At 39.8% G+C, this 144,179-nt stretch overlaps 1 protein-coding gene, 1 non-coding gene and 1 pseudogene across 2 annotated transcripts; 2 read left to right on the forward strand and 1 right to left on the reverse strand.

Moving 5' to 3' along the window:
- The first annotated feature begins 24,333 nt into the window (after window positions 1-24,333).
- SLC35F2 (solute carrier family 35 member F2) lies at window positions 24,334-85,753 on the forward strand. The gene is made up of 8 exons (XM_020891383.2): window positions 24,334-24,512; window positions 70,595-70,770; window positions 73,564-73,691; window positions 78,628-78,787; window positions 79,637-79,793; window positions 80,360-80,412; window positions 81,462-81,616; window positions 84,786-85,753. Exons 1-8 carry the CDS (start codon window positions 24,415-24,417, stop codon window positions 84,969-84,971), a joined length of 1,113 nt encoding a protein of 370 aa, XP_020747042.2. The 5' UTR covers window positions 24,334-24,414; the 3' UTR covers window positions 84,972-85,753.
- On the reverse strand, window positions 51,237-51,811 carry LOC110135977 (uncharacterized protein C14orf119 homolog; annotated as a pseudogene).
- A 21,590-nt stretch (window positions 85,754-107,343) lies between the features above and the next one.
- On the forward strand, window positions 107,344-107,415 carry TRNAW-CCA (transfer RNA tryptophan (anticodon CCA)). Its single transcript has one exon. It is a non-coding gene; the product is annotated as a tRNA-Trp (tRNA).
- Window positions 107,416-144,179: the final 36,764 nt, after the last annotated feature.

The following is a 144,179-nucleotide window of genomic DNA, read 5'->3' on the forward strand; positions in this document are numbered from 1 at the left end:
CTAGAATGTCTTTTAGGTCATCACAGAGCCATTCAGAAGAAGGAAATGGCAACCCACTCCAGTGTTCTTGCCTGGAGAATCCCAGGACAGAGGAGCCTGGTGGGCTGCCGTCTGTGAGTCGCACAGAGTCGGACACTAATGCGACTTAGCAGCAGCAGCAGCAGCAGCAGAGCCATTAAACTTCAGCTTCTTCGGATTAGTAGGTGGGGCATAGACTTGGATTACTGTGATATTGAATGGTTTGCCCTGGAAACGAACAGAGATCATTCCATCCTTTGGAGATTGCACCCAAGACCAATATATATATATATATATAGCACATCTGTCTGACCCCTGATTAATAAGGATAAGAGATATTGTGTGGTAAATATTAGTACTATAGATATCCTAGAAACTGTATGGAGTTTTAAAAATTCTGATATGTTTGGGTAAAATGTTATCAGTCATAATTCTAGTTATTATCTCAAAGTATTGTCATAGTACTAACCAAGTTTCACAAAAATGCTTCCTCTTCAAGAAGCTTTATAGAAACAACTTTTGGATAAACACTAGTTTCTGAACTTGGTAAGGATTCTAATGGTAAACCTGATGAATTCACAAAATTTAACTAAAAGACTGAATGAATTGGAGAATATGCTTATAAATTTTATTGCTTCTATCTGAAAAATTACTGGTTTGAATCTGTCTTTTCTAGGTTTAAGAAAAAAACCGTGCCCTCAAACTAATTATGTAATTTGGTAAAATTATATTTTATAAACAAATTGAAACATTTATCTTTTCTCTCTATCTGTGAACCCTCCAGAGATTGGAAACTCTTAGTTTCCAGTAACTTAATCAGATAAGTTAAGAAAGTTATCTTTCTAGCAGGTACAGAAATCTCAAGGCAATTTGGAGCCCTTGAGAAGGGAGGAATTCACTTAGATCTGTTAGGCAAAATCTGTGATAAGCCTTTGACGTGACTTTCCTAGCCCTCAGTCTGTGACTCTAAAAGTTTCAGCATAGCAAGAAAGTCTATGATCAATTATGGCTATATAAATCATCAGGCCAAGTTTATTGAGACCAGATATGTAAAAATGATGGTGATCTTAGAGAGAAAAAGATGTTTTAATGAATGTTAAACAGAGTTGACTCATTGGAAAAGACCCTGATGCTGGGAGGGATTGGAGGCAGGAGGAGAAGGGGACGACAGAGCCTGAGGTAGCTGGATGGCATCACTGACTCGAAGGACATGAGTTTGAGTAAACTCCGGGAGTTGGTGATGGACAGGGAGGCCTGGCGTGCTGCGATTCATGGGGTTGCAGAGTCGGACACGACTGAGTGACTGAACTGAACTGAACTGAAACCCCAGTTTATTCATGGAGGTCTGTATCTGCTAAGAATCTTTTCCTAGGTAGTTCTTTGCTATTAGGATATATTAATGTAGAATGTAATTAAATTATTAAAGTACACTCTAGATTTGTTTCTGAAGCTTATCTCAGTAATTTATCTTTGGATGAAGATCAGATGCCTCACATACAACCTGCAACCAAGACTGAAAAAAGACATAATTTAAGAAACTGTCTCCAACCTGAATGGAAGGACCTTTCTGTCAGGTACTCTTAACTGACTCATGCACAGTGAAACTGAAAGGAAATTGACTCCTGAATTAACTCCCACTTCCAAAGGCCCCTAAGCTGGACTGGTCTATAGAGAGGCCTGCTGACCTCAAACTCACCTTAAAACCTTCCTCAAAGAGGAAGTTGCAGTAAACTATGATGAGAAGACAACATCAGAAGTAGACAGCTTGCCCAGATGCTGATCTGATTCATATGATCATTTATGCTTTCTTGATTCCTTGGACCTGTGCCTGTCAATTAAATGTTTTCTATCATGGACACAATTCTATGCTAGTTTAAAACTCAATCCAATTGTTGGGTTGTGGCCAGTTACCTGTGTCTAGTACTTCTGGGTTACCTTGGTGGAGTTTTGTCCTCCTGGGCTCTGACTGGATACCCCCTAGGAAATTTATTTTAGGTAAGAGTTCAGCCCTGTTCTGTCTATTCATGATATTACTAGATGGGATCCTCTCACCTGGCCAATTAATAATACATGCTCTGATGCTGGCCATAGATTAAGTTTTCTCTTCAGTTCAATTCAGTTGCTCAGTTATGTCTGACTCTTTGCAACACCATGGACTGCAGCATGCCAGGCTTCCCTGTCCATCATCAACTCCTGGAGTTTACTCAAACTCAAGTCCATTGAGTCGGTGATGCCATCCAACCATCTCATCCTCTGTTGTCCCCTTCTCCTCCCGCCTTCACTCTTTCCCAGCATCAGCGTCTTTCCAAGTGAGTCAGTTTTTCTCATCAGTTGGCCAAAGTATTGGAGTTTCAGCTTCAGCATCAGTCCTTCCAATGAATATTCAGGACTGATTTCCTTTAGGATAGACTGATTTGATCTCCTTGCAGAGTTTCCTCTTAGAGTCATTCAAACTCAGTCAGCGTGACAAGCTAAGTCTCAATCAAGAAACTAACCTCTCATCTATTAAAAGGAAAGCTCCCACAATTATGGGATGGATCTATATGGTTAACATGAGTCTATGTTCATTTAAGTTTAAAAGCTCCTCTATGTTTGGGAACAATTAAATCATACTAAAAATGATCAACTTGATAATATTATGAGACAAGGCTGGGTGCTTTATGAACTATGCCTATTATTATCCTTAGAGAGAATGGTTTGTATGGAACTCAGTGAATTTGTGACACTAATTTATAGCCTTGACATCTATATTCATCTGCTGTGAAAATCATCAGTGTGTGCACAGGGTAGCCCCACAAGAAGGCTCAGTGGCTAAGCTCTGAATTTTGGGCAAACAGGCCCTGGGCAGGAGAACTCAGCAGTTTATTTTCCAGTGAGAGTGCCTCCACCCTACCCACTTCACACCATAGCTTACGTTAGATCTGGAGTGGATAAATCCTGGGAGAAGTATGCCACGGAGGCAGCCCAGATTTGGGGGCAGCACAGCCACCTCAATTCCTGCAGTCACAATGCCCTGACCCCTAACCATAGCCTTGTACTGTATCTGGGATGAACACAAGAGGTAAAGAGATGCAAACTTGGGCTGCTTCTGAGTGCAATCACAGGTGTGAACACAGGAGGCTGATGGGTCCTTTGTGCTAACAAGGACTTCACTTGCTTTAGTAATCACATCCTTTGTGGCAGGTCTTGCACTCAAACACAATGGAGGCTGATAGAATCTGTGCCTCAGGGCTTCTGCTCCAAAAACTGGGGGCAAACCTTGCCACAATAGGTTGCAATAACAACAGATCAGAGAGGAAGCCCTGCCTCATTCCTGCACAGGATTTAAATCCTCTAACACAAGCCATACACCCTATCAAGGAGATAACAGCCAGCATCCATATAAAAACCACCCTTCACACCAAAAATACTGGACACACCTTTGCTGCAAACTTGTTAGTAGCCTGATTTTCTCTTTGGTCTCCTTGGAGCAGTTTTCTCAGAGCCACTGAGATGCTGCTTCCTGGGCTCAGAGTCCTAAACATTCTCACCAAATAAAATAATTTTCTACTTTCAGGTTGTGACTATATTTTTTGGCTGACACCTGTCAATAGATTGACTATCACTTTAATGAGCCATAAAATAGATTAAAAAGCAATTTTAAAAATTGTAAAAAGTGATTTTTAACTATAATTAATAGTAAAAGGATATGTACAAAGTTTTAAAATAGGATATCAAAATCACAAAATAAAGGAGAAAGGAGTATAAAAATGCAAATCATTTAGACTATATATATATATATATTTTTTAAATTAATTTAGACTATATTTTAACTTGAATGACTATCAGTTTAAAAAAGTAATACTGTTATGGGTCAACATACTCGAACTCCATGGCAAGTATAAATTAAAAACATACAATAGATTCCAAAAAAATAAAAAATGAAAGAACTCAAGCATACTGCCAAGAAAATTATCAAAACACAAAAGGAAAAATAATAACAAGAAGAGACGAACAAAGGAGAACTACAAAGACATTTGGAAAGTAAAGATTTAAATGGCAATAAGTACATACCTGGCAATAATTGCTTTAAATATCAATGGACTAAATTCTCCAATAAAAAGACACAGAGTGACAGATGATGTAATAAAACAAGAAATTATGATATGCTGCTGTCAAGGAAAGTAGTAGTCCTGTTCAGGAAATAGTCTTCTTCAGGCTTCAGAAGCAGGAAAGCAGGCCTTTCAGCTGCTTCTGATCTGCCTGAACACTGCCCAGATCATGTGCCTACTTACAAAACACACTAATTGTTACTAGCAAATCAAGTGGCACTTTAGATGAAATCATATAATTTTCTTGAGCCCCTGGAGACCTCCTTAGGCTCCTGAAGTCTAAGAAGTCTTATGACTCATAAGGTGAAGCAAAGAACATTGCTAAAGTTAAAAAAAAAATAAAGCAAAAACCTAGTTGCGTTTTTGCATGCAATCTGATGATAATATCAGTTTGCAGCCTGGAATTATAAGCAGGAGCCCCCAGATCTGAGATCTGAAGTATCACTCGTGGGATGGACACACTGCCCAGGACCCTTTCCCAACTGGGACTCCAGATTGCTGCCACGCAGGACTTCCTAGCACTGTCCAGTTCTGGATGTAGGCTGTCGGCCCAATTTGGTGATGTACATACTGTTAACTTCTCTCTATTGTTTCTTTCAATGGCTGTATATTGAAATTAAGTCAAATAATCCCCTATTAAACATTGAAATTTCTTATTTGTGTATAATTAGTGGTTTATTTTGTTAACAATTTCTTCAAACCTAAAATGAAAGCAAAATTTTCAGCAGAACAGCTGCCTGTAAGAGATTCACATCAGAGTGAAAGACAGACTGAAAGCGAGGGGATGGAAAAAGATATTTCACGCAAATGGAAATGACAAGAGAGAGGCTGTAGCAAACACTCACATCAGACAAAATAGACTTTAAAACAAAGGCCATAAAAAAAAGACAAAGAAGGGCATTATCTAGTGATAAAGGGATCAATACAAGAAGGGGATTTTATTGTATAAAGAAGGGGATATTCTTGTATTGTATAAGGGATGCATAACATATATGTATCCAGTGTAGAAGCACCTAACTATATAAAACAAATACTAACAGGCATAAAGGAAGAAATTGATCATAACACAATAATAGTAAATTTTAACACCTTACTGACATTAATGGAGTGATCATAAGGCAACAGAGATCCTAATGACCAGCTGGACTGAATTTATATCTATATGATACTATATCCAAAAAAATCAGAATATAGACTCTTTTCAAGTATTCAAGGAACATTCTCTAGGATAGAGCACATACTAGTTCACAAAACAAATTTAAAAGGATAGAAATTATTTCAAGTATTTTTTTTCTGACTGTAATGCTTAAAGCTAGAAATTAAACACAGAAATAAAAATGGGATCAGAACAAAACCATGGAGAGCAAATGTCAATGATGAAATCAAAGAAGAAATCAGAAAATCTCTCAAGAAAATGGAAATGAAAACATAACCTTACAAAATCTATGGGATACAGCTAAAGCAATTCCAAGAAGGAAGTTCATAGTGACAGGCCTTCCTGAAGACACAAGAAAAATCTCAAATAAACAACCTAACTTACCACCTAAAAGAATTAGAAAAAGAACAAACAAAACCCAGTCAGCAGAAGGAAGGAAATAATAAAGATCAGAGAGAAAGTAAATAACACAGAAATGAAAAGACAACAGAAAAGATCAATAAAAACAAGAACTGGTTATTGCAAAGATAAATAAAATCAACAAACCTCTAGCCAGGTTCACCAAGAATAAAAGAGAGGGGACCCCCTCCAAAGAAAAATCAGCAACAAAAAAGAAATGAAATAGGAAAAAAAAAAAAAAACCTGATGTCACAGTAATACACAAAAGAATGAGACAATTCTATGAATAATTATATGTCAACAGATAGGATTACCAAGAAAAAATGGACAAATTTCTAGAAATTTGCAGCCTGCCAAAATTGAATCAAGAAGAAATATTAATAGATATTTGAAGAGACTGATCACTAGCAGTGAAATAGAATCTGTAATTTATTAATAAAAACTCCCTGCAAACAAAAGTCCAGGACTTAACAGCTTCACTGTGGAACTGTATCAAATGTAAAAAGATAAGCTTATATATCCTTTTTTGACTACTCCAAAAAATTGAAGAGGAAAAACACTTCCCAAACCATTCAGTGAAAGCACTATGGCCCTGATACCAAAACTGGACAAAATACTACAAAAAACAAAAATTACAGGGTAATATCCTTAATTAATAGAGATGCGAAAATTCTCAACAAAATATTAGTAAATCAAATCCAACAATACGTAAAAAGCTCACATACCATGATCAATTTGGATTCATTTCAGGGACACAAGAATGGTTTGGCATAAGCAAACCTATCAGTGTGCTATACCACATTAACAAAAGGCAAGATATAAACCACAAGATTATCTCAAAGGTTGCAAAAAAAAAAAAAAATTGGACAAAATTCAACATCCATTCATGATAAAAACTCACGAAAATGTGGATTGTGAATTATATCTCAATTCAATAAAAGCCATTCATGGCAAAGCCATAGCCAACATAATACTCAACAGTGAAAAGCTGAAAGCCTTCCTGCTAAATTTAGGAATGAGACAAGGATGCCCACTTAATCATCTCTATTGAACATAGTATTGGAAGTCTTAGCCAAAGCAGTCAGATAAGAAAAAGAAATAGGAGGTATACAAATAGCAAGGGAATAGGTAAAAATGTCACTGTTTGAAGATGACATGGTATGTCGTATAGAGAACCCTAAAGTCTCCACACAGTAGGTATGGAAATAATAAATTCAGCAAGATAGCAGTTAATTGATTAATATACAGAAGTCTCGGTTGCATTGTTTATAATAACAAAATATCAGAAAGAAAAGGTAAAAAAAAAAAAAAATCCCATTTAACATTATGCCCAGAAAGCAAAACCAAATGAAACAAAAACCTAGGAATAAACTTAACCAAAAAGGTGAAAGACCTATACAGTGAAAACTATAAAACACTGATAATGGTAATTGAAGATAATTCAAAGGGATGGGAAGATATCCCATGCTCTTGGATTGGAAGAATTCATATTATTAAAGTGGCCATACTATGCAAAGCAATCTGCATATTTAATGCAATCCCTATCAAAATACCGCAGATATTTTTCACAGAAAGAGAACAAATAATCCTGAAATTTATATAGAGTCACAAAAGGACCAGAATTGTCAAAGCAGTCCTGAGGAAAAAGAACAGAATGGGAGGCATAACAGGTCCAGACTTTAGACTATATTACAAAGCTCCATGAATCAAAACAGCATGATACTGACACATACACAAAATAGACATATAGATCAATGGAACAGAACATAGAGACAGAAATAAACCCATGCACTCATGGTCAATTAATCTATGACAAAGGAGGCAAGAATACACAATGGAAAAAAGTCTCTTCCATAGTGGTGTTGAGAAAACTGGACAGCTACATATAAATCAATGAAATAAAAACTCTCCCTTGTAACACATACAAAAATAAGCCCCAAATAGTTTAAGGCCCTAAATATAAGATATTACCCCATAAAACTTCTAGAAGAGAACATAGCCAAAACATTCTCTGACATAATTCTAGCAATATTTTCTTAGACCAGCTCCCAAAGCAAAACAAATTAAAGCAAAAACAAATCAAACTCAAAAACTTTTTCATAGCAAAAGAAATCAATGAAAGAAAAATAACCTACAGAATGGGAGAAAATATTTCCTAATTAAGTGAATGACAAGAAGTTAATATAAAAAAATAAAAACAGCTCATAATCAATATAAGGACTAAACAAACCAATCAAAAAGTGAGCAAGAGGCCTAAGTAGAAAATTTTCCAAAGACATGCTGATAGCCAACAGACACATGAAATGATGCTCAATGTCAGTAATTATTAGAGAAATACAATCAAAATCACAATGTGATAACTCCTCACATGGGTTAGAATGTCTATCATCAATAAGTCTACAAAAATAAATGCTGGAGAAGATGTGGAGGAAAGAATATTGTCCTACTCTGTTGAGGGAACATAAATTGGTGCAGGCACTATGGAAAACAATATGGAAATTCTTTACATAAAAGAGATAAGCATCAAGGATTTATAGTATAGCACAGGGAATGATATTCAATACCTTGTTATAACCTACAATGGAATATAATCTGAAAAACAATTGAATAGCTTAGCTGTACACCTGAAACTAACAGAATACAGTAAATCCACTGCACTTCAATTTTTTTTGAAATGACTCTCTTCTGTTCAATTTAGTTGCTCAGCTTGTCTGATTCTTTGCAACTCCATGGACTGCAGCTCACCAGGCCTCCCTGCCCATCACCAACTCCCAAGTTTGATCAAACTCATGCCATACAATCATCTCATCCTCTGTTGTCACCTTCTCCTCCTGCCTTCAATCTTGCCCAGCATCAGGGTCTTTTCCAGTGAGTCAGTTCTTTGCATCAAGTGGCCAAAGTACTGGAGCTTCAGTTTCAGCATCAGTCCTTCCAATGAATATTCAGGATTGATTTCCTTTAGGTAGACTAGATGGACTTCCTGTCAGTCCTAGGGACTCTCAAGAGTCTTCTCCAACATCATAGTTCAAAAGCAGCAATTCTTCAGTGCTCAGCTTTCCTTATGGTCCAACTCTCACATCCATACATGACTACTGGAAAAAACGTAGCTTTGACTAGATGGACCTTTGTAGGCAAAGTAATATCTCTGCTTTTTAATATGCTACCTAGGTTGGTCATAGCTTTTCTTCCAAGGAGCAAGCATCTTATAATTTCATGGCTGCAGGCACCATCTGTAGTGATTTTGGAGCCTAAGAAAATAAAGTTTCTCACTGTTTCCTCATCTATTTGCCATGAGTTGGTGGGACCAGGTGCCATGATCTTAGTTTTTTGAATGTAGAGTTTTAATCCAGATTTTTTCACTCTCCTCTTTCACTTTCATCAAGAGGCTCCTCAGTTCCTCTTTGCTTTCTGCCGTAATGGTGGTGTAATCTGCATATCTGAGGTTATTGACATTTCTCCTGGCAATGTTGATTCTGGCTTGTGCTTTATCCAGCACAGCATTTTGCATGATGTACTCTGAATATAAGTTAAATAAGCAGGGTGACAATATACAACCTTGATGTACTCCTTTCCCAAATTGGAACCAGTCTATTATTCCATGTCTGGTTCTAACTGTTGCTTCTTGACTTGCATACAGATTTCTCAGGAGGCAGGTCAGGTGGTCTGGTATTCCCATTTCTTGAAGAATTTTCTACAATTTTTTGTGATCCACACAGTCAAAAGTTTAGCATAGTCAATGAAGCAGAAATAGATGTTTTTCTGGAACTCTCTTGCTTTTTCTCTGATCCAGTAGATGCTGGCAATTTGATCTCTGGCTCCTCTGCCTTTTCTAAATCCAGCTTGAACATCTGGAAGTTCTTGGTTCACATACTGTTGAAGCCTAGCTTGGAGAACTTTGAGCATTACTTTGCCAGCAAGTGAGATGAATAGAATTTTGCAGTAGTTTGAACATTCTTTGGCATTGTCTTTCTTTGAAACTGGAATGAAAATAGAAATTTTAAGTACTGTGACCACTGCTAAGTTTTCCAAATTTGCTGGCATATTGAGTGCAGCACTTTCACAGCATCATCTTTTAGGATTTGAAATAGCTCAGCTGGAATTCCATCATCTCCACTAGCTGTGTTCGTAGTGATGTTTCCCACTTGACTTCAGACTCCGGAATGTCTGGTTCTAGGTGAGTGATCACACCATCGGGATTATCTGGGTCATTATGACCTTTTTTGTATAGTTTTTCTTTGTAATCTTGCCAACTTTTCTTAATATCTTCTGCTTCTCTTAGGTCCATACCATTTCTGTCTTTTATTGTGCCCATCTTTGCATGAAATATTCCCTTGGTGTCTCTAATTTTCTTGAAGAGATCTCTAGTCTTTCCCATTCTATTCTTTTCCTCTGTTTTTTTTGCTTTGATCACTTAGGAAGGCTTTCTTATCTCTCCTTGTTATTCTTTGGAACTCTGCATTCAGATGGGTATATCTTTCCTTTTCTCCTTTGCCTTTAGCTTCTCTTCTTTTCTCAGCTATTTCTAAGGCCTCCTCAGACAACCATTTTGCCTTTTTGCATTTCTTTTCCTTGGAGATGGTCTTGATCAATGCCTCCTGTACAATGTCATGAGCCTCTGTCCATAATTCTTCAGGTAGTCTGTCTATCAGACCTAATCCCTTGAATCTATTTGTCACTTCCACCGTATAGTCATACAGGATTTGATTTAGGTCATACCTGAATGGTCTAGTGGTTTTCCCTACTTTCTTAAATTTAAGTCTGAATTTTGCAATAAGGAGTTCTTGATCTGAGCCACAGTCAGCTCCCAGTCTTTTTTTTGTTTTTTTTTTGAGGACTGTGTAGAGCTTCTCCATCTTTGACTGCAAAGAATATAATCAATCTGATTTTGCTATTGACCATCTGTTTGACATCCATGTATAGTCTTTTCTTGTGTTGTTGGAATAGGGGTTTGCTATGACCAGTTTGTTCTCTTGGCAAAACTCTGTAAGCCTTTTTCCTGCTTCATTTTGTACTCCAAGGACAAATTTGCCTGTTACTCCAGGTATCTCTTGACTTCCTCTGTTTGCATTCCAGTCCCCTATGATGAAAAGGACACCTTCTTCTTTTTTTTTTTTTGGTATAGTTCTAAAAGGTCTTGTAGGTCATCATAGAACCATTCAACTAGAATGGTTAGAAATGACTAGTTTATCTTAAATACTGGTTCCAGTTTATGTGAGTCTTAAGTGTTGATGTCTGCTTTAGAATTTTTCTTCTTCTTGATACTTATCAATTAAAAAGTTGCAGCTTATTACTATTATAGTATTTTTAATATTCAAAAATGCCTCAGAAAAGAACATATCATAAAATTATAGACACTTAGAACTACAGTCTTATGTTTTTTATTGATTACAATCATAATATGACACAAATATTCATAATGGTTTTTATTATATAATATGTTGTGTTTGCTGAGATTTAAAAGTATGTTTATTTACACTTATTTTTATAAACAGGGGAGAAAAGGTAGTGGGAAAGAGGTTCAGCATACTTGCCAGTTAAATCACAGAGGCAGCCTGGTGAGTCAGTCAAATTTATTCTGAAAATCTTGGGCAGTTTACTTAATTTTTCTGAGCTTTGAGTTACTCACCTCAAAGACAGTGCTAATAAGGTAATCAGTGTAAATAAGGAAAGCATTTGGAAATGCTTTTGGAATTTGTAAAGCATTTGGGGCAGACTATATTTTCCAAATATATCTGCAACAATAGTTCCCATTCCATACACTCATTTTCATGTGACTTTGACACATCTCCTATAAAGAGGTATGATAAGGTAAGACTTCCCTGATGGTCTAGTGGTTTAGACTCTGCAGTTCCAATACAGTGGGCACAGGTTTAATCCCTGGGTGAGGAATAAGATCCCACATGCCATGTGATGTGGCCAGAATATTAAAAAAAAAAAAGCTGGGGATTTTCTTACTTGAGCTGCCTTAAAAAATTACCATATATTGAATGCCTTAAACAACAGACATTTATTTCTTACAGTTCTGGAAGCTGCAAGCCCATGATCGGGGTGCCAGCATGGTTGGGTTCTGGTGAGAGCCCTCTTAATTGCAGACTGCTAACTGCAACTGCTAACTTCTCACTGTGTCCTCACACAGAAGGAAAAAGCAAGCTAGCTCTCTGGTTTTCAGTCTTACTACCTAATTACCTACCTCTCAAAAGCTTCACTTTCAAATATGATAACACTGAGAATTAAATTTCAGCATATGAATTTTGGAGAAACACAAACCATTCAGGTTGTAACATGGTCTATATTCACTCCCCTTGTATCTAGAAGGGTTTGTAATTATAGTGAGGGTGATGCTATGTGACTTCCAAGTTTAGGTCTTGAAAGAAGATGCTGAGAAAGAAAATAAGCACTTTTTAACATTTGGAAGCTAGCCTGGCACTTATTGCTAGGTCATATTTTTCTCTTATTGAACATAAACAATCTCAGAGTACCGCTCTAAGACAAGACTGCTTTGAGCCCATGATAAAATGAGACAAAACAAGGCTACTTCAAAATTTTATCTAAACAAACAAAAAAGGTCTCTCACTGTGACACCCGCAAAATACCAACTCTCCCCCTTTACTCAAAATGAGTGACAAAATGAGTGACTGCTATTTCACTGTCAATTGCAGTTTAATCCTCACCCTAGTCTAGTTTATTGAGATACCAATCAGAATTGCATCCAATCTCACAGCATTCAATCTAGGGCAAATCAATCCCTGCTTCCTCAGACCCTCCCTCCAACCACTCATACATGCATTCATGCTAAGTTGCTCAGTTGTGTCCAACTCTTTGCAACCCTATGAACTGTAGCCTGCCAGACTCCTCTGTCCATGGGATTCTCTAGGCAAGAATACTGGAGTGGATTGCCATGCCCTCTTCCGGGGGATCTTCCCAACCCCAGAGTCTATTACATCTCCTGCATTGGCAGGTGGGTTCTTTCCCACTAGTGCCACCTGGGAAGACCAAATCCTAACAAGTTCTTTCTAACATCCTCTTACCACGACATCTGATATCTGATAATTCTCCCATGGGTTTGTTCTCTCTCACTTCAAGGAGTAATAAATTCAACTTGTTTAATTACATGTATATTCGTGGTAGTCTTTGGTAGGATCACATAAACAATACTTACGGCTTTTTTATTTTTAGACACTTGCTTGGAGGGAAACCCAGCTGCTGTGTAAGCAGACCAATTACTCTAAAGTCATCAGGTTGTGAGGAAGCCCAAATTAACCCACAATAAGAGACCACAGAGCTCAGATGGTAAAGAATCCGTCTGCAATAAGAAAGACCTGCTTTCCATCCCTGGGTCGGGAAGATCCCCTGGAGGAGGGCATGGCAACCCACTCCAGTATTCTTGCCTGGAGAATCCCCATGGACAGAGGAGCCTGGTGGGCTACAGTCCACGGGGTCACAAAGAGTCGGACATGACTGAGCAACTAAGCAGAGCAGCAGGAGACCACACGGATCTAAATGGAGAGAGATGCTTGTCAGCCCCTGGATGCTGTCGCCATAACACTCCCACACCCTCACCCTTTGCCTTCTAGCTTCAGCTACCTTCTGACTGCAACCACAAGAAAGATTTTAAGCCAGAACCACCTGGCCCAGACCTTCTTAAATTTCTGATCCACAGAACCCACAAGAGATAATGAAATGATTGTTGCTTGAAGCCAGTAAGATTTGGGGTGATTTGGTATATAACAACAGATAACTGAAACAGGATTGAAAATTACATTAAGTATCTGGCACACAGTAGGTGCTCAACAAGTGGTAGCTCTTTATTGGTGCTTCTAGGAAGTAAGATTGAAAAGTGAAAGTGAAAGTTACTCACTCAGTCCTGTCTGACTCTTTGCCAGGCTTCTCTATCCATGGAATTCTCCAGGCAAAAATACTGGAGTAGACATTCCTTTCTCCAGGGGATCTCCCTGGCCCAGGGATCAAACCCAGGTCTCCTGCATTGCAGCTAGAGTCTTTACTATCTGACCCACTAGGGGAGCCCCAGAAGTAAGATTATTATGTGCAAAATCTCCAATAACTGAACACATTTTAAAAATAATTATTTTAAATTTTTATTTATGTATTTGGTGTGGCAGGTCTTAGTTGTGGCATGCAAGCTCTTGGCTGTGGCATGTGGGATCTTGTTCCCTGACAGGAACGGAATCTGGGCCCCATGCATAGGGAGCAAGGAGTCTTAACACAGAGGACCACCAGGGAAGTCTCCCTAAACAAAATATTTCAGTAAATTTCCTTTGACGAAAGCCTGTGGATTAGCGTTCATAGATCCACTCAATGTCTTTTAATCCTGATGCCAAAATAATGTAGACTGATTAATAATCCTCTGTTAAGAGGCTGCACTCGTTTTGGGGCAAAGCTAGAGCAATACTACGAATGTTACCAAAAGGAGTGTGTGAGGGGTCCGGCTGCTCACTGCTCAAAAGGCCAGTTTGGTGGAAAGGAAATTTTGCTTTATTTTACTTGCTGGCAACCTTGAGAGGAGGGTGGCAGACATCTGTTCAAAGGCTGACTTCCCCCCCTAACAAGCAGAGGGTGACAGCATTTCTAGACAGAGTGCGGTGCGGGAGGATGTCTAAGGCAGACACAGCACAGTCATCTCTAACAGTCATCTTCAAATTGGCCATCAGTGGTCTGACTGGCATCATGTTGGTGGTTTTAGGTACAGTTAATCTTCAGTTCTGGAGGGCGCTTGTTCTCACTTCTTTGCAGTCAGTTCTCAGAATTGTGGCAGCTCATGTCCTGGGTACAGTCTGCTCATCATGCTGTTAACTTTTCCACCTGGGGTTTTAGTATCTATAAGACAGCTCACAGGATATGGTTCAGAATATTATCTACAGACCTTGAGAAAGAACTAAAGGTCCTTGACTATGCTTAATGATTACATTATTATTATTTAGTCTCCTTAGACTGTTTTCCTTTGTCTCAGCATTTCTCACTTCTCTGATTAGACTTATTCTTTGATTAAAGCTTTCCATAGGCAAAAGGCAGGCAGAGGACATTGTCAGGGGGCAAGGACCATATGGTCCAGCTCCATTTCACTAGTGCTACTTTCTGAGGAAGAGTTTATGTTTAGAAAATACATAAAACTTTGCCCATAACTTTGGAATCTACATCAGTTGTTGACTATATTTCCTGGTCCCCATTTTCCTGTGGGGGTAATATGTTGAGCCAAACATGACTTACTTAAAATGTCCTAATTGAAAATTTTTCAAATTTCCAAGGTAGCATGTGCCCATTGTAAAAAACAAACAAACAAAATGAAGATGTATAAAACAATTCTCCCTTATTCCCCTTCTCACCCCCCCACTACCACCCTCACAATGTAAATCAGACGAGATCGGGCACGTTCAGGGTGGTATGGCCGTAGACACAATGTAAATCATTATCAATCATTATCAATAGCCTTATGTATATTCTTTTACACCCTTCTTCTTGCTCATATAAACACAGGTGAGCATAAAGATATGAATATACATATACATACATACATATATATACACACATATATATACATATACATAGCTGTTGCTGTTCAGTTCCTCAGTTGAGTCTGACTCTTTATGACCCCATGGACTGCAGCATGACAGGCTTTCCTGTCCTTCAAATTCATGTTCATTTTGTTAGTGATGCCATCCAACCATCTCATCCTCTGTTGTCCCCTTCTCCTCCTGCCCTCAATCTTTCCCAGCATCAGGGTCTTTTCCAATGAGTCAACTCTTCGCATCAGGTGGCCAAAGTAATGAAGCTTCAGCTTCAGCGTCAGTCCTTCCAATGAACACCCAGGACTGATCTCCTTCAGGATGGACTGGTTGGATCTCCTTGCAGTCCAAGGGACTCTCAAGAGTCTTCTCCAACACCACAGTTCAAAAGCATCAATTCTTCAGGTTCTTAGCCTTCTTTATGTTCCAACTCTCACATCATACATGACTACTGGAAAAACCATAGCTTTGACTGAACAGACCTTTGTTGGCAAAGTAATGTCTCTGCTTTTTAATATGCTGTCTAGGTTGTTCATAACTTTTTTTCCAAGGACGAAGTGTCTTTTAATTTCATGGCTGCAGTCACCATCTGCAGTGATTTTGGAGCCCCCCAAAATAAAGTATATTTCCATTGGTTCCCCATCTATTTGCCATGAAGTGAGGGGACCAGATGCCATGATCTTAGTTTTTGAATGTGGAGTTGAATGAATGTTTGAGTTTTTAGAATGTTTATATACACACACACACACACACACACACACACACACACACATATATATATATATATATATAAGTACTAAATTACTTAGTTGGTGATTTTTACTAAAATGGAATCATATTATACAATTATTCTGAAACTTGCTTTTCACTTGACAGTACATCATGATCCCATACAACTTAGTGAATGTGCTATATCTGCATTTGTTTCTTACAGCTGCTGTAACAAATTACCACCAATTTCGTGGTTTAAAACAATGTAGATCTATTCTCTTTTAGTTCTGGAGGTCAGAAGTCTGAAATCAGTTTTATTGGGCTATAGTTAAGGCCTAAATTGACAGAGTTACTTCCTTCTCATGGCTTTAAACTTCTAGTGGCTGCCTTTACTCCTTGGCTTGGAGATTCCTGATCTTCAAAGTTATTACTCCAATCTGTGCTTGTGAAACAGAGATGGGCTATGTGGGGCTCCCAGGCATGGAGAGCTTTCTATCCCCCATTTCTTGTAAGCAAGACTGCAGCCATTATGACCTTTCCTGAGTTCCAAAGGGTGGAATGGAACAGTTGCTAATTAAGGGAGAAGCAGCCAAGAAAGCACCTGAGGCAAGATTAAAGGGACCAGAGAAGCTCATCAGGATTAGGAGCCAACAACCTGAGATCCCTCACACACCAATCTTGTCAGAGACCCTCACCTTTGACTTCCTGTTATAAAAACCCTCATCAGATTTCTTGGGGTTGAGACACACAGTTTTTTGAGACAGGAACCCTATGTGTCTCCCTTTGCCTGGCGAAGCAAATGAAAGAGAAAGAGAAGAGTGAAAAAGCTGACTTAAAACTCACATTGAAAAACTAAGATCATGGCATCTTGTCCCATTAATTCACGGCAAATAGATGGGGAAACAATGGAAACAGTGAGAGACTTTATTTTCTTGAGCTCCAAAATCACTGCAGATTGTGACTGCAGCCATGAAATTAAAAGACACTTGCTCTTGGAAGAAAAGTTAATACAAACCTGGACAGCATATTAAAAAGCAGAGCCGTTACTTTGCCAACAAAGGTCCGTCTGGTCAAAGCTATGGTTTTTCCATTACTCATGTGTGGATGTGAGAGTTGGATCATAAATAAGGCTGAGCACTGAAGAACTGATGTTTTTGAACTTTGGTGTTGGAGAACACTCGTGAGAGTCCCTTAGACTGTAACAGGATCAAACCAGCCAATCCTAAAGGAAATGAATCCTGAATATTCATTGGAAGGATTGATGCTGAAGTTGAAGTTCCAATACTTTGGTCACCTGATGCGAAGAACTGACTTATTGGAAAAGACCCTGATGCTAGGAAAGATTGAAGGCAGGAGGAGAAGGGGATGACAGAGAATGAGATGGCTGGATGGCATCACTGACTCGATGGGCATGAGTTTAAGTAGACTCTGGGAGTTGGTGATGGACAGAGAAGCCTGGTGTGCTGCAGTCCATGGGGTCATAAAGAGTTGGACATGATTGAATGATTGAACTGAACTGAACAGAACTTTCTACTACATCACAAACTCTGTCTCTGGGATTTGATTTTGGGCCAGTGTACAGAGAGGGACTTCCCAGGTGACTCACTGGTAAAGAATCTGCCTGCTCATGCAGAAGATCTCCTAGAAAGCAAAATGGAAACCTACTCCAGTATTCTTGCCTGGGAAATCCCAGGGACAGAGAAGCCTGGTGGACTACAGTCCAAGGGGTTGCAAAAAGCAGGATACAACTGAGAACACACAAGCAGATACAGAGAGGCGAGCTTTTGGCAACACTTCCATTATCATATCACCTCTCTTCTTAAACAGTTAAAAAAATCACTTCATTCAAATTTGGCGTTTCTGTAGCTGCTAAACTTGGAGTTCCTCAAGCTACATTTCATTTTTTGAAATCTATTCTCTTTCTTAGTATCTTCTCATGGCCTGCTCCCCACTTCGGCCAACTGAACCTTGCCCCAGGAAGGACATGATCAGGGAAAAGTGGTCCCAACTCTTTTTCTCTTGTCTTTCTTATCTCCTTTCCAGAAGCAGGAGTCTACAAGACCTACCAACATCCTCATGTCAATGAATCAGGAACTTTATGACTCCAGTTCCTAGTCCCAAGGGCCTGAAGAATCATGGGAAGACATGACCCAGGCCCAGGGCATCCTAGCTGAGTCCCAGGGGTTGGCACTCTTCTCTGACACCTCAGAGACAATTCTGAATGTTGAAAGGCAAAATGAACACACCTGTAAGGAAGGAGACACACCTATTTCCTGCCATATTAGTAAGTAAACATCTTACAACCAGCATCCCTCCAATATGAGCTGGTGGGCCCTAAGCGCAGAGGAAGGAGACCGCCTGTGATCTAGCAGCCATCAGACTGCAGCCACTCCCTACACAGACACCAAGGAAGCTCAAGAGTGAAAAAACACAGGTTACTGCCCCCAGATAGCTGAGATACATATGAAAGCAATAATTTCAATGAGCCCAGACTCTTATATCTTCCCATACATAGATAAGCCCTAAATCCCTTAATTTGGGATAATCTGGTTTTCTTTAAATAATAATAATCTTTTGATGTTCAGACTACCTCCCCAGTGCTGTAAAACTTCTGTATAATCTGGTTCCTTCCTGTGCCTCTCAGGGCAGTTCTCTCAGGGTCGCTTGAGATACTGTCTCCCAGGCTTGAAGTCCTAAAAGTTTGCACCTAATAAAACATAACTCTCAGCTTTTACATTCTGACTATTTTTAAAGTCAACAACATGCTTCCAGGATCCTTTTAAGGATACGATACAAGATTTTACCTGTGTTTTCAGTAGAAAAGAGACACAGAACTAAAGCATCTTCAGTTCTTTTAGATGGTAAATATTTTTTATAAGTTAGTCAAAGGGAGGAAGACTAGGTCAGGGGAAGGGTTAGCTGGTCCTTTCAAGTTAGCAGAGGTCAAGCAGTAGAGGCTGTAGTGATGCTGAGCAGGGCCCTGTGGGGCTTCGGGGCATGGAGGCCTTTTGTTCCCTCATTTCTTGTACACAAGACTGCAGCTTCCAAGACCTCCCCTGAGTTTCAAACAGCAGATTCATACAGTTGCTTATCAAGGAAGTAGCAGCCTTGAAACCACCCAAGACAAGATTAAAGACACCAGAGAGGCTCATCCTACATTAGGAGAGGGGCCACCTGAGAGTCTGCACACAATTTAATTTTGTCAGTTGGTGTTGTTCAGTTGCTCAGTCTGACTCTTTATGACCCCACGGACTGCAGCACGCCAGCTACCCTGTCCTTCACCATCTCCCAGAGCTTGCTCAAGCTCATGTCCATTGAGTCGGTGATACCATCCAGCCATCTCATTCTCTGTTGTCCCCTTCTCCTCCTGCTTTCAATCTTTCTGAACATTAGGGTCTTTTATAATATCAGCTCTTTGCATCAGGTGGCAAAGTATTGGAGCTTCAGCTTCAGCATCAGTCCTTCCAATGAATATTCAGGACTGATTTCCTTTAGGATGGAATGGTTGGATCCCTTTAGCGTCCAAGGGACTCTCAAGAGTCTTCTCCAAAACCACAGTTCAAAAGCATCAATTCTTCAGTGATAAGTCTTCTTTATGATCCAACTCTCACATCCACACCTGAGTAATGGAAAAAACCATAGCTTTGACCAGATGGACTTTGTTGGCAAACTGATATATATGCTTTTTAATATGCTGTCCAGATTTGTCATAGTTTTTCTTCCAAGGAGCAAGCATCTTTTAATTTCATGGCTGCAGTCACCATCTGCAGTGATTTTGGAGCCCAAGAAAATAAAATCTGTCACTGTATACATTGGTTCCCCATCTTTTTGCCATGAAGTGATGGGACTGGAGGCCATGACCTCAGTTTTTTGAATGTAGAGTTTTAAGCCAGATTTTTCACTCTCCTCCTTCACTGTCATCAAGAAGCTCTTTAAGTTCCTATTAACTTTCTGCCATAAGGGTGGTGTCATCTGCATATCTGAGGTTATTGATATTTCTCCCAGAAATCTTGATTACAGTTTGTGCTTCATCCAGCCTGGCATTTCACATGATGTACCCTGCATATAAGTTAATTAAGCAGGGTGACAAGATATAGCCTTGTTGTACTCCTTTCCCAATCTGGAACCAGTCCACTGTTACATGTCTGGTTCTAACTGTTGCTTCTTGACCTGCATATAGGTTTCTCAGGAGGCACATCAGGTGGTGTGGTATTCCCATCTCTTGAAGAATTTTCCACAATTTGTTGTGATCCACACAGTCAAAGGCTTTAGTGTGATCAATGAAGCAGAACTAGATGTGTTTTTGGAATTCTCTTGCTTTTTCTATGATCCAGTGGATGTTAGCAATTTGATCTCTTGTTCCTCTGCCTTTTCTAAATCCAGCTTGAATATCTGGAAGTTCTTGGTTCAGGTACTGTTGACGGCTTGCATGGAGAATTTTGAGCATTACTTTGCTAGCATGTGAAATGAGTACAATTGTATGATAGTTTGAACATTCTTTGGCATTGCCTTCCTTTCTTTGGAATTGAAATGAAAACTGACATTTTCTAGTCTTGTGGCCACTGCTGAGTTTTCCAAATTTGCTGGCATATTGAGTGCAGCACTTTCACAGCATCATCTTTTAGGATTTGAAATAGCTCAGGTGGAATTCCATCACTTCCTCTAGCTTTGTTTGTAGTGATGTTTCCTAAGGCTCACTTGATTTCACACTCCAGGATATCTGGCTCTACGTGAGTGATCACACCATCATGGTTATCTGGGTCATTAAGATCTCCATTGTATAGTTCTTCTGTGTATTCTTATCATCTCTTCTTAATACCTTTTGCTTTTGTTAGGTCCACACAGTTTCTGGCCTTTATTGTACTGATCTTTGCAGGAAATTTCCCTTGTTATTTCTAATATTCTTGAAAAGATCTCTAGTCTTTCCCATTCTATTGTCTTCTCCTATTTTTTTTTCATTAATCACCCAAGAAGGCTTTCTTATCTCCCCTTGCTATTCTTTGGAATTCTGCAAATAGATGTGTACATCTTTCCTTTTCTCTCTTGCTTTTAGCTTCTCTTCTTTTCTCAGCTATTTGTAAGGCCTCTTCAGAAAACCATTTTGCCTTTCTTTTTCTTGGGGATGGTTTTGATCACCACCTATTGTACAATGTTACAAACGTCCGGCCATAGTTCTTCACCCACTCTATCTATCAGAGTGGTCAATACTGAAATCAGATTGATTATATTCTTTGCAGCCAAAGATGGAGAAGCTATATACAATCAGCAAAAATAAGACTGGACGCTGACTATGGCTCAGATCATGAACTCGTTATTACCAAATTCAGACTGAAATTGAAGAAAGTAGGGAAAACCACTAGACCATTCAGGTATGACCTAAATCAAATCCCTATGATTATACAGAGGAAGTGACAAATAGACTAAAGGGAGTAGATTTGATAAACAGTGTGCCTGAAGAACTATGGACTGAGGTTTGTGATACTGTACATGAGGCAGTGATCAAGGCCGTCCCCAAGAAAAAAAAAATGCAAAAAAGGCAAAATGGTTGTCTGAGGAGGCCTTACAAATAGCTGAGAGAAGAAGAGAAGCTAGAGGCAAAGGAGACAAGGAAAGATATACCTATTTGAATGCAGAGTTTTAAAGGATAGCAAGGAGAGATAGGAAAGCCTTCCTCAAGGATCAGTGCAAAGAAATAGAGGAAAACAATAGGATGGGAAAGACTAGAGATCTCTTTCAAAAAATTAGAGATACCAAGGGAACATTTCATGCAAAGATGGGCACAATAAAGGACAGAAATGGTATGGACCTAACAGAAGCAGAAAATATTAAGAAGAGGCAAGAATACATAGAATAACTATACAAAAAAGATCTTCATGACCCAGATAATCACGATGGGGTGATCACTCACCTAGAGCCACGCGTCCTGGAATGCGAAGTCAAACGGGCCTTAAGAAGCATCACTATGAGCAAAGTTAGTGAAGGTGATGGAATTCCAGTTGAGCTATCTCCAGTCCTAAAAGATGATGCTATGAAAGTGCTGCACTCAATATGCCAGCAAATTTGGAAAACTCAGCAGTGGCCACAGGACTGGAAAAGGTCAATTTTCATTCCAATCCCAAAGAAAGGCAGTGCCAAAGAATGTTCAAATTATCACACAATTGCACTCATCTCACACGCTAGTAAAGTAATGCTCAAAATTCTCCAAGTCAGGCTTCAACAGTGCATGAACCGTGAACTTCCAGATGTTCAAGCTGGATTTAGAAAAGGTAGAGGAACCAGAGATTAAATTGCCAATATCTGTTGGATCGTAGAAAAAGCAAGAGAGTTCCAGAAAAACATCTGCTTCTGCTTTATTGACTATGTCAAAGACTTTGACTCTGGATCAGAACAAACTGGAAAATTCTGAAAGAGATGGGAATACCAGACCACCTGACCTGTCTCCTGAGAAATCTGTGTGCAGGTCAAGAAGCAGCAGAACTGGAAATGGAACAATAGACCAGTTTCAAATCGGGAAAGGAGCACATCAAGACTGATTGTCATCTGGCTTATTTAACTTATATGCAGAGTACATAATGCAAAATGCTGGGCTGGATGAAGCACAAGGTGGAATCAAGATTGCTGGGAGAAATATCAATAACCTCAGATATGCAGATGACACCACCACCCTTACGGAAGAAAGTTAAGAACAACTAAAGAAACTCTTGATGAAATTTAAGAAGGAGAATGAAATTTGGCTTAAAACTCAACATTCAGAAAAACTAAGATCATGGCATCCAGTCCCATCACTTTGTTGCAAATAGACGGGGAAACAATGGAAACAGTGAGAGATTTTATTTTCTTGAGCTCCAAAATCACTGCAGATGGTGACTGCAGCCATGAAATTAAAAGACGCTTACTCCTTGGAAGAAAAGTTAAGACAAACCTGGACAGTGTATTTAAAGCAGAGAGGAAAAAAAAAAAAAAGCAGAGAGGTTACTTTGCCAACAAAGGTCTGTCTGGTCAAAGCTATGGTTTTTCCAGTAGTCATGTATGGATGTGAGAGTTGGACTGTGAAGAAAGCTGAGCACTGAAGAATTGATGCTTTTGAACTGTGGTGTTGGAGAAGACTCTTGAGAGTCCCTTGGACTGCAAGGAGAGCCAACCAGTCCATCCTAAAGGAGATCAGTCCTGGGTGTTCATTGGAAGGACTGATGCTGAACCTGAAAGTCCAATACTTTGGTCACCTGATGTGAAGAACTGACTCATTGGAAAAGACGCTGATGCTGGGAAAGATTGAAGGTGGGAGGAGAAGGGGGTGACAGAGGATAAGATAGATGGATGGCATCACCATCTCAATGGACCTGAGTTTTAGCAAGCTCCAGGAGTTGGTGATGGATAGGGAAGTTTGGTGTGCTGCATTCCATGGGCTGGCAAACAGTAGCACACAACAGAGCAACTGAACTGATAGTCTATCACATCTAATCCCTTGAATCTTTTTGTCACTTCTACTGTATAATGGTAAGGAATTTAATTTAGGTCATACCTGAATGGCCTAGTGGTTTTCCCCACTTTTTTAATTTTAAGTCTGAAATTTGCAATAAGGGGTTCATGATCTGAGCCACAGTCAGCTCCCGGTCTTGTTTTTGCTGACTGTGTGGAGTTTCTCCATGTTCAGCTGCAAAGATATAATCAATCTGATTTCTTATTGACCATCTGGTGGTGAGCATATGTAAAGTTGTCTCCTGTTGTTGGAAGAGGGTGTTTGCTATGACCAGTTCTCTTGGCAAGACTTGGTTAACCTTTGCCCGTCTTCATTTCTTACTCCAAGGGTAAACCTGGACTCTACACACACCTTAATCTTGCCAGTAACCCCACCCTTGTAAAACTTTGCAGAAGAAAGCAAGAGTTTTACTGCCTTGAGCCTTATCACACTCCTCTGCCAGACTATATAACCTTTACCTATTCACCAGGGACGGGGGCATTGTTCTAGAAACGCTAGCCTTCTGGATTCCCCGTTTGCCTGGTAAAGAAAGCAAGCCACTCTTTCCTTCTCTATGGAGCTGTCTCCCTATTTCTGTTTGTGATTGGTACATATTGAATCAAGCTTTTGGCGGCAGTAGCTAAATGACTGCTTCTTAGGTTAGCACGCTGGCATAACCTCGATTCACCTCTTTTGCTGATTTTAAATAAAGGACCATAAGAACTTGAAATGCATACTGGGTGTCGCCCAGCAGTGAAGCTCCGCTGCCAAGGCGGGAAAAAAAAAAAAAGCGCCCTTTCTCCTGCTGCTGCTTGCCCTCGGAGGTGCCAGACCGTCATCTGCTGATGGATCGTCTGGCCCCAGGGCCTTGACAGTTAATGATTTGCCGCAGAACAAGTCCGCCCAGCAGAGGTGAGCGAGGGACGCCGGCGACAGCGAGAGCGCGGACCCACGGGCCGAGCCGAGCCCCCGCCAGCCGCACAAGCGCCGCCTCCCGTCTTCCGGGACCCGGCACTTCTAGGGGTTCCGGGCGCTTCCGTGGGAGACCGCGGGGCTCCCATGGAGGCCGCCTCGCCGGCGGGACCTGGCGGCCGGGAGCCGCACGCGCCGGGCTCCGCCAGCCTGCTGCTCTGGATCAAGGGCAGACTCTTCACCTGGTGAGTGGAGGGCAGTGCTCCGCGGCCGGCTGGGCTGCGGGCGCCGCAGGGAGCACCCCGGCTCGGACTCGGCGGCCGCGCGCGTTGGGGGAACTGGTTCAGGCGGCTCAACACGTGCCGCAGGGGTGTTACTCCTTACTGGCTTTATGAACGCTTGGGGTCCCTCCCCGGGCTCCCTCTTAGAAATCGCGGGGATGTGTTTCAGAGGATTTGATGGGAAATTAACTCTTTGGGCATCGTTAGGTCTGTCCCTGGTGGCCTCCCAGCCTGCAGGGGACAGAGCCCCCGGGGATGCTGTGTAGGAGGGGTCCCCACCCTCGGGCTTGGTAGGTGGGCGAGCTCCTCTCCCTGGAGCCTGTGTCCACATTCCTTTGCTGCGGAGCCTAGTCCACTAACAGTTGAGTTCACCCAAGTGAAAAATCGGGGTTGAGTTTTCTGGTGCCGCCTGGAGGTAGTCGAGAGCCAGCTCCTTCCTTGGGCTGAGATGAGAGGCGACGCAGCCACCTTTGGGTCCAGGGTCCAGAGAAGCTGCTTCTGTTGTCTCCATGCTCTGTAGAAAATAGAAGTGTGTTTAAGGGATTGGGAGAGACTCTGGGTCGGGGAAAGCATTTGTGTGGTCAGTGGCCGACTTGTATCCTGGAAATAGAGAGAACTCAGGATTTAAATAATGAAAGCCAGCATTCATGGAGCATTCACAGTCAAGTACTGTGCTTAGGAATTTTTATGGATAATATTATTTAATCCTTACCACTTCATGAGATGGCACTGTTGTTATCCCTACTTTGTCGATGGAGAAACAAAGAAAGCTAAACCAATTTCGCAAGGCCATGCAACGACCTGTAAGGAATGATGCCTGTCCACTCCAGCCTAAACTGATCTTAAGTGCTCCTGGCTACTGGCTCATTATGACACAGGCATTTTTTTTTTTCTTTTTCAGATTAACAAATCGAATTTTTCATAAAATGTTGTGAAAATTATGTCTTGAAAAGTCATACCATTTTCAAAACTAGATCAGTAATGGTGTATATCTTTTTGTCATGTAACTAAGAATGGTTTTAAATAGCTGTATATGTTTAAAGGGGAAAGGTGGCCAAAAATCACCTTGCTTTATCCAGCAGTATACGGTATGCCTGATAATTTAGCCAGAAGTTCTCAGCTGGGAGGCAGTGTCTAAGAGTACATGTCTTAGAGTAATGTCTAAGAGCACAGACTCAAATTCTGTTTGTGCCACTTACCAGCTGACTGACTGTGGATGAATCATTTAACTTCTCTGTGCCCCGGTTTTCTCACTTGTAGAATGGGGATGATAGCAGTACCTATTTGTTGTGATATTGTGGAGATTAAGTGGCTGACTACACAGGAGTGGCAGACAGCTTGGTTCATGGTACTATTCATGGGTTAGTTTTATTCATCATTAGGCCCCAGTTCTTGGGTAATAGGAAGGTGTGGTGTTGCTTTAGGAGATAACAGCAACCCCGAGACAAGACAGGCTATACAGCAGATTAGTTTAGCAAGACATAAGAAAGATGAGCAATATTTTTTTCCCCTAATGTTCTAATATTTTCAAAATCTGTTCTATTTTATTAATACCAGGAATATCTCATAGCTTCCTAGACATGAGATTTCTTCTCTCTCTAAACACACTTTTTTTTTGTGCCTCCCTTATTGATTTTTATTTTCTTCCCTGTGTGATAGCTATTTGTATGCATCTTACATTCCTGATGGACAAAGTCCTTGACAGCAGAAATTCAGACCACCCCCCCAAATCCCACAAATGAATGAATGAATAAGGGATGACTAGAGTTCTTGAGACTTCCTTTCCACTCTACCACACTCTCTATAATCTTTCCTTTATTGATCTTTATTCTGAGGGTCTTGGGCTGGAGCTTTTTTTTTGGCAGAGCTCTTTTGTTCATTAAGATTTTCAGTCCTACCTCTGGCAACTGTCCAAACATAAATTCTGATTTGCAGTTTTTCCTTGTCTAACCCAGCAATCAGAAAAATGCATTTTGCCCAATATCCAGTACTTCTTATATTTAGTATTTTAAACTCTTAGTGTTAAAACTCATCACTTCTACTAGACTTCAAGAGGTGAAGTAGCTCATTACCTTAGGAGCTTGAGGGAGCTGGGTGGAGGAATGGCTCCGGGCTAGAAAGCCTGAACCTTTTTAACTTCTCAGCACTGCAGGAAGTTGTTACAGGGATGGGCAGTAATGCAGCGTAGGGAAGAGGTAAGGGTGGACTTTAAAAGCCTTCCACGTGGCCTCTGGCTGTTCTCTGCCCCAGGGTATATTCCTCTCCCTCCCCGCCCCACCCCCCCAACAGTTCTAGGAATAGCCCAAAGATTATTCCTGCTTATCTCTGCTCCTTTCTTCAGGTTTATTTGCAGGAATATGAGATGGCTGCCAGTGCTTATTTCTGTTCTTGACAGCACTTCCAGAAAGTATCTGGAGTTCACCTCCTCCTCCAATCCCTATTGTCTTACTTAAGTTCAGACCTTTATCATTACTTGCACTTTTGTCATAGCTTCCATTCATGCCTTCAGTTCAGTTCAGTTCAGTTGAATTGCTCAGTCATGTCCGACTCTTTGCGACCCCATGAATCGCAGCACGCCAGGCCTCCCTGTCCATCACCAACTCCTGGAGTTTACTCAAACTCCTGTTCGTCAAGTTGGTGATGCCATCTCATCTTTTCTCGTCCCCTTCTCCTCCTGCCCCCAACCCTTCCCAGCATCAGGGTCTTTTCCAATGAGTCAACTCTTCGCATCAGGTGGCCAAAGTACTGGAGTTTCAGCTTCAGCATCAGTCCTTCCAATGAACACCCAGGACTGATCTCCTTTAGGATGGACTAGTTGGATCTCCTTGCAGTCCAAGGGACTCTCAAGAGTCTTCTCCAACACCACAGTTCAAAAGAATCAATTTTTCGGCGCTCAGCTTTCTTCACAGTCCAACTCTCACATCCATACATGACCACTGGAAAAACCATAGCCTTGACCAGACGGACCTTTGTTGGCAAAGTAATGTCTCTGCTTTTTACTATGCTATCCAGGTTGGTCATAACTTTCCTTCCAAGGAGTAAGCGTCTTTTAATTTCATGGCTGCCATCACCATCTGCATTGATTTTGGAGCCCCCAAAATAAAGTCTGACACTGTTTCCCCATCTATTTCCAATGAAGTGATGGAACCAGATGCCATGATTTTAGTTTTCTGAATGTTGAGGTTTAAGCCAACATTTTAAGCCAACTAAAGGAAACAGTGTCAGACTTTTATTTGGGCTCCAAAGGTTTAAGCCAACTAGTTTAAGCCAACTAAAAGAGGCTTTTTGGTTCCTCTTTACTTTCTGTCATTAGTTCCTCTTCACTTTCATGCCTTCACCTACCCTGAATCATCTCATTACAGAGGAACCAGAGTAATGCCAAATAACACTGAAGGGCACCAATAACTGCCATCAAATGAGAATTTTATCCCCAATAAAGTGTCCTTCAGGCTTCCCTAATAGCTCAGTTGGTAAAGAATCCGTCTGCAATGCAGGAGACCCTGGTTCAATTCCTGGGTTGGGACGATCGGCTGGAGAAGGGATAGGCTTCTAACTAACATTTCATCAGCCCTTATAAAAAGGTTTTTTAGTCCCTTTGATAGCAGGTTGGACTTCCCTGGTGGGTCATATGGTAAAGCGTCTACCTACAGTGCAGGAGACCCCGGTTCCATCCCTGGGTCGGGAAGATTCCCTGGAGAAGGAAACGGCAACCCACTCCAGTACTCTTGCCTGGAAAATCCAAGCACGGAGGAGCATGGTAGGCTACAGTCCATGGGGTTGCCAAGAGTCGGACATGACTGAGCGACTTCATTTCCCTTTGATAGCAGGTAAGTAATTTGCCTGAGGGCAGATTGCTGTTGATGATCTCACAGAGGCAGCTGTGAGCAGGGGCCTCAGATCTTAATTCCCTGCCCAGGAATTGAACCTGGGTAGCGCAGTGGTAAAGAATCCTTCTGCCCTTGTAGGAGATGCAAGAGACTCGGGTTTGATCCCTGTGTCAGGAAGAGCCCCTGGAGAAGGGAATGGCTACCCACTCCAGTATTCTTGCCTGGAGAATTTCATGGACAGAGGATCCTGGTGGGCTACAGTCCATGGGGTTGCAAAGAGTCAGACTTGTGTCTCACTTAGCAAACAGGAGACTGGTTGTAAGTGTCTGGCATGAAGCCCATCTTTTTCTTGCTCTAAGAAATGTAAACAGGTGGCCAGTTGTAAGTGCCTAATTGTGGGCCAACTGTCTCCTGCCTCAGGGAGAGGCAAAGATGAGATAGTTTCATTTGATTCATGTCATTGTTCAGTTGCCAACTCTTCGCAGCCCCATGGACTGTAGAATCATTTGATTCTAAACTAACCTGTTTTGCAGTACTATTTCAGAAATCTCACTGCGCCGTGTTGAGGGTGAAACCTTTAGGCTTCCTCCCATTACTTGCACAGTGGTTTGCAATTTGGGGAAGCTCTTGGGGGGGGGTACTGAAGTTTCCTCTGGGTCCATTATGGGGGCAAGATGGGAAATAGAAGCTGGTGGGCTCCTGGGCTGGCCTTTGGCTCCCACTTGGTCTGTGGCTTTGCCTGTTTTACAGTTGAACTTTTGTGCAAGATGTTTGAAGACAGGGTTCTGCAGTTAAAAAAAGGCTGAGAGCCGCTGGTTACTCAATGGAGCTCAAGCTGTGGCTGTTGGTACTGCTTCTGGCTGCTGCTCTCCCTTTTCTTTCTTCCCCCACCCCTTCCTCCCTCCTTTGTCTTCTTACCTGAACACAGTTATTATATTTTTAGAGATTTTTATTATGATAAAATATATATAATATAAAGTTTACCATTTTAACCATTTTAAGTGTCTAATTCAGTGACATTACGTATATTCACAATGTTGTGCATCCATCACCACTCTCCATTTCCAGAACTTGTTAATTATTCCAAACAGAAAACCTGAACCTGTTATATGCTAACTCCACATCCCTTTCTCCCCACAGCCCCTGGAAACCACCATTCTACATTCTGTCTCTACAAATTTGACTATTCTAGATCCCTTTTATAAGTGGACTCATTATTGGCCCGCTTTGCTCTTCGGGCTCAGGTCCCAGGACGTCCATCTCTCACGTTGTGGGCCAGCAACACCGGCATGCCGCTGAGGCCCTTGCTGCCACACGTCATAGTCCATGTCTTTATACTCTTACCTCCCTCCTGGAATGCTTTCCTGTCTGACCTCGTGGCTGCTTAAAGACTCTTCGTAGACAGCACTAAGTTACGCAGTCTTCTTCCTTGGCGCCTTGCTGTCTCTCTGTTGGGTGCCCTTCCTCTATGCTCTTCTGTACCTTTTTCCTAACTCATTATGTTACCATACTGTAACAAAAAAGTAGTTTTCACGAGCTACAGCTATGGAAGAAGTGAATTGCCTCTCAAGGTAAACTGCTTGTGTACATTAGTTTTGGTAAGTTTGTTAAAAAGTTATAAAGCTTCCTTATATTATTATTTACTGAGGCACATCAGAGAAAATGAAGTATTTCATGCAGGCGAATTTTACAGGTAACTTTTGACTCACTTTTTAAAAAATATTAAGACTTACTTTTAAACCCAATGAAAGGGGCACTGTTTATGTAATGGATTACTCACTTCTGTTGTCATAATTTTGGGCAACAGTTCTTCACCATTTAATTGGTTTGTATCAAACAACTGTCTAGGTTAGGCCAACCTACTGAATTACTTAGTGAGTCCATTTGCAACTAATTCTGGAGATTTTACCAAGGAAAAAGTCCATCATTTAGAAGTCTTAATGGTATATTTAAAATGGAAATGAGACTACTTGCCTTTTAATAAACAAAGTGCATTCAAAATAGTACCTTTTCTTAATGATTCAGGATCATCATTATGATGATTATGATAATTAAAATTATTCTGCTGGGTAGTCATAATATGCTAAGAGGCCATTTGAGTTAATATTTTGTCATATTTTTTTCAGACTTCTTTCTCATAGTTGTCACACATGATTTTTTTCTGTATTGAGCATATCTAAAAGTCTACATTTTTCTAGATTATGACTTCTAACCTATTACTGCTGTAGAAACTATAAAACCCATTTCTTAGAACTGCTCATAGTCAAAGTATAAATAGGCCCTGTATAAAGATTTAAATGATTTTTATTTTAATAAATTATAAAAACTTTAAGTCTATAGATTGTGGGACCTCTTTTTAGATGGTTACAGGGGTCTGTGTTAATTAAAGTCATCAGATAAGTCATATGTCATGAAAATTTGGTTATTTATGACAATAATGCAGAGAAAGATTCCATTAAAAACCACCTTTGAATCTCAGGCTTCTTTCTAGTCGTTTCTTGGAAATCAGAGTATTTAAGGAACGTATTGACTTGGTTTCTTCAGCCCAGCAAATCCTACTGAGAGCTTGAGGCTGGTATTACTATGCTATGTGATTTAGAGCTTCCCAGAGTAGTGCTCTGCAAAAGGGGACTACAGAATATTTTTTCTTTTTGAGTTTTTATTTTATGATGGAGTATAGCTGACTGATAATGTTGTGATGGTTTCAGGTATACAGCAAAGCTACTCAGCCATACATAGACATGTATCAGTTGCAGGAAGGGGGATCCTTTCCAGGGTCCAAGAGAACTGTTGTCTAACACTCGGAAATGAATTGTCCAAGGAGACGTACATGCTGACAAAGCACGAGATTTACTGGGGAAGGACGCCCGTGCAGAGAGCAGTAGGATAAGGGAACCCAGGAGAACCACTCTATCATGTGACTTGTCTGAGGGTTTATGGTGATGGGATTAATTTCTGGGTTGTCTTTGGCCAACCATTCTGACTCAGAGTCCTTCCTGGTGGTGCACACATTGGTCAACCAAGTCAGATGCCTGTGAGAAGGATTCTGGGAAGTGGTCTGACACGTGGTGTCTCCTTTTGACCTTTGCTGAACTGGTTGGTGGTGGCTTATTAGTTCCATGTTTCTTACTAGGACTTCCTGTTGTAAAATAACTCATGCAAATGGTTACTCTGGTGCCTGGCCAGGGTAGGTGGTTTCAGTAAGTGTGCTTCCCCTAACATATCCATTAGGAGAATATTTCTTACACTTTTCACTGTGGTGTCAAGTCAGAGATAAAATACTGTTAAAAGTCAATCTTTGTTGAGTAAACTTTACCTAGTATACCTAGAACAACCTCACTATTCCAGGACATCATGTGGATTAACTCATGTAATCCTCGCAGTAATCCTCTGCAGTGTTATGCTGGCATTGCCAGTCCTCTAGACACATTTGGAAGCTGAGGCACTGATAGGTTAAGTCTTATTCCCCAACGGGATTAGTCACACAACAGTAAGGAAAGCAGCCGGGTTTCATCTCCTCCAAGTCAGTCTGGTCCCAGCGCCTGGACTGCTACCACTGTGGTGACCCTGCCTCCTCTGAGCTGGGTACCAAACAGAAAAATCAAGCCCGGGACAATTTTGCCCCCTAGAATTTTTGCTCTGGGCTGTTCGTATCCCCTTGGGGTGCCAGGGAGAATATAAAGTCACAGGATAAATATAATTCTGTTCCTGGAGCATCATTTATGTTTTAGATTCCAGTTGCATGGAAGTGTATTAATCATAATCCCTGGCACATGACATGCTTTCATAGTTGGCCCATGAATGACTAATTTTTTTGCATGCAATATGTTCTTACATACCTACTACCAGCCCTAAAACTGGAATTGTGATGGTAATTTCCATCCACCTCTTTCAAACTGTTGACTAAAAAATTAGTCACATCCTGAAAGTAGAGAATATTTCACTCGGTGGGAATGTTTAGGACTCCTAGCCCAGGAGACAGCATCTCAGAGGCCCTGAAAAACTGCTCTGAGGAGGCAGGAGAGGGAGTCAGGCAATATACAAATTTGCAACAAAATGGTGAGGCAGTCTGACCATCAAAGATTATTGTTAAGTAAGGGAAACCGGGTATCAAGGAATTTACCACCTTTCTATGTATGGGAAGATGCAAGACTCTGGGATTATTGAAGTCTTTTCTTTCCTATGCATTTCAGCTATCTGGGGCCAGCATCCTGCAATTTTACAAAAGTATTCTTTTCTCTCTTGAATTCCCTTATGGCTCCCCAGCTCATACTGGAGGACTGTAATCGCTGATGGCTGTAACCTCCTTAAGTTCCTTGGGTAGAAAGTGGTGCCACTTGTTGGCAGGGCTCAGAAATTCACATTTGGAGGGCTGGAATTACAGATAGCAATGACATTTCTTGCTAGCTGATATGGCAGGAAATATTTCATTTCACACTATCCCTTCTTTCCCAACCAAAGATAATCACCATCCTAAATCCTTCTTTCACCATTTCCTTGCTCTCACTTTGGTATAGTTTTGTACTTGTATACGTTTCTAAAACATATTTTATTATCTTAAAAAAAAACTGTAAAAAGGGTATGTTATGAATAATCTGTTGGGATTTATTTACACCCCCCATATCACATTGCTAAGATTCATCTGTATGCTTGCCTGATGCTGCAAAACACTCCCTTTTGCTTCATATAATATTCTTTCCTGTGAGTATACCACTTTTTATGTTCTCATTCCATTGAAAGGCATTTGGGCTTTTTTCTATGTGTTTTGTAATAATGAATAGGACTTTTAGGAACATTCTTCTACTGTCTCCTATTGATCATTTGTCAGAGCTTCTTTAATACGTACACACGCACACACACATACACCTATGAGAGGAACTGCTGGATTAGAGGGTATGTGATTGTTCAACTTTATAAAATAAATGCCAAACTTTTTCCAAAGTGTTTATATGAACTTATACTCCCACCAGCTGAATATGAGAAATCCTATGAAACAAATATCCTAACATTTGATGTTATCGTACTTTAAGATTTTTACAATCAAGTGAATGTAAAAGAGTATCTTAATTTGTGTATCCCTGATCAATAATGAAGCTGGGTCTCTGTGTATGTTTATTGGCTTTGCTTCCAGTTTTGAGAAATACTCATATTATCTGTGAAATACCCATCTTTTGCTATTACTTTTATATCAAGTGGTGTCTCTATGGGCTTCTTTTATGGCTCAGCTGGTAAAGAATCTGCCTGCAGTGTAGGAGACCTGGGTTCGATCCCTGGGTTAAGAAGATCCCCTGGAGAAGGGAGAGGCTACCCACTCCAGTATTCTGGCCTGGAGGATTCCATGGCCTGTATAGTTCATGGGGTTGCAAAGACACAACTGAGTGACTTTCATAAACACATACACAATGCAATTTACATAGATTTTAAAGATGCTACCTGAGAGCTTAAAAAATTGGGTCTTGTATCAGGTTCCCCACTAATGCTCATTTGCTTCTCCCTGCCTGATACTGGCAGTTCCAGTTGAAAAGGCTGAGAGTGGTTCAGAGCTGGCAGGCATAAATTAGGAGCAAATGAAGCAGACTCAGGAGGGGAGTGAGTTTTTCTGGTTTAAGGCCTGTGGAATGTTGAAAGACTGTCATGACTCACTCCTTTACACCTCCCTTCCCCTCCCAGACCCAGTCCTCAGGAACTTTCAGGCTTAGACTCCTGTTTTCTTTTGGTGTCTGGTTGGTGTTTGAATAGTGTATTAATTTGATTGTTAGAGAAATCTAGCTGACCACTGTTGTAGGTAAAAAGGAAAATTTATGACTTCTCAGAATTCAAGGAGGGTTCAAGTGCCAAACCACGGAGAGCAGAGAAGCAGATGGAGCCAGGAGCCCAAACCTCAGTGGGATTCTGTGCCTGTCTCTTAGCTTTGCTGTCGCTGTTGATTGCGTTCTTCTAAATTCAGACCAGTTGCTTTTCTTCATTCGAGGATTACATCTTACCATTTAAAACACAAAACAGACAAAAAAACAAAATCCTCAAGTTTTGAAATCTGTGTTTTTGTTTTGATAATCCATAAGGGATGTACATTTAGATTTTCCAATGGTTAAAAAGAACAGTTCTTCAAAACTTCCTATTCAGCCTCAGCCTCAGTGGGTAAGCAGTATTAGGAATTTAAAATTTTATGGGTGGTGGCTTCTTGATTGCTCATCGAGAACAGGGTTAGTCTGTTTTCTTCCTTGCCTTTGCCAGACTGGGCTGAGTAGAGATATGCTTGTACATCTGTCACAGGATTTTAAAGTCTAGCCATCTAGACACTTGAAACTGCAGTGCACTAATTACCCAGTACTAATCCCATCCTTCTGAATTTACCCTTCCCCCATCCCTGTCCCCAACTGGCCAGCCGTCCTGGAGCTCCTCTTCTTGACCTTGGAGGGTGTTTCACATGGGTTGCCCCTTTTGGAATTCTCACACAGGAGTCTGGGGAGAGGGAGAATCCAAGAGGTAGAGGCCACATCCTCTGCATATTGCCCACAGCTTCTCCAGCGCCCCCTTGTTCGCTTCGCTAGTGGCTCAGCAGGTAAGGAATCCGTCTGCAATGCAGGAGACCCGGCTTCGACCCCTGGGTGGGGGAGATCCCCTGCAGAAGGGAATGGCAACCCACTAGTGTTCTTGCCTGGAGAATCCCTTGGACAGAGGAGCTTGGTAGGCTATAGTCCACGGGGTCGCAAAGAGTCACACACGACTTTCACTTTAACCTCCCCCTTGTAGGCCGTAACACTCGTTTCTCTGATCTGTGTCCAAAGAGAATAGGTGAATTGAATATGTGTTTCAGACTTTCTCTTTTCAGCCAATCAAAATTGGAGGGCAGAGGGAGGATACCATAAATAGATTTTATGTCTTTCTTAATTTCATTAGAACACCCCTTATTAAAATAATTAATTGTGGAACATATCATCAAATGGATGTGTTAATGCTCATTGTTAGAGTTTCAAGGTAATTTGTATCAGTTGATTTCCTTGCATGGTATCATAATCCTCAATGTTGTATACTTTATTTTTGTTATTATCAGAGCAGTAATATGTAGGATGGGAAAGTACAAACTCAGAACGGCTGAAACTCAGTTTCTTACCTATTCAGTTGTAATCCCTTTCTCACAAAAGCTTTTATGGGATTTAAATGAAACAACATATATAAGCACTTAGTATGACACCTGACACAGTTATTTTTATTGTCTCCTCAATCTTGTTAGGATAATAAGAAAGCTATTTTGAGCCCCTAATAAATAAATGCTGGTTTATTTTTGGTTGTCCTTGGTTTCAGTTACACATGGTCAACTGAGGCCTGAAAACATTAAATGGGAAATTCCAGAAATAGTTCATAAGTTCTGATGCGTGCTGCTCTGAGTAGTGTGGTAAAATCCTGTGCTGTCTGCTGCATCCACCTGGGATTTGGTTCATCCCTTTGTTCTGCTGTCCTGCCCATTAGTCTCTTGTGGCATCTCAATTATCAGATCGACTATTTTTGTGTTCATGTCACCATTATATTACTTAAAAATGGTCCACAGATGCAAGAGTAGTGATGCTGGCAGTTTGGAAATACCACAGAAAAGCTATCAGGTGTTTTCTTTAATTAAAATGGTGCAAGTTTTCTGTTTAATGAGGAAAAACACTTGTCTGTTGAAGTTGCTAAGATGTATGGTAAGAATGAATCTCCTGTGAAACTGTGAAGAAGGAAAAAGAAATGTGTGCTTGCTTTGCTGTTGCGTCTCAAACTGCAAAGGTTACAGCCGCAGGGGTTTCCCTGGTGGCCCAGTGATCAGGAATCCGCCTTGCAATGCAGGGAACGTGTGTTTGATCCCTGAGTGGGGAACTAAGATCCCACATGCTGCAAAGCAACTAAGCCCACGTGCCACAGTTACTGAGCCAGAACCTGTTCACCACAATTGGAGAGCCCACTTGTAGCAAATTCTGAGCCCACAGCTAGAGGCCCTGTGCTGCAACGAAGATCCCACATGCCGCAACCAAGACCCGATGCACCCAAATAGAGCAAAATAAAATAAAAGTTACAGCCACAGTGTGTGATAAGTGCTTAGTTAAGATTAAGATGGAAAACACATTAAATCTGTACTGTAAAATATTCTGAGAGAGCTCACATTCACATAACTTTTACTGCAATATATTGTTATAATTGCTCTATTCTGTTATTAGTTACTGTTGTTAATCTCTTCCTTCATGTATAAATTAACTTTATTGTGAGTATATATGTATAGGAAAAAACATGGTGTGTGTAGGGTTCAGTACTATATACATTTTCAGTCTTCCACTGGGATTCTTTTTTTTTTTTTTTCCACTGGGATTCTTGGAATGTATCCTCCATAGATAAAGGAGAGAGGGCTACAGAACCTCCAGTACTGTACAGTTATTATAAGCCACATTGCTTGGGCTGCTCCCCAGGTTCTAGTTTCCTAGCTGTATAATATTGGGCAAGTTGCTTAATGTCTTGTGCTTCAGTTTCTTTATCTATAAATCACAAAAAAATATTACCTACCTTATAGGATTGTTGGGAGGATTACATGTATTAGAATTACAAAATTGTCAGAACAGCACTTGGTAAAAAATGTGCACTCAACAAGTGTCAGATATTGTTACTGTAAACAGTAATAATAGTAGTGGTAACAATACTAACAATAGTACTAAAAATACTAACAATAGTAACAGTACTGAATATTATATGAATATAAGAGGAAGGCACAAAAATCTCCATGATACACTTTCTGCATTTATAATCTAGTAAAACAAATGAAACAGGAATAGAAGACACTACACACGTAATGTAGAAAATGGGAAGGAGAGTTACAATGAAAATGCTGTAGGAATTGAGGGATAATTATTCTAGAACTGTGCACCCTTCTTACTATCTTTCTTCCCACAATTATTTCATTTTCTTAGCATAGCAGAACGGAAGGAACACAGGCTTTAGAATCTTATTTGAATTTTAATCTAGTGTTACTGCAAGGCTTCCCTGGTGGCTCATATGGTAAAGAATCTGCCTGTAATGCAGGAGACCCGAGCTTTATTCCTCGGTCGGGAAGTTTCCCCAGAGAAGGAAATGGCAACCCACTCTGGTAATCTTGCTTGGAGAATTCCATGGACAGGGGAGCCTGGTGGGCTACAGTCCATGGGGTTGCAAAGAGTTGGACATGACTGAGTAACTTTCACTTTCCTAGTGTTACTATTTATTTGTCATAACTTGGTTAAAGGACTTTGAACTTTGGCAAAATAATACCTACATTTTAGGTTTGTATGAAAATCTGTTAAGTTAATATATTGAAAAGCTCAGTACAGTGATTGGCATTTGTCTCCCTCTTATTGTATAGAGGGTGAATATTAATATGTTTCCCTGTATTCCTGACTAACTTAGAGTCATGCAGGACATGATATGTAAGAGGAAATTTCTGGATTTCCAACTGTACTTTTGTTCATGTACATAAAACTAGTTCAGTAGTTTCTGGTTTGATGGCATGGTTTCACTTTCTTCCCAGCAAATGATGAAAGTGTTTGAATCCAGGATGGGTCCTGATCAACTTGGTTTGCAGTTACTTAATAGGCTTTTTACTTGATGTGATTATCTTGTTACTAAGGCCATTCATTGGGTTGGGTGTAAAGAGTTAAATAACATTATGATTCAAATATTGTTTTAAGTGTCATATGCAACTAAGTTGATTTGGTGCCCTAGTTTTCTATTGCTGTTATAACAGATTACTACAAATTTAGTGACTGAAAGCAACAGATTTATTATCTTACAGTTCCTTAGGGCAGAGATCTGACACAGGTCTCGCTGGGCTAAAAAGCAAGACATCAGCTGGGTTGTATTCTTCTCTGGAGGCTCTAGGGAGAGTGGATAGCCTTGCCTTTTCACTTTCTGGAGGGTGCCTGCATTCCTTGGTTTTGGCCCCTTATCCCATCTTCAAAACCAGAAACTTTGCTTCTCTTGGACTCTTTTTATGTAGTCATACCTCCCTCAACCACAGATGGAAAAGGGTCTTCCTTTTAAGGACTCATCTCAAGGTACTTAACCATAATTACATCTGCAAAATCCCTTTTGCCCAAAGGAAAAAACTGTATTTTCCTAACTCAATATTTCTGGCAACAAATGTGGGGGTGGTGGTTGTGGTTTTCTCACATCAACAAATTTACCAGCTCTTCAGACACAAACTGGGTGTACTACAATTTAGTGATGATACTATTTGGAGTTTGTGCAGACTCCACAGGCACTTTTCAGGTGGCTCAGTGGTAAAGAATGCTCCTGCCAAGCAAGAACATGGGTTCAGTCCCTAGTTTGGGCAATCCCTGGAGAAGGAAAAGGCAGCCCACTTTAGTATTCTTGCTTGGAAAATCCCGTGGACAGAGGAGCCTGGCAGGCTACATTCCATGGGGTTGGTTGCAAAAGAGTTGGACATGACATAGTGTCTAAACAGCAGCAGCCCTCAAGCTTGCCCTGTTTTGTAGAAAGTTTTATTTTCATTTTAGGTTCGAAGGATTCATTAACAGAAGAAACCACTCATAGTTATATACAAATGAACATCTTAAATATTTAATACAGGATTATTATTTAACTTAATTTCGATATGTTGTTTGCAAGTTGTGTATGACTCTTTGACACTCCATTTACTGCAGCACTCCAGGCTCCCCTATCTTTCACTGTATCCCGGAGTTTGCTCACATTCTTCCCAGCAAATGATGAAAGTGTTTTAATCCAGGATGGCTACTGATCAACTTTGTCTGCAATCCAGTGTCCATTGAGTTGGTGATGCTATCTAACCATTTTATCCTCTGCCACCCACTTCTCCTTTTGCCTTCAATCTTTCCCAGCATCAGGGACTTTTCCAATGAGTCAGTTCTTTGCATCAGGTGGCCAAAGTATTGAAGCTTCAGCTTCAGCATCAGTCCTTCCAATGAATATTCAGGATTGATTCCCTTTAGGATGGACTGGTTTGATCTCTTGCTGACCAAGGGACTCTCAAGAGTCTTCTTCAGCACCACAGTTCGAAAGCATCAATTCTTTGGCTCCCAGCCTTCATTATGGCCCAACTCTTACATCTGTACATGAATACTGGAAAATCCATAGCTTTGACTAGACAGACCTTTGTTGACAAAGTGATGTCTCTACTTTTTAACATGCTGGCTAGATTTGTCATAGCTTTCCTTTCAACGAGCAAGTGTCTTGTAATTTCATGCCTGCAGTCACCGTCTACAGTGATTTTTGGAGCCCAAGAAAATAAAATCTGCCACTGCTTCCACTTTTTCCTTCTTTTTGCTATGAAGTGATGGGACCAGATGCCATTATCTTAGTTTTTTGAACATTGACTTTTAAGCCAGCTTTTTTACTCTCTTTCACCCTCATCAAGAGGCTCATTAGTTCCTCTCTGCTTTCTGCCACAAGGGTGGTGTCCTCTGCATATCTGAGGTTGTTGATATTGCTCCCAGAATTCTTGATTCCAACTTGTGATTCATCCAGCCTGGCATTTCCTATGATAGACTCTGCATAGAACTTAAATAAGCAAGTTGACCATGTGCAGGCTTTTTGTATTCCTTTCTCAATTTTGAACCAGTTCATTGTCCTATGTCCAGTTCTAACTGTTGCTTCTTGACCCGCATACAAGTTTCTCAGGTGATAGGTAAAGTGGTCTGATATTCCCATCTCCTTAAGAATTTTCCACAGTTTATTGTGATCCACAGAGTTAAAGGCTTTAGGATAGTCAATGAGACAGAAATAGATGCTTTTTCTGGTGTTCCCTTGCTTTCTTTGTGTTCCAATGAATGCTGGTGATTTGGTCTCTGATTCCTCTGCCTTTTCTAAATCCAGCTTATACAATTTCAAGTTCCCGGTTCATGTACTGCTGAAGTCTAGCTTGAAGGATTTTGAACATAACCTTACTAGCATGTATAATGAGTGCAATAGTATGGTAGTTTGAACATTCTTTGGCATTGCCCTTCTTTGGGATTGGAATGAAAACTGACCTTTTCCAGTCCTGTGGTCACTGCTGAGTTTTCCAAATTTGCTGGCATATTGAGTACAACACTTTAACAGCATCATCTTTTAGGATTTTAAATACCTCAGCTGGAATTCTATCACCTCCATTAGCTTTGTAGTAATGCTTCCTGAGGCCCACTTGATTTCACACTCCAGAATGTCTGGCTCTAGGTGAGTTAACACACCACTGTGGTTATCTGGGTCATTAAGACTTTTTTTGTATAGTTCCTCTGTGTTTTCTTGCTATCTCTTTTTAATATCTTCTGCTTCTGTTAGGTTCATACCATTTCTGTCCTTTATTGTGCCCATCCTTACATGAAATTTTCTCTTGGTGGCTCCAATTTTCTTGAAGAGATGTCTAGTATTTCCCATTGTATTGTTTTCCTCTATTTCTTTGCATTGTTCATTTAAGAAGGCCTTCTTATCTCTCTTTCGTATTCTCTGGAACTCTGCATTCAGCTGGGGATATCTTTCCCTTTTTCCCTTGCCTCTTAAATTTCAGTATTTAATAAAGGGTTATTTAACTTAATTTCAATATGCAATCATTAAAAGGAAAGAGAAATAGAAACAATAGAGAAGATTAACAGCATATATATCACCAAATTGTGCTGACCAACATCCAGATTTAAATGGCATGCTGGGAAGTCCCTCATTAACAGCAATGTGGGGTCCCAATGGGGGAAGGACCCCGGGTGATTCATCTGCTCCATGTGTGAGACTTCAGATTGTAGTTTTGGGGGCTACCATTTATAATCCCAGGTTGCAAACTGACATCATCGTCAGTTTGCATGCAAAAATGCAGCTCTGGTTTTACATTAATCTTTCCTTTTTTAAAAAAAGTTTATTTATTTATTTTTGTCTGTGCTGGGTCTTTGTTTCTGTGCACAGACTTTCTGGCTTCGCCTAGGCTCTAGAAGGCACAGGCTTCAGTACTTGTGGCACACAGGGTTAGTTGCCCAATGGGATGTGGGATCTTCCCAGAGCAGGTATTAAAGCCACGTCTCCTGCATTGGCAGGCAGATTCTTAACCAGTATCGCACCAGGGAAGTCCCATTATCTTAATTTTTTTACAATGCTGTTTGTTTGTTTGTGAATATTTCAGTAGATCCCAGGGAGTTGGCCAGATCTCTAGGGGCTCAAGAATTCCAAGAACCATTCCTGGAATGGGTCTTAATCTAAAGTGCCCCCTGACTTGCTTTGCTTGCAGGCAGGCACAGAATTCCGGCAGTGTCCAGGCAGGTCAGAAGCCGATCAGAGGCCTGCTCTCCTGCTTCTGAAGCCTGAACAAAACTTCCTCCATTTGAATTTCCCTAACATGCCCCCACCTCCCAACCTTCCATTTCAGACATCAGTCATGATTCCCAGGTCGTCACCTTGTATTTCTGCTGATCAACCAGAGGTTAATGAATGTTTTCATTGGTGACCCCATGGACTGCAGCCCATCAGGCTCCTCAGTCCATTAAATTCTCCAAGCAATAGTGGAGTGGATAGCTATTCTCTTCTTCAGGTGATCTTCCCAACCCAGGCATCGAATCCGGGTCTCCTGCATTTGCTACAGATTCTTTACAGCCTCAGCCACCAGGGAAGCCCCCATTATGTAGCAGAGTGATTAATTCATTGGTTGTTAGTGATTAACTCAACCTCCAGCCCCTCTCCCCTTCCTTGGGAGTGGAGCTGAAAGTTCCAGCCTTCTAATTACTGGCTGGTTCCCCTGGCAACCAGTCCTCTACCCTTAGGGGCTTTCTTAAAGTCATATTATTAACATAAACTCTGTCGTGGTTTAAAGGGCCTGTTACAAATAACAAAAGATGATTCTTTCTCCTTTATTACTCTGGAGCTATTTCAGGATCTGGAGACCAACAAACAAAAAAAAGGTGGTCCTTTCACTTTCTCTCTCTCCAAAATCACTGTAGATGGTGACTGCAGCCATGAAATTAAAATTTGATGCTTGCACCTTGGAAGAAAAGCCATGACAAACCTAGACAGCATATTAAAAAGCAGAGACATTACTTTGCTGACAATAGTCAAAGCTATGGTTTTTCCAGTAGTTATGTGTGGATGTGAGAGGTGGACTATAAAGAAGGTTGAGTGTCAAAGTATCGATGCTTTTGAACTGTGGTGTTGGGGAAGACTCTTGAGAGTCCCTTGGACTGCAAGGAGATCCAACCCGTCCATCCTAAAGGAAATCAATCCTGAGTATTCATTGTAGGGACTGATAATGGAGCAGAAGCTCCAATACTTTGGCCGCCTGATGCAAGAAGCCGACTCATTAGAAAAGACCCTGATGCTGGGAGAGATCAAAGGCAGAACAAAGGGATGACAGAGGATGAGATGGTTGGATGGCATCACTAACTCAATGAACATGAGTTTGAGCAGGCTCCAGGAGATGGTGAAGGTCAGGGATGCCTGGCGTGCTGCAGTCCATAGGGTCACAAAGAGTCGGAAATGACCGAGTGACTGAACAACTCTCTTTTTAAAAAAATTAGTTAATTAATTAGGCTGCCTCGGGTCTTAGTTGCAGCATGCTGGATCTTCGATTGTTATCATGGCATGTGAAATTTTGCTTTAGTTGAGGGCATGTGGGATCTAGTTCCCTGACCTGGGATGAACCCAGGCCTCATACACTGGGAATGCAGAGTCTTTGCTACTGTACCACTGGGGAAGTCCCCTTTAAGTCTTATCATTTAGGAAATTATAAGGGCTTTAGGATTTGTCCAGGAACCAAGACTTAAATATGTATTTCTTATATCATAATATTGTACCATGTAAGGTGAACTATTCATAGATTCCAGGGTACTAGGGCATGAAGATGTTTTGGGAGACATTATTCTGTCTAGTACATTTGGTGATAGAGTCTAAAATTGGTTCCAGTTAAAAAAACATAACTTTAGAGCACAGAGACCATCTGGACGCTGGTACAAATGTAAGCAATAATTCATAAAATATCAAGAAAATGTTTCTCAACTCATCTAACCCTCACCTTTTGCACATGGTCTGTGTTTGAAATAATCAACCAATGATTTGTTTTCTTTTTAGGTTGTTCCACAGGTTTGAAAGAGATTTTGTAGCTGCTAATTTCTTTGGATGAGTTGCATCTCTAGGCTCCAGGCATGCTGGAGAATTCATAATACCGTTGTCTGCTGGGACCTATAAGCAGATAAGGCAGAGGGTTCCTGGAGAAAGAGAACCAGGCATGGTTTTCTTGACATTAGAGCAAGGCCTAAGCTATTTTGTGATCTAAGCTTGACCACAATCCTTGATCAGGTCTCAGTATTTAATGATCTTAAGGACAAGAGAACAAATGTGTTCTTAGGCAAGAAAAGTAACAATAGCTAAGGAATAAATCAGTTATAAAGACTCCCAGTTATGTTTCAGTGGTAAAGATAGCCAGTATGTGGGTTCTTGGTCTGTTTTGTGGAACTGACCCCTCCTCCAACCACATACTCAACCATCAGATCTACTGGAATCTAAGGAATGGTGATGTTGACCTTTTCTGACCCTGGAGATTTCAGTCAACTAAAGCTTGGACTTTGTCAACGTTAGTCCCAATTCTATGCTGAATTCTTCTCTGCTCAAGTCCTTTCATGAATATATGTGAACCCTTAGCTTCAGACTTCTCCAGCTTTGTTGGTGAGACACTGCTTTGGGAAAGATACCTGTTGTTCTTACTTGCTGCAAGTAGTAGTGAGTAAGGCTCTTGGGCTTTTGGCTGTGTCTTCTGGCTTAACACCCATTAAAAAGTGATCCCAGTTTTCAGGTAACAGAACAGGAGTTCTTATTAAGTCAGGCATTTATAGAAAGAGATGGCATTAGTATTATCCAATTTGTATTTTTGCCACCTTATCCATTTTTGTCAGATATTTGGTTAGAGAAAAAAAAGAAGAGATGAATCCTCTACTTTAAGTTATTTTAGCAGACTCACATAGGAGGCAACATAGTGGGCTAGCAGAAACACTCTATTTAGTGCTGGGGCCTTCTATTTTGTACCTAATTCTGCTACTTTTGAACCAACATCAGTTAGGTGACCCATTTCATCACTCTCAGCCTCAGTTTCTTCATCTGTAACTCCACAGCACTGTCAAATGGATCAAAAATCAAAGAAGGTAGAGAGAAGTTTCTATATCTTGCAAGGCACTATAAAAAACATAAAGTATGGCATTTTGATGGGGTTCTTTAGCATGAATGTAATAAAATAATACTTGATGTTGACGGATGAGTCCACCTTAGCACAAGGATTCAAAATGAAGAGTCAAAGAAGTCTTCTAACGTTAGTCTGCATGGTCTCTTCTGGTCCCTTCAGACTCTACAGGTTTTTAAGGAAAGAACATAGATTTTAAAAAATAGATTTCTGACAAACCCACAGCAAGCATCACCTTCAATGGTGAAAAATTGAAAGCATTTCCCCTGAAATCAGGAACAAGACAAGGGTGCCCACTGTCACCACTACTATTCAACATACTTTTGGAAGTGTTGGCCACAGCAATAAGGGCTGAAATAGAAGTAGAAGGAATCCAGATAGGAAAAGAGGCAGTGAAGCTCTCTCTGTTTGCAGATGACATGATCCTCTACATAGAAAACCCTAAAGATTCTACCAGAAAATTACTAGAGCTAATCAACAAATACAGTAAAGTTGCAGGATATAAAATTAACACACAGAAATCTCTTGCATTCCTATACACTAACAATGAGAAAACAGAAAGAGAAATTAAGGAAACAATACCATTCACCACTGCAATGAAAAGAATAAAATACTTAGGAGTATATCTACCTAAAGAAACAAAAGACCTATACATAGAAAACTATAAAACACTGATGAAAGAAATCAAAGATGACACAAATGGATGGAGAAATATACCATGTTCATGGATTGGAAGAATCAATATTGTCAAAATGGCTGTACTACCCAAAGCAATCTATAGATTCAATGCAATCCCTATCAAGCTACCAACAGTATTTTTCACAGAACTAGAACAAATAATTTCACAATTTGTATGGAAATACAAAAAACCTCGAGTAGCCAAAGTAGCCTTGAGAAAGAAGAATGGAACTGGAGGAATCAACCTGCCTGACTTCAGACTATACTACAAAGCCACAGTCATCAAGACAGTATGGTACTGGCACAAAGACAGAAATATAGATCAATGGAACAGAATAGAAAGCCCAGAGATAAATCCACAAACCTATGGTCACCTTATCTTTGACAAAGGAGGCAAGGATATACAATGGAAAAAAGACAACCTCTTTAGCAAGTAGTGCTGGGAAAACTGGTCAACCACCTGTAAAAGAATGAAACTAGAACACTTTCTAACACCATACACAAAAATAAACTCAAAATGGATTAAAGATCTAAATGTAAGACCAGAAACTATAAAACTCCTAGAGGAGAACATAGGCAAAACACTCTCTGACATAAATCACAGCAGGATCCTCTATGACCCACATCCCAGAATTTTAGAAACAAAAGCAAAAATAAACAAATGGGACCTAATGAAACTTAAAAGCTTTTGCACCACAAAGGAAACTATAAGCAAGGTGAAAAGACAGCCCTCAGATTGGGAGAAAATAATAGCAAACGAAGCAACAGACAAAGGATTAATCTCAAAAATATACAAGCAACTCCTCCAGCTCAACTCCAGAAAAATAAATGACCCAATCCAAAAATGGGCCAAAGAACTCAACAGACATTTCTCCAAGGAAGACATACAGATGGCAAAAAAAACACATGAAAAGATGCTCAACATCACTCATTATCAGAGAAATGCAAATCAAAACCACAATGAGGTACCATTACACGCCAGTCAGGATGGCTGGTATCCAAAAGTCTACAAGCAATAAATGCTGGAGAGGGTGTGGAGAAAAGGGAACCCTCTTACACTGTTGGTGGGAATGCAAATTAGTACAGCCACTATGGAAAACAGTGTGGAGATTTCTTAAAAAGCTGGAAATAGAACTGCCATATGACCCAGCAATCCCACTTCTGGGCATACACACCGAGGAAACCAGATCTGAAAGAGACACGTGCACCCCAATGTTCATTGCAGCACTGTTTATAATAGCCAGGACATGGAAGCAACCTAGATGCCCATCAGCAGATGAATGGATAAGGAAGCTGTGGTACATATACACCATGGAATATTACTCAGCCATTAAAAAGAATTCATTTGAATCAGTTCTAATGAGATGGATGAAACTGGAGCCCATTATACAGAGCGAAGTAAGCCAGAAAGATAAACACCATTACAGAATACTAACACATATGTATGGAATTTAGAAAGATGGTAACGATAACCCTATATGCAAAATAGGAAAAGAGACTCAGATGTATAGAACAGACTTGTGGACTCTGGGAGAAGGCGAGGGTGGGATGTTTCAAGAGAACAGCATCGAAACATCTATATTATCTCGGGTGAAAGAGATCACCAGCCCAGGTTGGGTGCATGAGACAAGTGCTCGGGCCTGGTGCACTGGGAAGACCCAGAGGGATCGGGTGGAGAGGGAGGTGGGAGGGGGGACCAGGATGGGGAATACATGTAAATCCATGGCTAATTCATTTCAATGTATGACAAAAACTACTGTAATGATGTAAAGTAATTAGCCTCCAACTAATAAAAATAAATGGGGGAAAAATAGATTTCTCATTGTTAGAAAACTTGCTATGTACAAATTTGATAAAGAAGAAAACAACCAAAGTCCTATGATCCCACCCAAACACTCTGTTAATTTTAAGGTTCAATCAGGTTATCTGATCCATCTATCAATCTAGTTGTTGATTTCTTACCCCTTTTACTAGTATCCTTTGGCTCTAGGCCTGTTCATGTTTCTGCAGAGTCAGAATGAAATGAGAGTTTCAGGAACTAGAAGAGAGTTTTTAAGGCTTAGAGGTTGAAGTTAATTTTGGCTGAATACATCTTGAATTACAACTAAAGAGATTAGATGTAATTCTGATCCTTGCTGCACCTACACCCATCCTGTTTGTTCTTCTCCAAACCTCGTTGTATTGTCACAGAGTACCAAAAAATTGGTTAGCTTTCCCCCTCCCCTTCTAGTGTAAGAAGTTCACTATGACATATGGTGATCGTAAGTAGAGAAAAATGTTTTGCTAATTTCGAACTGCCTTATTCTATTATCCTGTTTAATAGTAATAAATAGAAAAAAATAGGTGCTATGATTTGTGGGGCAATAAATCATTGGACACACTTGCTTCATTACTTCATTAAACGATAGACTGTGGTTATGGCAAAATTTTATGAACATCCTTCTAGCATTGTAGATAAGAAAGCTGATAGCTTAATTTCTGAATTCCTGTTCCTTGGGTGAATTTTCCACTTCTGTATATCTGGAACATCATGGTCAGCTCATTTGGGGGTGATTGGGCTCTAGATAAAGTGGGGCTCTTGCTGTTGAAACTTATATTTATACTTGAAAATAAATGTATTAATTTATAATGGAGGCTTTCCTAGTGGCTGAGATGGTAAAGAATCCACCTGCAATGCAGGAGACCCGGGTTTGATCCCTGGGTGGGGGAGATCCCCTGGAGAAGGGAACTACACACTAACCAGTATTCTTGCCTGGAGATTCTTAAGGCTGGAGGAGCCTGGTGGGTTATAGTCCATAGGGTCTCAAAGAGTTGGACAGGACTGAGTGACTAAGCACGACAATTGATGATGAGAATTGTCACTGTTATATTTGACAGCTGGTTACAGTGAAATCATCCCATCTGAAAAATCTACTTAGGAATTACAAGATCTGATGTCGTTTGGTGAATTGAGGACAAAGACAAAAGAGTCTCACCTTACTTCACGATGCCTTTTCTTCTACTCTTGGTACCTAACTTCCAAGCAGTTAGGATTGATTGTCAATGGACCCTTGCTTCTGTATAGGACTAGAGAAATTGTAATAATTTGGCAAGAGCCTACAACCTACATTTCATTCAGTTCAGTGTCTCAGTCGTGTCTGACTCTTTGCGACCCCATGGACTGCAGCACTCAAGGCTTCCCTGTCCATCACCAACTCCTGGAACTTGCTCAGACTCATGTCTGTCTTGTTGGTGATGCCATCCAACCACCTCATCCTCTGTCGTCCCCTTCTCCTGCCTTCTAGCTTGCCCAGCATCAAGGTCTTTTCCAATGAGTCAGTTCTTTACATCAGGTTGCCAAAGTATTGGAGCTTCAGCTTCAGCATCAGTCCTTCCAGTGAATATTCAGTATACTGATTTTCTTTAGGATGGACTGTGTTGGATCTCCTTGCAGTCCAAGGGACTCTCAGGAGTCTTCTCCAACACCACAGTTCAAAAGCATCAATTCTTCGGCGCTCAGCTTTCTTTATAGTCCAATTCTCACATCCATATATGACTACTGGTAAAGCCTTGGCTTTGACTAGGCAGACCTTTGTCGGCAAAGTAATGTCTCTGCTTTTTAATATGCTGTCTAGGTTTGTCATAGCTTTTCTTCTAAGGAGCAAGTGACTTTTAATTTCATGGCTGCAGTCACCATCTGCAGTGATTTTGGAGCCCAAGAACATAAAGTCTTTCACTGTTTCCATTATTTCCCCATCTATTTGCCATGAAGTGAAGGGACCAGATGCCAACATCTTAGTTTTTGAATGTAGAATTTTAAGCCAGCTTTTTCACTCTCCTTTTTTACTTGCATGAAGAGGCTCTTTAGTTCTTCTTCACTTTCTGTCATAAGGGTGGTGTCATCTGCATATCTGAGGTTATTGATATTTCTCCTGGCAATCTTGATACAGCTTGTGTTTTATCCAGCCCGGCATTTTGCATGATGTACTCTGCATATAAATAAAATAAACAAGGTGACAGTATACAACTTTGATGTACTCCTTTTCCAATTTGGAACCAGTCCTTTGTTCCATGTCCAGTTCTAACTGTTGCTTCTTGATCTACATACAGATTTCTCAGGAGACAGGTAAGGTGGTGTGTTATGCCCATCTCTTGAAGAATTTTCAACAATTTCTTGTGATCCACACAGTCAAAGGCTTTACTGTAGTCAATAAAGCAGAGTAGATGTTTTTCTTGAATTCTGTTGCTTTTTCTATGATCAGTAGATGTTGGCAATTTGATCTCTGGGTTCCTCTGCCTTTTCTAAATCCAGCTTGAACATCTGTATGTTCTCAGTTCAGGTACTGTTGAAGTCTAGCTTGGAAAATTTTGAGTATTACTTGGCTAGTGTGTGAGATGAGTGCAAATGTGTGGTAGTTTGAACATTCTTTGGCGTTGCCTTTGTTAGGGATTGGAATGAAAACTGATCTTTTCCAGTCCTGTGGCCACTGCTGAGTTTTCCAGATTTGTTAGCATATTGAGAGCAGCACTTTAACAGCATCATCTTTTAGGATTTGAAATAGCTCAGCTGGATTTCAATCACCTTCAATAGCTTTGTTTGTAGTGATGCTTCCTAAGGCCCACTTGATTTCGGACTACAACCTATCTGGGGAGGCAAATACATACTAAATAGAATACTATCTGAGACATTTTATTAGATCAACAGTCTAGGTTTTCCTCCATTATAAACCTGTTTTCATTACTTCTCTCCCCAGAATTTTATATTTTGAAACTTGTCTAAATTGTATTTGTTAAATAATAATGAGTTTATTTCTCTCTCTCTCTCTCTTGTAACTAATCAGACACTAAAGCTTCTGATTAGTAAGGAAAAATGAGTGTTCCCACATTTGGTTGGTATAACTGAAAGTAAGGAAATATGATATTTGGGTTTGTCTGAATAGTCTTATCATGGCTAAATGTGAGGTTTCTGTTAGGCTTAAAAAAACTATGGGAACATTTAAATAAAAGTAGAGACTATTACCTGCTGTGATATACAGGTCAACCAATAATTATCAGCTCATTTCTTTCATACTTCTCCACTTCACCCCTCCTAGATTATCCTAAAGTAAATCTCAAGCATTATATAATTTCATGCATAAATATTTCAGTATTAATCTCAAAATGTAAGATGAGGACTTAAGAAACATAGTCATAGTACTATTATTCCACCTAAAAATTAGCAATAATTCCTTACTATCATCTGGCTAGTCTCTGTTCAAGTTTCCCCAATGATAACTTAATTTTTAAAACAGTTTGTTTATATAAAGATGCACATAAGTACCATGCATTTCAATAGGTTGTTATATCTACATCTCTTCTTTCTTCTATAAGTTTCCTCTTCCTCTTGACTCTTTTCTATTGTCTTTTTCTTTTCTTGGCTCTTTTATTCTTGCAGTTTACTTATTTTTTTGGTTCTGAAAATTCATTGTTTATTTTGATATAAAAAATAAGCCCTTCAACTTGTAAAGAGTGTCACTTGTTTTCATATTGTTTGTTGTTGTAGAGCAAACTTATAGAATAAGACTATCTGCTGCCAGCTCCAAGGATGTCACATATATTTTAGAAGCAAAGTCATTGTCACTTAGACAAGCGTCAGTGTGGAGAAAGGAGTAACTAATCTGATTTTTTTCATACTTTTACTAAATCATAACTAGAAAAGCTAGTAGTTGGGATGTCAGATAATTATGCTAGAATTTGGTAGTGGTGGTGAAACCAGATATCTGAACCCAGCTAAATTATAAAAACATGATCTTGTTTTGCCATTCTTTCATTTCTGGAGTTCAAGAGCTGTGTTTGATACCCCTGTGGATTGACAATAGGCTTGAGTTATAATGTGTAGATTCCTTTTGATTATAGTTGCAAAAGAAATGTTTAAATTCTTGAGCGTTTGACTTCTCTTGGAAAGAAGTAAGTTAGGAGGCAGACTGCTGATCTGGATTTGCTTAAATGGAAAACATTTACACTAGGAGTCCAGCTGATAGGCTGTTGAAATCACCAGGCCTGTACTGGTTAGCGAGTTCCATCAGCTGATCGGGACACCATCTCCAGATCTTTAAGTGACATGTTTGAAGTTCTCACGGTAAAGTTGTGGCCTTGACTCCGTTCGCTCCGGTTATCGTCTTTGATTTTTAATGCCAAGCATTCTTCAGCTGTAGCAGCCACAGCTTGGTGAAATTTTGCCACAAAGTCTGGCTTACTGACCTCCAGCTGCCTGACAAATCTGTTGTGCTGTTGCTCGGCCCAGCCTCAGAACCATTTATCCCGAAGGTGCAGCTGGCACTCAGAGGTACAAGGTAGCATCTCCAGTATCTGCTCCAGACTTTCAAGCAGTGGCTGTAATTTCCCCAGTACTGTCTTAGCTACCAGGTCCTTTTGGAAAGGTTCACACTGAGAACCCAGCCAGCTGGCAAACCAGTGAAGAGTACACTTCATTTCCTGGGAAGTGATGTAAGACATGGCGGAGGGGAAGAGTTAGAAATGTCTGAGACAGAGGATAAGGGAGAAGGGAAGGGGAGCGGCATCGAAGAGGAAGATGATTCCAGGGACGCCCTCCCCTTTCCTCTCACAGGGCACCTGGAGACCATCACGAGTGCTTGGATCCAACTATTGCTGCTTCTGTTTCCTGAAAACCCTAAGGAGGGCCAGTCAGGAAGCCCAGGCACGTCTGGTCTCCAGCAGTTTATTTTTAAAGAAATAGTTCATATGTCCTGGAGAGTTTTCCATGCTCTGGGTTTTGCTGACTGTATCTTTCTGTTGGGTTTACAGTATTTCCTTCTCAGAATAATGTTTTTAAATGCAAAAAATAAAATACATAGGCTTATAGAGGAAACCCATTGTATCTATTTAGGTATTAAATTATTAAAAACACAATATGATGTTAATATATGTGCTCTCTTTAAAAAAAATGTTGGATTAAAGATCTCACAATGGGTCTTTCACTACCATCATTTTGGAGTAGTAATGATATTTTGAAATCCCAGCCAACAGCTGTCATATGATATGAAAATAACTGTAAAATCTTTAGCGGCAAAGTCATGAGTGAGTGAGTGAGTGAAGTCGCTCAGTCCTGTCTGACTTTTTGTGATCCCGTGGACTGTAGCCTACCAGGCTCCTCCCTCCATGGGATTCTCCAGGCAAGAGTACTGGAATGGGTTGCCATTGCCTTCTCCAGGGGATCTTCCCGACTCAGGGATCGAACCCGGGTCTCCTGCATTGCAGGCAGACCCTTTAACCTCTGAGCCACCAGGGAAGCCTGGCGGCAAAGTCATAGGCACCATTAATAGTAATACTTCTCTAATTTGTTACCTATGTTTGCAATCGAAGGGAATTTAAACTACAGTTTAATGTTACTGAAGATCAGGATGAATTTTTATCCATCCAAGCTCATATATTTCCCAGAATATTTTCACGGGCCTGATTCATCAGTTCAGTCCAGTCACTCAGTCGTGTCCAACTCTTTGCGACCCCATGAATCGCAGCACGCCAGGCCTCCCTGTCCATCACCAGCTCCCGGAGTTTACTCAAACTCATGCCCATCGAGCATCCACCACAGATGACCAATTGTAGGCAGATTGGTTGGGGGGTCCCCAGAGAAAGAGAACCAGGAATGATTTTCCTTTTGTTTCTTAGTAACAATGATTTAATTTATCATTTATTTTTGGCTGCGCTGTGTCTGTTGCCGCACACTCAGGCTTTCTCTAGTTGCAGTGAGTGGGGCCTGCTCTTGGTTGCGGTGCACAGGCTCTAGGGTGCAGGCTTCAGTAGCTGCAGCTCACAGACCCAGTAGTTGTGGTGCTTGGGCTTAGTTGCCCTGTGGCATGTGGAATTTTCCCAGACCAGGGGTCTAACCCGTGTCCCTCCATTGGCAGGCAGATTCTTTACCACTGCACCATCAGGAAAGCCCTACTTCATGGATTCAAACACACATTTCAATCCGGTGTAGTTGTTCTTATTGATGCCTCGAAGGTCTTTTTGTCATGACTTCACTTAAGTTTCTTGCCATTTGTTGTGACTGGGGTTCCAATCTTTTCCCTGTACCAGAAATCAATACATTAATATACTTTCTTACTTGTCTATTCCACAATATGCGTACAGTTTCAAAATAATATCTATACCACCTCTCAAGGTGTTCAAGGTTTTACAGTTCTTATTGTTCCTATGGTGTATCCTATTAAGAATGTGCTATCAAATTCGTGTATTTTTTAAAATGTTATTTATTTCTAACTGAAGGATAATTGCTTTACAATGTTGTGTTGGTTTCTGCCATACTTCAGCATGATCAGCCATAGGGATACATTCGTCCCCTCCTTCTTGAACCTTCTTCCCACTTCCCACCCCAGCCCACCATTCTAGATCGTCACAAATTAGTATGTTTTAAAGTCATTTGAAATAATTCCTGTCTGGCTTTGCCACCAACTTAAGACATCCTTTTAAGTTCATGTAACATGTTGTTTTTAATTTTATATGTAGTTTATTTTAAAATTAAAATTTTGTTTTATGGTTCTGTAAAATGGTTCTTAATACAAATCTATAAACCAAGGCATATTCAGACATAATACATCTTACTTTTTCTCTCTTCTGACCTATAGGTAACTTTAAAAGCAGTTACCTGTTTTCACTTAAAAATATTTAAAAATATAGGTAAATGTTTGCATTCCATACCCATTTTCCTCTACACTTATTTTTTTAGTATATCTTCGCAGTCATTTTATAGAGTGTATAGAGATATTTACTTTGCTTTTTATAGCTACTAGTACTCTTTTGTATTTATTAAGCTAGTTCCCTGAGACAGGAAGGCAGTGGGACATAACCTTTAAAAGAACGACAGTCATTGAGGACAGGACATAAACTGGTTAGAACCAACTAGGTCTAAGACGGCAGATGATTGACTTCCACTCGACCTTAAGACTCAGTATACACTCACTGTAATAGATCAGCTAAATGGCATGACAGTTCTGAGATTGGACCATAAAAGACTAAAAAGTGGGCAGTGGCCCAATTCCTGGAAATCCCCATCACTTCCCCAAAATAGTTGGAATAATCTTCCCACTCATTAGCCTATGAGATTACCCACCCTTATAAAAACCAACAATCCTGTACCCTGAAGCTTCTCATCTTCTGAGGTGGCCCATTCTTGGTCTGTGGGGTGTTTTGCCCTGAGTAAACCTTTTTTCACTTTACTGTGGTTAGTTCTTGAATTCTTCCCTTTGTGAAGCCAAGAACCCATGCTTGGCAGCTATCCCAGACACTCGTCTGAGACCTAGGATGTGACCATCCTCTCAGGCCCACTTTCTTTCCTGCAACACTATTGTTAAACATATAGGATTTTCTCTTTAGACTATAAATAGTGCTGCAGTGAATAGCCTGTATATACACCTTTTGTATTTTTCCCAGATTATCTTTGGGGAATTTTCCTAGAAATAAAATTGCTAGAAATTGTACCTCTCCACACCATAAATAATGTATCATTTTTGCATTCTTGCCAGCAAGTGTCAGAGGTGCAGTTAAGCTTTTTGAAGTGTCAAAAATAGCTCCTAAATAGCCCATGTATTGCTGCCACTAGTTCCATGGATTCAGAGTTGAGAGATCTCAGGATTGGAAACACTACGGTAGAGCCTTGGACTGGAACAACAGACTGGTTCAAATTGGGAAAGGAGTGCGTCAAGGCTGTATATTGTCACCCTGCTTATTTAACTTATATATAGAGTACATCATGTAAAATGCCAGACTGGATGAAGCACAAGCTGGAATCAAGACTGCCAGGAGAACTAGCACTACCCTCAGATATGCAGATGACACCACCCTGATGGCAGAAAGCGAAGAGGAACTAAAGAGCTTCTTGATGAAAGTGAAAGAGGAGAGTGAAAAAGCTGGCTTAAAACTCTACATTCAAAAACTAAGATCTTGGCATCCAGTCCCATCACTTCATGGCAAATAGATGGGGAAACAATGGAAACAGTGAAAGACTGTATTTTCTTGGGCTTCAAAATCACTGCAGATGGTGACTGCAGCCACGAAATTAAAAGATTCTTGCTCCTTGAAAGAAAAGCTGTGACAAACCTAGACAGTGTATTAAAAATCAGAGACATTATTTTACTGACAAAAGCCGGTATAGTCAAAGCTGTGGTTTTCCCAGTAGTCATGTATGGATATGAGAGTAGGACCATGAAGAAGGCTGAGCCCCGAAGAATTGATACTTTCGAGCTGTGGTGTTGGAGAAGACTCCAGAGAGTCCCTTGGACTGCAAGGAGATCAAACCAGTCAACCCTAAAGGAACCCTGTATATTTATTGGAAGGACTGATGCTGAAGCTGAAGCTCCAATACTTTGGCTACCTGATGTGAAGAGCTGACTCAGTGGAAAAGATCCTGATGCTGGGAAAGATAGAAAGCAGGAGGAGAAGGGGATGACAGAGGTTGAGATGGTTGGATGGCACCACTGACTCAATGGACATGAGTTTGAGCAAGCTCCAGGAGTTGGTGATGGACTGGGAAGCCTGACGTGCTGCAGTCCATGGGGTTGCAGAGTCAGACATGACTGAGCAACTGAACAACAACTGTAGAGGCTTACAGCTCAAAATGTGGTCCAGGGACAACCATCATAGGCATCCTCTGAGAGTGTTTGAAATGCAGAATCTCAGACTTCTCTCCAAATCTACTAAATCAGAGCATGTAATTTAGCAAGATTCTCAGGTGATTCGTACCAGGCTTCCCCGGTGGCTCAGACAGTAAAGAGTCTGCCTGCAATGCAGGAGACCAAGGTTTGATCCCTGTTTCGGGAACATCCCCTGGAGAAGGGAATGGCCACCCTCTCCAGTATTCTTGCCTGGAGAATCCCCATGGACTCAGGAGCTTGGCAGGCTACAGTCCACGGGATAGCAAAGAGTCGGACACGACTAAGCGACTAACACTTCAAGATTTGAGAAGCTCTGGTCTAGAGTTGTGCTTTTTAGTATTTATAACCACCAGGTACATGGGGCTATTTAAATTAAAATGAATTTCAATGAGATAAAGTAAAAAATTCAGTTCCTCATTCACCCTACTAGCCACATTTCAAGTGCTCAATAGCCACTTTTTTTAGCATTTGCATTATTAGTAATTTCTATTGCACAATGCTGGTCTGTGGCTACACTGTTCAGTATAGTAGCCTCTAGCCACACATGGCTATTTTAATTTAAATCACAGTTACATAGCATTAAAATTTAGTTCCTCATTCACAGTAACCATATTTCAAATGTTTAACTGCTACATGTGGCAGAAGGCTACTGTATTGGGTGGTGGTTATAGAGAACATTTCTATCATCACAAAAAGTTCACTATACAGCTCCGGTCAAGAGGTTTCCAGAAGTCTGGGTGAGCCAGAAGAAAGAAGGAAAGAAGATTCATTGAATGTCTATGGTTGTAGATACTTTTATATAGGTTATATCTATTAATCCTTAAACCCATATAGGTTGTATCACACCCATTAAAAAGAAAAAAAGAAAGTTTTGAGAGACTAACTTATTCAACTTCATAACACTGAGAGAAAGTCTAAAGTTTTTTCCACCATGTTTAGAGGAGCACTCCTTTCCTGAAAGCTCTATCTGGTGTGCAGTCTGTACCAGCTGTTTACAAAACCAAACCAAACCAAAACAAAACCCACTGTTTCTCACTTGTTTGCACCCGCTTTTCTATTCTTTCATGTTTCAGATTTAAGTCAAAACCCCAGTTTTATCTAACTGAGCTCATATTCCTTTTACTGTAACACTCCTTAAGTTCACTTCAAAGGGTTTCTTACCTACAGTCTTTGTCTACCTTGCTTTTTAACATTATGGCATCTCAACAGTTAATTGCAGCATTCATTCATTAATTTAGTAAACATTTACTGAGCATCTCCTGTGAGTGAGACATAATCCAGTGGAGGGAAAAGAAAATTACTTTTCCTTGTCTTCCTTTTAAGGTAACTCTCTCTTTCTCTCTCTACACACACACACACACACACACACACACACACACTACCCTTTCTATTCGTTGAAATTTGGCTTACTTGGCCACTTTGAAAATGCCTTAATTACATCAGAATGTTGGTTTCTCAAAACTGCTGGCTACTTATGCTTATTATAATTAGATGGCTAAATTTCTGAATCATAGAAATGTAGATATGGAAAAAATATAGCAGGTCATCTAGGCTGCTACAATATAAAGAAAATCTATCATTTACTTTTTAGCTTCCTTCCAGTCTACTTTAAAATGCTCTACTAATATACACTGGTTAATCTATGATTTTTATAGAAGTGCTCAGGTTATTATTGTATTCCAGGTATTTACAGATGGCAGGTATGATAGATTAAAACTCTCCCCAAGAAGATGTCTCCATAGAAATCTTTAAGCTTTAATTCTAAATCTTTAGCTGATAACGTGCCTTTAGCTGATAACGTGCAACTTAACAGCATGGATCTGAGACATAACATTGTGTTTCTATAATATTCCTGTCCTCCAGGAGCTTAGAGTCTTAGAAGAAGAACCACAAGCAGCATGGTGGATTCTAGGATAGAGGCATGTGGTGTTTTTTTCAAGGCACACAGCAAGAGCCTGCTAATCTGCTCTTCAGGGAAGAAGGCCTGGGACCATGAAATAGTGGGCCTTTAAAGTTCTAAATTCTTCGTGTATGGTACATATTGGGGGACTTCCTTGGTGTCTCAGAAGGTAAAGAATCTGCCTGCAATGCAGGAAATGTGGGTTTGATCCCTGGGTCCGGAAGAGGCCCCCCTGAGAAGAGAATGGCTACTCACTCCAGTATTCTTGCCTGGAGAATTCCATGAACATTGGAGCCTGGCGGCCTGTAATCCACGGGGTCGCAAAGAGTTGGACGCCACTGAGCAACTAACATGCTGCTGCTGCTGCTGCTGAGTCACCTCAGTCGTGTCCGACAATATGCGACCCCATAGACGGCAGCCCACCAGGCTTCCCCGTCCCTGGGATTCTCCAGGCAAGAACACTGGAGTGGGTTGCTATTTCCTTCTCCAATGCATGAAAGGGAAAAGTGAAAGTGAAGTCTCTCAGTCGTGTCCGACTCTTAGCGACCCCATGGACTGCAGCCTAACAGGCTCCTCCGCCCATGGGATTTTCCAGGCAAGAGTACTGGAGTGGGGTGCCATCGCCTTCTCCGGCAACTAACACACACACAAGCAAATAGTAGCACATATTAGGCACCCAAGAAACTTTACTAAGTTCTTAACCAGAGTTTACTGACTGAATAAGTGAATAAGAGAAATTATAGTTTCATTGGGAAGCATATGCATGAGTTTTAGAATTGACGGGATATTAAAATACATGCTTCAGGTTTTCTAGAAGAAAGAAGGGAGGAAATAAAATGGTTTACAATCTTTTCTTCCTTTATGCCTTAAATTCTTAAATTCGTACAATATATCCAATGAGTAATGTGGTCAGAATGAGTAAGGTGGTTAGTTTCATTTCTACCTGTTCCCCGCCCCCCATCCCTGCTGATCCATGACTTATTTGTTCTGCTTCATGCTGTGTGGCCCAGCTCTCACAGCGTGAAGCTGCCTTGGGAAACACGTCTTGGAGCTGGATCATATCCTGTCATTGAAATTCACTTCAGTGGAGGTTCCGTTTGAAAAACAGTGACAGGATACATCCCATGGTTAGATGCACGTTGCTTCCGGCAACTTCCCTTAAAGAGGACAGGCTTTATTATGGTATAGAGAGAGTCCGTGTGTTTAACTCAGAATTCATATAAACTAGGAATTTGTGAGATTCAAGTACTTACATATGAAGCCATAAGTAACAAAAGTCATTTTGTGGCCTTTGGTGTCTCTCTGTACACGTCTGAGTCGTCTCCTCTTTCTCCCTTGTGCAGCCTCCAGTCCCTTCAGCTCCTCTTTCTGTCTCTCTCTTTCGCTTTTGTTCTTGCTCTCTCCTCTTCCATTATAGATGAGGTCATTATGATTTGGAGCCAAGAGAAGTGCACTGCTGTAACTTTAATCTCCATACTCAATGCATGACTCTTTTATTTTTTTTAGGAGATAGGTATACTTTATAGTGGGAGGATAACTTTCTTAAGTGTGCTATTTTAGAATGTAAATAGATCTCACCTGGTTGGCTTAGACAGTAAAGAATCTGCCTGCAATGCAGGAGACCTGAATATGATTCCTGGGTCTGGAAGATCCCCTTGAGAAGGGAATGGCAACCCACTACAGTATTCTAGCCTGAGAAATCTCATGGACAAAGGAGCCTGCCTACAGTCCATGGGGTTGAATAAGAATCGGACACAACCGAGTGACTAACACTTGAATGTCCTCCTTATTGCAAACTTCAGACTTAAATTGAAGAAAGTAGGGAAAATCACTAAGCCGTTCAGGTATGACATAAATCAAATCCCTTATGATTTTATAGTGGTAGTGGCAAATAGGTTCAAGGGATTAGATCTTATAGACAGAGTGCCTGAAGAACTATAGACAGAGGTTTGTAACATTGTACAGGAGGCAGTGATCAAGACCATCCCCAAGAAAAAGAAATGCAAAAAGGTAAAATGGTTGTCTGAGGAGGCCTTACAAATAACTGAAACAGAAGAGAAGAGAAAGGCAAAGGAGAAAAGGAAAGATATACCCATATGAATGCAGAGTTCCAAAGAATAGCAAGGAGAGATAAGAAAGCCTTCCTAAGTGAGCAATTCTAAGAAATAGAGGAAAACAATAGAATGGGAAAGACTAGAGGTCTCCTTAAGAAAATTAGACATGCCAAAGAAACAAATTGACACATGCAAAAATAGACACAATAAAGGACAAAAAATAAACAGTATAAACCTAACAGAAGGAGAAGATATTAAGAAGAGGTGGCAAGAATACACAGAAGAACTATACAAAAAAGATTTTAATGATCCGGATAACCATGATGGTGTGATCACTTTCCTAGAGCCAGACATCCTGAAGTGTGAAATCAAATGGGCCTTAGGAAGCATCACTACAAACAAAGCTAGTGGAGGTGATGGAGTTCCAGTTGAGCTACTTCAAATCCTAAAAGATGATGCTGTGAAAGTGCTGCACTCAGTATGCCAGCAAATTTGGAAAACTCAGCAGTAACCACAGGACTAGAAAAGGTCAGTTTTCATTCCAATCCCAAAGAAAGGCACTGCCAAAGAACATTCACACTACCACACAATTGCACTCATCTTACATGCTAGCAAGGTCATGCTCGAAATCCTCCAAACTAGACATCAACAGTATGTGAACTGAGAACTTCCAGCTGTTCATGCTGGATTTAGAAAAGGCAGAGGAACCAGAGATTAAATTGCCAACATCTGTTGGATCACAGAAAAAGCAAGGGAATTCCAGAAAAACAGGTGCTTCATTGACTGCACTAAAGCCTTTGACTTTGTGGATCACAATAAACTGTGGAAAATTCTTCAAGAGATGGGAATACTAGACCATATTACCAGCCTCCTGAGAAACCTATATGCAGGTCAAGAAGCAACAGTTAGAACCGACATGGAACAACGGACTGGTTCAAAATTGGGAAAGGAGTGCATCAAGGCTATATATTGTTGCCCTGTTTATTTAACTTTTATGCAGGGTACATCATGTGAAATGCCAGCCTGGATGAAGCACAAGCTGAAATCAAGATTGCTGGGAGAATAGCAATAACCTCAGATATGCAGATGATGCTACCCTATTGGCAGAAAGTGAGGAAGAACTAAAGAGCTTCTTGATGAAAATGAAAGAGGAGAGTGAAAAAGCTGGCTTATAACTCAGCATTCAAAAAACTAAGATCATGGCAGCTGATCCCATCACTTCGTGGCAAATGGATGGGGAAACAATGGAATCACTGACAGACTTTATTTTCTTGGGCTCCAAAACCCCTGCAGATGGTGACAGCAGCCATGAAATTAAAACACTTACCCCTTGGAAGAAAAGCTATGACCAACCTAGACAGCATAGTAAAAACCAGAGACATTACTTTGCCAACAAATGTCCATCTAGTCAAAGCTATGGTTTTTTTAGGAGTCATGTATGGATGTGAGAGTTGGACCATGAAGAAGGCTGAGCACCAAAGAATTGATGCTTTTGAACTGTGGTGTTGGAGAAGACTCTTGAGAGTCCCTTGGACTGCAAGGAGATTAAACCAGTCAATCCTAAAGGAAATCAACCCTAAATAATTCATTGGAAGGATTGATGCTGAAGCTGAAGCTCCAATACTTTGGTGACCTGATATGAAGAGCCAACTCACTGGAAAAGTGCCTGATGCTGGGAGAGATAGAAGGCAGGAGGAGAAGGGGGCCACAGTGGATGAGATGGTTGGATGGCATCATTGACTCAATGGACTTGAGTTTGAGGAAGCTCTGAGAGGTTGTGAAGGACAGGGAAGCCTAGTGTGCTGCAACCCATAGGGTTGCAAAGAGTCGACATGACTGAGTGACTGAACAACAAGAATGTAAATGTGGGCTTATTAGAGGAATTTCGTCAATTTGTGAGCAGGGCTTAGTTCCACATTTCTTATTCTCACGTTTCAAATTTATAGTTGCTTTTGAGCACATTATGGTGGGCAAAAAATGTTCTGAACTTAATAAAGTATCAGCTCCTTTATTAACTTTTTGGTGCCCTGTACTTCGGACATCCAGTGCCTTCCTGACACATGGGGAAGCAGTGTTAATACTGGTAGCAGAGGAATCGGGCTAGACCCTTTCTTTCCTGACTGCAAAGTGAAGTGCACGGATCCTTTGAAGAAGGTGGCTTCTAATATAAAGTCTGTTATACAATCATGGGGAAGTGAAGGAGGGTGGGAAAAGGGGTGTGGGGATAGGTGAGTGAGGACAAAGAGGCACAGGAGTAAGAAGATAGCAGCTGTGAGAGGTGACCTCACTTCCTGTCCTAAGACCGTGTTCTCCAGTGGGCACAGCAGATGTTTAATGGTCAGAGAGCTTGCGTGCCATTGGCTCCTATGTTTTCTTAGGCAATACACTCAGCTCTCTGGCCACAGTTTCCTCATTAAAAAAAAAATGGAGATTAACAATGAAGTCCAGCAATTCTGAGACTTTGTTCCATGAAGAGAGAAAGAGAGATTTAAAGAAAGGAGGAGGTTATTAAACAATGAAATACAAGAAAATTGGAGCCATTTCCTTGTCAGGTACCCTGCCTCACATATTCCGGAGGGAAGTGTGTGGCTGGGAGCAATGACACCAACTGAATGCACTTTTTCATCCTTTGGCTTTGGCCTATGCACTTGTAGGCTACCAGTTCATCATATGGGACCAAGTGATGAATTTCTTTTGCTTAGGATAGGACAGCATAATTTCCAGAATCAATGCAAACTTGTCTCCTTTGGAACAAAATGAGCACAAGAGAAAGAGGTAGCAACCTGCAGATCTAGTTTGCCTCATCAGCCTGTGACGAGAAGAGCGTCCCTAGAAAGAACACTACTCTGTGGGAGCAAGTCCTGAACCTTTTGCTCACCTGGGTGAAAAATTCCTACAGTAGCCTAGTAAAAGGTCTTTGGATCTGAACAGTTCTTGATACCATTTCTACCTCTTGAAGGGTGGAATTTGCCTCATTTTCTTCCGTTTGAAAGTATCAAAGTAGGCTACATGGAGTAATATAACCCTTTGAAGAGAATTGTAGGAAAATGAGTAAAGCTGAAGACATGCTCTAAAATCAGTTATTCTATTAAATATATCTTTAAAGCAAATTTTTCCTTTCAACTTCAGAACACAAATAGAAACTTATTACATTTTTAGGGTACTCTGAGTTCACTGCTTTCAGAAGATGTCTTTGGTACCCATCATGCCATCCTGAGTGCTGAGGAGATTATACATTACTCATTAGTAACTCATTTGCACATATTTTCTAAAACCTAGAAAAACTCTTAGATATGCATGTTGGGAAACATAAATATGAATATTTGTAGAGGCATTGTTTATAAAAGCAAAAAAAATTGGAATACAACCTAATAAGCAATAAAAGAATGGATATGTGAAGTGTGATATAATCACATAATGGAATACTATACAGTAGTGGAAAGGAATAAATAAGAACTAATGTATCATTATCAATGATACAATGTTGATCAAAACAAGTTTGCAAAAAGTATACATATAGTGTGATGCTGTTTATATAAAAATTTAAAACAGTCAAAACAATTGTTTATATTGTATAGGGATACTTACATAAATATGAAAATATATGGAAATGCATGAAATGTTAAATTCCAAGTTCTAGGAAGTACTTGTCTCAGGAGAGCTAAGATATTGGGGAGAACATAAGGGGGAATGTTGATGTCACCAGTATTTTACATCTTAAGCTGTCTGGTAGATACACAAGTACATGTTAGTTATGCTTTGTACTTTGTTATATTTTAATATTTTATAAGAAATTTCCAAACTTAAAAATTAAACTGATGGGACTGCCCTGTTGATCCAGTGGCTAAGACGCCACGCTCCCACGCTCCCAATGCAGGGGGCCAGGTTCGATCCCTGGTCAGGGAGTTAGATCCCACATGCCACAGCTGAGAGTTTGCATGCCAAAACTAAAAGATCCAGGATGCTGCACCTAAGACCCAATGCAGCCAAATGAATAAATAAATGTCGGAAAAAAACCGCCAAAAAACTTCTACATGTTCTGATTAACATGCAGAACGTTGACTCCTTTATAGTGTAGAGATTGGGTTTGTGGAGAGTAAAGAAGAAGGAACAGTTAGGAGAAATTCGCTGCATTTCAAACTGTAGAGCACTTTTTGCTTGAAATGCCACTTACTCTTGCTTCCAGTATTTCTTGCTTGTTCTCTCCCTGCATCTTTCTGGCCATGCCTTTTCATTCCCATCTCTAATTCCTCTTCCTCCTCTGCCTACTAAATGTTCCTGTTTCCCTGGGTGTTTCTTTTTTACCCTCTATTCTTTTCAATTTTTAGGTATATGTTTTAGTGATCTCATTTATATCCCAACTTCAATTACCACTTTTATGATCATGATTCCCAAATTTATTCCTCCAATCCAATCTTTTTATCCCAACTCCAAATTGTCTACTGGACATTTCTTCTTGACTATCTCATAATTTAAACAAAATCCAGCATGTCCAAAATGGAGTTATTCTCTTTTCTAAATGTGCCTTTTCCTTTGCCTTTGGGATCTTGATTAACCACATTGTTATCTCCCCACATGGAGTTATTCTCTTTTCTAAATGTGCCTTTTCCTTTTGCCTTTGGGATCTTGATTAACCACATTGTTATCTACCCACATGTCTGATTCAGAAAACTGCATATTATATTAGACAGACCTGTCTCTGACAAATTTCCTCTTTAATTGGCTTCCATGGCAGGAATTAAGAGTAAGGTTTTGGTGCTATGTGTTGTGACATGTAGGGACCCAGGCATGCCCAATTTCTGCCTTGCTAGTAACTTTTCCCCCTTCTATTTAGAAGATTTCAATGAGCTTGTCACCAGCAAGATACCAGCTTTAGAACTTACTTCAGATCTTTTCTTGATCTCACTTTTATTGACTTTTCCATCATCTGCTGCTGCTATTTTTCTCTCCTAATCTCAGAGCTACAGCTGTACTCACTCACTTGAAATCCTTGAATGTGCCATATTGTTTTAGAGCCCTGTGCCTTGGTACTTGCTATTCCTTCTGCTTGAGATATCTTTCCTTACTGTGCCTGTCTAGTGAATTCATGAAGTTTTTGTAACTTGTCTATTTTTGTGCTTGTCTGTCTGTGCCCTAGTTACCAGTTTATATGCCTCCTTATCCCCAGTGGTCTCTGAGCCTCTGAGGCACAGAAAATGCCTATCCAGTTTTTGCATTCTCATGGCCTGGCACATGGTAGATGCTCTATAATTAAGGTTGTCTCACCCAGCAAGCTTCTTCTTTTTCTTTTAGCCTGTGCTGGGATTGTTTGAGCTTATTTGCAAATTACTGAAACAAATATTAAAAAAAAAAAAAAACACACACACACAACAACAAAACCCCCAAATTATAAACTATTAGAACAGATATTCTGTGTCTTCTGTAGTATTGGTATTCTATTGAAATCAGTATGGTGTTCATGATCTGAGCCACAGTCAGTTCCCAGTCTTGTTTTTGCTAGCTGTATAGAGCTTCTCCATCTTTGACTGCAAAGAATATAATTCATCTGATTTCATTATCGACCATCTGGTGATGCCCATGTGTAGAGTCATCTCGTGTGTTGTTGGAAGAGAGTGATTGTTATGACCAGTGCATTCTCTTGGCAAAAAATTTTGGTGCATTAATTTACTGATATTCTACCCACTCAGCCCACTGAAATCTGACTTTAGTTACTACCACTAACAAAAAGCTTCCTTTCCGAGTTATCTAGGATCTTCCAGCTTGCCATTTCAACTGTGTCTGTTTAGCCATGATGACACTTTTTCTGTCTCTGCAGTTTTTGGCACTGTTGTATTGTTGATATCATCTTTCTTAAAATGTTTTTGTACTCTTAGTTTCTGTATCATGGCACTTTCACAATTTGTTGTCTTTCTTTGACTATTACACTTCATAGGATAAGTGGGAAAGTGTCTTATATTTGAGGTAACCATATGTTTGGGCATATCTGGTCATTTCTTTATCTGTTTACATTCACTCAACAAATATTTATTGAGTGACAACAAAGTGCTAGCCCTGGATATGTAGTGGAGAGCAAAACAGATATCAATACAGTCTTTCTGAAGTTCAGAGTTTCAACTTTGTATTTTGTATCTGTTGCTACTGTATAACAAATTGCCTCAAATTTAGTGGCTTAAAACAATACACTTGTTATCTTATAGTTTTGATGGACCAGGCATCTGGGCATGGCTTAGCTCTGCTCTCTGCTTCAGATCTCTCATAAGGCTGCAGTCATGCTGTTAGCCAGGGATGGAGTCTCATCTGAAGCTATGACTGGGGAGAAAATGCTTCCAAGCTTGTGTTGATATTGGCGAGATTTATTTCCTTGGAGACTGGTGGACTCAGGGTCTCAGTTCCTTACTGGTTGTTGACCAGAGGCCACCAATTGTTCCTTGCCATGTGGGCCTCTTTATATAGCAGCTTGTTTGATTAGAACCAGTAAGTAAGAGAATCAGTAGAGTTGGATAGCAAGATGGAAGTTATAACCTCATCTAATGTATACATGGAAGTGGTAGCCTGGGTTGTTTTTTTTTTAAATTGAAGTATAGTTGATGTACAATAATGGTAACCCACTCCAGTACTCTTGCCTGGAAAATCCCATGAACAGAGGAGCTTGGTAGGCTGCGGTCCATGGGGTTGCTAAGAGTCAGACATGACTGAGCGACTTCACTTTCACTTTTCACTTTCATGCATTGGAGAAGGAAATGGCAACCCACTCCAGTGTTCTTGCCTGGAGAATCCCAGGGGCGGGGGAGCCTGGTGGGCTGCCGTCTGTGGGGTCGCACAGAGTCGGACACAATTGAAGTGAGTTAGCAGCAGCAGCAGCAGCAGTATGTAAATTACAGGTGTACCATATAATGATTTACAATTTTTAAAGGTTATACTCCATTAGTAGTAACTATAAAATATTGGATGTATTCTTTGTGTTGTATAGTCTGGTATTCTATTATTTTATTTGAATTCTAATGGTTAGAGTCAAATTAAAGATCCAACTCATGTTCAAATGGAAGAGATCACCCAGAGCAGAGCTATCTGGAAACAGAGATTCACTGGTGGTCATCTTAGAGTCTGCCTCTCACAAACCTCTTAATGTTTTTTTCTTAGAAATTCTAGCCACCTCAACTTCTAGTGCTCTCAAACTGAACTCATAAAGTTTTTCCTGAATTCATAGGTTTTCCCTAAATCTACATCTCATCCTATAGTCCCTGACTTGGTCAGCAACCTCATATCCATCTAGTCATCTAGTCTAGAAACCCAGAGATCATTTTTAATACCTCCTCCTGATAGCTCAGTTGGTAAAGAATCCGCCTGCAATGCAGGAGGCCCTGATTCCATTCCTGGGTCGGGAAGATCCCCTGGAGAAGGGATAGGCTACTCACTCCAGTATTCTTGGGCTTCCGTTGTGGCTCAGCTGGTAAAGAATCCGCCTGCAATGCGGGAGACCTGGGTTCGATCCCTGGGTTGGAAAGATCCCCTGGAGAAGGGAAAGGCTACCCATTCCAGTATACTGGCCTGGAGAATCCCTTGGACTGCATAGTACATGGGATCACAAAGAGTTGGACATGACTGAGCAACTTTCGCTTCACTCACCTGAGATATAATGGATCACTAGGCTCTGTGAGTCTTTCATATCATTCTCTACTTAATATTCACATTGCTGTAGCTTTAGCTCTGCCATGGATCTTTATACTAACTTTCTAACCTTTGGTCCTCCTTTTGGTCCCCAGAGTTACCATTTACAGCCTGGGTCCACTTTTCCAGGCTTCTTGCCCACAGTTCTTTGCCCTTGTGCCCTAGGCATAGACCACTTGCTTCCAGAGCCCACCACTGCATGTTTGTGCCTCTACATTTGGTCCTACAGTTACTTCTTGGATTCCCTTCTCCCTACTTCTGCCTCTGGAAACCTCTTTATACATCCAAATCTAACTGAAAAATCATCTGTTCCATAAAACTTTTCTCAGTTTTCCCTCTGCCTGCTAACTTCCTCATTCAGAATTAACCTGTGTGCTCTCTCAGCCCTTTTTCACTTGCACCACTGTTATAAGATTGCTTTCTGTAACAAAAAAAGTGGTTTGTGTGGTTTGCTTTCTGCAATTTTTAGTTGGTTGCTAAGGTACTCCTCGTTTAAAATGCGAAAGAGTAGGCTCTAGATCTTATTCTACTCTGGATCCAAAGTACCTCTCTCTGAAGTGGTGATTCACAGTCTTGGCTGCTTTTGGGATTACTTGGGGAGCTCTGAACATCACTGATGCCTGGACCCACCCCTCAAGGTGACAATATAATTGGTCTGGGGTACAACCTGCGGTCTTAACATTTTTAAAAGCTCTGTAATTCTAACATGTAGGTCACACTGAAAGTCTCTGCTTCTAGTTGGAGAAACCAAGTCTCTGGGAGAATGAAAGGATAAGAAAATGTTAAACATTTAATGAACAGAGAAACTTTAAACCAGAGTTAAAGTTGAGTTTTAAAAAATCACACACACACAACTCAAATAATACATGACACAGCTAAGTAATCAATTCAGTTCAGTCGCTCATTCATGTTTGACCCTTCATGACGCCATAAACTGCAGAATGCCAGGCCTCCCTGTACATCACCAACTCCCAGAGTTTACCCAAATTCATGTCCATTGAGTTGGTGATGCCGTCCAACCATCTCATCCTCTGTCCCCCGCTTCTCCTCCTACCCTCAATCTTTCCCGGCATCAGGGTCTTTTCCAGTGAGTCGGCTCTTTGCATCATGTGGCCAAAGTATTGGAGCTTCAGCTTCAGCATCTGTCCTTCCAATGAATACCCAGGACTGATTTCCTTTGGGATGAACTGGTTGGATCTCCTTGCAGTCCAAGGGATCTTAAGAGTCTTCTCCAGCACCATAGTTCAAAAGCATCAATTCTTCAGTGTTCAGCCTTCTTTATTTATTTTTTTTCTTTTCTTTTTTTTTTTATTTTTATTAGTTGGAGGCTAATTACTTTACATCATTACAGTAGTTTTTGTTATACATTGAAATGAATTAGCCATGGATTTACATGTATTCCCCATCCCAGTCCCCCCTCCCACCTCCCTCTCCACCCCATCCCTCTGGGTCTTCCCAGTGCACTAGGCCCGAGCACTTGTCTCATGTACCCAACCTGGGCTGGTGATCTGTTTCACCCTAGATAATATACATGTTTCAATGCTGTTCTCTTGAAACATCCCACCCTCGCCTTCTCCCAGAGTCCACAAGTCTGTTCTATACATCTGAGTCTCTTTTTCTGTTTTGCATATAGGGTTATCGTTACCATCTTTCTAAAGTCCATATATATGTGTTAGTATACTGTAATGGTCTTTATCTTTCTGGCTTACTTCGCTCTGTATAATGGGCTCCAGTTTCATCCATCTCATTAGAACTGATTCAAATGAATTCTTTTTAATGGCTGAGTAATATTCCATGGTGTATATGTACCACAGCTTCCTCATCCATTCGTCTGCTGATGGGCATCTGGGTTGCTTCCATGTCCTGGCTATTATAAACAGTTCAGCCTTCTTTATAATCCAACTCTCATGACCATATATGACTACTGGAAAAACCATAGCCTTGACTAGACAGACCTTTGTTGACCAAGTATTGTCTCTGCTTTTTAATATGCTATCTAGGTTGGTCATAACTTTCCTGCCATGGAGCAAGCATCTTTTAATTTCATGGCTGCAGTCACCATCTGCAGTGATTTTGGAGCCCAAAAATATAAAGTTTGTCACTATTTCCACTGTTTGCCCATCTATTTGCCATGAAGTGATGAGACCGGATGCCATGACCTCAGTTTTCTGAATGCTGAGCTTTAAGCCAACTTTTTCATTCTCCTCTTTCACTTTCATCAAGAGGCTTTTTAGTTCCTCTTCACTTTCTGCCATAAGGATGGTGTCATCTGCATATCTGAGGTTATTGATATTTCTCCTGACAATCTTGATTCCAGCTTGTGCTTCTTCCAGCCCAGATGTACTCTGCATATAAGTTAAATAAGCAGGGTGACAATATACAGCCTTGACGTACTCCTTTTCCTATTTGGAACCAGTCTGTTGTTCCTTGTCCAGTTCTAACTGTTGCTTCCTGACCTGCATATAGGTTTCTCAAGAGTCAGGTCAGGTGGTCTGGTATTCCCATCTCTTTCAGAATTTTCCACAGTTTATTGTGATCCACGCAGTCAAAGGCTTTGGCATAATCAATAAAGCAGAAATAGATGATTTTCTGGAACATTCTTGCTTTTTCGATGATCCAGTGGATGTTGGCAATTTGATCTCTGATTCCTCGGCCTTTTCTAAAACCAGCTTGAACATCTGGAAGTTCACGGTTCACGTATTGCTGAAGCCTGGCTTGGAGAATTTTGAGCATTACTTTACTAGCGTGTGAAATGAGTGCAATTGTGCGGTAGTTTGAGCATTCTTTGGGATTGCCTTTCTTAGGAATTGGAATGAAAACTGACCTTTTCCAGTCCTGTGGCCACTGCTACTAAGTAACCAAGGTGATCTCTAAATAGATCATCAGTGAACTGAGGGAATATGTATTTTTGTGGGAGAAGTTAGAAACATAAAAGAGAATAAAATTGTAGTCATTCAAAATCCAACACTTTAATTTTTGTGCATATGAAATAAGTGATAAAATGAAATAAAGAGTCACCTGGAATTTTTAGCATTTTCCTTTTTGTTAGCCCTAAAGTGTGTGTCTGTGTGTGTGTGCGTGAAATACATAAATTATTTACCCATTAATCTTATTTTCTCCTTTATTTTCCAGGGATATTTTGAAAACAATTGCCTTAGGTCAGATGTTATCCTTGTGTATATGTGGGACAGCCATCACCAGCCAGTATTTGGCAGAAAGGTATAAAGTGAATACTCCCATGCTTCAGAGCTTTATCAACTATTGCTTGCTGTTTCTAATTTACACAGTGATGCTGGCATTTCGATCAGGTATGTCAAATTACCTTTTTAACAAATTATCTTCATAAAAATGTTTGGCTCTATACATTCAAAAAACAAAAGATGAGCCAAAACCAAGAACAGGAAACTGCTGCTGTTTTTATAAAAGTCACTAGAAAGGTATGACACCTCTGAATTCTATGAAGTTAGTGACTAGAGATTTATGTATAGCTCTCTGAAATTGTTGATTAAAATGATTAGCATCAACGTGTAACATAGGATTTGTCCAAATAAAAGAAAGTGTAAATGCCATTATAAGTTACACCTCCCCCCCCGCCCCGTGGTTGACAAACTTAAGAGACAGTATTAAAAACACTTAAAAAGTCAAGAACCTCACTTTCCAAAATATATATTTCCAGCTAAGTGGAGAATGCTAAATAGAGCACCACTGCATGTAAATGTGAGAGAAACAAAACAAGGAATTAACATCTTATCCAAGATTGATTTCTATTGTGTAAAGACAACGGGTAACCCAGACGGGGAGGGTGCAGTACTACCATTTTCATCACATTTAAAGCATATGATAGAATTACCAGTGTGGTGGTTGCTCACCTCTGATTAAGATCCTCTTTTAATATGGACATTAATACCTCAATGGCATTCCTATACATCAGGATAAATAACTTACTTTTGAAAGAAAGTGGAAGCCAATTATGAGAAGGGGAAAATATCCTAAGGGGAAAGCACCAAATTTGACAAGAACTGTAGGAGCCAGTACTTTGACCACCTCATGCAAAGAGTTAACTCATTGGAAAAGACCCTGATGCTGGGAGGGATTGGGGGCAGGAGGAGAAGGGGATGACAGAGGATGAGATGGCTGGATGGCATCACCGGCTCGATGGGCATGAGTTTGAGTAGACTCCGGTGGTTTGTGATAGACAGGGAGGCCTGCTGCGATTCATGGGGTCGCAAAGAGTCGGACACGACTGAGCGACTGAACTGAACTGAACTGAACTGAACTGTAGGAGTTGGAAATAGAACTGGTGTATCATGGTTAATAGCCCCAGAATTTGCTCCTCTCTGTAAGAATTGGCCTTTAGGAAGTCAGTATGATTTGTAAATGTATCAGTGAAGTCCCTCTAAGGGATGGTTATTATTGTGTTTAGTTGCTAAGTCATGTCTGACTTTGTGACCCCATGGACTTTAGCCCACCTGGCTCCTCTGTCCATGGGATTTCTCAGGCAAGAATACTGGAGTGATTTGCCATTTCCTTCTCCAGGGTTTCTTCCTGACCCAGAGATTGAACCCCCGTCTCCTGCATTGCTGGCAGATTCTTTACCACTAAAAAAATGATTTGTAAATAAATCAGTGAAATCCCCCAAGGGATGGTTATTATTAATAGATGCCTTCCATGTATCTCATGTTAGGAAGACTATGTTTTTAGGATATTCCTGCTCATTGGGATTTAATGATAATTATTGTGGATGGTGACTGCAGTCATGAAATTAAAAGACACTTGCTCCTTGGAAGAAAAGCTATGACCAACCTAGACAGCATATTAAAAAGCGGAGACATTACTTTGCTGACAGAGGTTCCTATAGTCAAAGCTATGGTTTCTCCAGTGGTCATGTATGGATGTGAGAGTTGGACCATAAAGAAAGCTGAGCACTGAAGAATTGATACTTTTGAACTATGGTGTTGGCGAAGTCTGTTGAGAGTCCCTTGGACTGCAAGGAGATCCAACCAGTCCATCCTAAAGGAGGTCAGTCCTGGGTATTCATTGGAAGGACTGATGCTGAAGCTGAAGCTCCAATACTTTGGCCACATGATGCAAAGAGCCGACTCACTGGAAAAGACCCTGATGCCGGGAAATATTGAGGGTAGGAGGAGAAGCGGGGAACAGGGGATGAGATGGTTGGATGGCATCATCGACTCAATGGACATGAGTTTGAGCAAACTCTGGGAGATAGTGAAGAACAGGGAAGCCTGGTGTGCTGCTGTCCATGGGGGTGTGCAGAGTCAGACACGACTGAGTGACTGAACAACAGAATCTGACTATGATTCTCACTACCTTGATTTCTTGCAGGTTATCTTACCCATAAAGCCTTCTTGTATAGCTGCCAACTCTGTATCTCCTTGTGATCTTCAAAGAAATGATTCACAGTTAACTTGAATAAATAGAATTTAGGGGATAAAAGGTGTTTCTTCAATGATGCCACTAAGTCATTTTTTCAAACTTACCACTGGCTTAATTATCTGTTGAAAGCAGATCTTTTCTAAAAGAATTTATCTGTTTGATAAATTTATAAGAAAACATTTCATTTCCTCAGATGATCTAGATGTTATATTTCTGTTGCAGTAGGAAAGAAAAAGGAATTCAGTGAATTTAACCACTGTTACTTCCTTTATCTTTGTTGTTTTCATTGAGCACTTGGTCTATGATGACACCTTAGCTTGGGCTTCATACTAGAAAAAAATCTGAGCTACTCTGCTGAGCTGTTGCAGGAGTTTGAGTTATGAATAATGGACATTAGGAGGGACCATGTTCAATGTACATAGTGGTAAAGTTTGTGCCTATAATGCAGGAGACCTGGATTAGGTCCCTGGGTTGGGAAGATTTCCTGGAGGAGGGCACGGCAATCCACTCCAGTGTTCTTGTCTGGAGAATCCCCATGGACAGAGAAGCCTGGTGGACTACAGTCTATAGGGTCACAAAGAGGCAGACACAGCTGAGCGACCAAGCACAGCCCAGCACAAATACTAGCTTTGACTCTTTATCTCTAGATTAACATGCATGGAATAATTTTCAAGTAACATGTCCTAATCTAGATTTCTTTCAACCAGGTAGTGATAATCTTTTATACATCTTGAAAAAGAAATGGTGGAAGTACATCCTGCTTGGACTAGCAGATGTAGAAGCTAATTACCTGATTGTCAGAGCATACCAGTACACAACTCTAACCAGTGTCCAGGTAAGAAGGAGTCCTCTGACCAGTTTGGATTTTATAGCTTTAAGAGAGGAATCTGAACTCATATGTGCTCACCTAATTTCCTTAAGAACCTGTTCACTCAGAAAAAAACTAAAAATAGTGGATGTTATCTGTTTTCCAGTGGAGCATGTGTGCTAATGCGAAAGGCTTCCTGGAATTAGTGAAAATGTGTACAAGTTAATCTGTCCCTAAACTGCTAATGCTATAGATGAATAGAACAGTTGCTACCAAATAAACATAAATATTTAGTTGGCAATCGATGCTGTGATGTTGGCAAGAGTTCTGTTTTGTGTGTTGCTTAAATGGCATATAAAGTGAATATACTATTGTGTCCCAGAAAAGTTGGAGTCTTACAAGTAAAGTAGATATCTAAGACAACTAATAGGTTGTTGTCTTTTTGTTGTCTGTTATCTAATAGGGCATTAGACATTTTAGGTAAAGGTGGTAGCCAAAAGTAAAACTTATACCTATTCCTTTTCTAGGTTTATTCTCATTAGGTTGAAAGAAAAATGTTCCTACAAAGCAGTACTTTTCAGCTTGGTGGAGTTGAGGACGACTGATTAAGTTGTCTTAACATTAGGGAGTTCCCTGGTGGCCTTAGTGGTTAGGATTCTGGACTTTCACTGCTGTGGCCAAGTTTGATCCCTGGTCGGGGAACCAAGATCCAGCAAGCTATGTGACACACCCTAGACAAAGAAGAGTTGTCTTAATGTTAGCAAACTTGGGATGTATCATAACACTGACTCCTCATTGCTAATAATAAAATGTGTTGTAAATGGGGAAGAAAGTAAAATAGATACCCATGTCAGGTTTAGACTTCACAGTTTACTGAATTTATGACTTAAAAAAAAATTGGTTGCGGCATGTGGCATCCACTTTCTTTACCAGGGATCAAACCTGAGCTCCCTGCATTGGAATCGCAGAGTGTTAGTCACTGGACCACCAGGGAAGTCCCTGAATTTATGACTTTTGATGCACCTTTTTTTTTTGGCTGTGCTGTATAGCTTGCAGAATCTTAGTTCCCCGGAGATATTGGACCTGTGCTCTCAGCAGGGAAAGCATACAGTCTCTACCACTGGACCACCAGAGAATTCCTGTTGCTTCATTTTTTCCTATAAAACAGAGATGGTCTTATCGCCAAATTTAAGAAACTTGGAAAAATTGAAGATTTAAAGAGAAAGATTAATGATTAATGAAAACTCAGTATTTTTCTGATGTGAATACGCATTAAGTGCTATTATTACCAGAATGCCGTTTAATACTGTGCTAAGCATTGTCCTCTGGGCTTCCCAGGTGGCTCAGTGGTAAAAAGAATCTGCCTGTCAAGCAGAAGACGCGGGTTTCATCCCTGGGTCGGGAAGATCCCCTGTAGAAGCAAATGACAACCCACTCCAGTATTCTCGCCCGGAAAATCCCATGGACAGAGGAGCCTGGTGGGAAAGATAGGAAATCTTTTTTGAGACAGACATCATAAGAGGCACATGAAAAACTCAGAATTTCATAGAAATTAAAACCAGGAGTTACCTAGAAGATGCATTCATCACAAATAGTATTAAGTGTACTTTTAGCAATGAATAATAAGAGTGTAAGTATATAGAAAATGTACCCTATATAAAAGAGCCGACTCATTGGAAAAGACCCTGATGCTGGGGAAGATTGAGTGCTAGAGGAGAAGGGGGTGACAGAGGATGAGATGGTTGGATGGCATCACCAACTCAATGAACATGAGTTTGAGCAAACTCTGGGAAATAGTGAAGAACAGAAAAGCATGGCATGCTGTGTTCCATGGAGTCACAGAGTCAGACACAACCTAGTGACTAAACAACAACAAATACAGAAAATGGCATTTTTCTAGTCACATTTACCTTCATGATCTCACACACAGTTTAATTGCTTGATTATAATTCTCAGAAATTTTGATCTGTGACAGATAATGATTAGGAGTTTTGAATTGGTACAGGTCTAAACAGAGCTAAGCAAAATACTTACACTGAGGTTTTGTGACTAAAGTTCATGCCTTAAACTAATCTCAAATGATTTCTTTCATCCTAGCCTCTTAGAAAAACCTAAGCATTTGGTTGTCTAAAATTAAGTACTTATGGTACTAGAAAGCCATATTATAAAAAGTGCATCTAACAGCTAAACCTCCTTCCATCAGAGAAGAGTGCCTGTCATTGGAATTCTTCAATCAGATTATCTCCTTGAGTAAACCTCTAGTCTGGTTAATCTGAAAGGGTAGAAATTTGCTTCTTTGTTTCTTTATGGACACATGTAGGATCTTAGTTTACCAACCAGGTATGGAACCAGTGCCCCCTGCAGTGGAAGCACAGAGTCCCAACCAGTGGAACACCAGGGAATTCCCCCTGAGAGGGTGGAAGTTTAAATTGGATGGTCTTTGAACCTCTTTCTTAAGGATTCTTTCAAGGATTCTGTGATTGTAAATACTGATGTAGTAGTTCATGATGTGTCCATTGACATTGCTGGCCTAAGTTTCTACTCATGTTACTTCTCATGTCACTTGCCGTATCTACACATTCCCTACGCACAGCCAGCTTCTCTCTCTTACGTTGCTCTGTTGTTTCTAGAATGCATCCTTTTCAAAGCCCCTTCTCAAAGGCCTAATTCAATTTCATTTTCTTCTTTATAGAGTATACTCCATTGTATCACTAACAAAGTCTGATTCATGTTTATATCCATCCTTCCCCCTCATTCCAGGTTCTTACTTCCTGTGTCTATATAATAATTTTTTTTAAAGCAAAGATGAATATTTTTAATAATGAAAGGAGCAATTCACAAAGAAGGTAGGCATCAGAAACCATTAGATACCTTATCAAGAAACAAAGATACATAAAGGGAAAATCAGAAGAAATGAAAAGAAAAATATATAATCATAGTGAGACATATTAACATTTCTCTGAGAGTATTTTATCAAGTGCAGAAAAAACAAGAATAAGAGCATCTTGAATGATGTCATTAATAATTTAAATATAATAGATTTATATTTAATTAATTTATATTGATCATATCCTACACAAATATATTTAAAATTTTTTATCTCATATGTTGTTATTAGAAGTCCATAGGACATTTAGAAAACCTGGCAAAAAGATAAACATTACTTAATTTCAAAAAGTAGAATTGTGTGTATGATTCAGTTATACACACATGTTATTTTTGAAATTATTTTCCATTATAGGTTATTACAAGATATTGACTATAGTTCCCCATGCCACACAGTAAACCTTTGTTGCTTGTTGCATATCTATTTTTTTAAATCAGAAATCTAGCCAATAATTTTTAAAGATTAAATTAAATAGACGGCTCTTAGAACTAAAAGCATCAAGCAGAAGGCATCTGTCACCAGGAATACATTTTGAAAAGATTCAGTTTAGATAAATGCTGACTGTGATAGATACCAGATTAGAAGTCATGGAACTTTAGAGTGGCCAGGTATCTTGAGATCATTTGGTCTGACTTCTTGATTTCAGATTTTGACTCAAGAGTTGACTAGCTGGAGATCACATAGTTGGTCAATGTCAGGGCTGGATCCTGAGGCCTTGGGAGCTTTTACTAAGATGTAGGTTCCTCCCTTATATGGCCAGTCATTGCCCACCAAAAATGGTTAAAAATAGAGCAGGTTTAAGTTTGATTTTAAGACACAATTTGAGGATAGGGAGTCTTCTGTGATAGTTTTTAGAGTGATTTTTGTCTACTTTTTTTTGTTTAAGGAATATAGTTTCGATTTTATTACTTCACTATGGCTAGATTCTTTTGGTGTCTTCCAGGACAAGCTATTATCATTTGTATCGTTTAATGGTTTGTTTTTCAGGCAGGCTCAATAAAGCACTTAAGAGATTAGAGTTCTATAGATGGAATAAATAACAGAAGGCAAAGTGCCCATTCCTATACTTGACATTGCAATGAAAGGCAATCAGTAAACAATTGTGGACAGGATCAAACAGGCTGCTGAGATTTAGGGGCCTGCCTTGTCCAAGACTAAATAGATACAGAGCACATCAGAGACAAGGTTAAAAAAAAGAACAGGATGAGCAGTCACATAGCAACATCAGGAACACTATTAGTAAAAGGAATATCTTTTATCCTTGAATGTACTCTACAAATGTGTGCTTTTGAGAATCGAATGAATGAAATCTCTTTTTCCTTTATCTTGCAAAGATTTTGGATTTACTCTAATTTTGGCATTCTTAGTCCCCCTGCCTTTCAGACTGGCAATATCAGGGGTGTAGAAAGTATTTTCTGGAGCCAGGATCAACAGGTGGTGGAGGAGTATATGATGAAGATGAGCGAGAGTATTTGCTGGGAGCAAGTATCTGTCTTATATGGTGGGGTTGGACACTTTGTCAGGGAGATGGTGTCTGTTTGCTTTCTCATAATAACCTGTTATTTTTGTAGTTCTTAAGCCCAGTTGCAATTAAACATTGGTTATGCGATTTTTCTCTGTCTAGGGTTCTAAATACTCCACTTTGTGCCTTTCCTGTTCTCTACATTCCACCTCCTCCATTAGTGTCTCCCACATATCATGTACTTAAATATTTATTGACTGAATGGCTGCATGTCTACTGGACTTAAGGATAAACACAAGTGAGAGTGTAGAAGTAAATTGCATAGGCTGTTGGGCAGAATTCCTGGGTTCATCAACTGACTCCCAAACTTTTAACTGTAATTTTGGGCAGCTCATTTAACCTCTCTGTGACTTTGGTTTCCTCATGGGTAAAATGGAGGTTGAAGTTCCAGTTTCATAGAGTTGTTGTGAGGATTAAATGAGTTCATCCAGATAAAGCATTTAGTACAGGGCTGGCAATAATAAATGCTCAATAAACACTGATTTCTGTTATTACTTAGTCATTTTTTCCCTAATGAGAGATATTTTCAGGTATTTATTTCTCTTTTCATGCAGCTTTTGGATTGCTTTGGGATTCCTGTGTTGATGGCTCTTTCGTGGTTTATTCTTTATGCAAGATACAGAGTGATCCACTTCATCGCTGTGGCTGTCTGTCTGTTGGGTGTAGGAACTATGGTTGGTGCAGACATATTAGCTGGGAGGGAAGACAGTGCAGGTGAGACCATGTTACTTGTTTTCTGGTTTAGTCACAGAAGACATTTTGCTTGCGCCTTCACTTTTATTTTGCAAAGATAAAGTAAAAGGCAGAGGACATGTCCCGATTACCTATCTTAAAATTTTTATTTTTAGATTTGCTTGCTTCTGGTACTATGACCACTTCAACACAGCAGTCTATGTTCCTACCTGCCCAGAGTCTTTGCTTTTTGTCATACTCATTTGTTTTGTGTCCTGAGAGAGAAGTTTCTTTATATATTTGCAATAATCTCCTTTTGGCCCATACATTCAGATTAGTTGCCGGAAACCCTACTGTAGATTTTGTTTCCATCAAAAAGGAGACTTTGTGTTCACAGAATGACCTTTATTTCAGTTACTCTGTAGATGAGAACATTTTGATACTCTTTATGTCACGGTTGAGATAGTTCATAGTATAAAATCTAAATAAGGTCTATGAATTTCCCCAATCTGCAAACAACTTCAGTGTCTCCTTTGATTGAGAAAATTACCTTGCTTACCTAGCTTCCTTCCCTGTAGTTTTCAATGAATTCCCATTAATAAATTCCATTAATTTTCCATGTCATAGAATCATTTTTCTGGGGCCTTACATTATGGTATACACTACCATCTTCCAATCTGTTAGTCTCCTGAAGATCCAAAATAAGAAAAACGAAAGCAGAATTGTGCCAGAAAGTGAGAAGAGTAAGAGTCTTTAAACTTTTAAAAATCAGGGTTTCTTCTTCTGTAAAATCTTTTTTAGATGATTATGAGCCAGATAAACTTATGGAAGCAAGCTGGAGAGTTTCCCCTAGTGACAATGTATTCCTTTTTATGGCTTATCTCTCTATAGGTAATAATGTACTGATTGGTGACATCTTGGTCCTTCTTGGAGCTTCCCTCTATGCTGTTTCTAATGTGTGTGAAGAATACATCGTGAAGAAGCTGAGCAGACAGGAGTTTTTAGGAATGGTGGGCTTGTTTGGAACAATTATCAGTGGCATACAGCTGTAAGGTTCTAAACATATCCTTAAAAACAAAATCAGCAAATATGTCATAGATGATTAGTTTCCAGTTACTAACATGCATTGTTTATTTGGCCTAAATTCATATTTGAAATCAGTAACTTGCTAAATGTCTATTAGAAGATTGTTGAAATGTCAATAATTATGCCTCATTTTTTTTACACATGTTTGATGCTTAAGATTCCTGCTTGTAATATCATTAGACTTTATATTACCAGTGAAGACTTTCTTTTTTGGTTATTCCTAGAAAATATTAACTTCCTATTCATAATATCATGTTTCCCTCCTGTAGCTGACTGCCACTAAACAGTGCTTCTAAGGGTGTCAAACATGTGTTTATGGACTCCTTTGAGTTTTATTCTTTGTCATTTAATTAAAGATAGTTTTTTTTTTTTTAATATTCTATGAAAACCAAAAGTCAACATAATTCATCATCTTAAGAGCTGAAGAACTTAAAGTGAAGTACTTGAAGTTTTGAAGCAACTTACTTGTTTATAAAACAGTGAAAATTTATATAAAGATCTCTCTGTGACCTCTTGTTTTAATCACAGATTGATTGTGGAATATAAGGATATTGCCAGCATTCATTGGGACTGGAAAATTGGTATGTATATATATATAATAGTTATTTTTAGTCTTTCCCCTGACACACACCAAGAAATAAATATTTTAATAATACTATTTAGGCATTTTTATATAAAATCACAGAGTAATTTAGTACACAGAAAACTGTAGTGGTTTATGTCAAGTTTCTCTGAGAACTTGTAAATGAACCCCCATAAAAGTTAATCCTTAATCTTTACCTTCAAGAATAACCTTTCTTTACTAGGAATTCTGAATAAGACTGACCTTTGGTCACACTGCTTTCAACTAGATCTGTATTTCGTGTCTTCAGACTGCTTGTAAAGATTACCTGCTTGATATAATCAGTGAAGTATTAACTTAAATAATCTGATGGTGTGCAGTCACTACCATCTTGCATTGCCTCTCTCATCTGATAGTCTTAAGCATCTGTACAGATGAGCAGCAGAAGAAAGCAGTAGTGGGACAGTCAGGAAAGATTTGAACCTTACGGATGGAAAAAAAGTAGTGCATGAGTGTCATTGAATTGAAATTCATCTACTGTGCTTGGATGATTTCATTCAAGTAAATAGCTTAGATTTCCTGTGTGTGTACTGTGTATGTGTTGAGTGAGGTTGGAGAAGCGGTTGTGAAGCAGAGATACTAAGTAGTCAGCACCCACGTGACTAGCCTGCCTGGGATGAACAAAAGATAAAACCCTAACAACTGTCTTTGATGCCCTAAAAATACTTTATTCTGAATTCAGCCACACAAATCGTGTCCAACCATGATGCCTTTTATCATTGGCATCTCTCTGGGCAGGTGTGGATAGCATGGAGCGAAAAGAGCTGTTAACTTATGCCATATGCAAGATTCTATGGCCTTGATCATCTAACACTCTGTTGGGTTTTTTTAAGTTCTTCATCTACATCCAGTGAGAATTTTGTATGTCTCATTTGTAATGCTTACTGTTAACGAGGGACTTTGTGGATGGTATGTTAAAGGATCAGGGAATTTTACGTCATGCAAGCTTTATCCTTTATCTTTTGATTTCTTCCTTTAACATTAGATATTCCATTTTTCCCCCCACAGCCCTGCTATTTGTAGCATTTGCCCTCTGCATGTTTTGCCTGTACAGCTTCATGCCACTGGTGATCAAAGTCACCAGTGCCACTTCTGTCAACCTGGGCATCCTGACAGCTGACCTTTACAGTCTTTTCTTTGGACTTTTTCTGTTTGGCTATAAGGTGAGCATATAGATCTTGTTCAAATAAGAACACTTGTTTGGTATAAAAGAAGTAGTGGGTTTTTAAAAAATTTTAGATCCCAAAATAAAACCTTCTCATCTCCTTAGCAAGAATTTCTTACTGCCTTAGAAATCTATCTTTCCATGGTATAAAGCTTGTTGACCTGCCTGCTATTACAATCATTTGAACAAGTAGAATGTCAGCTGTTGCTTGCTAATGTTACATTTAGCTGGGTATAGCAACTGTATTTCTTTATCTTTATAAAGTTTTAGATCTGGGTGGAAATAACTTGGTATTGATTGACACTATTCCCAGGAATTGACCATGAACTCAGAATGCCTACTTCACTGTGTTCCCAGAAATTTCTGCTTAAGAAGCATAAACCAGTTTTGCTTTTCAAGATTATGTCATAGGAACTAGCTGTTATCGTTGCAACAACCCTGCTGGTTATGTTATTCACGAACTAAGCCTGAAGAAGTATTTATAGCTGTTTGGTGGCATCATTAGAAAGTGACCCATGTCAGAGTGAATCAGAACAGTGATCTTGATAGGCTTAGGTTCTTTCCTGTGATAACAATCATTACGGGGTACAAAGCAAGCCTCTCCAGATCATTAGCTGTTCTGTGCTGGTGTTATTGCATTTCACGTGGCCTCCACTAGAGGACCGTGGTGATTTTATTCTGCAGTTCAAGGCCAGGTGATGGCTACCAGAGAAAGCTTGAAAGCTCTGCAGTATAACTTGTGGCCTGGCTCACCTGTGCTTTTTTTAAAACTAAACATATTGAGATAGCATTAGTAGTTTAACATTTACTTTTCCCTCATAAGTAAAATAATGTCCAAGGAGGAAGTAAGCGTAAAGAAACAAAAGCTTCATAGTGAAAATACACTTGTCGCTACCTATTATAAGCTCCCTAATTGTAGCTATTTGCTCTCTAACTGCGATTAACTTTAATGAGAAAAAGACTTTTTGTGTGTCATTGTTTTGCCCAAATGATTTACACTATTGTTTTCAAAATGGAACGTGCAAACGATAAATTCCTTTGCAGTTCTTTTGCTTCGTGTTTCTCTGTCCCTGCATGTCTAGCAGCTCACTTTTAACTCAGATCAGATTTTATTCTTTTTGGTCAAAAGCTATTTCAAGACTTGTAAAGGAAAGAGGAGGTCTGCTGTGATCTTCAGAGTAAATTACAGAGGTTGGAAATCACACAGAACATCAAGAAGATACCTAGGATTTTAGAAGAAAATTTTAAGTGAAGAATCACAGCTCAATATATCACCAATTTAAAAAAGTGTAGCATCTAAGATAACTTGGGCTCTGATATTTTGAAACAGTTGAAGAAGATGTTAAAAATTTCTACCTTCATTGGTGTCAGACTCCACACCCCCAGATTGATCTTTAGTAAATATTCACTGAACAGAGTAGCCACAGAAACTTCCTATATAGATCCAGACACAAAGGGTAGAATTGAAAATTGAAAAAATTGAAAATTCAGGAGACTTATTATCTCACTCCCTCAGAGTCTCTCGCTTCTAATAAAGGTGCCTCCATTTAATCACCTGGTGGCTCAGATATTAAAGAATCTGCATGCAATACGGGAGACCTGGGTTCGATCCCTGGATCAGGAAAATCCTCTGAAGAAGGGAATGGCTATCCACTCCAGTATTCTTGCCTGGAGAATTATGGACAGAGGAGCCTGGTGGGCTACAGTTCATGGGGTTGCAAAGAGTTGGACATGATCGGGCAACTAATACTTCTTAAGAGGAACAAGACTTTTTCTTATAAGCATTTAAAACCTCCAAATCAAGCAGAACATGTTTTGAATAAGTTACTGTGTTTCTTCACAGTTAAAAACGAACATTCTATGGGAGAGCACAATTGACTTTTATGATACCGACTTCAAAGTTTCAGTTCAGTTCAGTTCAGTTTAGTCGCTCAGTCGTGTCCAACCACATGAATCGCAACATGTCAGGCCTCCCTGTCCATCACCAACTCCCGGGGTTGACTCAAACTCAAGTTCATCGAGTCGGTGATGCCATCCAGCCATCTCATCCTCTGTCATCCCCTTCTCCTCCTGCCCCCAATCCCTCCCAGCATCAGGGTCTTTTCCAATGAGTCAACTCTTCTCACGAGGTGGCCAAAGTATTGGAGTTTCAGCTTCAGCATCAGTCCTTCCAATGAACACCCAGGACTGACCTCCTTTAGGAGGGACTGGTTGGATCTCCTTGCAGTCCAAGGGACTCTCAAGAGTCTTCTCCAACACCACAGTTCAAAAGCATCAATTTTTCAGCACTCAGCTTTCTTCACAGTTCAAAAGTTTAGGGTACTCTAAATAGCTTTAACTCCCCCTTAATCTTCTCTGAATCACTTCCCCCACCCCCAAAGCTCCCCCCCACAAGAAAAACACATTTATTCAATACTAGCTATGTGCTGGGTGCTGTGCTGAGATTGGATCCAAGAATGAAACCCATGGAGGGAATTAGTTTGGCTCCTACTCTGCTTGAAATTATCACTGGCTTTGCATCATCACTGAATCCATTGGAGGCCTTCCCTCTTTGGGGAGGGCTCTGGCTATTCCAGCCTTCTGAAAGTTTAAGGTTAAGAAGTAATTGAGCATCTATGAAACATTAACATGTTAAAACCAATGGTGACCTGTAGAAGCCCATAGCTGGAGGTAACTAGCAATCTATGTAATACTCATTTCAAAACCTATTTTGTTTCTCCTTCTACCCTTGGGAATGGGTCTCACTTTTTCTTCTCTTTCATTTTATTTCTCTTTTCCTTCTCCAACCCATTCTGTTTGCTTATTGTTTCATGCCATTGTTATATGTTGTGTCTAAATTTGGGTCTTTCTTTTTAGCCTCTCCACTAAGTAAGTGGGACTAGTTGTGAGGTGGGATGTAGCTGTATTATTGCAGAGAAAGGCAAGAGTCTGTTTCCTAGAGATCTAAGACTTTTTACCCAGTTGACTGATGTGCTGGGTAATGGTGGCAGAAATCACACATTCACCAGTACACACACTTGGGACAGTTTTGGTCCTTCGTATCTCCTTGGACAACTTTCAGATAACAATATTATGAGAAGGTAGCTCTCCAAACTCAGTGGACAGAAGGCAGCCGCAAAGATGTGTCTGTGAGAGAGTACTATCCATAGCCTCGCCTCTCCTCCTAGTTTTCAGGACTCTACATCCTGTCCTTCACCGTCATCATGGTAGGTTTCATCCTGTACTGCTCCACCCCAACGCGCACGGCAGAGCCAGCTGAAAGCAGCGTGCCGCCAGTCACCAGCATTGGAATTGACAACCTGGGGCTGAAGCTTGAGGAGAGCCTGCAGGAGACCCACTCTGCCGTCCTGTAGCTGGAGAAGAAGGCATACACGTCCACATGAGGTTTCCTGGGGAGCTGGAAGCTGTCACCTGGATAAAGCAGAGCCTACTGCTTTGGGACACTTGAAAACTTATCAGAGTGAACACTATGTAACATTGGGTTTGATCCAGTTGGATTTTAAAAGGAATATTAAAATCATGTATCAAAAGTGGAAATGCCAAAATAGAGCAGAAGCCGAGGCTAGGATTGTGTTTCTGTATGTTTCGGGCCCAATACCTGTTAGTGTCGGGGAGACAAGGTATGGGGCGCACCCTGGGCTGTTAGATGCACAAGTGGGAAAGCAGGATTGGGCAGATACTTGGGTGTGAGCCAGACTGGGCTAGGTAGTCAGGAGGAGGGGCAGCCCAGGGTGGTTGGGAGAAGGTTTTCTCATTTGGAGGCATCTGAGTTTTGTCTTGCTGAGCCAATTATTGTCCACAAACCTTGTGGCCTTTTAGGAAAGGGAAAATGGGTGGGGCAGCACTTGAGAAATCCTGAGATACAACGTGAGTACCATAGAAGCCTTCAAGTGGAGAACAGTAAACCTAGGAACCTTCTCCCAATTGTTACTATGCTACTTCTTAGCAAATAATGTGCCATGCGATTTTTATGATACCTCTTCAATACAGAGTGTTAATATGCAGCAGCATTATGATATCAACTGCCAGTATACCACTTTGTAAAACCTCTGTATGTGAACTTTTTGGGGTGAAAAATATAGTAATGAAACTGAGGGTAAATTCGTATTATTAAAAGATTTTGATTTCATGGAAATATATTTACTGTGTGGTTTCTTTGATTACCTAATTCCCCTTGTGGATTTTAAATGGCAGTACATTCAAGATTTCCTCATACACAACTTTTTAGAATCATGTCTTCTTCAGGTGGGGCAGTCTTCTCTATTTGGGGCTATGTCAGAATAGAGGGGAAATCAGAGCGAGCTCCCAAGTTATTTGCTGGGATAAACATTTAAAACTTTTGAATTACCTTAATTAATTTTTTAAGAAAACTTTTTAAGTGAAATAATCTTTCATTTCCTGCAGCCAGTTAAAACTGATGTTTTACTCTTTACCATTAACAACTGTCAGTGAGTGGAAAAAGGCTATGTTAAATGTTTGACTCTTTGGAGAAGACTTCCAGTTTGATTAATACACTGATAATTTCTTAAAATACCTTGATTAACAGTAAACCTGTATCTATAGGGATAGTGGTGAAGTAGCCCCGATGGCTCAAGTGGTAAAGAATCCACCTGCTACACAGGAGACACAAGAGGCTTGGGTTCCCTCCCTGGGTCGGGAAGATCCCCTGGAGTAGGAAATGGCAACCCACTCCAGTATTCTTTCTGGAAAACCCCATGGATGGAGGAGCATGGCAGGCTACAGTCCATAGGGTCGCCAAAGTTGGACACAACTGAGCAGGTAAACAGAGACAGAGACAGATAGGTGCAGAATCTCAAGTCACATTATCCCACTGGATACTCAGTATCCACTATTCTGAGTCTGAGCTCAAATGAACTCAAATGAGTCTGAGCTCAAATGAATCTGAGCTACTATGAAGCCTTTTTTAGGCTGTCTAAGCTGGGTCTCCCCCTCCTTGATGTTCCCAGGGGCCCTTGTTTATTCACATCTTCCTTCTAACACTTATTGAATTGAGGTGCTTGTCATTTACTTGTCCCTTTTTACCACAGGTTGAGCTCTTCCATGTCAACAGCTTTTTATCATCTTTCTGTCCTTTGGTCAACTCACTTCTTCTTGAGTGAAGTGAGATTAATGAACTTTGTCTTTGGTCCCAGTTCAGAACGTTTAAGGAGAGTCTGATCTAAAGTAAGCCCTTTTATGCGGATACATGTCTGTTGTTCAGTTGCTAAGTTGCGTCCAACTCTTGGTGACCCCATGGACTGCAGCATATCAGGCTTCCCAGTGCTTCCATATCTCCTAAATTTGCTCAAACTCATGTCCACTGAGTCGGTAATACCACCCAACCATCTCATTCGAGGTTGACATCTTCTTCTCCTCCCCTCAATCTTTCCCATCTTTTCCAAAAAGAGCTCTTCAAATCAGGTGGCCAAAGCATTGGAGCTTCAGCTTCAGCATCAGTCTTTCCAATGAGTATTCAGAATTGATTTCCTTTAGGATTGACTGGTTTGATCTCCTTGCAGTCCAAGGGACGAGAGTCTTTTCCAGCACCATAGTTCGAAAGCCAATTCTTTGGCCGCTCAGCCTTCTTTATGGTCTAACTCTCATATCCGTACACAACTACTGGAAAGGCATAGCTTTGACTATATGGAACTTTGTCAGCAAAATGGTATCTCTGTTTTTTTAATGCACTGTCTACATTTGTCATAGCTTTTCTTCCAAGGAGCAAGTGTCTTTTAATTTCATGGCTGCAGTCACCATCCATAGTGATTTTGGAGCCCAAGAAAATAAAATCTGCCACCGTTTTCACTTTTTCCCCATCTATTTGCCATGAAGTGATGGGTCTGGATGCCATGATCTTAGTTTTTTGAATATTGGGTTTTAAGCCAGGTTTTTCACTCTCCTCTTTCACCCTTATCAAGAGGCTCTTGATGTCTGTAGGGAGTAAATTATCCTACCCTGCTCTTTTTTCACCTATTGTCCTTAATCCTGGTGTTTCTCCTTGCTTGTTCCCTTTGGAAAGGGGCAGAGGAGTTCCAGTCTTGGCATCTCAAATTAAAATTCAGAATTCAGGGTTCCAAAGGAGCAATGGTATGAATGACATTCAGAAACTAAATAATAATACTGCAAGGCTGTGCACATAAGCAGGGGCTTCTCCGGTGGCTCAGCGGTAAAGAATCGCCTGCAGTACAGAAGCCTCAGGAGACACAGGTTCGATCCCTGGGTCGGGAAGATCCCCTGGAGGAGGGCATGGCAACCGACTCCAGTGTTCTTGCCTGGAGAATTCCATGGACAGAGTAGCCTGGTGGTCTACAGTCCATGGGGTCGCAAAGAGTCGGATATGACTGAAGCGACTTCACACACACACAAGGCTGTGCATTCTGGTTTAAGTAAGTTGTGAAGACTGTCACTTTAACTAACCTGCATAATGCCACTTTCATGGAAGATGTGTTTTCAAATATCTGGCTTACACACAAGCTTTTGAAACAACACATTATTAAGCTGAGAACTTTCTATAAATTCTTTTTCAGTCTATTAAAGCAATATTGATTTTTCTATATTTTTTGTAGATATTCATGTCATTAAAAAAAATCCTGATGAATAGTATAATAGAGTTTCTAGGTCTTTCTCTAGTGTTGTATAGAGGTAATAAATTGTGCAATTGGACTGTGGTAACACTGTCAGAAGAGAGGGCTTTGCTGGTACCATTTTCATTATTTGCCTTTTGAATTTAGAATCTCTTTTTCGGATGTGCTGTGCTCAGTCACGTCAGTCATGTCTCTTTGCAACCTAATGGACTGTAGCCTGCCAGGCTCCTCTGTCTATGGGATTCTCCAGGCAAGAATACTGGAGTGGGTTGCCATGACCTTCTCCAGGGGATCTTCCCCACCCAGGGTTCAAACCTGAGTTTCCTGCTCTCCTGCAGGCAGGTTCTTTACCCACTAAGCCACTTGGGAAGCCCCTTTTGTGGATGAGCACTTAACATTTCTTACCTTTCTGATGTGTTTCAGAGTATTAGAATGTAATATCAGTATTTCCAACAGGTGGCGCTTTAACAATTAGAAAAAAGACCTGTGACATTAAACAATCTTTTGTAGCACCGCCATCATGTTCTATTAAATCAAAGTGTTTTAAAAGGATCTTGATGTCTGTCCTCAGCAAGGATTGCCTTTGATTAACAGTTGAAGAATGCACATCTCAGAAAAGTTGAAATATCCTTTATGGGTCACATGTTTTGGTGGCTAAAGTGAAAACAGAATCTAAGAGTCCTTTCAGTTTCACTGAAATTCTTACTACTTGAAATAGGGAATTATTTTTTTTTCATTTATTTTTATTAGTTGGAGGCTAATTACTTTACATCATTGCAGTGGTTTTTGTCATACATTGAAATGAATTAGCCATGGATTTACATGTATTCCCCATCCCGGTCCCCCCTCCCACCTCCCTCTCCACCCGATCCCTCTGGGTCTTCCCAGTGCACCAGGCTCGAGCACTTGTCTCATGCACCCAACCCAGGCTGGTGATCTGTTTCACCCTAGATAATATACATGTTTCGATGCTGTTCTCTTGAAACATCCCACCCTCGCCTTCTCCCAGAGTCCACAAGTCTGTTCTGTACATCTGAGTCTCTTTTTCTGTTTTGCACATAGGGTTATCATTACCATCTTTCTAAATTCCATATATATGTGTTAGTATACTAATGGTCTTTATCTTTCTGGCTTACTTCGCTCTGTATAATGGGCTCCAGTTTCATCCATCTCATTAGAACTGATTCAAATGAATTCTTTTTAATGGCTGAGTAATATTCCATGGTGTGTATGAAACACAGCTTCCTCATCCATTTGTCTGCTGATGGGCATCTGGGTTGCTTCCATGTCCTGGCTATTATAAACAGTGCTGCGATGAACATTGGGGTGCACGTGTCTCTTTCAGATCTGGTTTCCTCGGTGTGTATGCCCAGAAGTGGGATTGCTGGGTCATATGGCAGTTCTGTTTCTGCTTTTTAAGAAATCTCCACATTGTTTTCCATAGTGGCTGTACTAATTTGCATTCCCACCAACAGTGTAAGAGGGTTCCCTTTTCTCCACACCCTCTCCAGCATTTATTGCTTGTAGACTTTTGGATAGCAGCCATTCTTACTGGCGTGTAATGGTACCTCATTGTGGTTTTGATTTGCATTTCTCTGATAATGAGTGATGTTGAGCATCTTTTCATGTGTTTTTTTTTGCCATCTGTATGTCTTCCTTGGAGAAATGTCTGTTTAGTTCTTTGGCCCATTTTTGGATTGGGTCATTTATTTTTCTGGAGTTGAGCTGGAGGAGTTGCTTGTATATTTTTGAGATTAATCCTTTGTCTGTTGCTTCGTTTGCTATTATTTTCTCCCATTCTGAGGGCTGTCTTTTCACCTTGCTTATAGTTTCCTTTGTTGTGCAAAAGCTTTTAAGTTTCATTAGGTCCCATTTGTATTTTTGCTTTTATTTCTAAAATTCTGGGATGTGGGTCATAGAGGATCCTGCTGTGATTTATGTCGGAGATTGTTTTGCCTATGTTCTCCTCTAGGAGTTTTATAGTTTCTGGTCTTACATTTAGATCTTTAATCCATTTTGAGTTTATTTTTGTGTATGGTGTTAGAAAGTGTTCTAGTTTCATTCTTTTACAGGTGGTTGACCAGTTTTCCCAGCACTACTTGTTAAAGAGGTTGTCTTTTTTCCATTGTATATCCTTGCCTCCTTTGTCGAAGATAAGGTGACCATAGGTTCATGGATTTATCTCTGGGCTGTCTATTCTGTTCCATTGATCTATATTTCTGTCTTTGTGCCAGTACCATACTGTCTTGATGACTGTGGCTTTGTAGTAGAGTCTGAAGTCAGGCAGGTTGATTCCTCCAGTTCCATTCTTCTTTCTCAAGGTTACTTTGGCTATTCGAGGTTTTTTGCATTTCCATACAAATTGTGAAATTATTTGTTCTAGTTCTGTGAAAAATACCGTTGGTAGTTTGATAGGGATTGCATTGAATCTTTAGATTGCTTTGGGTAGTATAGCCATTTTGACAATATTGATTCTTCCAATCCATGAACACGGTATATTTCTCCATCTGTTTGTGTCCTCTTTGATTTCTTTCATCAGTGTTTTATAGTTTTCTATGTATAGGTCTTTTGTTTCTTTAGGTAGATATACTCCTAAGTATTTTATTCTTTTTGTTGCAATGGTGAATGGTATCGTTTCCTTAATTTCTCTTTCTTTTTTCTCATTGTTAGTGTATAGGAATGCAAGAGATTTCTGTGTGTTAATTTTATATCCTGCAACTTTACTGTATTCGTTGATTAGCTCTAGTAATTTTCTGGTAGAGTCTTTAGGGTTTTCTAGGTAGAGGATCATGTCATCTGCAAACAGAGAGAGTTTCACTTCCTCTTTTCCTATCTGGATTCCTTCTACTTCTATTTCAGCCCTTATTGCTGTGGCCAACACTTCCAAAACTATGTTGAATAGTAGTGGTGAGATGGGCATCCTTGTCTTGTTCCTGATTTCAGGGGAAATGCTTTCAATTTTTCACCATTGAGGGTGATGCTTGCTGTGGGTTTGTCATATATGAAATAGGGAATTCTGAGGGGGCTGTGTGTGGTTCCCATGGAACTGCTGAGCCAGTGAATGTGAATGCATCTCAAATGGGAGGAACCAGGGAGATTTTCCTCTAAAAACTAGCTTGATGGTGCAGTTTTCTATGTGGCTCTGGAGCCTGCCCTTTTAAGAAGCTGTCAACATGCATTTCTGTGAGATCTTCTGTATGCCTAGTCACGATTCTTTTTTCTGTCATTATTATGGTGATGTACCATTTTCATCCACATTTAATCACTTAGTATCTGGACACATCTTTAGCCCTCAAAAGAGACCAATAAATCAGAGAAATTCAGCAGATAGCCACTTAGCTTATTAAAAGGCAAGAGATTTATGAGGAAATTGGGTAATGCTAAACATGCAGTTCTTCAATAGTATTTTTATAAAGGGTGTTTTGAAAAATCTCACAAAATATATGTGGTATATCAGAGGAATAAATCCTCTTTAGCAAAATTTTACCTGTAGAATTTTTTGTCCCAAAGTTTCTTCATGCACTTTATTCTTGGTTTAAACATTGCCCTCTTTTAGCAATTTTAAAGTGCAGGCACTTTAGAAAACAAAATTGGGAAGAGAAATGATATCAATAAAAAACATAGGCCATTTGAATAATTATTCGTTCCAACTACCTGTAGCATGCAGATCATACCCCTATAATCATCATTCAATCAGTTATTCTTCATAGCTTACCCAGTGAGGAGGCTGGACTCTACACACCAAGTGAGATGTAGTGCAATAACAGGGCCCACTTTCCATGACCTCAGAAGTTGCTTTCCTTCTGTTATTGATGGTGCTTTTCCATTTTTGCCTGAGTGTTTCACATTCTTTCAGATTCATATTCTGACTCTGGCCTTGTGGACCTCATCCCCACCTTGGTCTTGATAAAAGCCTGCTGGTTCAGTGCATATACCTGTGGTGCAGGAGCCCAGACCAGTGCATCTGACTGCAAAGAATCTGCAGTGCATCTGCACTGCACACCCAGTGCAGGAGACCTGGGTTTGATCCCTGGGTCAGGAAAATACCCTGGAGAAAGGCATGGCAAACCACTCCAGTATTCTTGCCTGGAGAATTCCATGGACAGAGGAGCCTATGCAGTCCATGGGGCTGCAAAGAGTCAGACCTGACTGAACAACTAACACTCTCATTTTCACATACAATTCACAGTCCAGTGCATCACCTTTACATGAACGCACAGACACACACACCTCTGTCACCACCATCATCACCATCACCAACTCCTACGCATTCCCCTGCCCCTTGTCTCCCCATCCTACCCCCATCTTATTAATATTTTTCCAGAAATTGCAGTTGTTGATAAGATTGATTGCAATGGTTTAAGGAAATATACCTTACCCCTGACATATATCTAGAGCCATTCCTGTAAAAGTTCATTTTCTTTGGCCAGTTGTTGGATTAAGTGTATAGACATACCTCGTTTGACTGTGTTTTGCTGATAGCACTATTTTTACAAATTGAAGTTTTGTGGAAACCCTGAATTGAGGAAGTCTGTCAGCACCATTTTTTCCAACAACATTTGCTCGCTTCATGACTGTGTCACATTTTGGTAATTCTCTCAATACTTCACACTTTTTCATTATTATATATTTGTCTTGGTGATCTGTGGTCAGTCATCTTCGATATTACTATTATAATTTTTCAGGAGCCACAAACTATGCCCATATAAGACAGGTAATTGGGTAAATGTTGTGAGTGTTTTGACTCTTTCACCAACCAGCCATTCCCTTGTCCCTCTCCCTCAGCCTCACTATTCCCTGAGACACAGTATTGAAATTTGGTCTATTAATAACTCTGCAGTGGCCTCTAAGTGTTCAAGTGAAAGGAAGAGTTACGTGTCTCTCACTTTAAATCAAAAGCTAGAAATGATTAAACTTAGTGAGGAAAGCATGTTGAAAGCAGGAAATAAACTAGGCTTCTTGTGCCTTGTAGCTAAGCTGTGAATGCGAAGGAAAAGTTCTTTTTTTTTTTTTTTTTTTTTTTTTGATGACATGATTTTTAATGTTTTATGCAAACCACAGCAAACATGAACACTTAAAAACATAAGAAAACACATTTTAGGTACTAGTAGAAGGAAAAGTTCTTGAAGGAAATTATAAGTACTACACCAGTGAACACATGAGTGATTAAAAAAAAAAAGTGAAACAGCATTATTGCTGATATGCAGAAAATTTTGGTGGTCTGGATAGAACATCAAACTAGTCACAACATTCCCTTAAATCAAAGCCCAGTCCAGGGCAAGGTCCTACTCTTTTCGACTCTATGAAGGCTGAGATAGGTCAGAAAGCTGCAGAAGAAAAGTGTAAAGTTGGCAGAGGCTGTTCCTGAGGTTTAAGGTACAACATCAACCCCATAACATGAAAGTGCAAGATGAATCAGTAAGTGCTGATGTATATAGGAGCTGCACAGTTACCTAAAGGACATAGCTAAGATAATTAATACTGTGGTTAAACAGATGTTCAGTGTAGATGAAAGAGCCTTCTACTGGAAGAAGATAGATGTCTGCTAGGACTTTCATAGCTAAAGAGGAGAAGTCATTGCCTGGCTTCAAATCTTCAAAGGACAGGCTGATTCTTTTTTTAGGGGTCTTTTTTAAACAAGATCTACTGTGAGTAAAATGCTATCAAACAGCATTGCAAGTTGTAGAGAAACTGTTCATGAAAGTAAGAGTCAGCTGATGCAGCAAACCTCATTGTTGCCTTATATTAAGAAACTGTCATAGCTACCTCAACTTTCAGCCTCCGCCACCCTAATCAGTTGGCAGCCATCAGTGCTAAATAGGCAAGACTCTCCATCTGCAAAAGGATTAAGACTTGTCGAAGGCTTGGATGAAGGTTAGCACTTTTTAGCAGTATTTTACAATTCAGCTGTATATATTGTTTTTTTAAACATAATACTATTGCACACTTAGTAATTACACACTTAATAGAATGCACACAAAATTTATGTGCAGTGGGAAACCAAAACAAAAATCATAACTTTAAAATAGATGTATAGATCAGACTTGTGGACTCTGGGAGAAGGCGAGGGTGGGATGTTTCAAGAGAACAGCATTGAAGCGTGTATGTTATCTAGGGTGAAACAGATCACCAGCCCAGGTTGGGTGCATGAGACAAGTGCTCGGGCCTGGTGCACTGGGAAGACCCAGAGGGATCGGGTGGAGAGGGAGGTGGGAGGGGGGACTGGGATGGGGAATACATGTAAATCCATGGCTAATTCATTTCAATGTATGACAAAAACTACTGTAATGATGTAAAGTAATTAGCCTCCAACTAATAAAGATAAATGGAAAAAAAAATTTTATTTTTAATTTGAGGATAATTACTTTACAATATTGGGATTGTTTCTGCCATACATCAACATGAATCAGCCATAGGTTTACACATATACTCCTCCTCCCGAACTGCCCTCCTACCTTCCTCCCCATTCCACCACTCTAAATTGTCACAGGGTACAGAGTACCAGCTTTAGGTTTCCTGCATCATACAGCAAATTCCCACTGGTTATCTATTTTACATATGGTAATGTATATGTTTCAATGTTACTTTTTCAAGGCATCCCACCTTTTCCCTCCCCTCTGTGACCATAAGTCTGTTTTTCATGTTTATGTCTGCTTCACTGCCCTGCAAATAAGATCATCAGTACTATTTTTCTAGATTGCATATGTATGTGTTGATATATGGTATTTGTCTTTCAATTTCAGACTTACTTCACTCTGTATAATAAGCTCTAGGTTCATCCACCTCATTAGAACTGATTCAAATGTGTCCCTTTTTATGGCTGAGTAATATTCCATTGTGTATATGTACAATTTCTTTATCCATTCATCTGTTGATGGACACCTAGGTTGCTTTCATGTCCTAGCAATTGTAAATAGTGCTGCAATGAACATTGGAGTACAAGTGTCTTTCTCAATTATGATTTCCTGAGGTTATATGCCTTGTAGTGGGATTGTTGGGTCATATGATAGTTTTATTCCTAGTTTTTAAAGGAATATCCATACTGTTGTCCATAGTGGCAGTTTCAATTTGCATTTTCACCAACAGTGCAAGAGGGTTCCCTTTTCTCCACACCATCTCCAGCATTTATTGTTTGTATTGTTTATGTTTGTATTGTATTTATGTACTGTTTATTTATTTATTGTTTATTATTTGTTTGTAGCATTTTATTGTTTGTAGGCCATTCTGACTGGTGTGCCAACTTGCTTTATTGTGATATTTGCTCTATTTCAGTGGATGGGAATCAAACTCATAATATCTCAAAGGTAGGCGTATATATAATGACTTTACTTGGACACAACTGGTGTGCAACATTTATTTAGTCTCCCGTCAATTTAGAGCATTCAATAGGAGGGGGAGGGCTAAGGCTTGATCCCTGATCTGATAACTAAAGTGTGAGACATGCCAGAGCAGGGGGATTTAGCTTAGTTGGGAATCAAATTTAGCTGATGAGCACAGTGTACTCTCTTGAGAACTCTTTGGACGTGATGTAGAAACACGGTTCAGGTTCACATCTCCTTGTGGAAAGCAGTGCAGAAAGACACTGTGTGCCCAGTTGCTCAGTCATGTCCAATTCTGTGACTGCATGGACTGTAGCCTGCCAGGCTTCTCGCAAGAGGACTCTCAGTTCAATCAGTTCAGTTGCTCAGTCACGTCCGACTCTGTGACCCTATGGACTGCAGCACACCAGGCTTCCCTGTCCATCACCAGCTCCCAGAGCTTGCTCAAACTCATGTTCATCGAGTCAGTGACACCATCCAACCAGCTCATCCTCTATTGTCCCCTTCTCCTCCTGCCTTCAATCTTTCCCAGCATAAGGGTCTTTTCCAACGTGTCAGTTCTTGACTAAAATAGTGGAGTTTCAGCTTCAATATCAGTCCTTCCAATGAGTATTCAGGACTGATTTCCTTTAGGATGGACTGGTTTGATCTCCTTGACTCTCAAGAGTTCTCCGACATCCCAGTTCAAAAGCATCAATTCTTCAGTGCTCAGCTTTCTTTATAGTCCAACTCTCACATCCATACATGACTAATGGAAAAACCATAGCTTTGACTAGACAGACCTTTGTTGGCAAAGTAATGTCTCTGCTTCTTAATATGTTGTCTAGGTTGGTCATAGCTTTTCCTCCAAGGAGCAAGCGTCTTTTAATTTCATGGCTGCAGTCACCATCTGCAGTGATTTTGGAACCCTAAAAAATAGAGTCTGTAACTGTTTTCACTGTTTCCCCATCTATTTTCCATGAAGTGATGGGGCTGGATGCCATGATCATAGTTTTTTGAATGTTGAGTGTTAAGCCAAGTTTTTCACTCTCCTCTTTCACTTTCACTGAGAGGCTCTTTAGTTCCTCTTTGCTTTCTGCCATAAGGGTGGTGTCATCTGCATATCTGAGGTTAGTTGTTCAAGCTGGATTTAGAAAAGGCAGAGGAACCAGAGATCAGATTGCCAACATCCACTGGATCATAGAAAAAGCAAGAGAATTCCAGGAAAACATCTACTTCTGCTTCATTGACTATGCTAAAGCCTTTGACTATGTAGATCCCAACAAAATGTGGAAAATTCTTAAAGGAATGGGAATACCAGATCATCTAACCTGCCTCCTGAGAAATCTGTATGCAGGTCCAGAAGCAACAGTTAGAACCAGACATGGACCAACGGACTGGTTCCAAATTGGGAAAGGAGTATGTCAAGGCTGTATATTGTCACCCTCTTTATTTAACTTACATGTAGAGTACATCATGTGAAATTCCAGGCTGGATAAAGCACAAGCTGAAATCAAGGTTTCCAGGAGAAATATCAATAACCTCAGTAGGACTCTAGGCTAGGCCTAAAGACACTGTCTGGGAGATCTATTCCTCAAGAGTAGGGAACTCTCAAATTTCCTGGACTTCAGCAACTACAGGTTAATCCTTTAGAAGAAGGCTGGTTAGATAATGGGAGAACATTCATATGGATCCCCCAGACAGTGATGCAGGGGGCAGGGAGAAGAATCTGGGGAAGATGAGAGTCCTAGACCTCTAGTAGTAGGATGAGCTCAAGAAAGGTAACTCAATTTGGCTTCCAAATGGGCCTGTGCTTTTAGAATATTCTTTAACCTTCTCACATGGACGTTTCTCCAGCTGACTATTCTGCCACTGAGCTCAGTAAGTTTAACTGAAGCACATGATAGTTTCTATCCCCTTCACTTTATCATCTGCTTTAATTTTAATATAGTGGGTGGAGAAACGCCCCTTTTAGAAGGTTAAAGGACATTCTAAGGCCTATTTGGGGACAAAGTTCTGTTAAAAGCAATACCTTTTAGTTTGGTTATCCTTTAAATATTCTTCACTTGTTACTAATTTTGCTATTTCAACATGCTGGATATTGCAGCTGGGAATGAATCATGTGTTTCCAACTGAGTGAGACAGAAGAGAAGTATTATAGGCACTCTGAGAAGGGAGAGAATCTTGTGGACTCCATCTCCCAGGAAGGAGGAGACAGACATCAGGTGAAGCTTGGACAATGAAGTAAGTGTTAAGCACACAAAGAAGAAGTGGAAGAAGGACTTGAACCTAATTATAATTAAATAATTATTATTTAGATATGTATAGAATTGTGAGCTTTAAGCATTGACACTCAAGAACAAGTATTTGACAATACTTGATTTGGTAGCATTCAAACCTGCCAAAGAGTGTTTTTGTCCTTGGGAATTTGAAAATAAGTTCTGAGCTTCCCATTTTGGCTGCTTCCCAGAGATAGGCTTGCTATCCATGGAACTATTGGTAGTGCTAGCCAGAATAGTTAATGTCCAGTTACATTAAACCCTGAGAGAGATGGAACTCTTAATCTACATTTTAAAAAACCATAAACAAAAAGCAAAAAACCAAAGCACCCCTGGGTGAATTAGAGTTCACAAATAGATTGCAAACCTGACCAGAGATCTCTTCCAGAGGAAACCAGCAGCCTTGGCATAGTGATTGTGAGCAAAGTAAGATACAGTCCTGGCTCTTCCTCATGCTGAGTGAGTCTCTGGCAAGTGATTTCATTTATATGTCTCAAGTGAGAAAATGCCCATCAAGTGCTGAGTACACGGGGCACTGCTCCTCTGGCAATGTCTGGGGCCCACTGTCCCCTGAGGAACATCAAGAACTGAAGAGCCTCTTGATGAAGGTGAAAGAGGAGAGTGAAAAAGCTGGCTGAAAACTCAACATTCAGAAAACTAAGATCATGGCGTCTGGTCCCATCACTTAATGGCAAATAGATGGGGAAACAATGGAAACAATGACAGACTTTATTTTTTGGGCTCCAAAATCACTGCAGATGATGACTGCAGCTGTAAAATTAAAAGACGCTGGCTCCTTGGAGGAAAATCTATGACCAACCTAGACAGTGTCTTAAAAAGCAGAGACGTTACTTTTCCAACAAAGGTCTGTCTAGTCAAAGCTATGGTTTTTCCAGTAGTCATGTATGGATGTGAGAGTTGGACTATAAAAGCTGAGTGCCAAAGAATTGATGCTTTTGAACTGGGATATTGGAGAAGACTCTTGAGAGTCCCTTGGACTGCAAGGAGTTCAAACCAGTCCATCCTAAAGGAAATCAGTCCTGAATACTCATTGGAAGGACTGATATTGAAGCTGAAACTCCAATACTGTGGCCACCTGATGTGGAGAACTGACTCATTGGAAGAGACCCTGATGCTGGGAAAGATTGAAGGCAGGAGGAGAAGGGGACAACAGAGAATGAGCTGTTTGGATGATGTCGTCGACTCAATGGACATGAATTTGAGCAAGCTCCAGGAGTTGGAAATGGACAGGGAAGCCTGGTGTGCTGCAGTCCATGGGGTCGCAGAGTCCGACAGGGCAGAGTGACTGAACTGAACTGTTGCCTGAGGGTACTGGCTCTGCCTACCCAGTTTTGCAGTCACACTTTCTTCACACACTTTGGCTATTTCAAGTTTCATAATCTCACTACCTTCTTTTTCATCTTGAGACATCCACCTGTTACTGCTGTTGACAGTGAAGGAGGAAGATCCAAAAATAAAGGAAGTGCAAAATGACTTGTCATTATTAATGTCACAGATATAAATTGCTCTGTAAAATGGGGGCTCTGTTATACCACAATTATTTTATTAATGAATTAGTCTAGAACTCATAATCCTATTAACAAGATGTTCTCTTCTTAGGCGCTCTCCCCATTTCCTGAATTACCTGAAAACCCAAGGGGGCTTTAGCAATTCCAAATGGTTGAAGGGTATTTTCATCCAGCTTTTGTACCAGAAAGACTGAATTTTCTCTGATTCATCAGCCTCTGTTGCTTCTTCTCTCCAACATATGGTTTAACAGTGAAGAAGTGGTCCTACAAAGTCTGACAGAAGATGACATTCTTTTCTGACTGAGGCCTTAACTGATCCAGCTGTGCACAAACTTGATGGAGAATGAATGAGCCAAGCTTGTTAAAGCTAACTAGGCATGTTGTGTCTTCATACTGAGCATTTGTGGGGGTTTTTTTAATTGGAGGAAAATTGCTTTACAATGTTGGGTTGGATTCTGCTGTACAACATGAATCAGTCATAATTATATATATATATATATGTATATTTATTATATATGTGTATATTATGTATGTATATGTATGTATATATATATATCCACTCCCTCTTGAACCTCCTTTCCTTCTGCCCATCCACCCCTCTAGGTTGTCACAGGGCACAAGAATGGGTTCCTTGTGTTATATAGCAGCTTCCCTCTCAGTTCAGTTCAGTCACTCAGTTGTGTCTGACTCTTTGTGACCCCATGGATGCAGCATGCCAGGTTTCCCTGTCCATCACCAACTCCCATAGCTTGCTCAAACTCATGTCCATTGAGTCGGTGATACCATCCAACCAGCTCGCCTTCTGTCATCCCTTTCTCCTCCTGCCATCAATATTTCCCAGCATCAGAATCTTTTCCAGTGAGTCAGTTCTTCACAACAGGTGGCCAGACTATTGGAGCTTCAGCTTCAGCATCAGTCCTTCCAATGAATATTCAGGACTGATTTCCTTTAGGGTTGACTGGTTGGATCTCCTTGCAGTCCAAGGGCCTCTCAAGAGTCTTCTCCAACACCACAGTTCAAAAGCATCAATTCTGTAGCAGTCAGCTTTCCTTATGGTCCAACTCTCATATCCATACATGACTACTGAAAAAACCATAGCTTAGACTAGATGGCCCTTTGTCGGCAAAGTTTCTTTGTCTCTGGTTTTTAATATGTTGTTTAGGTTGGTCATAGTTTTTCTTCCAAGGAGCAAGTGTCTTTTAATTTCATGGCTGCACTCACCATCTACAGTGATTTTGGAGCCCAAGAAAATAAAGTCTCTCACTGTTTCCATCGTTTCCCCACCTATTTGACATGAAGTGATGGGACTTTGAGCCATTATTTTCATTTTTTGAATGTTGAGTTTTAAGCCAGATTTTTAACTCTCCTCTTTCACTTTCACCAATATGCTGTTTAGTTCCTCTTCACTTTCTGCTGTAAGGGTGGTGTCATCTGCATGTGTGAGGTTATTGATAGTTCCTCCCAGCAATCTTGATTCCAGATTGAGCTTCATCCAGCCCAGCATTTCTTATGATGTACACTGCATATAATTTAAATAAGCAGGGTGACAATATACAGAGTAGATGTACTCCTTTCCCAATTTGGAACCAGTCCATTGTTCCAAGTCAAGTTCTAACTGTTGCTTCTTGACCTGCATACAGATTTCATAGGATGCAGGTTAGGTAGTGTGTTATTTCTATCTCTTTAAGAACTTTTCACAGTTTGTTCTGATCCACACAGTCAAAGACGTTGATGTAGTCAGTAAAGCAGAAGTTGATGCTTTTCTGGAACTCTCTTGCTCTTTCTATGATCCAGTGGATGTTGACAATTTGATCTCTGGTTCTTCTGCCTTTTCTAAATCCAGCTTGAACATCTGGAAGTTCTTGGTTCAGTACTGTTGAAGCCTAGCTTGGAGAATTTTGAGCATTACTTTCCTAGTGTGTGAGTTGAATGCAATTGTGTGTTAGTTTGAACATTCTTTGGTATTGTTTTTGTTTGGGATTGGAATAAAAACTAACCTTTTCCAGTTCTGTGGCCACTGCTGAGTTTTCCAAATTTGCTGGCATATTAAGCATAGCACTTTAACAGCATCATCTTTTAGGATTTGCAATAGCTTCGCTGGAATTCCATCACCTCCACTAGCTTTGTTCATAGTGATATTTGTAAGGCCCACCTGACTTCACATTCCAGGATATCTGGCTTTAGGTGAGTGATCACATGATCGTGGTTATCTGGGTCATTAAGACCTTTTTTGCATAGTTCTTCTGTGTATTCTTGTCACCTCTTCTTCATAACTTCTGCTTCTGTTAAGTCCATACCATTTCTGCCCATTATTGTGCCCATCTTTGCATGAAATGTTCCCTTGGTATCTCTAATTTTCTTGACGAGATCTCTAGTCTTTCTCATTCTATTGATTTTCTCTATTTTTTGCACTGATCACTTAGGAAGGTTTTCTTATCTCTCCTTGCTATTTTTTGAAAGTCTGCATTCAGATGGGTATATCTTTCCTTTTCTCCTTTGCCTTTCATTTCTACGTTTTCCTCGGCTATTTGTAAGGCCTCCTCAGACAACCATTTTGCCTTTTTATATTTCTTTTTCTTGGGGATGGTCTTGATCGCTGCCTCCTGTACAATGTCACAAACCTCCGTCCATAGTTCTCAGGCACTCTGTCTATCAAATCTAATTCCTTGAATCTATTTGTCACTTCTACTGTATAATCGTAAGAGATTTTATTTAGGTCATACCTGAATGGCCTAGTGGTTTTCCCTGCTTTCTTCAATTTAAGTCTTAATTTTGCAGTATGAAGCTCATGATCTGAGCCACAGTCAGCTCCCAGTCTTGTTTTTGCTGAGTGTAGAGAACTTCTCCATCTTGGCTGCAAAGAATATAATCAATCTGATTTCAGTATTGACCATCTGGTGATGTCCATGTGTAGAGTCGTCTCTTGTGGTGTTGGAAGAGGGTGTTTGCTATGACCAGTGCGTTCTCTTGGCAAAACTCTGTTAGCCTTTGCTCTGCTTCATTTTGTACTCCAAGAGCAAACTTGCCTGTTACTCCAGGTATCTCTTGACTTCCTCCTTTTGCATTCCAGTCCCCTATGATGAAAAGGATATCTTTTTTTGGTGTTAGTTCTAGAAGGTCTTGTAGGTCATTGTAGAACCACTCAACTTCATCTTCTTCAGTGTTATTGGTTGGGGCATAGGTTTGATTACAGTGATATCTAATGATTTGCCTTGGAAATGAACAGAGATCATTCTGTCATTTTTGAGATTGCACCTAAGTACTGCAGTTTAGACTTTTGTTCACTGTGAGAGTTACTCCATTTCTTCTATGGGATTCGTGCCCACAATAGTAGATATAATGGTCATCTGGATTAAATTTGCCCATTTCAGTCCATTTTAGTTCACTGATTCCTAAAATGTCAATGTTTACTCTTGCCATCCCCTGTTTGAGCACTTCCAATTTACCTTGATTCATGGGCCTAACATTCCAGGTTCCTATGCAGTATTGTTCTCTACAGCATCAGACTTTACTTTTGTCACCAGTCTCATCCACAACTGGGCATTGTTTTCTCTTTGGCCCCATCTCTTCATTCTTTCTGAGTTATTTCGTCACTCTTCCCCAGTAGCATATTGGGCACCTACAGACCTTGGGAGTTCATCTTTCAGTGTCATATCTTCTTGTCTTATCATACTGCTCTTGGGGTTCTCAAGGCACGAATATTGAAGTTGTTTGCCATTCCCTTATCCAATGGACCACATTTTGTCAGAACTCTCCACCGTGTCCCATCTATCTTGGGTTGCCCTACATGGCATGCCTCATGATTTCATTGAGTTAGAGAAGGCTGTTGAGAGGGTAACAGGCAGGAAGTCTAGAGGCCTCAAAGGGAGGATGTAGACTGCAAGTGTCAGACATTTTTTATCTTTCTTAAGAGGCAGGAGGGAACAAACTACAAGTGTCAGTTTTTTTCCCCTTCTCTATGCAAATTTAAAAGGAGGTTTCTTTTAAAGTTCTGTGTTGCCATGATGACACCTGGTTCCCCCTGAACTTAACTTTTCTCAAACCTTGATCTAACCAATGTGTTTTTCTTATGGAAATGTTTTTCTTAAGTTATGTTAATGAACAATGGATTTACCTTAGACTCTGTCTTTCTTCAAGTCAGTTCCACCTAAGACTCAGAACGGACTTGACAAACCAGTATGTTTTACTCTGCAAATGTTCTCTTAAGATATGTTAATGAGTCTATGTCTGCTTGGAAACCTGCCTTTCTTCAAGATTCATGTCAATCACTTTATGGCCAGGTACAACTCACCTTGTGCCAATATCATCTCAAAATGCATGTTGTGGGTGAGGGGCCTGGTGCCAGTCTCTGAGTTTTGAGACATTGCTTTTCTCTAATTAGCAGACTGCTAGTAGCTATATAACATTCCAGCTAAAGACTAGCAGGGGGCCACTCTTTCTGCCCTCTTCTCAAGTCAGAAGCTCTCTCTATCTCTTTTATGCTTTAATAAAACTTTGTTACACAAAAGTTCTGAGTGATCAAGCCTTGTCACTGGCCCTTGATTGAATTTCTCTCCTCTGGAGAGCAGGAACCCCAGTGTCTTTCACGGCTCAGCAACAATCTTTTACTGTGATCCTTGTGATCAGTTAGGTTAGTTTTCTATGACTGTGATTTTTCATTGTGTCTGTGATTGTGGTTTTCATTCTGTTCCTTGTGTTATATAGCAGCTTCCCACTGGCTATCTCTTTTACATATTATAGTGTATATATGTCAATGCTACTTTCTCAATTTGTCCTACTTGTACTCCCACTGTGTCTGTAAGTTTTTTCTTACGTCTGCATCTCCTTTCCTTCCCTGCAAATAGATCCATCAGTAATATTTTATAGATTCTGTACATATACATTAGTATACAATATGTGTTTTTCTCTTTCTGACTTACTTTACTCTGTAGAATAGGCTCTAACTTCATCCACTTCATTACAAAGGACTCAAATTCTTCCTTTTTATCTCTAATATTCTATTGTACATATGTGCCACATCTCTATCCATACATCTGTCAATGGATATCTAAGTTGCCTCCATGTTCTATTTATTATTTACAGTACTACAGTGAATATTGGGGAACATGGTGGTTTTGAATTGTGGTTTTTCTCATGGTACATGTCCAGTAGTGGAATTCCTGAGTCATATGTTAGTTTTATTCCTAGTTTTTAAGGAATCTCCATTCTACCCTCCATAGTGGCCGTATCAGTTTGCATTCCCACCAAGAGTGCAGGAGGGTCCCATTTTCTCCACATCCTCTCTAGCACTTATTGTTGGTAGGTTTTCTGATGATAGCCATTTTGATTGGTGTAAGGTAATACCTCATTGTAGTTTTAATTTGTATTCTAATAATGAGCAGTGTTGATCACCTTTTCATGTGTTTATTGGTCGTGCTGGGTCTTTGTTGCTACATGTGGGTTTTCTCTAGTTGTGGCAAGTGGGGTCTACTGTGCAGATGTGGTTTCTGCCCATTTTTTGATTGGGTTGTTTGTTTTCCTTATACTGAGTTCTATGAGCTGGTTATATATTTTGGAGAATAATCCTTTGTCAGTTGCTTCATTTGCAATTATTTTCTCCCATTCTCAGGGTTGTCTTTTTGTATTGTTTATAGTTTCCTTGTTTGTGAAAAAGCTTTTAGGTTTCACTAGGCCCCTTTTGTTTATTTTTGTTTTTATTTCCATTATTCTAAGAGGTGGATTAAAGAGGCTCTTGATGTGATTTATGTCAAAGAGTATATTGCCTATGTTTAACTCTTAAGAGCTTTGTCATTTCTGGCCTTACATTTAAGTCTTTCATCCACTTTGAGTTTATTTTCATGTATGGTTAAGACATGTTCTAACTTCTTAAGAGTTCATTCTTTTACATTGTTGTCTACGTTTTCCTAGCACAATTTATTGAAGAGGCTGTCTTTTCTCCATTATATATTCCTGCCTCCTTTGTCAAGGATAAGGTGCCCATAAGGTGTGTGAGTTCATCTTGGGCTTTCTATCTTATTCAATTGGTCTATATTTCTAATTTTGTGCTAGCACCATACTATCCTGATGACTGTAGCTTTGTAGTATAGTCTCAAGTCTGGAAGGTTCATTCCTCTAGTTCTGTTTTTCTTTCTCAAGATTGCTTTGGCTATTTGGGCTCCTTTGTGTTTCCATAAAAACTGTAAATTTTTTTGTTCTAGTTCTGTGAAAAATGCCATAGATAATTTGATATAGATTGCATTGAATCTTTAGATTGCTTTGGGTATTATAGTCATTTTCACAATACCAGTTCTTCCAGTCCAAGAACATGGTGTATTTCTGCATCTGTTTGTGTCATCTTTGATTTATTTCAGCTGTGTTTTGTAGTTTTCTTCTTACAGGTCTTTTGTCTCTTTAGGTAGGTTTATTCCTAGGTATTTTACTGTATATTTGTTACAATGGTGAATGGGATTATTTCCTTAATTTTTCTTTCTGATGTTTTGTTGTTAGTATACAGGAATGCAAGGGATTTCTGTGTATTAATTTTGTATCCTGTGACTTTATTGACTGTTTCAAACACTAAAGAATGATGCAGTTAAAGTGTTGCACACAATATTTCAACAAATTTGGAAAAGTCAGCAGTGGCCACAGAACTAGAAAAGGTCAGTTTTCATTCCAATTCCAAAGAAGGGCAATGCCAAAGAATGTTCAAACTATAGTATAATTGTGCTCATTTCACACATTAGCAAGGTTATGCTCAAAATCCTTCAAGATAGGTTTCAGCAGTATGTGAACTGAGAAATTCCAGATGGACAAGGTATATTTAGAAAAGGCAGAGGAACCAGAGATCAAATTGCCAACATTCGTTGGATCATATAGAAAACAAAGGAATTCCAGAAAAAGATCTACTTCTACTTCATTGACTATGCAAAAGCCTTTTGACTGTGGATCACAACAAACTGTGGAATATTCTTAATCTGATGGGAATTCCAGATCACCTTACCTGTCACCTGAGAAACTTGTTTGTGGGTCAAGAAGCAACAGTTAGAACTGAACATGGAGCATTGAACTGGTTCAAAATTGGGAAAGGAGTACCTCAAGGCTGATGTTGTCACCCTGCTTATTTAACTTATATACAGAGTACATCATGTGAAATGCCAGGGTGAATGAATCACAACATAGAATCAAGATTGTGGGGAGAAATATCTACAACCTCAGATATACAGATGATACCACCGTAATGGCAGAAAGTGAAGAGGAAATAAGGAACCTCTTGATGAGGTTAAAGAGAAGAGTGCAAAAGCTGGCCTAAAACTCAACATTCAAAAAACTAAGGTCATGGCATCTGGTCCCATCACTTCATGTTAAATAAAAGTGGGAAAAGTGGAAGCAGTTACAGATTTTATTTTCTTAGTCTCCAAAATCACTGTGGACTGTGACTGCAGCTATGAAATTAAAAGAGCTTTCTTATCAGGAGGAAAGCTATGACAAAACTAGACATCTTAGTAAAACGCAGAGATGTTACTCTGCTGACAAAGGTTCATATATTCAAAGCTATGATTTTTCCAGTAGGCACATACAGATGTGAGAGTTTGACCATAAAGAAGGATGAGCACCAAAAATTGATGTTTTCAAATTGTGATGTTGGAGAAGACTCTTGAGAGTCTCTGGACTGCACTGAGTCAAACCAGTTAATCCTAAAGGAAATTTACCCAGAGTATTATTTGGAAGGACTGATGCTGAAGCTGAAGCTCTAATACTTTGGCCACCTGTTGCGAAGAGTTGACTCATTGGAAAAGATGGTGGTGCTGGGGAAAATTGAAGGCAAAAGCAAAGTGGGCAGCAGATGATGAGATTGTTTGATATTGTCACCTACTCAATGTACATGAATTTGAGAAAATTCTGGGAGATCGTGAAGGATAGGGAAGCCTGTCCTGCTATAACCCATGGGGTCACAAAGAGTCAGATGTAACTTCTCAACTGAACAACAACAACAACAACAACAACAACATTTTTCTGCTGGCATTTTTAGGGTTTTCTATGTAGAATATTAAGGGCTTCCCTGGTGGCTCAGAGGTTAAAGCATCTGCCTCCAATGCAGGAGACCCAGGTTCAATCCCTGGGTTGGGAAGATCCTCTGGAGAAGGAAAAGGCAACCCACTCCAGTATTCTTGCCTGGAGAATCCCATGGACAGAGGAGCCTGGTAGGTTACAATCCACAGGGTCGCAAAGAGTTGGACACAACTGAGCAACTTCACTTCACTTCATGTAGAGTATCATGTCATCTGCCAACAGTGAGAAATTTACTTCTATTTTCTAATCTAGATTCCTTTTATTTCTTTGTCTTTTCTGACTTACATGGCTAGCACTTCCAAAACTATATTGAACAATAGTGGCAAGAGTGGGCACTCTGTCTTTTTCCTGATTCTGGTAGAATTGCTTTCAGTTTTTCCCTGTTGAGAATAATGTTTGCTGTGGGTTTTTCAAATATAGCCTATATTATGTTGAGGTAGATTTCTTCTATGCCTACTTTCTGGACAGTTTTTTTTTTTTTTTTTTAAATCATTAATGAGCATTGAATTTTGTCAAAAGCTTTCTCTGCATCTACTGAGATCATCATATGGTTTTTTATTTTTCAATTTGTTAATATGGTGTATCACATTGATTGATTTGTGTATATTAAAGGATCCCTGAATCCCTGGGATAAATCCCACTTGATCATGGTGTATGATCCTTTGAATGTGTTATTGGATTCTATTTGCTAGAATTTTGCATCTTTGTTTAGCAATGATATTGGCCTGTAATTTTCTTTTTGTGTTATCTTTGTCTGGTTTTGGTATCAGGGTGATCATGGCCTTGTAGAATGAGTTTGGGTATGTTCCTCCATCTACAATTTTCTGGAAGAGTTTGAGCAGGACAGGTGTTAGCTCTCTGCTATAAGTTTGATAGACTTTACCTGTAAAGCCATCCAGTGCTGGGCTTTTGTTTGTTGAAAGATTTTTGATAACAGCTTTGATTTGAGTGCTTCTGATTAGTCTGTTCATATTCTCTATCTCTTCTTGATTCACTCATGGTAAGTTGTAATTTTCTAAGAGTCTGTCCATTTCTTCCAGATTGTCCATTTTATTTGCACATAGTTGCTCATAGTAGTCTCTTATGATCCTTTGTATTTCTGCTTTGTCAGTTGTAATTTCTTTTTCATTTCTAATTTAATTGATTGAGTCTTCTCCTTCTTTTTCTTGATGAGTCTGGCTAATGGTTTGTCAACTTTGTTTATCTTCTCAAAGAATCAGCTTTTAATTTATTGATCTTTGATATTATTTCATTCATTTCTTTTTGCTCCAATATTTATGATTTCTTTCTTTCTACTAATTTTGGGATTTTTGTTTTTCTTTTTCTAGTTGCTTTAAGTGTAAGGTTAGGTTGTTCATTTGATGTTTTTCTCATTTCTTGAGGTAAGCTTGAATGGCTATAAATTTCCCTTTTAGCACTGCATCCCATAGGTTTAGAGTTGTGTTTTCACTGTCATTTTTGTTTCTAGGTACTTTTTAAAATTTCAACTTGATTTCTTCAGCGACCTCTTTGTTATTTAGGAGCACATTGTTTATCCTCCATGTGTTTATGTTTTTATGGTGATTTTTAATAATTTATATCTAATCTTATATTGTCATCAGAAAAAAAGCTGGATACAATTTCAATTTTATTAAATTTAGCAAGACTTGATTTGTGACCCAAGATACAGTCTATTCTGGAGAATGTTCCACTTGCACCTGGGGGAAAAAAAAAGTGTATTCTACTGTTTTTAGATGGAATGTCCTATAGCTATCAGTTAGGTCCATCTCGTCCAATGTGTCATTTAAGGTTTGTGTTTTCTTATTAATTTTCTCTTTGGATGATCTGTCCATTGTTGTGAGTCTAGTGTTGAAGTCCCCTACTTCTATTGTGTTATTGTTGATTTCCCCTTTTATAGTTGTCAGCATTTGCCTTGTGTAAGAAGTGCTCCTATATTGGGTTCATATATATTTACAATTGTTATTTCTTCTTCTTGGATTGATCCTTTTATCATTATGTACTATCATTCTTTGTCTCTTGTAAAGGTCTTTATATTAAAGGCTTTTTAATCTGATACGAGTATTGCTACTTCTGTTTTTTTTTTATTTCCATTTGCATGGAATATCTTTTCTTTATCCCCTCACTTTCAGTCATTATGTTTTCCTAGGTCTGAAATGGGTCTCCTATAGACATTGTATATAGGGGTCTTGTTTTTGTATCCATTCAGCCGGTCTGTGTCTTTAGCTTAGTGCATTTAATCTATTTGCATTTAATGTAATTATTGATATGTTTGCTTCTATTATCATTTACTTTATTGTTTTGCGTTTGTTTTGTAGGTGATTTCTTTCTCTTGTTTCCTGTCTAGAGAAGTTCCTTTAGCACTTGTTGTAAAGGTGGTTTAGTGGTGCTGTATTCTCTTAACTTTTCTGCTTGTCTGTTAAGCTTTTGATTTAGCCTTCAAATCTGAATGAGTTCCTTGCTGGTAGAGTAATCTTGGTTGTAGCTTTTATCCTTTTGTCATTTTAAGTATATCCTGCCATTCGCTTCTGGCCTGCAGAGCTTCTGCTAAAGATCAGCTATTAACTTTATGGGGATTCCCTTTTATGTTATTTGTTGCTTTTCCCTTGCTGCTTTCAATACTTTTTGCTTATGTCTAATTTTTGTTAGTTTGATTAATATTTTCTTGACACGTTTCTCTTTGTGCTTATCTTGTATGGGATTCTCCAGCTTCCTGGTCTTGACAGGTTATTTCCTTTCCCATGTATGGAAGTTTTGGATTATAATCTCCTCAAACATTTTCTTATATACTTTCTTTTTCTCTTCTCCTCTGACACCTGTGATTTGAATGTTGGTGCACTTAATGTTCCATAGGTCTCTGAGACTGACCTCATTGCTTTTTATTCTTTTTCTTTATTGTGTTCTGCTTCAGTTATTTCCACTATTCTATCTTCCAGCTCACTTATTTGTTCTTCTGCCTCAGTTATTCTGCTATTAGTTCTCTCTAGTGTATTTTTAAATTTTGGTTATTGTGTTGTTCATTGCTGATTGTCTATTCTTTATTTCCTCCAGGTCCTTGTTAAACATTTCTTGTATCTTCTCAATCCATGCCTCTATTCTATTTATCTGTGCCTCCATTTTATTTCTGAGACTTTGGATCATGTTTGCTATCATTACTCTGGATTCTTTTTCAGGTAAACTGGCTATTTCCTCTTCATTTGTTTGGGTTTATGGGTTTTTTTTTGTTTGTTTCTGTTTTTTTTTTTTTTAAACCATTCTTCTTCATCTGCATGTTTCTCTGTCTTTTAATTTTGTTTAATTTACTGTGTGTCTCTGTTCTGCAGGCTACAAGGCCATAGTTCCTCTTACTTGTGGAGTCTCCTCACAGTAGGGGAGATTGGACCTATGCCTTGTGGAGATTTCCTTGTACAGGGATGGTGCCTCTGTTCAGGAGGGTGGAACTGGATCTCGTGTCTCTGAAAGGCAATGCTGCACCTAGTTGTGTGTTTTGGGGGTGACTGTGACCTTGGTATGGCTTTGGGCAGCCTGTCTCCTAATGAATGTGCCTGTTTACCTACTTGTTCGGTGTGTTGTGTGTAGCACTGGAGTCTGCTGGCCTTTGAGTGGGATTGGTCTCAGTGCCAGGCTGAACAGGATCCTAGAAAGAGGTGGGCAGTGACCTGCTCCTGCCTACAGCTTGGCGGCCCACCACTGGGGTTGGAGACTGCAGCTGCGGTTTGTCCCACATCTGGTTACATGGAGTTAGAAGGTCTCTGGGACAGTGACCTCTCGCCTCTCTGAAAGGCTTTCCCCTGGACTCCTTCAGTTGTGTTGTACTAGCCCCCTCAGACTGTCTTCACAGCCATTAACTCCAGTCCTCTCCCTGGAGTCTGACCCTCAAATCCTGAGCCTCACTCAGCACCTAGTTCCCAGTTGCTGAAGTAGGCATGAAGAAAAACATCTCAGGCTGAGAAGTGCTGGTCTCTGTGCTGAATTCTCTCCTTTTTGCCTTCTGTGCACTTGTTGCTACACTCCCTTCTGGGGTTCTGAAGCTCCCCATATCCCTGCCCTTGAGGAAGTTTCCAAGTGTGCAGCAACTTTTCTTCCTTCACAGCTCCCTCCCCAAGGTTCAGATCCTATCCTGATTCCTTTGTCTGTTTTTTTTTTTTTTAAATTTCTTTTGCCTTTCTCTGTTATGTGGAGATTAGCTTGCCTTTTTGAAGTCTGAGGTTTTCTGCCAGCATTCAGTAGTATTCTATAGTTGTTTCACATGCAGATGTATTTTTGATGTATTTGTGGGAAGAAAGATGATTTCCACATCTTACTCCTTCACCATCTTAAATGTCCCCCCATAGCTTTTGAATTTACATACAGTTATCTCTTAAGGGGACTTCCTTGGTTGCTCAAACAGTTAAGAACACGCCTGCCAATGCAGGAGACCTGGTTTCGATCCCTGGTTCAGGAAGATCCCCTGGAGAAGGGAATGGCAAGCCACTCCAGTATTCTTGCCTGGAGAATCCCATGGACAGAGGTGGGCTACTGTCCATGGGGTTGCAAAGAGTTGGACATGACTGAGCAACTAACACTTTCATCTCTTAAGGTGTCCAGCTAGGTTCAGGCACTTAAAAGTTCAGGGGGAAGTGTCTCTTGCCCAGAACTACTGACTTCCTTTCTTGTCTAGAGGTCCCAAGTTTTAGAGGGCAAGCTGTGTTTTCTTAAGCAAGTAAAAAGAAAAACTCTTTAAGTCTCATATTTCTCCTCTGTGAAGTGGGGATAATAATGTCTATCACAAAAAAAGGTTTAGGGGAGCATAAATGAAAATGCACAAAGATGTACTTAACATAATGCCTGGATACATTAATATGATCCCCTTATGTAGCACTTATTGAATGCAATCAGTGTTCTAGGCACTTTACATACATTAATTCCTCTAATTCTTCAACAGACCCACATGTTAGGTACTATTATCATCCTCCTGTACCAGAGGAGAAGCCATTTGTAAATCACAGTTCTAATTATTTCACAAGCCATCTGTAAATCACAGTTCTGATTATTTCACAAGATAAGAGGTGCAGATAAATAAGGATCAGTACCAACCACTTTTAATCCTTATAACATTTTCCCATTCAGATGATCAAGTCCTTCTAAGGAATGGAACACTTGGTACTTTGACTGCCATGAAGATAACTCAACTTTTAAGGATGATTCCTCAAGAGATTTCAATGCATTGACACCAAATTCTGAAGCAATTACTATTTTCAATGAATCTAAACTTTTCTATTCCTTCTCAAAGGGAAGCTGCTCTAAATGCAGCTAGGGCAGTTTTCTGGTACTTTTCTGGCTGCAAAAGAGAAAGAATAACCCCCCACAAATTTGTTATCTGGAAGACCACTCCGTTATGTTAAATTTAGGATAATTTACATTTGAGAATGAACTATTAAGTTTGAAAAATCTATTTTTCTATGGAAGTGTAATACCCACCAGGAATACTTTCTCTGGTGTGATTAGTAACTAATTTTTCTCATAGCAATAACGTTTGTTGTCAACAATATTATTTCAATTTCTAGGTCAATGGAATAATTAGCTTGTGATTTTCTCACAGAAATATAGTTTATTTCCAACAATGCAACTGTACACTTTATTATCTTCCTATTTCATATTTAATTTTGTGCCCTCAATCTCTTGGCATAGCCAGCTCCTGCCTCCCAATCACTCTCCAGGCTTCATTAAAGACTTTTGACACTCATTTGACATCTTCTTACTCAACTTGGGTGATCTGTGCCCACGAGGATTAATTACCTACATTTGAAGTCTCACAATTTGTCTCCTCATGCCAGCAACTGTTAAAGGTAAATTAAGGAATTTCTGTCTAACAGTTACTCCTGTATCTATGTTTTGTTATCACTTATAAGTTCTCTATTTTTGTGTCTTAAATTTCCATATTCTGTATTCAGAGCACAATTTACATTTTTGAATTCTGTGCACTTGTTTTTCAAGTTTTCCTGAACTCTTATTCTTAATTACTTAAAATTTGCCCCTTGAATACTCTTTATCCTCCTCATCCTCCCTAGAGTGTTATTGATTGCTTGGATTTCTTTCATTCTCATCCACACTTTTCATTTCCTTGCAACCATATCCTGCCCAGCAAAACTCCAATGCTGGATCAATGGTATGATAAAGCATCTTTCCTATTTTCCCAAATTGAGAGATACTGATTTGTCCCAACCTGAAATTCCTAGCCCATAATCTGAGCAGTCTTCAAATATCTGCTTAACATAATGTCTAGTCTAATTTAGGAAAAATACATTGGAGAATTCTAAATGTTGAGAGCCTGGGTTATTTTCTATCCAAGTCAAGAGAGATATATAATACTGGGTAAAATTATTAGCAGATTTGTAGTGAAAGACTTTCCAACACATCAACTATATCTGTGGTTCTTTGGTTTCTCCAGGTAATTTTTCTGGTTCATTTCTCACTTTTCTTCTCAACAGTCCCAATACCAACTTTTTCAAGGAGAAAATAAATGTATTGATTTTGAAGTTCCTTGCCTCAGCAGCATTCAATTCAGAAGTCCTGGTTTTCTCCTCTAGGTCACTAGATCTTAGTCAAGATACTGAGCAGAGTTCCCAGGGACCTCTGGAGACCACGCTAGTGCCGTATATCTGTTGTTCAACTAATGCACATCAAATACTGCTTATCCTGCATTTCTACTACAAAGTGTCCTGATGGAGCATCCTTTGCAATGTGACACTTTATGCACACCTTTTCTTTTGTCAAGTCTTCATCGGTATTAGTGATTTACTCCAAATGCCATGATTTTAGCAATTGACCCTCAGTTTGTTTTGCTTTTGGAGGAGTACAAAGCCTTCCAAACCCATTTTCAATGATCTCCAGGTCATTGTTCAATGACAGACAAATAGTAAATATCACCAGATATAGGAAGTATTCTTATATTACTATACCGCCTAGCAATGAGGCAAATGATTCGCCTATCAAATGTATAGCATTTACAAGCAACTACACTCTTCCACTCAGAATGTCCTACTATGTTTCTGTTACTTCTCTACCTTCTAGCAGGCTAAAGGCCAGCTCAAGTTTCCTTGTAAGTGTTAGACCTCAGATATAACTGAGGCATTGTATTAGGTCTCCTCCATTACTTACATACTGCCCTACTATGCTGAAAGTTGGGATACTACTACCTGGGGCCCTCAGAGATAGTAGAGATTGTGAGTCCAATGGCCTTCCATTAATGTTTATTGCAGCTTTAATCATAATAGTAAAATATTGGAAACAACTGATCCATTAAGAGAAAGAATTTATAAATTTCAGTATATTTGCAAATGCACTCTTTTGTTGTTCAGTTGCTCATTCATGTGTAATACTTTTCAACCCCATGAACTGCTGCACACCAGGCTTCCCTGTCTTTCACTGTCTCCTGGAATTTGCTCAAACTCATGTCCATTGAGTCAGTGATGCCATCAACTGCCTCATCCTCTGTTGCCCCCTTCTCGTCTTGCCCTCTATCTCTCCCAGCGTCAGGGTCTTCTCCAGTGAGTTGATTCTTCACATCAGATGACCAAAGTATTGGAGCATCAGCTTTAGCATCAGTCGACCCAGTGAGTATTCAGGCTTGATTTCTTTTAGGATTGACTGGCTTGATCTCCCTGCTGTCCAAACGACTCTCAAGTCTTATCCAGCACCACGGTTCAAAAGCACCAATTCTTCAGTGCCCAGCTTTCTTTATGGTCCAATTTTCACATCCACACATGACTACTGGAAAAACCATAGCTTTGACTAGATGGACCTTTGTTGGCAAAATGATGTCTCTGCTTTTTAATACCCTCTCTAGGTTTGTCATAACTTTTCTTCCAAGGAGCAATCATCTTTTAATTTCATGGCTGCAGTCACCATCCGCAGTGACTTTGGAGTCCCAGAAAATGAAATCTGACACTGTTTCCACTTTTCCCCCCATCTATCTGCCATAAAGTGATGGGACCAGATGCCATAATCTTCATTTTTTGAATGTAGTCCATTTCTTTTCATTACAAATGTACTACTACTCAGCAATGAGAAGGAAAGCACTATTGATAAATATAATAACATGAATACAAAAGTATTACATGAATGGAAGAAGCCAGTAACAAAAGAGTATATATTGTATGATTCCACTTGCCTGAAGTTCAAAAGCTAATTAATGGAATAGAAAGCAGAATTGTGGCTGCCTCAAGGCAGCACAAGGGTTATTACAAGGACCATGAAGGAACTTTCTAGGATAATGGAAATATTCTATATCTTGCAAGAGAGTATTGGTTACTTCAGTGTCCAATAGACTTTTTAGGACCATTGATTCCTTTTATTCAAATCTGCCTCATCTTGCATCACTCCTATTCTATATGACCCACCTAGGTTCTATTTTCTACCTTCTATCTGTGACCTTTCTTGGTACTTTTCAGAATGGAAAACTATAGTGGGTTGTGAAGGAAGTGCTGCACAACACATGGACAGCTCCATGTGAGCCCTAGTGTGGTGGTAAACAACATACAGGCCAGAAGTGCAATTATGGGGTAGGACCTTCCAAATGTAGAGTTCTCCTAGTAGGTTAGAAGTCTCCTGCCAAGCAAATAAGGAAACTTGGATCTGCTCTTTGTGAGAGAAGAACTTGACACTTCAAAGAGTAACCTCCTTCAAGGACTCATTATCGATTTAATGAAAACAAACTAATATAGGTGTAAATTTTTTTTAGTTATAATTTTAAATAAGTAAAAATCCTAAAGATCAGTATGTGGAAATATGGCCTCCTAACGATGTCTAAGTCTTGATCCTTGGAGCCTGAGAATATATGACCTTAGATAGTAAAGGAAACTTTGTGTATGTGATTGAGTTAAGGATCTTGAGATGGAGAGAATATTTTGGGTTATTGGGTGGGTCTAGGTAATCACAGGGTCCTTAGAAGTGAAAAGAAGCAGGAGAGGCAGAGAAGGAGATGTGACAATGAAAGCAGTATCAGATTGGTGCACTATGAAAAAGATTTGGCTAGCCATGGCTGACTTTTAAGATAGCAGGGATGTCATGAAACAAGGAATGTGGGTAGCCTCTAGAAAGTGGAAAAGACCAAGAAAACTAGAGACTCCACAAAGGAACACAGCCCTACCCAAATCTTAATTTTAGTTCAGTGAGGATCATTTCAGCTTTATCATCTCCAGAACTGAATAATAGTAAACTTATGTAGTTTTAAGTCAATAAGTTTGTGGCAGTTTGTTACACAGCAATAGAAAACTAGCTAGTGTATTAGCATACCCTTTCACCAGGGGTCAAGTGGAATAGATGTACAAGAGGGCTTAGTGCCAGGTATCCTGGATTCTATTCTTATCAACCAGCTGAGTAACCATGGACAATTATTCTGTTCAGATCTCTGAGCTCTGATCCTCTTCTGTAAAACAGGGATGATGGCAGCTCATCTTTAAATTATTTATTTGAAATATGTGTTGATAACTACCCTGAGTGGAGAGAGGCATCAGATTGAGGGAAATGTCTGGGCTTTGGAGTTAGTCAGACCTGTATTCATAACCTAGCTCTTTTACTTACTGGCTTAAATCTTGGGTGAGTTATTTAACCTCTTTGAGCCTTTTCTTCAATTGCAAAATGAGAAGGATAATCATGCCTATTATCTCAGGGAATTGTTAAAGTGGTCAACACAGCTTAAGCTCTTAGAACAAGTCCTGGTATATAGCAAGTGCTCAGCACTTTGTCGCGTTTCATTATCTCTGAGACCTTAATTAGAGTTATCATATAAAGATGGGCTTTTGTTTACTTATGGTGTGGTTGTACTGTAAGAAATATATACTTCATAGATTCCCATGAAGATTAGACAATGGTGCCTGACATTTAGTAAGCATTAAAAACAAAACAAAACAAAACCTGGTGCCTGACACTTAGTAAGCATTTAAAAAAAACCAGAGACCTCCCTTTTGGATAATGTGGGGGAATTCCTTAGAAACTTGGAAGGGAATTGTGCAGTGGTTCAGTATTCAGGTTTTGGAGAAACACTTGGATTTGAATCTCACATATTCTTTGTGTCTTTGGGTAAGTTACTTAATTTCTCTGAGCTTCAGCATTCTTGCTTCAGTAGTTTCACCTTCAAGATTAAGATTTAGAATGCAAAGGACTCAGCATGGTGCCTAACACATAGTAAATACTTATTAAAATGTAGGAGGACATTATCTGATTTTAGAGGTGTACTTTAAGATCAAAAGCATGCCTTGTATGTAGTTGATGCTCAATAAATTTCTGCTGAATTTATTTAACTATAGAAAATAATATTTTTTGGGTGGATTTTCATCCTGGGGGCTTATTTGGTCTTTTTTCTTTTTTAAACAAGAATATTCCTTTTATTTACTTGGCTGAATCAGGACTTAGTTGCAGCATGTGGAATCTTTGTGGAGTGTGGGCTCTTTGGTGCAGTACGTGGGCTCTAGAGAGTGTGGGCTCAGTAGCCCTGTGGCATGTGGGATCTTAGTTTTCTGACCAGGGATCAAACCTGAGTCCTTGCATTGGAAGGTGGAGTCTTAATCACTGGACTGCCATGGAAGTCCCCTCATTTGGTCTTTTAAAATAAGTTTTCCTTTTATTAACACAAATGATTCACTGCTGTTATGAAAATGGATAAAATAAAGATAAGAATAAGGCAATCACAAAATATTATCCCACATGCTGCCAACCAAAGATGCCATCAATAATTTGAAGAATATTTTTCTAGATTTTTATGTATATGGATGTATGATTAAAGTTTTCACACATGCGTGCATGCATGTATAGTTGTTCAGTTGTGTCTGACTCTTTGCGACCCATTGGACTATAGCCCAACAGGCTTCTCAGTCTATGGGATTCTCCAGGAAAGAATACTGGAGAGAGTGATCATGGCCTCCTCCAGGGGCTCTTCCAGGGATTGAACCCAAACTTCCTCTGTCTCCTGCATTGCAGGTGGATTCTTTACCACTGATACACCTGGGAAGCCCATGGAACTACATAGTACACAGTTATATAGTACAATTTAAATTTTCTTTTTTTCTTTTTCATTCAACAAGATGTCATAGATCTTTCTAAGGTAGAGAATGTTGATCTTCCTAAGAGGTGAAGCAGAAGAGATTAAGAAGAGGTGACAAGAATACACAGAAGTACAAAAAAGGTCTTAATAACCCGGATAACCATGATGGCTAGAGCCAGATATCCTGGAGTATAAAGTAAAGTGGGCTTAAGGAAGCATTACTACAAACAAAGCTAGAGGAGGTGATGGAATTCTAGCTGAGCTATTGCAAGTCCTAAAAGATGATGCTGTGAAAGTGCTGCACTCAATATACTAGCAACTTTGGAAAACTCAGCAGTGGCCACAGAACTGAAAAAGGTCAGTTTTCATTCCAATTCCAAAGAAGGGCAATGCCAAAGAATGTCCAAGCAACCGCATAATGGAACCCATTTCACATGCTAGCAAGGTCAAGCTCAAAATCCTTCAAGCTAGGCTTCAACAGTATATGAACCAAGAACTTCCAGATATTCAAGCTGGATTTAGAAAAGGCAGAGAAACCAGAGATCAAATTGCTAACATCCATTGGATCATAGGAAATGCAAGGGAATTCCAGAAGAACATCTGCTTCCACTTCATTGACTACACTAAAGCCTTTGACTGTGTGGATCACAACAAACTGTGGAAAATTCTTCAAGAGATGGGAATGTCAAACACCTTACTTGCCTCCTGAGAAACCTGTATGCAAATCAAGAAGCAACAGTTAGAATTGGACATGGAGCAATGAACTGGTTCCAAATTGGGAAAGGAGTACATCAAGGCTGTCTATTGTCAACTTGCTTATTTAACTTGTATGCAGAGTACATCATGCAAAATGCTGGGCTGGATGAAGCTCAAGCTGGAATGAAGATTGCTAGGAGAATAACCTCAGATATGCAGATGACAGCATCCTTATGGCAGAAAGCAAAGTGGAACTAAAGAGCCAATGATAAAGGTGAAAGAGGAGTGAAAAAGCTGGCCTTAAACTCAACATTCACAAAACTAAGATCATGGTTTCTGGTCTCATCCCTTCAGGGTAAATAGATGGGGAAAAAAATGGAGAAATAGTGACAGACTTTATTTTCTTGGGCTCCAAAATCACAGCAGATGGTGACCACAGCCTTGAAATTAAAAGACTCTTGTTTTCCTTGGAGGAAAAGCTATGATAAACCTAGACAGGTTATTAAAAAGGAGAGACATCACTTTGTCGACAAAGGTCCATAGAGTCAAAGTTGTGATTTCTCCAGTAGTCTTGTATGGATATGAGAATTGGACTATAAAGAAGTCTGAGCTGATGAAATTCTTCATCAGCCAAAGAACTGATGCTTTCAAACTGTGGTGTTGGAGAAGACTCTTGCGAGACCCTTAGACAGCAAGGAGATCGAACCAGTCAATCCTAAAGGAAATCAACCCTGAATATTCATTGGAAGGACTGCTGCTGAAGCTGAATCTTCAATAGTTTAGCCTCCTGATGTGAAGAGCCAACTCAGTGGAAAAGACTGAGGGCAGGAGGAGAAGGGAACAACAGAAGATGAGATAGTTGGGTGGCATCATCAACTCAATGGACATGAGCTTGGCCAAACTCTGGGAGAGAGTGAAGGACGGGGAAGCCTGGCATGCTGTAGTCCATGGGATCAGGAAGAGTTGGACACAACTGAGAAAATGAGTAAGAGTTGAACAGTGCTTGAATGGATAACCCGAGACTTGGTAAATCAGAGAACTGAACGCTAGATGGCAATGTTGAAATGAAAATTTTGGAAAATAAATATTGGAGATACAGAGAAACAAGAGACCTATGGGACTTTGTTCAATTGAATCCTGTTACTGACATCCTGATAATGAATAACTGGTGAGAGGGTATTTATCTGATTAAGACTGTATTACTTTGGAGGCTCCACATTCCCCTGAGTTACTCTGCAGACATCAAGCTTCTAAGATTCTTAAAGATTTATAAGACTGCATTTAGATTTCTTTTAGCACCCATTGGTCAAACTGAAAATCTGCCTTCCGTAGAAGGAATAATCTACTTGTTATTTCTTTCTCACTCTCTCCCCACCCCTATACCAGATGCAAGAGATGGATCGATAGTCTTGCCTCCTTCCCAACCCCCAAAACAAGCTTAGTTCTTGCTCCATGGCAGTTAGGCAAGAACTAACACTTTCTAGCCCAGGATACTCTGGGTGATGCTTTAGTTTGAGATTCTGACTACCAGAGACCTTGATCAGACTCTCCTGGGAACTTTTATTCCCCATAGCAGCTTTGTCCATGAAGGGATAACAGATCAACCCACACCTTCAGAATCCCAGCGTTCCTTGGATTTCTTTTGCTTTGTTTTGTTAAATATGAGTAATAACAACTCTTGGCTCCATTTTGGGGTATTAAATTCATAACCATATGTGTGCTTAAGGCCCTCCCAGCCCAACACATGGAAAATGAGAAAAAATATTCTGAAAGAATTTGATAATTTCTAAGATTCATGTCGATGTTTGGCAAAAACCACTATAATATTATAAAGCAATTATCCTCCAATTAAAATAAAACATTAATTTTTTAAAAAAGTAACTGTCATAGGAAAAATCAGAATATCACAGATTTCTTAATATAATATTTTGTGATTTACTTTGCTTTCACCACAGTGACTTCACAAGCCACTTCTCAAGCCACTCATACAAGCTTGTGCTGCTAAGTCACTTTAGTCATGTCTGACTCTGTGCGACCCCATAGAGGGCAGCCCACCAGGCTCCCCCATTTCTGGGATTCTCCAGGCAAGAACACTGGAGTGGGTTGCCATTTCCTTCTCCAATGTGTGAAAGTGAAAAGTGAAAGTGGAGTCGCTCAGTCGTGTCCGACTCTTAGTGACCCCATGGACCGCAGCCTACCAGGCTCCTCCATCCATGGGATTTTCCAGGCAAGAGTACTGGAGTGGGGTGCCATTGCCTTCTCCACATACAAGCTTAGTACCATAAAACTACTCCGTGATTCAGGGCACAGGGATATTTCCGGAGTAAGAGTTCTGCCTAACTTCATGGTCTATTATAATATTGATTTGTGGACACAAGTTTCATCTTATGGGAAGTAGCACAAGGGGAAGATAAGTGGCTTTGTTCACACAGACTCTATGGAAAGATACAAGTAACCCTTTCTGTGGAAGCCAACCCTTTTGAAGAGAATGTCTGTCTTAATTTCAGTGACTGAATAGGGAAAGCTTGTGGCGATGTTTTGGGGAAGGACATTATTGAAGGTTTAAAGGCAATCTAGTTCTTTTCCTGGGCATAAGCAACTAAAAAGAGAGCTAATTAGTGACCTAAACAATGTCAATTTGGTAACATTAGGTTCAATTTAATTCAATTCAATATATTTTGATTCAATTAACAGCTTTTGAGTAACTACTGTATGTGAAAGATGAAGAAATGAATGTGATTTCATCCCTACCTTCAGGAGGTATAATCTAGAATAGACAAACATATGTACAATTCTCTCCTCTTCTGTAGTCCAATAAGCCCAGGGACTTTATAAATCTTGTTCATCACCCTTTATTCTGGGCCTGGAACAGGGAGGAGTTCATTACTGTTTTGGGATGAATAAACATGTATTCCCTAGAAGGCAGAATGTGACAACTGCTATTAAAGAGTGGTGTTGGAATGCAAAGGGGCAAGAAGTAAAGCCACTTAAAAGGAAAAGGGGAGAGTGCTGTTTTTTAGCAGAGCTTCTGAGGGATAGGTGGAATTTTGATGAGGGGAAGGAGGGTGATAGAGATTGATTTCTTGTCCAAGAGGAAACATGATGAGCACAGGCAAGGAGGTAGAGAGAGACAAGGGGAAGGCAAACTTCAAAAGAAAAGAAAAGTACATATATGCCTGTGGCAGGCTCTGCTTTAAGCACTTTAAAAGCATCAAATAATTTAATTCACAGTATCCCTATGAGATATACGCTACTGTTATTGTTCAGTCACTGAATTGTGCTGACTCTTTGTATCCTATGTACTGCAGCACATCAGGCCTCCCTATCCTTCACCATTTCCCAGAGTTTGCTCAAACTCATGTCCATTGAGTAAGTGATCTCATCCAACAATCTCATCCCTTGTTGCCCCTTCTCTTCCTGCCCTCAATCTTTCCCAGTGCCAGAGTCTTTTGCAATGAGTTGACTTTTTGAATCAGGTGGCCAAAGTATTGGAGCTTCAGCATCAATGAATATTCAGGATTGTCCAATATCCAATGAATATTCAGGGTTGATTTCATTTAGGATTGACTGGTTTGATCTCCATCCAGTCTAAGGGTCTCTTAAGAGTCTTTTCCAGCACCACAATTTGAAAGCATCAAGTCTTTGGTGTTCAGTCTTCTTTATGGTCCAACTCTCACTTCTGTACATAACAACTGGAAAAACCATAGCTTTAGTTATATAGACCTCTGTCAGCAAAATGATGTGCTATAATTATCCTCATTTAGTAGATGAGGAAACTGAGGCCCTGAAAGGTCAAGTAATGTCCAAGGCCACACAACCATTAAGTGACAGAACCACTTTCAAACTCAGGCAATTAATCTCCAGAGATTGTGTGAACCAATGGTGGAGGATTGCAAAAAGGGGTACAGACTGCTTTTGTCTCTGTGTCCAAGGCCTTGGATATGACTTTGCGGTTCTTCCCATCAAGAAGTGGAGCCTACTTTTCTCGCCCTTGAGTTTGGACTGACTTTATAACTTGCTTTGGTCGGTCACATGCAACAGAAGAAACACTGAGCCAGTGCCAAGCCTAGACCACACATACTTCTGCTCTCACTGTAGAAACTTTCTTGCTGCCAAGTGAATAAGCTGGAGGTAGCCTGCTGGTTGATGAGAAACATGAGGCCCAGTGTTCTGTTCTTTCTCTCTTTCTCCCACTTGCTGGCCCAGAAAAATGTGCCTCTGTTTTCTAGGATAGGCTTGCACTGTTCTGCAGAGCAGTTGGATATGGCAGTACCTTTTTAATTCCCAGTACTTTAATTCCCAATACACCTTTTTTCTAGCTGACAGTAGCCAATTCCAAGAACTCAGCTGGGTCCAGCCCAGATTACCAACGGACAAAATCATGAGCTAAATAGATTATGGTGTGTTAAATACAAGCAAACAGGCCCCAGGTGGAATCACTTATATTAAGCTCTGTGTCACCAACAGAGACTTCACTTATAGTTTCAACTCTTCCAGAAATGGAATCTTAAACAGGAGTTGCCTGATCAACACTAGTTGGGTAATCTGCCTGATAAAACCCTGCAGTGACATCGGCATAACCACTATGATTTTTGTCTACTATACCTACCTTGTTCCTGCTTCCTTTTGAATAGAGAAGTCTTTCATTTTGCATAGTTCCTCAGTTCTTTTGTATCTGCTAGAGTGGATGCTGCCTGATCATGAATCATTGAATAAGGTCAATGAGATCTTTAAAATTTATTCACTTGATTTTTTAAAAACAGACTGTCTTCAGCCCCTAAGATTTGGGATAGTTCATTAAGTAGCAAGGGTTAACACTATGCTGCTTTTAAATTACTCTGTATTTACTTTGTACAAGACATTTCACAGAAAATTTTGCATGTTATCTTGCATGAGATAGGACAAAAAATCAGAGATTATAGAAAGTTAGCTTGCTCATTATCAAATGGCTAGTAGATGGAAGAAACAGAATTATTGTATAAAAAGTTTCAAAAATGAAAGGTCAAATGAGACTTTAGTGCTGATAAGGAACAGAAGCTACTTTTGGCTTTAGACATACTAGTCGATTAGCTGGACAGTTGGCTCTTTTTATAACTGAATCATAGTCATATCACAGAAATTAGAGAAAAGCACTAGAATTCAAAGTACTGGAGCAAAATCCATGAGAAGCCTATAGAAAAATCCTTGGGGAAATATAAGGTGATTATGATCTGGTAAGGGAAAAAAGACTTCTTCCCATACCAGGTGCTGGAGAAGACTATTGAGAGTCCCTTAGTCACCAAGGAGATCAAACTAGTCAATTCTAAAGGAAATCAACCCTGAATATTCACAGGAAGGAGTGGTGCTGAAGCTGAAGCTCCAGTAATTTGGCCACCTTATGTGAAGAGCTGACTCATTGGAAAAGACCCTGATGCTGGGAAATATTGAGGGTAAGAGGAGAAGGGGGTGACAGTGGATGAGGTTGTTGGATGGCATCACTGACTCAATGGACAGGAGTTTGAGCAAACTCTGGGAGATAGTGAAGGACAGGGAAGCCTAGTGTGCCTCAGTCCCTGGGGTCACAAAGAGTTGGACATGACTTCGAGACTGAACAACAACAACAATGGGAAGGAAAGCTCAGCATGGGATAGAAGAACATGCTCCAGTAGGACAAGGGAGAGAAAGTTTGATCCATTGCCCACAATGGATCATTGAAGGCTCTTTTGTAATGTAAAACAGAAAGGTAGCAGTTCTAGTTCAGGACTTCAAGCGTCAGCAGGGTGACTGGCTGTGGTGAGGAGCAGGTAACAATGATGCAGACAGAGTATTGAGTCTCTGTATTCCCTACACTCTCCCTTCTCCTTCTAAAGGAACAACAAAGAACACAGTTTTTCTATACTACTGTATGAATATTATACTCATGCTTTACTTATGATCCTATCTACCCTAGAACTAGCATCAGATCCTACAAGCTAAAGGGCTCACTCCCCACAAGACTTCCCTCATGCTCCTTCAGATGTCAGTCACAAACTCCAGATTGTCACTTGTGCATCTGACTGATCAGCTATAAAATAGGGGTTCCCTTAATAGCAACAGCCTACTCAGGTTCAATAATTTGTTTGAATGGCTCACAAAACTCAGGAAAACAGTTTACATTCTAGATTACTGATTTATCATACAAGGATACAACTCAGGAACAATCAGATATAAGAGGTGCATAAGGCAAGGTTTTGTAGGAACAGGCATGGAGATTTCATTGCCTACTCAAGGTGGCCTTCTCAGCACTTTCACATGTTCTCCAACCCAAAAGCTCTCTGAACTTTGGTTACCATATGTGGGAAGGCTTCATTATGTAGGAATGAGTGACTAAATCATTTGCCCTTGGTGAGTGAACTCAATTTCCATACCCTCCCCCTTCCGCCATAGGTCAAAGAATGGGGCTGAATGTTCTAACCTTCTGATCACTGGTTGGTTCTTCAGACAACCAGTGTCCAACCTCCAAGAGTCATCTCATTAAGATAAACTCAGGTGTGGCTAAAAAGGAGTTTGTTATGAATAACAGAAGACATTCCTTTCTCTCTTCTCATTCAGGAAATTCCAAGAATTTTAAGAGCTTGTGCAAAGAAGGATGAAGACTGAATATGTATTTCTTATTATATATCACAATATCACACCTTTAGGATTGAACAATTACAACGCAGAGAGAAAAAAAGATCTTCCAGGGGAGATTTTTTAGGAGTTTATGTAGCATCTCTAACAACCTAGTGATTATGTCAGGGTCACCTGGTGAAGGTACAAAGAGTGAATTAGCGCCTCCCCCCAACTCTCCAAGAATAGTACTAGCAAGAGTCTGGGCCACAGCTCCTCACTTTGGGTACATCACCAAGGGAAAATGAACTCAGAAGCAAAAATATTGAGATAATGGGAGTCCAGTCCATTTGAAAGAACACCACTGAAATTGAAACAGAAGAGAAGAGAACTTGAATAACCTTTAAAAGAATGTCAGAGCCATAGTGAAAGTGAAAGTGAAGTCACTCAGTCGTGTCTGACTCTTTGTGACCCCGTGAACTGTAGCCTACCAGGCTCCATGGGATTCTCCAGGCAAGAATACTGGAGTAGGTTGCCATTTCCTTCTCCAGTCAGAGCCGTAGGACATGAAAAAACCTGGTTAGAACCAACAGGTTCCAAAATGGTAGAAAACTCAACTTCCAATAGACCTTGAGCCTCTTTATCTGCTTATTGTAATACATTAGCATGACAGTTCTGAAGTCAACCATGAAAGGTCAAAAAGTGGGTGGTGGCCCAGTTCCTGGAAATCCTTGCCCTTTCCCCAAAATAATTGGAATAATCTTCCCACTCATTAGCTTATGGAATTACCCAGTCCATAAAATTTAACTATGGCATATTTCAAACCTCTCTTTTGCCTTCTGAGATGGCCCAGATGCTGTCTATGGAGTGTGTTTCTCTTGAAATAAATCCATTTCCTACTTATCACTTCATCTCCAAATTTTTTCACAAAGAAGCAAGAACCTTAAAATTCACTTATCAAAAAATGACCTTTGCTAGAGGAAGCAGAATTGATGTAAAACATGGACTGAGGCTTTATTTATTTAATTTTGGTAGTACCACGCAGTTTGTGGGATCTTAGTTCCCTGATAAGGGATTCAACCTAGGCCACAGAAGTGAAAAATGCAGAGTCCTAACCACTGGACTGCCAGGAAAATGGAGTAAGCCTTTTTTTAAAAAAAATTAGTTAATTTTATACACTTGGAGGATAGTTACTTTATAATATTGTGATGATTTTTGCCATACATTGATATAAATCAGCCATGGGTGCACATGTGTCCCTCATCCTGACCCCCCCCCACCTCCCTCCCCACCCCATCCCTCTGGGTTGTTGGAGAGCACCAGCTTTGAGTGCCCTGCTTCATGCATCGAAGTTGCACTGGTCATCTATTTTACATATAGTAATTTACATGTTTCAATGCTATTCTCTCAAATCATCCCACCCTCACCTTCTCCCACTTAGTCCAAAAGTCTGGCCTTTACATCTGTGTCTCTTTTGCTGTCTTGCATATAGTGTCATCATTACTGTCTTTCTAAATTCCATATACATGCATTAATATATTGTATTTGTGTCTCTCTTTCTGACTTACTTCCCTCTGTATAATAGATTCCAGTTTCATCAACCTCATTAGAACTAACTCAAATGCGTTCCCTTTTATAGCTGAGTAATATTCCATTGTGTACATGTACCACAACTTCCTTATCCATTCATCTGCCAGTAGACACCTGGGTTGCTTTCATGCCTTAACTATCATAAACAGTACTGCAATGAACATTGGGGTACATGTGTCCCTTTCATTTCTGGTTTCCTCAGTGTGTATGCCCAGCAGTGGGATTTCTGGGTTGCATGGCAGTTCTATTTCCAGTTTTTAAAGGAAGCGCCACAGTGTTCTCTATAGTCGCTGTATCAGTTTGAATTCCCACCAACAGTGTAAGAGGGTTCCCTTTTTCCCACACCCTCTCCAGCATTTATTGTCTGTAGTCTTTTGATGGTGGCAATTCTGTCCAGCGTGAGATGATACTTTATTGTGGTTTTGATTTGCATTTCTCTAATAATAAGTAATATTGAGTTTCTTTTCATGTTTTTACTAGCCATCTGTATGTCTTCTTTGGAGAAATGTCTGTTTAGTTCTTTGGCCCCCTCTTTGTTTGGGTTGTTCGTTTTTCTGGTTTTGAGCTGTATGTATTGCTTGTATATATTGGAGATTTATTCTTTGTCACTTGTTTTGTTTGCTATTATTTTCTTCCATTCTGAAGGCTGTCTTTTCACCTTCTTATAGTTTCTTCATTGTGCAAAAGCTTTTAAGTTTAATTTTGTCCCATTTGTTTATTTTTGTTTTCATTTACATTACTCTGGGAGGTGGGTCATAGAGGATCTTGCTGAGATTTCTGTTAGAGAGCGTTCTGCCTATGTTTTCTTCTGACAGTTTTATAGTTTATGGTCTTACACTTAGATCTTTAATCCATTTTGAGTTTAGTTTTGTGTATTGTGTTAGAAAGTGTTCTAGTTTAACTCTTTCAGATGTGGTTTACCAGTTTTCCCAGCACTACTTATTAAAGAGATCATCTTTTCTCCATTGTATATTTTTGCCTCCTTTGTCAAAGATAAAGTGTCCATAGGGTGTGGGTTTATCACTGGGCTTTCTATTGTGTTCCACTTATCTATACTTCTGTCTTTGTGCCAGTACCCTGAAGTGCCAATGTCTTGGCACTTTGTGCCAATATCTTGATGACTGTAGCTTTGTAGTATAGTCTGAAGTCAGGGAGGTTGATTCCTCCAGTTCCATTCTTCTTTCTCAAGATTGCTTTGCCTATTAGAGGTTTTTTGTGTTTCCATACAAATTGTGAAATTATTTGTTCTAGTTTTGTGAAAAAATATCATGGGTAGCTTGATAGGTATTGCATTGAATCTATAGATTGCTTTGGGTAGTATACTCATTTTCACTATATTGATTCTGCCAATCCACAAACATGGTATATTTCCCCATCTGTTTGCATCATCTTTGATTTCTTTCATCAGTGTTTTGTAGTTTTTTTATATATAGGTCTTTTGTTTTTTAAGGTAAATTTATTCCTAAGTATTTTATTCGTTTCATTGCAGTGGTGAATGGGATTGTTTCCTTAATTTCTCTCTCTATTTTTTCATTGTTAGTGTATAGGAATGTAAGGGATTTCTGTGTATTAATTTTATATCTTGTAACTTTACTATATTCATTGATTTGCTCTAGTAATTCTCTGGTGGTATCTTTAGGGTTTTCTATGTAGAGAATCATGTCATCTGCAAACAGTGAGAGTTTTACTTCTTTTCCAATCTGGATTCCTTTTATTTCTTTTTCTTCTCTGACTGTTGTGGCTAGGACTTCCAAAACTATGTTGAATAGTAGTGGTGAGAGTGGGCATCCTTGTCTTTTTTCTGATTTTAGAGGAAATGCTTTCAATTTTTTGCCATTGAGGATAATGTTTGCTATGGGTTTGTTGTATATGGCTTTTATTATGTTGAAGTATGTTCCTTCTATGTCTGCTTTCTGGAGAATTTTTATCATAAATGGATGTTGAATTTTGTAAAAGACTTTCTTTGCATCTATGAGATAATCTTGTGGTTTTTATCTTTCAATTTGTTAATATGGTTGATAAAATCAATTGATTTGCAAATATTGAAGAACCCTTGCATCCCTGGAATAAAGCCCACTTGGTCATGATGTATGATCTTTTTAATATGTTGTTGAATTCTGTTTTCTAGAATTTTGTTGAGGGTTTTTGCATCTATGTTCATCAATGATATTGGCCTGTAGTTTTCTTTTTGTGTGGCATCTTTGTTTGGTTTAGGGATCAGGGTAATGGTGCCTCATAGAATATGTTTGGGAGTTTTCCTTCCTCTGCAATTTTCTGGAAGAGTTTGAGTAGGATAGGTGTTAGCTATTCTCTAGCATCTTGGTAGAATTCACTTGTGAAGCCATCTGGTCCTGGGATTTTGTTTGTTGGAAGATTTTTGATTATGGCTTGTGATTGATCTGTTCAGATTTTCTATTTCTCCCTGGTTCATTTTTGGAAGGTTACATTTTTCTAAGAATTTGTCCATTTCTTCCAAGTTGTCCTTTCTGTAGGCAACTATATGCCTATAGTAGTATTCTCTTATGCCATAGTATTCTCTTATGATCTTTTGTATTTCTGTGTTGTCTGTTGTGATGTCTCCATTTTTCATTTCTAATTATTGATTTGATTCTTCTCATTTTTTAAACTGATGGGTCTGGCTAATGGTTTGTCTATTTTGTCTATCTTCTCAAAAAACCAACTTTTAGATTTGTTGATCTTTCTATGGTTTCCTTCATTTCTGCTCTGATTTTTATGACTTCTCTTCTTCTACTAACTTTGGGGTTGTTTTGTTCTTTTTCTAGTTGCTTTAGGTGTAAAATTAGGTCGCCGCTTTGATGTTTCTCTTGTTTCTTGAGGTAGGCTTGTGCTATGAACCTCCCTCTTAGCACCGCTTTTACTGAATCCCATAGGTTTTGGGTTGTCATGTTTTCATTATCATTTGTTTCTATGCATATTTTGATTTCTTTTTTTATTTCTTTTGTGATCTGTTGGTTATTCAGAAGCATGTTGTTTAGTCTCCTATGTTTGTGTTTTTTATAGCTTTTTCCCCTGAAGTTGATATCTAATCTTACTGCATTGTGATCAGAAAAGATGCTTGAAATGGTGCCCTTGAGGAAAAGGTGAAATCCATTGTTTGGGGGGTGAAATGCCCTCTAGATATCAATTCGGTCTAATTGGCCTATTGTATTATTTAAAACTTGTGTTTCCTTGCTAATTTTCTCTTTGATTGATCTATCCATAGGTATGAGTAGGGTATTAATGTCCCCCTCTATTATTGTGTTACTGTTTATTTCCCCTTCCATACTTGTTAGCATGCCTTATGTATTGAGGTGCTCCTATGTTGGGTGCATATATATTTATAAAGCTATATCTGCTTGGATTGATCCCTTGATCACTATGTAGTGTCTTCTTTGTCTCTTATCATGGTGTTTATTTCAGTCCTTTTTATCTGATGAGTATTGCTACTCCTGCTTTCTTTTGGTCTTCATTTTCATGAAATATATTTTTCCAGCCCCTCACTTTCAGTCTATATGTGTCCCTAGGTTTGAGGTGTGTCTCTTGTAGACAGCATATATAGGGGTTTTGTTTTGTATCCATTTGGCCAGTCTTTGTCTTTTGGTTGGAGCATTTAACCCGTTTACATTTAAGGTAGTTATTGATAAGTACAATCCCATTACCTTTTACTTTGTTGTTTTGGATTCGTTTTTTATAAACTTTTTCTGTGTTTCCTGTCTAGAGAAGATCCTTTAGTTTTTGTTGAAGAGCTGGTTTGGTGGTGCTGAATTCTCTCAGCTTTTACTTGTCTGTAAAGCTTTTGATTTCTCCTTCATATCTGAATTAGATCCTTGCTGGGTACAGTAATCCTTGGTTGTATGTTTTTCTCTTTCATCACTTTAATTATATTCTGCCATTCCCTTCTGGCCTGAAGAATTTCTATTGAAAAATGAGCTGTTATCCTTATGAGGATCCCCTTGCATGTTATTTGTTGCTTTTTCCTTGCTGCTTTTAATATTTTCTCCTTGTGTTTAATTTTTGTTAGTTTGATTAATATGTGTCTTGGGGTGTTTTGCCTTGGGTTTATCCTGTTTGGAACTCTCTGGGTTTCTTGGACTTGGGTGGGTATTTCTTTTCCCATTTTAGGGGAGTTTTTTGACTGTTATCTCCTCAAGTACTTTCTCATGCTCTTTCTTTTTGTCTTCTTCTGGGACAACTATGATTCGAATGCTGGGGCATTTAATATTGTCCCTGAGGTTTCTGAGGTTGTCCTCATTTCTTTTTATTCATTTTTATTTTTTCTCTTTGCTTCATTTATTTCCACCATCCCATCTCCCATCTCACTTATCCTCTTTTCTGTCTCAGTTATTCTACTGTTGGTTCTCTCCAGAGTGTTTTTAATCTTAGTTATTGCATTGTTCATTATTGATTGACTCTCCTTTATTCTAGGTCCTTGTTAAACATTTCTTACTCTTCTCAATCCTTGTCTCTAGTCTATTTATTTGTAACTACATCTTGTTTTCTAGGTTTTGGATCATCTTTATTATCATTATTCTGAATTCTTTTTCAGGTAGACTCCCAATCTCCTCCAGTTTTGTTTGGTTTGGTGGATTTTTATCATGTTCCTTCACTTGCTGGATATTTCTCTGTTTTTTCATTTTGTTCAGGTTTCTGTGTTTGGGGGTGCCCTTTCTTCAAGCTGGAAGGTTGTGATTCCTTTTATTTGTGGATTCTTCTCCCTGTGGGTGGGGCTGGACCAGTGGCTTGCCAAGGCTTCTTGGTTGGGGGAACTTGTGTCTGTGTTCTGGTGAGTGGAGCTGTATTTCTTCTCTCTGGAGTGCAATGAAGTGTCCAGTAGTTTGTTTTGGGGTGTCTCTGGGTTTGATATGTCTTTAGGCAGCCCATCTTTCAATATTCAGTTTTGTCTTCTTATTTTTGCTGGAGAATTAGCATTGTGTGCCTTGCACTGGAACTTGCTGTCTCTTGGGTGGAGCTTGGTTTCAGTATAGGTATGGAGACTTTTGGGTAGGCTCTTGTCTATTAATGTTCTCTGGAGTCAGAAGTCTCTGATGTGCTTAAGTTCTGGAGTTGAGCCTCCTGCATCTGGGTTTCAGTCCCCCTCTTACAGTAGCTTCAAGACCTCCATCCATACATCACAGAAGATAAAACCCCTAGGTTAATGGTGAAACAACTCTCCACAGCCAGGAACACCCAGAGATTCACAGAGTTATATTGAGAAGAGAAGAGGGAGGAAGAAGATAGAGGTGACCAGGAGGAAAAAAGGGAGAGTCAAAATGGGAAAGATCAATCAAGTCAATAATCAAATCCCTAAGTGAAAGTGGATACTGAAGATTAGATGGGTACTGAAGTTACAAAATTGCTAACAAATAATAAAAAGCAAAGATTGAAAACCTAGAATACAGGTTAGATGCTCAAAAGTACAATATAAAAAGTATAAAACAAAATTGATCACAAAAATTAAAAAATATATATAGAATTTGTTTTAACAGTAAATATACATCTAGGAATTTCTCTGGAGCTCTTGTGGGCAATGTGGGGTCAGTTCAGTGTCAGATTGTCCTTTTTCTGACTTGTACTTGTTCTCAAGGTCTATAGTTGCAAGTCAATGCACAGTCTCAGCATTTACTTCAGGGTTTTAAACTGTTGCACCTGTCAGTTTCATGGCAGTTTTCCCTTCTTGTTTATTTTGGCTTCCTCTGTTTGCAAGTCTCTTCAGAGTCTAATTTCCACCCTGACACGAGGGGGAGAAAGGGGCCACTTATTCACGGTCATGTGTTCAGCTGTTTGTGGAAAGGGAGGGACACTGCAAACAAATACTCCTGGCATGAGTGGGGAGTGCTTATACTGGATGGACCACACTGGGTTAGCCACAACCCAAGGTGGCGGGTACTCCCTGGTTCACACTGCTCAGGCTCCAGGGTGTTCCATGAGGACACTGTCCCAAGTGGACCCTGCATTTCATTCACTTTCCAGGCCTAAACTGCTCAGGCTCTTGGGTGTTCCATGAGGGCACCGGCCCAGATGGGCTGCATGTTTTGAGCCGTCACAGGTCCAAGCCACTGAGGCAACTGGGTGCTCGGCGAGTGGACTGTCGCAGGTGGGCTGTGCATCTTACTCACCTCTGCAGTCCCAGCCCCTTGGTTTCTTGGGTGCACCATGAGAGCACAGTCCCAGGTGCGCCATACGTCTCCTCTGGGGAGCTGGTCTCAGGCTGTGATGCTCTTGTCTGATGTGAACCACCAGGATCCCAGGAAGTCGTGGTTAACAACTGGCAGCCTGCTCACAGTTTGGCGGGAAATGCGGTCTCTGGGGCTGAGACTGCAGCGGCCCCTTGACGTCCAACTCTGGCTGTGGCACACCTGCCTCTCTGCTTCCAGGGATAGAGGGCCCTAAATGGCAGCCAGCTTGCCCTCCTTTGGTATTCACTAGGGCACAATCCTTTGGTCTCTGTGTGCACCAGGGGTCACTGTGCAGCGTTAGAGGCTTTAGTGGGAAATGCCCCCCTCCCCCCTTTTTTTTGTCTCTCTGGCAATCCCACAGTTTGGGTTGCTATGTCAGATTAGCTCCCTCAGACTGTCCTCAGGACTGACCCTAAGGATGGATGGTGCAGCCCACACCTTCCTGCCCAGACCCCACTTGCTGCTGGCAGATGTGGGCATCTGAGCTGCTTCTCCACTGGTAGTTGCGGTTAGGCGCATTCTGTGGGTGTTTTTTTTTTTTTTGTTGTTGTTATGTTGCCCTCTGAGATTTCAAGGCTCCCCACAGACACTCTTGTGAGGGGGGGTTTCCTACTGTGTGGAAACATCTCCTCTATCACTGCTCCCTCCCCAGAATGGGTCTCTGTCCCTAATTCCTTTGTCTCTGTTTTCATCTTTTATATTTTGTCCTACCTCGTTTTGAAGAGTTTGAGCTGCCTTTCTGAGTGTCTGGTGTCCTCAGCCAGCATTCAGAAGTTGTTTGGTGGAAGTTGCTGCACATTCAAATGATCTTTTGATGAATTTGTGGGGAGAAAGTAGTCCTATTTCTGTGTCATCTTGGGACTGCCCCAACCTGGAGTAAGGCTTTAAAATCAGCTTAATAAATATTCTCAAAAAATAGGAGACAACATTGGCAATATTGAACAGGGACAAAACACAGACAAGAAGATCCAAGTAGATATCCCAGTGCTAACGAGAAAAACCACAAGCCCTAAATGGCACATCTTGTGCTAAAACCCATGATACTAAATCAAGATTTAAAACTGGCCTACTTGCAGTTTCAACCTGCACCAGAAATGTAATCTTAACCAACCAGTTTGGACTTTTTTGGTCAACATCAATGAAGTAATCCACTACATAGGTCCTTTCCATCACCCAGAGGAAGAAGAGGCATCTGCAGGGTAAAACCATCACCAAATTCCTTCCTCACAAAAAGAAAATGTTCTGGCTTAAAAATAATCCTTTTTTTCCTTTTGCTAACAGCTCCCCTGCCCCATCCTTCTTCCTATGAAAACCTTTCATTTGTACAACCACTTCTAGATGTTAGTGCCCTTCTAGTTGGTAGATGGGATGCTGCCTAATTTCATGAATCACATAATTAGATCTTCAAATTTACTCAGCTGAATTTTACCTTTTAATACTGAGTATGAAAACATAATAGTTGAAAATTGGATTCAATAGACATGGAGTTCAGTTCAGTTCAGTCACTCAGTCATGACCAACTCTGCAACTCCATGGACTGCAGCATGCCAGGCTTCCCTGTCTATCACCAACTCCTGGAGCTTGCTCAAACTCAGGTCCATCAAGTCGGTGATGCCATCCAACCATCTCACCCTTTGTCATCCCCTTCTCCTGCTTTCAATCTTTCCCAGCATCAGGGTCTTTTCCAGTGAGTCAGTACTTCACATCAGGTGGCCAGAGTTTTGGAACTTCAGCTTCAGCATCAGTCCTTCCAATGCATATTCAGGACTGATTTCCTTTAGGATTGACTGGCTCGATCTCCTTGCTGTCCAAGGGACTCTCAGGAGTCTTCTCCAACACCACAGTTCAAAAGCATCAATTCTTCAACAGCCAGCTTTCTTTTATGGTCCAACTCTTACATCCATACATGACTACTGGAAAAACAATAGCTTTGACTATATGGACCTTTGTTGGCAAAGTAATGTCTCTGCTTTTTAATATGCTGTCTAGGTTGGTCATAGTTTTTCTCCCAAGGAGCATGCAACTTTTAATTTCATGGCTGCAGTCACTATCTGCAGTGATTTTGGAGCCCAGAAAAATAAAAGTTTGTCACTGTTCCCCCATCTATTTTCCATGAAGTGATGGGACCAGATGCCATGATCTTTGTTTTCTGAATGTTGTATTTTAAGACAGATTTTTCACTCCTCTTTCACTTTCATCAAGAGGCTGTTTAGTTCCTCTTCACTTTCTGCCATAAGGCTGGTGTCATCTGCATATCTGAGGTTATTTATATTTCTCTGGAAAATCTTTATTCCAGCTTGTGCTTCATTCAGCCTGATATTTCACATGATGTAATCTGCATATAAGTTAATAAGCAAGGTGACAATATACAGACTTGATGTACTTCTTTCCCAATTTGGAACCAGTCCATTGTTTCATGTCTGGTTCTGGCTGTTGCTTCTTGACCTGCATGCAGATTTTTCAGGAGGCAGGTAAGGGGATCTGGTATTCTCATCTCTTTAAGACATGGCATTAGGTGGAAGGAATACAGACAATAATTACTGACCTGGGATGTTAGCTCAAGAAATTCTCCTAGAAACATAGAATTAAGGCTCTGGGTCTACTCTAGTTTGTACCAAATCCAGGAGTATTTGGTTGAAATAAATTTCTGGGCCCAAAATAGGGTCACTCCTACTCAAGGTGGAAGGTGCATATCAACACACTAAAACTTAGGTAACTTTCACATCCTTGTAAATGCTCCACTTTGAGAAACTCAGTATATCTAGCCAAGTGAAAGTAATTGTCTCTCAGTCTAGCAAATCCCCAAATGCCAAGCCAAGTCTGGGCTCTGTACCTGTTTCTTTGTTCTTCATTTTCCCAAAGTTGGTTTTTATTGGAGTACAGCTGCTTCACAATGCTCTGTTGGCTTCTACTGTGCAGCAAAGTGAATCAGGCATGCTGGAGAAGGGAATGGTAACCCACTCCAGTATTCTTGCCTGGGGAATTCCATGGACAGAGGAGCCTGGCAGGTTGTGGTTCATACAGTCCATGTTGCTGCTATATGTATATGTACATCCTCTCTCTTTTGGATGTATATACATATAATCCCCCCCTTTTTGCATTTCCTTCCCATTTAGATCACCACAGAACTTTGAGTAGAGTTCCCCAAGATATACAGTAGGTTCTCTTTAGTTACCTGTTTTGTACATAGTATCAACACATATATATGTCAATACCAATCTCCCAAATCATCCCACCCCTACTTTCCCACTTTGGTGACAGCACATTTGCTTTCTATGTCTGTGTCTGTATATCTGCTTTGCAAAGGCTATCACCTATACCATTTTTATAGGTTTCACACATATGTGTTAATATATGGTATTTGTTTTCTCTTTCTTTTAAAATTTTTTAAAATTTATTTATTTTAATTGGAGGCTAATTACTTTACAATATTGTGGTGGCTTTTGCCATACATTCACATGAATCAGCCATGGGTGTACATGTGTTCCCCATCCTGAACCCCCCTCCCACCTCCTCCACCCATCCCATCCGTCAGGGTCATCCCAGTGCACCAGCCCTGAGCACCCTGTCTCATGCATCAAACCTGGACTGGTGATCTATTTCACATACGATAATATACATGTTTCAATGCTATTCTCTCAAATCATTCCACCCTCACCTTCTTCCACAGAGTCCAGAAGTCTGTTTTTTACATCTGTGTCTCTTCTGCTGTCTCTCATATAGGGTCATCATTACCATCTTTCTAAATTCCATATATATGTGTTAGTATACTGTACTGGTGATTTTCTTTCTGACTTACTTTGCTCTGTGTAATAGGCTCCAGTTTCATCCACCTCATGAGAACTGATTCAAATGCATTCTTTTAATAGCTGAGTAATATTCCACTGTGTATATGTACCACAGCTTTCTTATCCATTCATCTGCCGATGGACATCTAGGTTGCTTCCATATCCTGGCTATTGTAAACAGTGCTGTGATGAACACTGGGGTACATGTGTCTCTTTCAATTCTGGTTTCCTCGGTGTGTATGCCCAGCAGTGGAATTACTGGGTTGTATGGCAGTTCTATTTCTAGTTTTTAAAGAAATCTCCACACTGTTCTCCATAGTGGCTGTACTAGTTTGCATTCCCACCAGCAGTATAAGAGGGTTCCTTTTTCTCCACACCCTCTCCAGCATTTATTGTTTGTAGACTTTGGTATAGCAGCCATTCTGACCGGTGTGAGATGATATCTCATTGTGGTTTTGATTTGCATTTCTCTGATAATGAGTGATGTTGAGCTTTTCATGTCTTTGCTAGCCACTTCTATGTCTTCTTTGTAGAAATGTCTGTTTAGTTTTTTGGCCTATTTTTTGATTGGGTCGCTTATTTTTCTGGAATTGAGCTGCAGGAGTTGCTGGTATATTTTTGAGGTTAATTCTTTGTCAGTTGCTTCATTTGCTATTATTTTCTCCCATTCTGAAGGCTGTCTTTTCACCTTGCTTATAGTTTCCTTCATTGTGCAAAGCTTTTAAGTTTAATTAGGTCCCATTTGTTTATTTTTGCTTTTATTTCCAATATTCTGGGAGGTGGATCATAGAGGATCCTGCTTTGATTTATGTCGGAGAGTGTTTTGCCTATGTTTTCCTCTAGGAGTTTAATAGTTTCTGGTCTTACATTTAGATCTTTAATCCATTTTGAGTTTATTTTTGTGTATGGTGTTAGAAAGTGTTCTAGTTTCATTCTTTTACAAGTGGTTGACCAGTTTTCCGAGTGCCACTTGTTAAAGAGATTGTCTTTTCTCCATTGTATATTCTTGCCTCCTTTGTCAAAGACAAGGTGTCCATAGGTGCATGGATTTATCTCTGGGCTTTCTATTTTGTTCCATTGATCTATATTTCTATCTTTGTGCCAGAACCATACTGTCTTGATGACTGTAGCTTTGTAGTATAGCCTGAAGTCAGGCAGGTTGATTCCCCCAGTTCCATTCTTCTTTCTCAAGATTGCTTTGGCTATTTGTTTTACTTTTTCTGACTTACTTTAAGCTGATTGACAGTCTCTATGTCCATCCATGTCTCTACAAAAGACCCAATTTTGTTGCTTTTTATGGCTGAGTAATATTCCTCTGTATACATATACTACATATTCTTTATACATTCCTTTGTGAATGGATATCCAGGTTGCTTGCTTGTCCTAGCTATTATATATAGTGCCTCAGTGAGCATTAATGTGTGTGTGTGTGTGTGGCTTTTTTTTTTTTTTTTTAGTATTTATTTATCTGTTTATTTGGCTGCATCAGGTCTTAGTTGCGTCATGTCAGATCTTCACTGTGCCATGAAGGATCTTCTGTTTTGCACAGACTCTCTAGTTATGGTGTACAAACTCTAGCATGTACCAGCTCCATATGTGCTGCATGTGTGCTTTAGTTGCTCTGTGGCATGTTGGGATCTTAGCTCCCCAACCAGGGAATGAACCCCATCTCCTGCATTGCAAGGCAGACTCTTAACCACTGGCCCACCAGGAAAGTTCCCCATGTGACTTTTTGAATTATTATTTTCTCTGGGTATATGCCTAGCAGTGGAAATTATGGGTCTTAGTTCTCCCTGTTCTCCATGGGTTTCCCATGTGGCTCAATGATGAAAGGATCCTCCTGTAAAGCAGGAGATGCAGGTTTGATCCCTGGGTTGGGAAGATCCCTTGGGGATGGAAATGGCAATCCATTGAAGTATTCTTGCCCGGGAAATCCCATGGACAGAGGAGTCTTGTGGGCTACAATCTACAGGGTCACAAAATAATCAGACACAACTTAACACATAAACAATAATACTGTTTTCCATAGTGTTAACATTCCCACCAATAGTGCAAGAAGTTTCCCTTTTCTCCACAACCTCTCCAGGATTTATTCTTTGTAGATTTTTAAATGGCCATTCTGATGTATGAGATAATGAGATAATACTTCATTGTAGTTTTGATTTGTATTTCTCTAATGATTAGTGATGTTGAACATCTTTTCATGTGCTTGTTGGCCATCTGTATGACTTTGGAGAGATGTCTAGGTCTTCTGCCCATGTTTTTATTGGTTTGTCTGTTTTTTAATACTGAGCTGCTTGAGCTATTTTTATATGTTGGGCATTAATCTCTTGTCAGTTGATTTGTTTGCTATTTTTTCTCCCATTCTGAAGATTGTCTTTTCATTTGGTTTATAGTTTACTTTGCTGTGCAAAAGCTTTTAAATTCAATTAGGTCCCATTCATTTATTTTTATTTCCATTGCTTTAGAAGATGGGTCAAAAAAGGTCTTGCTGCAACTTATGTCAAAGAGTGTTCTGATTATGTTTACCTGTAAGAGTTTTATAGTATCAGGCCTTAGATTCAAGTCTTTAATATTTTTTGAGTTAATTCTTGTGTATGGTGTTAAGGAGAGTTCTAATTTCATGCTTTTACATGTAGCTTTACATGTCCAGTTTACTCAGCATCACTTATTGAAGAGGCTGTCTTTAATCCATTATATATTCTCACATCCTTTGTCATAAATTAGGTGACCGGAGTTATGTGGGTTTATGTCTGGGCTTTCTATCTTGTTCCATTGGTCTACATTTCTGTTTTTTTGTGTCAGTACCACACTGTCTTGATGACTCTAACTTTATACTATAGTCTGAAGTCAGCAAAATTGATTACTCCAACTCCATTTTTCTTTCTCAAGATAGTTTTGGCTATTTGGGGATTTTTGTGTTTCCATGCTGTGCTGTGCTTAGTCACTCAGTCATGTCTGACTCTTTGTGACACCTTGGACGGTAGCCCGCCAGGCTCCTCTGTCCATGGGGATTCTCCACCCTAAGAATACTGGAGTGGGTTGCCCTGCATGCCTCCAGGGAATCTTCCCAATCCAGGGATGGAACCCAGATATACGAATTGTGAAACTTTTTGTTCTAGTTCTGTGAAAAAGGCCATTGGAAATTTGTTAGGGATTGCATTGAATCTGTAGTTTGCTTTGGGAAGTATAGTCATTTTCACAATATCAGTTCTTTCAATCCAAGAATGTGGTATATCTCTCCGTCTGTGTTGTCCTTGATTTTTTTTTTCTTAGCAGTGTCTTATAGTTTTCTGTATACAGGTCTTTTGCATCCTCAAGTAGGTCTTTTCCTAGGCATTTTATTTTTTTGCTGCAATGGCGAATGGGATTATTGCCTTAATTTCTCTTTTCTGATTTTTTGTTGTGAACATATAGAAATGAAAGGGATTTCTGGGTGTTAATCTTGTATTCCTCCCAAAAGAAAACAGAAATAAAATTCATTTTGTATCCTGCAAGTTTACTAAATTCATTGATTAGCTCTAGTAATTTTCTGGTGGCATCGTTAGAGTTTTTTACGTATAGTATCAAGGAGTTTCCCTGGTGGCTCAGACGGTAAAGAGTCTGCCTACAATGCAGGGGACCTGGGTTTGAGCCTGGGTTTGAAAGATCCCCTGGAGAAGAGAATGGCAACTCACTCCAGTATTCTTGCCCGGAGAATCCTATAGACAGAGTAGTCTGGTGCCATATTCCTTGGGGTCATAAAGAGTCAGACACGACTGAGCAACTAAAACACATACATACATGTGACAGTATCATGTCATCTCCAAACAGTGTAAGTTTTGCTTCTTATTTTCCAATCTGGATTCCTTTTATTTCTTTTTCTTCTCTGATTGCTGTGACTAGGACTTCCAAAACTATGTTGAATAAAGTGGTGAGAGTGGGCACACTTGTCTTGTTCCTGATCTTGATCCTGATCCTGAAAATGCTTTCAGTTTTTCACCATTAAGAATAATGTTTGCTGTGGGTTTTTTGTATATGGCCTTTATTATTTTGGATCTTCCCTAATAGCTCAGCTGGTAAAGAATCTGCCTGCAATGCAGGAGACACTGGTTCAATTCCTGGTTTGGGAAGATCCCCTGGAGAAGGGATGGGCTACCTGCTTCAGTATTCTTGCGCTTTCCTGATGGATCAGTTGGTAAATAATCTGCTTGCAATGTGGGAGGCCTGGCCTCAATCCCTGGATTGGGAAAATCCCCTGGAGAAAAGAATAGCTCACCACTCCAGTATTCTGGCCTGGAGAATACCATGGACTACATAGTTCATGAGGTTGCAAAGAATTGGACATGATTGACCGACTTTCACTTCACTTTATTATGTTGAGGTAGGTTCCTTCTATATCTAGTTTTGGACAGGTTTTTTTTTTTTTTTTTTAAATCATAAATGAGTGTTGAATTATGTTGAAAGCTTTCTCTGTATCTATTAAGATGATCATATGTTTTTTATTTTTTAATATATTATAACAAATTGATTTGTGTATTTTAAAGAATCCTTGCATTCCAGGGATAAATTTCACTGATCATGGTGTATGATCCTTTTAATGTGTTTTTTGGATTCTATTTGTTAGCATTTTGTTGAAGATTTTTGTGACTACATTCATCAGTGATATTTGTCTGTAATTTTCTTTTTTGTGTGATATCTTTGGTTGTTTTGCTATCAGGGTGATGATGGCCTTGTAGAGTGAACATGGGAGTATTCCTCTCTCTGCAATTTTATGAAAGAGTTTGAGAAGGATGAGTGTTAGCTCTTTGCTAAATGTTTGATAGAGATCTCTTGTGAAAACTTGTAAACCATCTGGGCCTGGTCTTTTGTTTGTTGGAAGTTTTAAATCTCAGTTTCAATTCCATTTCTTGTGGCTGATCTGTTCATATTTTCTTTCTTCTTGGTTGTGTCTTGAAAGGTTAAATGTTTCTAAGAATCTGTCCATTTCTCCCAGGTTGTTCATCCTATTGGCATATGGTTTCTTGTAGTAGTTTGTTATGATGCTTTGTATTTCTGTGGTGTCAGTTATAACTTCTCCTTCTTCATGTCTAATTGTACTGATTTGAGTTCTCTCTCTTTTTTTCTTGATAAGTCAGGCTAAAGTTTTGTCAATTGTATTTATATTCTTAAGGAACCAGCTTTTAATTTTGTTGATCTTTCCTATTCTTTTTTATTTCATTTATTTATGACTTGGTCTTTATGATTTCTTTCCTTCTACTAACTTTGGGTTTTTTTTTTTTTTTTCCTTCTGTTCTTCTTTCTCTGGTTGTAAGGATGGATTATTTAAGCTTTTTTTTTTGTTTCTTGAGATAGAATTGTATTGCTATAAACTTCCCTTTTCTAACTGCTTTTGGTGGGCATCCCATAGGTTTTGGGTAGTCATGCTTTCATGGTCATTTCTTTCTAGGGATTTTTTATTTCTTCAGTGATCTCTTGGTTATTTAGTAGCATATTGTTTCACTTCCACATATTTGTGTTTTTACGGTTTTTTTTTCTTCTTGTACTTGATTTCTAATATCATAGCATTGTGGTCTGAAACAATGTTTGATATGATTTCAATTTTCTTAAATATACCAAGGCTTTATTGATGACCCACGATGTGATACATCCTGAAAAATGTTCCATGTGCACTTGAGAAAAAGTGTATTCTGTTATTTTTGGATGGAATGTCCTATAAATATCAATCAAGTCTATCTGGTCTAATCTGTCATTCAAAGCTTGTCTTTCTAATTAATTTTTGGTCTGCATGATCTGTTCATTGGTGTAAGTGGGGTGTTAAAGTCCCCCATTGTTATTATTCTTGTTGATTTCCCTTTGTATGGCTGTTAGCATTCAACTTATATTTTGAGGTGTTTCTAATGTTGGGTGGGGGAGAAAGTGGAGTCAGTGACATTTTACTTTCTTGTACTCCAGAATCATTGCAGATGGTGATGGCACCTATTAAATTGGAAGATGCTTGCTCCTTAGAAGGAAAACTGTGACAAACCTAGACAGCATATTAAAAAGCAGAGACATCATTTTTCCAACAAAGGTCCATATAGTGAAAGCTATGATTTTTCCAGTAGTCATGTATGGATGTGAAAATTGGACCATAAAGAAGGTTGAATGCTGAAGAATTTATGCTTTTGAATTGTGGTGCTGGAGAAGATTCTTTACTCCATTGGACTGCAAGGAAATGAAACCAGTAAATCCTAAGGGAAATCAACCCTGAATATTCATTGGAAAGACTGTTGCTGAATCTGAAGTTCCAATACTTTTGCAGTTTGATATGAAGGCTGGCTCATTGGAAAAGATTCTGATGCTACGAAAGATTGAAGGAAAAGAAGAAGGAGGTGACAGAGGATGAAAACGTTAGATTACATGATTGACTCAATGGGTATGAGTTTGAACAAACTCTGAGAGATAGTGTAGGACAGAGGAGCAAGTGTCTTTTAATTTCATGGCTGCAGTCACTAGCTGCAGTGATTTTGGAGCCCCCCAAAATAGTCTGTCACCTTTTCCATTGTTTCCCCATCTATTTGCCGTGAAGTGATGGGACCAGATGCCATGATCTTAGTTTTCTGAATTGAGTTGAGTTTTAATTCAACTTTTTCCACTCTCCTTTTTCATTTTCATCAAGATATTCTCTAGTTCTTCCGTTTCTGCCATACATGTAGTGTCATCTGTCTGTCTGAGATTATTGATATTTCTCGCAGCAATCTTGATTCCAGCTTGTGCTTCATCCAGCCCAGCGTTTCTCATAATGTACTCTACATATACGTACTCCTTTCCTGATTTGGAACCAGTCTGTTGTTCCATGTGCCTAACTTGTCTTTCTGACTTTTCATTGTTAGTGTATAGGAATGCATGGAATTTCTGTGTATTAATTTTATATCTTGTGACTTTACTATATTCATTGATTAGTTCAAGTAATTTTCTGGTGGCATTTTAGGGTTTTCTATGCATAGTATCATGTCATCTCCAA

Source organism: Odocoileus virginianus, chromosome 10 (assembly GCF_023699985.2).
Source record: "Odocoileus virginianus isolate 20LAN1187 ecotype Illinois chromosome 10, Ovbor_1.2, whole genome shotgun sequence".
Classification (NCBI taxonomy): domain Eukaryota; kingdom Metazoa; phylum Chordata; class Mammalia; order Artiodactyla; family Cervidae; genus Odocoileus; species Odocoileus virginianus.

Coding starts and splice junctions, on each gene's coding strand:
- SLC35F2 (XM_020891383.2), top strand. CDS start 24,415: ATGGAGGCCGCCTCGCCGGCGGGACCTGGCGGCCGGGAGCCGCACGCG. Junction 24,513..70,594: donor AAGGGCAGACTCTTCACCTG/GTGAGTGGAGGG, acceptor TTTATTTTCCAG/GGATATTTTGAAAACAATTG. Junction 78,788..79,636: donor TGGGAGGGAAGACAGTGCAG/GTGAGACCATGT, acceptor ATCTCTCTATAG/GTAATAATGTACTGATTGGT.